General features: G+C 38.7%; 1 protein-coding gene across 3 annotated transcripts; it reads right to left on the reverse strand.

Moving 5' to 3' along the window:
* Window positions 1-3,733: 3,733 nt before the first annotated feature.
* On the reverse strand, window positions 3,734-103,192 carry LOC139948546 (hemicentin-1-like). 3 transcript variants are annotated; one of them, XM_071946732.1, is made up of 69 exons: window positions 102,612-103,192; window positions 75,494-75,723; window positions 73,685-73,807; window positions 71,195-71,366; window positions 70,389-70,616; window positions 68,616-68,873; window positions 66,406-66,550; window positions 65,747-65,868; window positions 63,920-64,198; window positions 62,997-63,266; window positions 61,649-61,921; window positions 60,240-60,422; window positions 59,721-59,816; window positions 57,898-58,167; window positions 56,573-56,845; window positions 55,333-55,611; window positions 54,452-54,627; window positions 53,713-53,809; window positions 53,087-53,374; window positions 51,690-51,965; window positions 51,056-51,331; window positions 50,125-50,391; window positions 49,338-49,610; window positions 48,623-48,895; window positions 47,280-47,555; window positions 46,584-46,756; window positions 45,093-45,216; window positions 44,178-44,453; window positions 42,664-42,939; window positions 41,573-41,848; window positions 40,562-40,840; window positions 40,087-40,362; window positions 39,123-39,398; window positions 37,839-38,108; window positions 36,912-37,196; window positions 35,596-35,895; window positions 34,830-35,111; window positions 33,887-34,034; window positions 32,426-32,553; window positions 31,269-31,538; window positions 30,255-30,530; window positions 29,589-29,779; window positions 28,861-28,942; window positions 28,268-28,399; window positions 27,249-27,380; window positions 26,138-26,325; window positions 25,396-25,477; window positions 24,046-24,315; window positions 22,216-22,392; window positions 20,613-20,783; window positions 19,835-20,005; window positions 18,945-19,109; window positions 18,229-18,399; window positions 17,069-17,239; window positions 16,467-16,613; window positions 15,819-15,956; window positions 15,091-15,450; window positions 14,215-14,277; window positions 13,614-13,733; window positions 12,627-12,761; window positions 11,504-11,620; window positions 11,046-11,174; window positions 10,149-10,283; window positions 9,181-9,381; window positions 8,269-8,346; window positions 7,625-7,747; window positions 6,540-6,681; window positions 5,858-6,062; window positions 3,734-5,353 (listed from the first exon to the last, which is right to left on the reverse strand). In XM_071946732.1, the coding sequence occupies exons 1-69, from the start codon at window positions 102,907-102,909 to the stop codon at window positions 5,162-5,164; spliced, it is 14,004 nt and encodes a 4,667-aa protein (XP_071802833.1). In that variant the 5' UTR covers window positions 102,910-103,192; the 3' UTR covers window positions 3,734-5,161. The 3 variants fall into 3 exon arrangements, with proteins under 3 accessions (XP_071802833.1, XP_071802832.1, XP_071802834.1); XM_071946731.1 differs by lacking the exon at window positions 102,612-103,192 and adding an exon at window positions 99,780-100,931; XM_071946733.1 differs by lacking the exons at window positions 22,216-22,392; window positions 102,612-103,192 and adding an exon at window positions 99,780-100,931.
* Between the last annotated feature and the right edge of the window lie 1,821 nt (window positions 103,193-105,013).

A 105,013-nucleotide genomic window follows, 5' to 3' on the forward strand; every position in this document is an offset into this window, starting at 1 on the left:
CAAATTTTGCGGAAAAAGTGTACAAGGCTATAGCCTTGTGAACTTTGCCGAAAAAAGTGTACAAGGCATATATAGCCTTTTGAATTTTGCCGAAAAAGTGTACAAGGCTATTACCTTGTGAATTTTTCAAATTTTGCGGAAAAAGTGTACACGGCTATAGCCTTGTGAATTTTGCCGAAAAAGTGTACAAGGCTATAGCCTTGTAAATTTTTCAAATTTTGCGGAAAAAGTGTACAAGGCTATAGCCTTGTGAATTTTGCCGAAAAAGTGTACAAGGCTATAGCCTTGTGAACTTTGCCGAAAAAAGTGTACAACGCATATATAGCCTTGTGAATTTTGCCGAAAAAGTGTACAAGGCTATAGCCTTGTAAATTTTTCAAATTTTGCGGAAAAAGTGTACAAGGCTATAGCCTTGTGAACTTTGCCGAAAAAAGGGTACAAGGCTATAGCCTTGTGAATTTTGCCGAAAAAGTGTACAAGGCTATAGCCTTGTGAATTTTTCAAATTTTGCGGAAAAAGTGTACAAGGCTATAGCCTTGTGAATTTTTCAAATTTTGCGGAAAAAGTGTACAAGGCTATAGCCTTGTGAATTTTTCAAATTTTGCGGAAAAAGTGTACAAGGCTATAGCCTTGTGAATTTTTCAAATTTTGCGGAAAAAGTGTACAAGGCTATAGCCTTGTGAATTTTTCAAATTTTGCGGAAAAAGTGTACAAGGCTATAGCCTTGTGAATTTTGACGAAAAAATGTACAAGGCTATAGCCTTGTGAATTTTTCAAATTTTGCGGAAAAAGTGTGAACTTTGCCGAAAAGGGTGAACTTTGCCGAAAAAAGTGTACAAGGCTATAGCCTTGTGAAATTTTCAAATTTTGCGGAAAAAGTGTACAGGGCTATAGCCTTGTGAATTTTTCAAATTTTGCGGAAAAAATGTACAAGGCTATAGCCTTGTGAATTTTTCAAATTTTGCGGAAAAAGTGTACAAGGCTATAGCCTTGTGAACTTTGCCGAAAAAAGTGTACAAGGCTATAGCCTTGTGAATTTTGCGGAAAAAGTGCCTTGTGAATTTTTCAAATTTTGCGGAAAAAGTGTACAAGGCTATAGCCTTGTGAACTTTGCCGAAAAAAGTGTACGAGGCTATAGTGTACAAGGCTATATATAGCCTTGTGAATTTTGCCGAAAAAGTGTACAAGGCTATAGCCTTGTGAATTTTGCAGAAAAAGTGAATTTTTCACATTTTGTGGAAAAAGTGTACAAGGCTATAGCCTTGTGAATTTTGCGGAAAAAGTGTACAAGGCTATAGCCTTGTGAACTTTGCCGAAAAAGTGTACAAGGCTATATAGCCTTGTGAATTTTGCCGAAAAAGTGTACAAGGCTATAGCCTTGTGAATTTTTCAAATTTTGCGGAAAAAGTGTATAAGGCTATATAGCCTTGTGAACTTTGCCGAAAAAAGTGTACAAGGCTATATAGCCTTGTGAATTTTGCCGAAAAAGTGTACAAGGCTATAGCCTTGTGAATTTTGCCGAAAAAGTGTACAAGGCTATAGCCTTGTGAATTTTTCAAATTTTGCGGAAAAAGTGTACAAGGCCTTGTACATAGCCTTGTGAATTTTTCAAATTTTGCGGAAAAAGTGTACAAGGCCTTGTACATAGCCTTGTGAATTTTTCAAATTTTGCGGAAAAAGTGTACAAGGCTATAGCCTTGTGAATTTTGCCGAAAAAGTGTACAAGGCCTTGTGAACTTTGCCGAAAAAAGTGTACAAGGCATATATAGCCTTGTGAATTTTGCCGAAAAAGTGTACAAGGCTATAGCCTTGTGAATTTTTCAAATTTTGCGGAAAAAGTGTACACGGCTATAGCCTTGTGAATTTTGCCGAAAAAGGGTACAAGGCTATAGCCTTGTAAATTTTTCAAATTTTGCGGAAAAAGTGTACAAGGCTATAGCCTTGTGAACTTTGCCGAAAAAAGTGTACAAGGCTATAGCCTTGTGAATTTTGCCGAAAAAGTGTACAAGGCTATAGCCTTGTGAATTTTGCCGAAAAAGTGTACAAGGCTATAGCCTTGTGAATTTTTCAAATTTTGCGGAAAAAGTGTACAAGGCTATAGCCTTGTGAATTTTTCAAATTTTGCGGAAAAAGTGTACAAGGCTATAGCCTTGTGAATTTTGCCGAAAAAGTGTACAAGGCTATAGCCTTGTGAATTTTTCAAATTTTGCGGAAAAAGTGTACAAGGCTATAGCCTTGTGAATTTTGCCGAAAAAGTGTACAAGGCTATAGCCTTGTGAATTTTGCCGAAAAAATGTACAAGGCTATATAGCCTTGTGAATTTTTCAAATTTTGCGGAAAAAGTGTATAAAGCTATAGCCTTGTGAACTTTGCCGAAAAAAGTGTACAAGGCATATATAGCCTTGTGAATTTTGCCGAAAAAGTGTACAAGGCTATTACCTTGTGAATTTTTCAAATTTTGCGGAAAAAGTGTACACGGCTATAGCCTTGTGAATTTTGCCGAAAAAGTGTACAAGGCTATAGCCTTGTAAATTTTTCAAATTTTGCGGAAAAAGTGTACAAGGCTATAGCCTTGTGAATTTTGCCGAAAAAGTGTACAAGGCTATAGCCTTGTGAATTTTTCAAATTTTGCGGAAAAAGTGTACAAGGCTATAGCCTTGTGAATTTTTCAAATTTTGCGGAAAAAGTGTACAAGGCTATAGCCTTGTGAATTTTGCCGAAAAAGTGTACAAGGCTATAGCCTTGTGAATTTTTCAAATTTTGCGGAAAAAGTGTACAAGGCTATAGCCTTGTGAGTTTTTCAAATTTTGCGGAAAAAGTGTACAAGGCTATAGCCTTGTGAATTTTGCCGAAAAAGTGTACAAGGCTATAGCCTTGTGAATTTTGTCGAAAAAATGTACAAGGCTATAGCCTTGTGAATTTTTCAAATTTTGCGGAAAAAGTGTATAAAGCTATAGCCTTGTGAACTTTGCCGAAAAAAGTGTACAAGGCATATATAGCCTTGTGAATTTTGCCGAAAAAGTGTACAAGGCTATTACCTTGTGAATTTTTCAAATTTTGCAGAAAAAGTGTACACGGCTATAGCCTTGTGAATTTTGCCGAAAAAGTGTACAAGGCTATAGCCTTGTAAATTTTTCAAATTTTGCGGAAAAAGTGTACAAGGCTATAGCCTTGTGAACTTTGCCGAAAAAAGGGTACAAGGCTATATAGCCTTGTGAATTTTTCAAATTTTGCGGAAAAAGTGTACAAGGCTATAGCCTTGTGAACTTTGCCGAAAAAAGTGTACAAGGCATACTGTATATAGCCTTGTGAATTTTGCCGAAAAAGTGTACAAGGCATATATAGCCTTGTGAATTTTGCGGAAAAAGTGTACAAGGCTATAGCCTTGTGAATTTTTCAAATTTTGCGGAAAAAGTGTACAAGGCTATAGCCTTGTGAATTTTGCCGAAAAAGTGTACAAGGCTATAGCCTTGTGAATTTTGTCGAAAAAATGTACAAGGCTATAGCCTTGTGAATTTTTCAAATTTTGCGGAAAAAGTGTACAAGGCTATAGCCTTGTGAATTTTTCAAATTTTGCAGAAAAAGTGAACAAGGCTATAGCCTTGTGAACTTTGCCTAAAAAAGTGTACAAGGCTTGTGAACTTTGCCGAAAAAGTGTACAAGGCTATAGTCTTGTGAATTTTGCCGAAAAAAATGTCATGAAGCCATAAAAGGAATGGACAGCAATTCTTACTTTTTGTTAATTTGGCTAAAATTTAATGCAACTTCTAAAGAACAGCAAGGCTTACTCCTTAGTTTTAGGTAAAATAACTTAAAATTGTCGAAAGGAATGAACACCAAGGTTTACCCCTTGTAATTTTGGCTCAATTTACATGACACATCAAAAGGAATGAACAGCAAATCTTACCCTTTGTTATTTTGTTAGAATTAAATGAGATGTCAAAGGGAATGAGCAGCAAGGCTTACACCTTATAATTTTGGCAACAATTTCATGAAACCTAAAAAGGAATGAACAGCAAATTTTACCCTTTCTTATTTTTGATAAAATTTGATGCAACTTCAAAAGGAATAAACAACACGGCTTATCCCTTGTACATTTGGCTAAAATGTCTTGAAACATTAAAAGGACTGAACAGCAAGGCTTACCCCCTTGTAATTTTGGCTTAAATTACATGAATCATTTGTAGAACACAGCAAGACCTATGTCTGGTCTACTCAAACAGGTTTTGAATAAATCACTGGTTAAAGGAAATCTGTAAAATAAAAATAAAGTGTAAAAATTTGGAGAAATTGAAGGTGTTATCCTTGTTTTCAAATACGCTATAAATCTGCACAAAATAGAAAAAATATAAGCATGACAACTGACTCATAAATATAAAATAATACTCTACCACTTATAGTTTAAATTTTGGCATATTATTCGTAGGACTTCAAAAAGTCAGTCCGATGAAGGTTTTACAGAGAAATTTGTTAGGTATGGAGTTTCCCCACTTATGTTAATTTCAAAAAAATAGTTTACATTTTGGCATATTAGTCAGAAGACTTTAAAAAGTCAGATTTTACGAAAGAAAATTGTTAGGTATGGAGTTTCCCTATAGAAGTTTTCACAGAGGTTAAAAAACGTTTATTCTTAAACACTTCTCTTGAACTACTTCCCGATATAAAAAAAATCTCCTTAAAAATATGGCAAGGCCTTAGAATTTAAAAAGTATGGAAAAATAGATGCAGGCAGCCTTTCAGTTACTTATACAAGCTGCAACAACGTGAAATATTTATATTTATTAAAAAATTTGAAAGTCTTCTTAGATGAAAATCTACCATAATGGGCTACACATTTACAGTTAACATACTCTCTTCTCTTCACATCATATCAAACTATGGTGTCTAATTTCAAAGAATGATTGTTCATGTTCTATCTTTGTAGCTTCGTATCGATGATACTCATAAACTAAGTTGATACAGCCGTTATGGAATTCTAAAAATGTTTCCACGAGAAAATCTACTTAAATAACAATCTACTAGTAAAGTCACCTAGACCCAAACATTAATAGCATATATAACTATATACAATTTTGTATATATATAAGGATTTCATGACATAAAGGAAGACACTTAAGGTAGGCATATACATGTACTACCGAACGATAACCATCGGTTGGGTTTAGTAGTCGTAAGCAGAGACTGAAATGAAAATGATGTCTTTGGTTGAGTACTTGTAGACGTTATTATCATCGTAGACGTTGGCTTGAACCGTTAGCCTGTACTGCTTTGGTTTATCCAGTGTAGACGTCGTTGATACGTAAGTTGTGGTTCCTTCACGATTGACTCGGAAAGGCATGATGCACTTGCAGTACTGTAAGTAAGGAAAGATATTGATAAGTGATTTACTGATATATTGATCAGTGATGTATTGATATTTTGATTAGTGATTTTAAGATACATTCATCAATGATTTATCTATTTATTGATCAGCGATTTACAGATATATTGATCAGTGATTTACTGATATATTGATAAGTGTTTACTGATATACTGATCGGTGATTTACTGATAAACTGATCAAGGAATTACTGATGTTTTGATCATTGATACTCTGATATATTGATAAGTGATATTCTTATATATCGATATACCGATACATGAAACACTGATACAAGTGTATTGATTGTAAATTAATACTTAAAAGTCGAACTACTGAAAGATAACTTGCAATACTTCATTAGACATCCTATAGATTAAAGAAATCCTCACATGAAATATCTTAGTGCTGGGAATATTTTGATTTACCTCGTTTCTAAATGAGTAATGAGCGCATCTAATACACAACAATGCCAATAATTCCTGTCAACAACATTACCTTTTTAGAGGCTTGTAGATCCACGATTCTGAAGTGAACATTATTTTCATAGGTTCCATCCTGTTTCAGTACTCTCATGATGAAGAGATCTCTTGTAGGCCAGCCTGAGCGTGTGTCCTTGGCCAATGCGTGGGTTCGGTATCGTATCGCATCAGCTAGGTTATAACATCCAGGTTGACCCGTCTCGGGACACTCTTTGATACAACTGAAAAATAAGCATCAAATTTGTTTATTAGTCACAAACCCTCGCAATGTATAAGAATAATAATATAGTGCATGTATCTACCAAACAAGGTACTCAAGGCGCTGAGTATATACAAACTTTCAGCATGATAGGTTATTGCAGAGATGAATACTGAGACCCAATTATGTAGCACCTTATAAGGGTTTACAAGGTGCTACGGCGCATCAAGCAGCCACAGCCACAGGAACACCAGGGCGAACCCCTTCTCTTTTTGATAAGTGCACTGTTTTTTTTTTTTTTTTACATGCATTACACAACACATGGGACCAACGGCTTAACGTCCCATCCGAAGTTTGATGCAATGGTAAAGTGTCTTGCTTAAGGACACAAGCGTCACGGCTGGGGATTCTAACCTCATTGGTTGGAAAAAGGTCTTGCTCAGATTTCGAAAAAAATCGTAGGTAAATAAACATTTTAAGATTATAAAATTTTACTGACCTGAAACTCACTCCTTCTTCAACTACTAATTCCGTTCTACGATAGAATGTTGGGCATGGGACATAAACACATTCATAACTGCCTCTTGTATTGAAACACATTCTGTCCCGACTACATCGGTTCTGTAGGCATTCATTGATATCTAGGATGAGAAATCAATAAAAAAAATAATCATTATCAAATAATCAATTTATCACTATATAGTTGATTTAATCCAGCCACTAAACCACCAACAGTAAGTAACCAATCAATCTAGCAATTTATCAATAAATGGACAATCAATCATAATTTTAAATCAATGAATCAATAATTAAGCAAGTCAATAAGTAAATCAGTCTTCCATCAATAAATCAATAAATAATTAAGTCAATTTGCCAATCAATCAACCAATCAATTGATCAATCAATCATTAACCAATCAACCAATCAGTGATACACCTTATCAATCAGCAATAAATTGATAACCAATATAGCCAAACACAAGAAAAGGAACCAAACATAAAAAATGGAAATCAACATTCTACACATAAATCAAAGATCATTTTTAAAATACATCCCCAAAAAAAGTCTGATACAAAAAAAGTGTAAGAATATTAAAAACATGGCATTCCTAAATGTGAGATACAAATGGAGAACAATTTTTATGGTGTATATATGTGCGCTTTGTAACCAAAGGAATTAAGGTGCCTGACAAGGGAAAATGACTGGGTATATTTATAAATGATTTGGGGAGTTGAACAAAGAATTGACTAGAGTGGGATTCGAACCAACGACCTCCGGATTAACGTGCCGGGGCTCTACCAACTGAGCTATCTAGCCCTTCATGTATATTGGCATCCCCTAACAAAGCTATTGACAAAATAGGATCACTGCCAATATACATGTAGGGCTAGATAGTTCAGTTGGTAGAGCGCCATAATCCGGAGGTCGTTGGTTTGAATCCCACTCTAGTCAATTCTTTGTTCAACCCCAAAAATCATTTATATTTTTACTAAACAATTTCTGTACTGAGGGCCTCCTTGGAATGCAGTGTTCGGCGCTGATCGAAGTTTACCCTCATTAAAGATGACATAATTATACACTTACCAACACAGCTTCTTTGATCGCTTCCCAAGCTGTAACCTTCAGGACATGAACAGAGATAACTACCCAGAGTATTCTCACAAAGTCCCTGACAGAAAGCATGCTCCATTCGACACTCATTTACATCTGCAAGAAATCAAAACAAATCAAATCAAATCAAATCAAATCAAATCATATCAAATCGTATCAAATCATATTAATTTGATTTTTACTCTCGCACTGATGGGTACTAAGCACTGAATACTCAGTACTTTCCCCCGAGTTCTGTAAAAAATAATCACAGGCATTAATCAGGTGGGATTTGAACCAAAGACCTTTGCAATCCTAGAGCAGTGTCTTACCAGCTAAACCACAAAAAATCCCCGGTAGCTAGAGGCATTTTCGAATCCTATATTTAAATCAAATCATCATCAAATGATACTAAAAAAGTAACTTAAATAAATTGTACTTCTGAACACATAAAATATTAAAATTATCACATCATATTGATAACAAAGCTTCACTTCAAATTTCACTCAGTATTTTAAAGAACGGCCCGATTTCGGCCGGCGAGGGGCGTCACATTTACGCTCCAACTTTCCAATGAAGACTGAGGTTAAAGAGCTTAAGAAGATCAGAAATAGTAACAACAAGATAAATCCTCTTACCAAGACAGTTTTGTTCATCAATTTGATATCCATCTGGGCAGGAACATACGTAGGTTTCATCACCACTCTCACAAAGTCCTGAATATAAAAAGACAAACAAGCAAACAGTTCATGAGAAAGCTATAGTTGCAACAATACAGTGAGAACTGGATTCTACAATTGAAAAACTAGGGTACCTACAAACTTCATAGGGTAAATATGCTGTCAAGATAGGGAGCATGTTTGTTTAGGTACATGTACAGCATCGGCAATGTTGTTATCAATATTGTGTAATTTTTAGTGTTATATATTGTTACATTTATATTTATATTTATACATAGTTTGTAACAATTCCTGTAAGTGGATATCAATAAATAAATAAAAATAAATAAAGCATGCTACATTTGGGTTACTCTTTTTGAGTCAATAAAAGGTACATCTTGTAAAGGTATTGCTACTACTGGGGCTTATTCTATTCGAGTCAATATAAGGGTTCAGCATTTAAGGCTAACTCTCTTTAAAATCATTTAAAAGTACATCTGTAGCCATATTGACAAAACTGCAACAAACAGTTTGTACACCTAGCACAACTGTCCAACGCTATAGTCTTGAGAGTTTTGGAACTAAGTAGATGGACAAAAAGTATAATCCTTCCTTGGAAAATAATAATAATAATAATAATAAAAATAATGAAAATTTATAAGGCGCCGGTATCCGCCATGACTGACGCTCATGGCGCACTAACAAAAAGAAAAGAAAGAAAAGAAAAGAACAACAAATTAATCACAAAAACGTGAGGAAAACAGGTGGGTTTTTAAGCAGGATTTAAATACAGTCGATGAAGAAGACTGACGAATGTCAAGGGGTAGATTGTTCCAGAGTTTGGGAGCAGCATGTGAAAAGGACCGATAATAGTGACTAATGGTGACTTACCGGCACAGATATTGTTGATTCTAATATGCCCATCTGGGCATGAGTCTGGACTGGTCAGAGCCTCATTTGGATAAGTAGGATTTCCTACACAGGTTCTACGATCGGTGAGACGTAGCATTCCTTCACGACAGATACACTGATAAGATCCCTGGGTGTTGCGGCACTGGTAGCTGCATGGATTCTCCTTGCATTCATTTACATCTGATGGAAAAAAAAATGTGAAATGACTTACATTCTCTTTACAAAGAGGAAAACAAAATATAGCACTTACCCTCTTTGCTCAACACAGCTACCCCCTATTTAATTCTCTTAACATAAACAGACCTCAGTAAATCTTACATCAAACTTGAATGTAAATATTTGCTGAAGAGTTAAGAACAACTTACAAAAGTTTTCCTATTTCATCTTTCATAATAAGAGAAAAGAATATGAAATTCGGTTCAACCGTATTTGTTTCACTGAAAAATCGTCACACAAAAAACTCAAGAATTTATATTTTATTTGATGAAATATCGCCTAATATCACAATGAGGGCTACACCAAACTGATTTGGGCTGTCACCAGGGGCTTGCTACCACTTACTCCTAGGGCTGAAACAGGGCGCCTTTCTCAAACCTCAGCTTGAGCTCCGGCTCCGGCTTTGTGTGCTGCGTATGCAGTGGAAACACAGCTCGGCCTTTAACTTGCATTTTTGGAGCAGCGTGTATTGCACGCGGTGGTTCGAACATCAGCAGACGAAGCCTGGAGCCTAAGCGGGAGCCCAAGCCGAGGTTAGAAAAAGGCCCCAGGTTACCCCTTCACAGTCGCTAAGGAAATATAAAGTAAGAGCGCCCTCAGAAGGGCACGCGCAGAGCAGATAAAATAAAGATAAATACATTGATCCTTTCTTACCTTCGCATATATTTAATTATAAGAAGGGCACGCGCTGAGCAGATAAAATAAAGATAAATACATTGATCCTTTCTTACCTTCGCATATATTTGATCGTTGAGAGCTCTTGATGAATCCACGTGGGCAAACACAAGAATAACTTCCCAAGGTATTACGGCAAGTCTGCATTCTAGAACAGTGGTTTAAACTCAGACTGGAGCATTCGTTGATGTCTGGAATCCAAATCATAAACATATAATCAATGAGAGCCGATTCCTGTATCGTTTTCATAACCTCCATCATGGGTCAATCTTAGGGGCCGCTCACAATTATAATAGTAATAATAATAATTTGGGGGGCTAATTGTCCTTACTCGCAGCTAGAGCTGAATTGCGAAGGACGCGGCTACAACGTGTTCGAGAAGCAGGCATGCAAGGGCGCATTCAGCTGCCAGCCACATCAACCCATTATGACCACGGAGCACTGCCAAGAACGAAAGTGTTTGATTTTTTCCTGAGGGAGAAAAATCGGATAGTCTGGAAAACCCTCTTGGCACAGCAAAGAACCAACGCACAACTCAACTCACATATGGCCCTGGTCGGGAATCGAACGGGGTCACCTTGGTGAGAGGCGAGCGCTTTACGCACAAGCCAACCGTGCCACCCCAATTATCAACACATTTTCACAAGCGTAAACCCTACACCTTTTGTAAGATTGTGAAAATGTTGATAATTATAAATGCCCCAGAGGGATAACATTTTAAGCTTGGTTCATACTTCCTGAGAATGCAAATGCCATTCGAATTTCAATGTCACAAATTGGTAATGGATAATTCACATCAGTTGACTAGAGCTGAGTTCCTAAGAAGCATTCACTGTGAAAATAACCCTGTGACATCAAAATTTGTATCGCATTTATTTGCATTCACAGGGAGTATCAACTGGGCTTTAGGGGATGTGACCTTAATTTAAGTGTAAGATTTGAAAGAGACTTACCGACACATGATCCGTTTGAAGCTCGTTCAAATCCAGAGGTGCAGATAGTGGTACAAGTAAAGCTTCCCCGAGTATTCTTACATTCTTGGTCGTCTTGACAAACGTTCGGACGGATACACTCATTAATATCTGTAGGACAGGACAACAAAGTTAGTCAAATGCTGTTTTGTGACACTGTTTTTTAGAAGAGTAAAAGTTTATTTCTGGTTTTCCATAAACACAGTACTTTGACTGTATTTGGTATTTTAGATGGAAATCATCCTCAGGAAGATTGGTTTATTTTTTATATTCAGTGAGCTCTTAGATTGAAGACCAACTCCAAATACCTGACGGTAGGAAAGAGAAGTTTAGTCACATTTCAATTATTATATTTAATACGCTACAGGCAAACTAGCCTGAACATCTGGACCCAATTTCATAGACCTGCTAACCTCATCCATCCTAGTTGTTTAACTTACCAACGCAGGCACTTCCGTCTGGCTCATAACCACGGTTGCAGTTACATCGGTAGCTGCCTAGAGTATTCTCACATTGATGAGCGCAACGTCCCACTGTCTCCACACATTCATTGATATCTAAAAGACAAGTATACAAAATTACGGAAAATCTCAGCCAAAGTCAGGTGTACATGGGCCAATTCATAAAGCTGTTATGCACAGAATACTGCTTGACATATATTTCTTTGCTAATCGAGAATTGAGTGGGGCACCAGTCACAACAGTGTAAAGTTATTGTACTTTTGGCTGGTAACCTGTTTCTATTAAGCAATAATTGTCTGTGCCTAGCAAGTTTTTGTGCTTACAGGTTTTATTGAATTGGGCTGATCAGGAGAGAATTTCACAACGAGCTACGATTCATTTTAAGATAAGTTAGCCAATGAGTCAATTATTTCACAATGAGCTAAGGTTCATTCTGAGATGAGTTGGTCCATGAATAAATTTTTTCACATAAGCTAAGTTTCTTAAAATGAACCATCCGTTGGTGGACACAAAGCAACTCCAAAACAGAATGTTCAAAATGAATCAAGAGCAAGGGATGATTGAAGCTTTGCATGGTGTGGAAAACAAGAAGCAACTTTTAATTCTAACTTTCGGTTACAAACATGTGTAAATCTCTTTTAGGAAGAGTGTTGGCTATGATAATTTTTTTGGGCCATCTTTGTTTTGGATATTTGTTTTCTGTGTTGGACACATCCACTTTGCAACCTCTGGAAAAGAAGCTCCCTAGACCTTTGTCATGCTGTCACCATCTTGGTCATGTTCCCTGTTTCCATAACAGTAATGAATGCTAACATTCATTGCGCAAACATGGAACCAGACCATTATTTTGTCCAGCCTCAGTTTGGTTACAATGAGTTGGAATGAAGTAAAATTAAGATGGCCACACCGTTATAAAGGTGTGTTAATGTCAGCTTATTCTTATTCTTATTCTTATATATAATTAAAGAGCCAGTGTGGTATGAAATTCACAAATCCTTGGTGGAAATAATTGTTGATGAATCGAATTGAATTGAAATAAGAGTGACAATGAAACAACAGAATGATGAGGTTTGGGAAGTGGGGTATGGAATCTTGGACTTACCACTGCAAGCATTTCCTGAATAGGATCGTTTGTATCCTACACCACAGCGTTGAAGACACATATAAGATCCTGCTATATTCCTACAGTCTTCGTTTTCACCACATACACTAGGTACGGTGTCACATTCATTGATGTCTGAAAAGGTAAAAAGCTCTCATCAAAAATTGCAAAAAAAAACTTAGCTGTTGCAAACTACTTACCACATTAAAGGCAGTGGACACTATCGGTAATTGTCAAAGACTATTCTTCACAGTTGGTGTTTCTCAACATATGCATAAAATAACAAACCTGTGAAAATTTAAGCTCAATCGGTCATCGAACTTGCGAGATAAGAATGAAAGAAAAAACACCCTTGTCATACAAAGTTGTGTGCGTTTAGATGGTTGATTTCAAGACCTCAAGTTCTAAACTTGAGGTCTCGAAATCAAATTCGTGGAAAATTACTTCTTTCTCAAAAACTATGGCACTTCAGAGGGAGCCGTTTCTCACAATGTTTTAAACCATCAACCTCTCCCCATTACTCGTTACCAAGTAAGGTTTCGTGCTAATAAATATTTTGAGTAATTACCAATAGTGTCCACTGCCTTTAAAAGGACCCATAGTACAATTGCAAAAAAAAAAAGTTAATGGCCTGACGTTTTCGACCTTAGCAGAGTCTTTCTCAATGGCAAAAAAAAAAAAAATACCTTTGAGAAAGACTCTGCAAGGGTCAAAATGCAGGACAGGAACTTCTTCTTGCATAAAAAATTGCAATCAGAAACAAAAGAGGGAAGGAAGCTACAAAGTTGGTGTTAACATGGAGTCGTCAACGTTGTTTAGAAAGGGGTTTTAGAATTTTGTGAGGGTGGGAGTGGATGAGTTTCCTCGTCTATCCGTTTAAACAGCTTTCAAATGACAAGGATCTACATGTAGATGTGAGTTTAATATATAAAACAACCCAGATTTCATATTCTGTGATAATGCAACCAATATTTGTTGATTCCTTACCGCTACATGAGCGAAGGTCTCCCTCTAACTTATAGCCGTTCCAGCAGGTACAGTAGAAACTACCAGGGGTGTTCTCACATCCATGGAGGCAAGTCTCTCTTCTTGAACATTCATTCTCATCTAAAAATAGTAACATGACATCATCAATAGAAATATTAACCCATCAGTGCCTCTCTATATACCATGTAATTTGTGACATCATAAAAGAGCCACAGAGCCAAACGGATAAACATCAAATCTTACATTTTAGAAACACGGCACTGTCTGATTTATATACATTTTTGACAAGCAGAATGGGTGCATATCTCAAAACTTGTACAGCTGTTACTTGTGTATTATTTTCACATAAGTGTAAGCGTTTTCTTGAACTGATGTGGTAGATATGACACAAAATGTTAAACTTTCCATATGACCAAATTATATCCTATATTTAGCAGCGGGTTCTGCAAATAGGGGAGTCTCTTTCTTCACCATCTCAAGTTGTAAAAACAAACAATGACCTGAGACAAGCTCTTGTTTCACTAACAACTAAATGTGCATGAAAATATACAATATACAAAGTACAAACTTTTCACAAAATTTGTTTAATGAATTGATTTACCTCTGCAATATGGACCAATCTGATCAAAGTAGAACCCAGTTGGACATTGGTTACTTGGCGAACCTGTAGATAAAAACAAATAAATAAAAATGGTATCAAATATTTCCAGACAGTCAGAAGAATATATTGTTACTGTGATAGGAACACTAGCAGAATGGTCAGTGTCTTGAACAGAAATCAGCATCAACAGAAATCAGCAAGGGAATATCAAACCAGAATGCCAACAAACTATGAAAAAAACCTCTTCTTAAAAATGTCAAGTAGTTAGTTAACCACAAAGAAAAATGACTGGTTAAACTTAAAAACAATCTGGAGATTGCAGGTTCAAGTCCAGTTCTAGTAAGTTTCTCTTTGTTCAAAGCAAAATTATTTCTTAAAATGTTGAAACTTTCTTTGTTCCTTGCTTGGAAGCCATTAATACAAAATTACTGCAATAAAGTACAGCAAGAAATTCTTACCCAAATGCTATCCCATGTTTATTTAAAACTTAAAGCGATTTGCCTGGGGAAAGTCTACTCAGAGACAGTCATCAAGCCATAGCCTAACCCATAGCCTAAGCCATAGCCTAATCCACAGCCTAATCTGCACCCTAATCCACAGCATAAGCCACACCCTAATCCACAGCATAAACCATAGCCTAATCCACACCCTAATCCACATCATAAGCCACAGCCTAATCCACTCCATAATCCACAGCATAAGCCATAGCCTAATCCACACCCTTATCCACAGCAGAAGCCACAGCCTAATCAACAGCCTCATCCACACCCTAATCCACACCCTAATTCACACTCTCATTCACACCCTAATCCACAGCCTAATCCACAGCCTAAGCCACACCCTAATCCAAAGCCTAATCCGCACCCTAAGCCTTACCTTCTTCAATTGAGACTCGCACACCATACTCCATCAACTGCTCCGAAGGATTATAATCGACACGAACCATTTTTGATTTCAAAGTCTCCACCAAGAACGGCATGGCATCCGCCGATGGGTCATATTTGATAGTATGTCTCCATGCATAGGGGATAGGCATTCCATTGATAGTGTAGGTACGGAAGGAGAAGGCGTAAATCTCTCCTGGTCCGGTCTGGACGTAGTTCTCATCGTAGGGCAAGAAGGTGATTCTATCATCGGCGTAGATCTCCGGGACGTCACCACTGACTGAGATGGTGAGTTTGAGAAGTCCATCGGCATCGACGCCAGTCACAATGTGCTTGATAGAGAGAGTCTCACCTTAACAAAGAAATATCAAAATGAAGTTTACAAACTTAGTCATTTTGAACCACCGAGGTCTAATTAGTTCTAAAATTCACTAAACAGACCAAATACAGGAGTGGTAAGATGGTTCCAAGTGACATCAATGTGTACTTTGACCTTTTAGAGCAAGTTCGAGTAGGGACTATAGTTGACTACTGTCGACCATTGGTTGACTTTGCCCGATACCGAGGATGTATTTCATGCATAGGCAACAGCGGAACATTGACTAATGGTTGACAAATGGTCAAACTTGCCCTGTTGTCCAGTTTGTGTAATTGAAAATCATTGAGAATACACCGGGTGAGAGTGCCAACATGTCTTTCAAATGCCTCAATGTCCCATACCTGATCCAAAGCTAACTTCAGTGTCCCTCTCGAAGCTGCCCTCAGTGAGTGTATGCCCGTTGACTGCGTCGCCGATTTCGTAGGCGCTGGTCCAGTAGATCGGAGAAATTATGGAGAGAAGATGACGTAGAGCGTAACCTGAGCAAAGAGGATCAACAAGGAGATTTCATGAAAAGCTTTCATATTAAAGAAGGGCGTGACCAGTATGATAGGGAGTGGCTGAAGAATTATACTTATAAAGAGGGTGTGGCTTCTGCACAGAGGTTTTGAGGGTGGTTTAAAAATTTGTGTGGGATATTGCCTCAACATCACAAAGACACAGATGGTTACTTCATGGTGAGGGCTACACTTTGGGCTATCGACCCAAATCAACTGTCACCAGGGGCATGTTGCCGCCTACTCCTGGGGCTGAAACAGGGTTACCCCCTTCACAGTCCATAAGGATATAGGCATGGATAGCATCCACTGTAGAAGCCTGGTTGGTAGAGCAGAATGCACTACCTTCTCAACGTCTCGACTAGTGGTGACAGGCATATATTTACTTATCAAATAGGAGCGACTTTACAAGTTTTCAATCTATTCCCGAGTGATTTCAGGGGTTTAATGTCTACATTATCTATGCAGATGTATCAAGTCTAGTACACTGACCTACAGTAGATGGTATGTTATACATCTGAGCAGTCACCAGACTATAACCTCTTTGATCTGATGAGATGTTTGCAATAAGCATTGTTGGTCCAAATTCTTCTCCGTTGACGTTACCGACTACTCTGGCTACAGCTTGAATTGGTCCTCCTGGTTGGGATGAGGAGATTTAATACTGATATCAATCAATTTTCGTCAAATATTTAGGAATGATTTGAGAACTGAGATTCGAAAACTGTGGTGTGATACTTCAAGGGAGCTCGAATAGACAAGTCTAACCCCAGGGCCTGAGGTTCCGTAAATATAACACTGAATTATTAACGAAATCAATCAATTATCATCAAAACATTTATAGGAATGATAATGACCCTGAAAAATAGGATAATTTTAATGAGACAAGGCCTATAAGGATTGACCAAAATACGGAACAGGATTTTATCAACTTTTTCAGGTTATTTCAAGATAGGGTCATAGATTGGTAAATACTATAAAAATGTATGACCATAAATATTTACTTGGATAGTAGCACTGTCCAGCTGTTAAGAGCTATAAAATATTTATTTATAGGATATTATTATCACCCAACACAAATGACACAAGCTTACCTATACATGATGGTACATTACACTTCCGGACCTGTGAGTTGGGTCCCACACAAGGTTGCCCATTACTAGTAGGTGCTGGATTGTTACAAACACGTTCTCTTATACTACGACTATCACCGCATGTTTGTGAGCACGCACTCCACGAGGACCAGGGACTCCAGTTTCCATTCTCTGTAAATCAAAGTCAATACCGAGCAGTTAAGTTGTTGTGACTTTGAAATGGTCATTACCTTTGACCTACCGAAGAACTACTCCTGAGTTTGATGAGGTAAAGTACATGGCTTGATTTTACAATCAGCTATTGTTCATTTTTTGAGGAACGAGCCAACTGATCCAATAGGGGACTTTTGGGATGTTTGGTGGCAGCAGACTTACCAGGTAAATTCCATTGTTCTCGGTAATGTGCGCATGCTCAGAGATACGTAAACAATAGACCTTTTCGCAAATACCATTGCACAAGCGCAGACTGTTGAATGAGGTGCATTGTGGGATAGATATGGATCAAATTTGGATACCAGCTAGACCACAATGCACCTAATTACAAGCTTTACGCGCACGCCCCAGTATTTGCGAAAAGGTCTAAGGAAATTTACTTGGTAGGTCTGCTGTCACCTAGCGTTCCAAAGTCTCCCATTGTTTAAATGCCAAGAACAATTTCACAATACAAAGCACTCTGGTAAAGTGCTTAATATTATCCCTTTGTGAAATAAACTGGGACATAAGCAACATTTTGGAATGGAGTCAGGCTTACTAATCTGAGCAGGTTTCTTAAGATTGGGGTTGAGTTACCATATAGATCTTAATGTTTCTTAAGATTTGGGTCGAGTTACCATAATAATTCCAATGTTTCTTCATGTTGTGGTTGAGTTACCATATAGATCTTTATGATTGTAAGGTTAAGGTTGAGTTACCATAATAGAGTCCCATGTTGTTAAGGTTAGGGAAGAGTTACCATATAGATCCATGTGTTTCTAACTTAATCCGGAGAATTCCTACACCACATTGACGGCTGATTGACAATACTCAATAGTGTCACAAGCAAAGCAAGACTCGCTTCTGCAATCTTTCCTAAGGTTTGGGCCGTTTTACCATATAGATGTTTCTAATTTGTTTTGGGAGAATTCCTCCACTAAATAGACTGGTGGCATTGTAGCACTCACTTCTGCATTCCTGCTGGTTGCAAGTCCTGACTTCTCCAGACTTTCCAGAGCAGTATCTTCCGTTGTTCTGAGGAGCGGGACGGTTGCAGTACCTCAGACGACGCTGCCGTCCACCGTCACATGATGCACTACAGCTGGTCCAAGCTTCCCAGGGTGACCAATTACCATGGACTACGAGAGAAAATTGGAGTAAGAAATTAAAAGGACAGGCCTCGAATAACCAACGGCATCAAGAGCAATTGCTATGGCGCCCCGTGCACGGTTCCAATAAACTTACGTTTTCCCCATAGGAGTGCCTCTCACCAGAGGAAAATTGATGTGCCCCTTCAAGCGCCCCTTCTCGGGCAAATGCTAGGGCTATTTCACTATTTGCAGGTGATGCTCGTTGTAATTGTTTACAAAGAATCGTTTAGAAGAATGAAGGAGAAAAGTTAATTGCTTTATAATTACATGTTCTTCACCTTATGTCATCAACAGACATTGATGTTGTCCTCCCACATACAGAGTTTGCAATTATTTTTTACATTTTTATTTTTTAATCTTAAGACTTTGACACAAGGAATACAAGTTCAATGTTGGATGTCAAGGTTATACAAAAGTATAAAAACTGCCATCGAAAGATGTATATAAACCAGACCTCTATTATAAAAAATAATAACAAATACTCAGTTTCATTAACAAAATGTTCCAATAAATACATAAATTGATTCACTCACTTGGACATCTTTCCACATGGCAGATGTCTTGCTCAATGTTATTTCCAACGCAGTCTCGTCCGTTGTTTTGTGGTTGTCTACAAACCCGGGATCGAGTTCGAACTCCGCTATCGCAGGAACGTGTGCAAATCGTCCATGGACTCCACGAATCCCATCTACCATCGACTGTCGATCAAAAGAAAAACAAACAAGAATGTAAACAAAAATGATTTTAATATAGCCGCGTTTATTTAGAAATACAAAAGCTCACTCCATTAAATCAGAGACAGACAACAAGTTTGGCCATTAAGTTTGTTTTACTGAGTGGACAGGAACAGTCCAAAGTACTTGGCAAAGCACGTTTGTGATAAATAAGCAAGAGAGACAAATATGGGTTTCGTTATTGAGCTTATTTTTATTAAACAAAGTTTTGTACCATCAAATGGCAAACTGGTTTGACAAACAATGACAAGTTACAAAGAAAACAATTATAACCAAGGTTCTTTTTGACCAAATGTGTAATCAAGGGTCTCCATTTAGTGGGCCTTCGTGCCTGTTCAGTGTTTCCTTTTGCGCCACAATATCTATGTGTATATCCTTGTGCTGGGTAGATTATGTTCTTTTGATTAAAGGTCTTGGTGTATATACTGTGAAGTGGATTTTTCAGAATCGGGAGGCTTTTCAGCTTCCAAAGAGTATATTTGTTTGCTAATGATATTTGTATTAAGCTTGGCAGCATCATACCTGTAAGAGATTTGAGGTATTGCATGGTTAGGTATCGTTGGTTTGTGAGATGGTTTTAAGAAATGCTTCAAGGCTCAGTGACCAGGGGTAATAATGTCGGAAATCCTAAAAGGTTATAAACTAAACTTAAACTTTGTTAATGATATTTGCTAATAGCAGCATCTTACCTGGGCAATCCCTCTCAGAGCACATCCTCTTATGATGAGATGGTCCGAGACAATCTCTGCCAAAGTTCTGAGGCGGTGGGTTATCACATTGTCTTGTTCTTATCTGTTCACCAGAACCACATGTTGTACTGCATGGTTGCCAATCGGTCCACGGTCCAAATTTACCATCAACTGTGAATACAAGAATAGTAGACTTTTGGTGAGGACAATTTGATGACATTTGTTGGTGATGTAGTTATTATAATAACAGTAATACAGAGTCCTTATGAAGTGCATATATTCTAGACACTACATCAAGGCACTGTACAATAAAGAATCAACAATAAACAAATGAATGAGCTCTGAACAGTTCAGTCTTCAACAGTTTCTTGAATTTCATTAGTGAGTCAGACTGGCAGACTTCTGGAGGGAGTTGAAGCCATAATGGGGACTGCTATAACCACAGCACCCTGACCAACCACTTGTGTGGATTTATTTATTCTTAACTCTATCTCATCTTGGCAGGAGAAGTCTAAAAATTCATTAAGGTATTCCACTCTGTGGTAACTCAACAACAAAATGTTTAGATTCTAATAAAAGTGTCTTCAAACTAAGAGTGGGTGGTTTTGGGAGTACAACGCCAACTTCATCCAATCTTCAAGGAAAATCATGAGATGAACTTTGAAGGAGATGGAGTCAAGAACTTCTGGTGCCTGGCAATCAGCCAATTTTAAAACATTGACATCTGTAGATCCCTATCTTGTAAGTTGAACCCCCCCTAATTAAGAATGGTATGTACCTGGACAAGATCTCATGGTACACTCAGCCTGCTGATTGGATGCTCCCTCACAGCTTCTTCCATTATACTGTGGGGGTGGATTATCACAGTAGCGTATTCTATTCCTTGTCCCGCTACCGCATGTGACTGAGCAATCTTCCCACGGTTGCCAACTGCTCCATCCTCCATTGACTGTGAGGAGAAAGGGGCGGGTTTGGGAGGTTTGAGGGATGTTAAATGCTAATCATTGACCAATCAACATCTAACAAGATTTGTGTTTAACCAAAATTGCTACAATAGCAATACGTGTGACTCACCGACTGCTATGCAAAGAAACAAAACTTTAATGCAAGTAGCTTTGAAAACACACAAAATAATGCCTTAAAAACAAAACCACAATTTTTCTCTTCAACTTGCTTTTTAAAAATATTTTTTTTTTTTTTTTTTTTTTTTTAGAGGCAGTAGAAGATATTCAAACCAACTTGCTGAGCATTTTTTGCTTGTTTTATCAATTACAGATTAATGTAACTCTTCATGTTCATATTCTGTAACATTTAGCTACTGCATATTCATATCTGGAAATGCTTATCTCATGCATATTCAAATTATCACATGCTTTGTATCTGTAACATAGTGTTGTAACAAGAGCTTGGTTAGACTCATGCATCCCGAACATATTAACTAAACAAGTTAGTCAATCTTTTCACAAAAAGGTGAAGAAAATCTGCCAGTTTGCATGCATGGCTAAGCTTGGGTCATAATTCCTGCGAATGCGAATGCGAAGCGAATGTTGACGTCAAAAATTCGCAACGAATAGTTCGCAGCAGTTCAACTCTGGGCAACTCACTTGCAGGTTGAAGGGCAGGTTGTGACGTGAAATTCACGTCAAATTTGCATCGCATTCGCATTCGCAGGATGTATGAACCGGGCTTAAGTTGAATATATGATGCTTAGGCTATGCTGGTTAGTTAATAAGAAAACAGAGTGCATTCAGGGAAAAGTTAGAAGTTAGTGCATGCTGTGAGGGAGCTGCCTCAGAAAAGTATTCATTCTGATTTAAAATGTCTAATTAGCTTTTCAAAATGGTAAGGATCTTTTATAAGGGTACTGATCCCCTTGCACAACGCAGAACACACCTCAGCAAAATCTACCATTCCCACCATTTTGGGAGTCCAGTCCTTTGTCTAGATTTTGACTCCCGAAATGGCAGACATGAAAGGCGTGTGTAAGTGTTATGTGCAATGTGCAAGGGGGTCAGTTGTATTAGGTGCAAGTACAAGAATGGGTATGAAATTTCAGATGATAGTGTAAAGGTCGATTTCTTCTGATTATGTTTTTAAGTGCTTCACAGAGACAATGATTACTTAAAGGTGCGTCAAAGTATGACGTTGATGGTGCAAGGGAAATTCAGAGAGAGAAGTATTATCAATTGAATTATTGGTGAATGAGACCAGTTGTAAATTTAGTAAGTCAATTGGTTGATGATCATTAATTGGGAGAAAATCAATTTGAACTGGAAGGGAAAACGTGAAGTGTTCATAAAAAATCAAAGAGGTGCAGGGAAAATTAGAAATTCCAGTTATAATGTGAAATCATGAAATCTTGGAGTTGGAGAAAGACTTACTAGGGCACATTGGGGGTGTACACGCCCTGTTATCAGTAGACGAGCCTGAACACTGTCGACCGTTATTGGCAGGGGCGGGATTGTCGCATTTACGAGTTCTTCTCTGATATGCGCCCTCGTTGCCGCAAGTTTTGCTACACTCACCCCATGCAGACCATTCGGAATATCGTCCATGCACTAAGAAGATAACATCAAATGTAGGCAACATACCAATAGGGGGATACAAGACTGGAAGCAACTCAAACCATACCCCAAGAATTTGTTACTTTTACCACACGACAACTTGTAGTCCTTCATTTCATTCTCTTCTCAACTCGTTTGTTTTGCAATTCTCTGTATACTTTTGGTAATTGTCAAAGACCAGTCTTCTCACTTGGTGTATCCCAACATATGCATAAAATAACAAACCTGTGAAAATTTGGTCTCAATTGGTCATTGAAGTTGCAAGAAAATAATGACAGAAGAAAAAACTTGTGTCCTAAAGTTTTCAGCTTGTTGAGTGAGGCTTCATGCCTGAAGCATTTCTCCGATTCAAATTTTGGGTGAAAATTAACTCTTTCTCTAAAGTCGATTTAATTCAAAGGGGTTGTTTCTTAAAAAGATAAATGTAAAATATCAGCAGCTCCAAAGTGCTCTTTACCAAATAAGTTGCTATAGTCATTTTTTTCTTTGAGTAATTACCAGAGGTATATCCTCCCTTTAAAGCTCATTTGTTTGTTTGTTTGTTTGTTTGTTTGTTTGTTTGTTTGTTTGTTTGATTGTTTGTTTGTTTGTTTGTTTGTTTGTTTGTTTGTTTGTTTCCAGTCACCGTGTATCCACCCCCTGCAACATTCTCAAAAGCTCAGCTAGCAATACACAGCCAACATAAAACAGACAGGAACAGACTGATACAAGTCTAGACAACCAAATAACTGACCACTTAAAGACAGAAAAACACTAACATTGAACAGACTACATGTGCAGTACATACATAAAACTAACAAAGAGAAATACTTGACAAAGATCCATAAACAAACAGACACTGGACAGATCAACACAGAACAAACAAAACATACATGGATAAAGCGAAAAAAAAAGATGTTGGAATTTGAAGTCAAACTTCAAAATATGGAGATAATTTACGAAGATTGAACAATCAAGCATCTAGCAAAGCTCCAATCAATAACCTTCTGGCATCACAACAGATTGTCTGACTGGGATATTAAACAAAATAACAACTTCGCCAAAAATCCCTCTGATTATACTAAATTTTGTTTCTCTTAACTTCTTTGAAGTCACAAATAATTTAGTAACTGCTTCTTTTTTTTTCCATACTAAACGAAAGTAAAAAAGCATAATAAAAAAATAAGTTGGTAAAAAAGTGGTCTAGAGTTGCAAAGGTCATGGGTTGGAATCCCACCTGAGTAATATGCATGTGTTTTTTTTTTTACGGAACTAGGAAAAGTACTGATTATACAGACCCACATCTGTGTAAGAGTAAAAAACCCAAACTAACAAAATATCACAATGGTGTAAACAAGAACACAGTTAAAGTGACATTTAAGCCAAGACAAAAAATCTTGTGATGCCAGGTGGAAAATCTAAGAATAAAACCAGACCAGCTTTACATACAATCTTTTACAATTCTACCAAACTCATGCGAAGAGTAACTACAACACTAACATTGTTAATCAAACAATCTCAAATCATTTCTACTTTCTTCATCAAAATTGCGTTTTTCACTCTGCATCGAACAATATTATGTTATATCTACAAATGCCACAAACTCTAAACTTCAAACTCTACAATCATCTATTTTTCTACAAAATGAAACTTTTTTTTGGGACTTACCTCTGATCGTCACATAAACAGAAACGGCTTGGGGTCCCATTTGATTGGTCGCCTTACAGACATAAGACCCGCTATCTGCTTGTTTAGCGACCATAATAACCAAGGTCTTATTGGCTAGGATTGTAATGCCTTGACCGGTCTGTATTGGGTAGCCCGATTTGAGCCAAGTGACCGTTGGTGCTGGTTCACCCTCTACAAGGCAATCTAGTTTGACTGTATCACCCTGGTCTGCTATCGTATCCATTGGTTCAACCAGGAAAGTTGGTTCACCTGAAGTTAAAAAAACAAAACAATTCTGGGTGGATTTCACAAAGAGTTACATGTAAGACTATTGACCCCTTGCACGCGCGTCACACGCGGCGACTGATCCGCGCGCACCATGTTGGTGGGCAAGTTAGGTTTACGTGTATTAATGCTGCGTCGCCTAAAACGCGCACTTTCACTGCATAACGCACATCATAGAGTTATGCATAAAAACGTACAGTGAAATTGCCCACCAGTATGGCGCATTCAAGATTTTTCTGCTGATGGTGTCAGGTGAAATGGGTCAATAGTCTTATCTAGAACTGAGTTACTCGTCCTAACTTAGGACTAGCCTTAGGTTTTTTAATATCTTTTAGGACAAGTCCCAAGTTAGGACTGACTCTTTGTGGAATCCACGCCATGAGTTTTAACCTGTGGGCCCAATTTCATAAAGTCTGATAGCATAACAACTTGCTGAGCACATGCAGGCAAATCTTGCTTTAGACAAACTGGTCACCAGCCAAAACTCAAGAAAGAAATTGCTAGGCAGTATTTTCAGCTTAACTGCTTAATGAAACTGGGCCCTGGTTCAAAGCGCAATTAAAGACAACAAATTGGCTCTGACTTTGGCTTAAAGTCATATGGCTACGTCTTGGACAGCCATAACTCAAGTTTATTGATGGAGAAAACTGTCAAAACTGTTGCTTTTTTTAATAGGAGAGTTTCCAACGCTAGGTGGCAGCAGACTTACCGGGTAAATTTCCATTGCTTACGTAGTTCTGAACATGCGCATAATTCTGAGAACAATGGATTTACCCGGTAAGTCTGCTGCCACCTATCGTCCCAGAAGGTCTCCCATTAAAGCTACAAAATGATTACTTTGGTTGAAAACAATTTAGAATAAATTGAAAACAAATTCTAATGATTTACGAAAAGAGGGTTTCATGTAGATTAATAATAAAAAAATGGAAAAAGAGTGTCTACTTTTGGAGATAATTTGATTGTAAGTGGAATACATTCTTTAATTTTACTGCTTGGTCTTATTTTACTTTCATTGTCAAAAGAATAAAGGGGTCAAAAGTAAAATAAGAATTGGAAATAACTTACGCTGGACTTTGATGAGGGCTGCTTTACTGTCACTTCCATATCGGTTAAAAGTACGGCAGATGTAACGTCCTGCATCTTTAACCTACACAAACAAAATAATTAAATAATTTGTTACAAATAAAACACAAATATTTTATTGTAAAAGAAGAATTGTGAGCTGGTGTTATGGGATGTTTTCATTCAGAAAAGAAAGATCAACTTTTGCAGATTTACTTTCCAGTTCAATAGTCAATTCTGATTGGATAGAAAAGCTTTTTGTGTGTCCCAGGTCATGCAAAAATATATGTAAATATTATGTAAATTTTATTTAAATACCTCCAAGGGAACACAACATTCTTAGATACTTTTAAAACATTTTGAAGAAAAAGGAAATCATATATGAACACAAAGATAGGGGACACACAATTAATTAAACTTAGGGAGCCTTAAAAACGCAATTCATGTTCAGAATCTCTCTTTGGACTGATGTGGTGACTCCTTAAGAGCTGTTTGGTTTATCAGTGTAGCAAGAGCTGAGTTTAAAGGCCCGGTAACACGGGCCTCGAAAAACGAGAACGAAAACGAGAACGAAAACGAGAACGTTAAAAATGCACGCCCTCGATTGGTTAAATAAGCGTTGGAGTATTCTGCCTGGAGCAATTCAACCAATAGAATGTGTTCTCTTTGCGTTCGTTATCGTTAACGTTTTTGCTTCAGTGTGACTCGGCCTTAAGAGCTGTGTCTTTGTAAAACGAATACTGACCTCTGTCCGGTAGATGATGAGGGAGCCGTTGCGAGCTTTGCGTACGCGATTATCATAACTAATGACTGTATTTCCCTTGAGCCATACGACCTCTGGAGTAGGGTCACCAACCGATGCGCAGTCTAAGACAGTGATCTCACTCATACGAACAACTTGGTCTGTTGGACCTACCATCACCTTAGGTGGAACTAGAAAGACACAAAAACAAACAATTTCAAAATTTTATTTTTATCCTTCATATATTTTTGAATGTCTAGGAAAATCAGAAATTTTATTGGAGGTATTATACCGGTGTTTAAAAAAAAAAAAATATACACTTTTAAAATGGCTGCAGAAAAAAAATTAATTTGATTCTGGGGGAAAAGGTTTAGATGTATGGATAGCTTATGGATTCAACTTTCATATGACACCAAAAAGTCGGAAAATAATTCAGATTGGTGAGCACTGCTCAATGCAGAATAAGTACCCAACATCTTCGAGTGAATTTTGTAAGCTCCAAAGGACTTACATGTACATGCACCTCTCACAAATTGGAAGGCTAATTACTGCGCAACGTAGTTTTTACACCCTTTAGTGAGCAGTGCTCACCCAATCATGAACTATTTTTCAGACTTTTTGGTGTCATATGAAAGTTGAGTCGATAAGTCGAGAAGTGAATAATGTTTTTGAGACACCCTGTACAAGGAATGGTAGAGCTGACATTTCCATTACAGACAGTATTCATGTTTTGTGTGATATACATTAGATAAACCTGATAAACCTGCATTATAACAACTGAAATTGGCTGTTTTTAAGCTTTGTAGATTTTTTTTAAATTTATCACTTAATTTCATTTGGATATATTTCACAGTTTGCTTTTTCTACCAATCCTGCATAATACTTTTAAACAATGAAAACAAATTTTATGTTTCTCCCAACTGGAGCTGCTCATAAAATATATACAGATCTAAAGTATCCAAAGTCATTCCTGAACAAAAAACTTGAATTGTAAAATGTTTTCATTATAACAAGTTTACTTTTTTTAACAGTGTAGACAAAATGGTTACCACAAATTACCATGCACTCCCTTTTTGGGGTTAGTGATTACTATTATAAATGGTTGGTGCCCTACCTCTGACTGTGACTGTAGCAGTGGCTGACCGGGTACCAAGCAGATTGGTTGCGGAGCATTTGTAAGTACCCTCGTCTCGTTTACCGATGTTCTCAAGAACGTAGGTACTTCGACCATTGATGGTTGGAGGACCTGAAATAAATAATTCATTGATTGAAATACAATTTGCAAATTCATTAATAGAAACAGAATATGCATATTCATAAATAGAAACAGAAGATGCATATTCACAAAAAGAAACAGAATATGCATATTCATAAATAGAAACAGAATATGCATAATCATTTATAGAAACAGAATATGCATACTCATTAATAACACCAGAATATGCATATTCATTAATAGAAACAGAATATGATGTCCTTTGTTCTCTCTGCAAACTTGTCATCACTTGTTCTAGTTTTCTGGATCCAATCTATAACAATAAGTAAGCTCATAAATTGCTTAGAATGGGAACAATTTATAAGCATAAATGGATTACCAGGCAATAGTCTTGTTGCTGTGACTCTTGCTTTGCTAAAGAGTTTTTATTAAAGGCAGTGGACACTATTGGTAATTGTCAAAGACTAGCCTTCACAGTTGGTGTATCTCAACATATGCATAAAATAACAAACCTGTGAAAATTTGAGCTCAATCGGTCATCGAACTTGCGAGATAATATAATGAAAGAGAAAAACACCCATGTCACACGAAGTTGTGTGCGTTTAGATGGTTGATTTCAGACCTCAAGTTCTAAATTTGAGGTCTCGAAATCAAATTCGTGGAAAATTACTTCTTTCTCGAAAGCTATGGCACTTCAGAGGGAGCCGTTTCTCACAATGTTTCATACCTTCAACCTCTCCCCATTACTCATCACCAAGAAAGGTTTTATGCTAATAATTATTTTGAGTACATGTAATTACCGATAGTGTCCACTGCCTTTAAAGGTAAATGGTCCCTGCAGTATGCTATCAAGTATTACACACTTTTATGACACTTTCATAACCTTTTGCAATTTTAGAATTAGACTAGCAACTTACTAATAGTCTCTGTGTCGTTGATATACCACGTGATTGTTGGTGATGGGTATCCCTGAACATCACAGACTAGTTCAAGTCTATCTGTGGATCCAAGCTCAATGTCATTGGGGATGCGTACAAAGCGAGGACCAACTGAAATAAACAACAAATAACAACATTTAGAATAAATAGACATCGCCAGAATGAATCAAACTATTAAAATTCATTTATTTAGCCTTCAAGAAGACTCTGCTAAGGTCAAAACATCAGACTATTATCTGTTTTGTTTGCATTTACACGTATACCATAGTTCCTTTTGGTTGGTAAGCCGTTTGCAACAGCTAATTCTAATTTCTCAAATTTGTATGAAAACACTGTTTTAACAGATGTTCAACTGTTTTACTGATGAACTGTTATACTGTTTTACTTTCTATTGATAAAAATGTACAATTAAATAAATTGCCATCATAAGTGGTGATTGAAGCATCAAGTGTTAATTTTCAGTTTAAATCCTTGCGGCACAGTTTATACAAGTGTTATAAACACAAAGGTCCTGTAAAGTCAATAGTAACTGTCGGTACATATTTTTGTAGTTGTTGTTTATAATGAATTACCATGTATGGTGAGCACTACTTCCCGAGTAAGATGTCCGACGACGTTAGTGGCAGTGCATACATAGCTACCACTATCACTCTCCTATAAAACAACAAGGAGCACAAAGTTTAAGAGACATAATGTTCTGCTTCACACTAGAACGAAAGGAAAGTGTGTCAATAGAGGAGATCAGAACCAAACCCAGCAAAATGGAAGCTATTTTGCTGACTCACTGAATACCAATTTTTCTCCATAAAGGCACTGGATACTATTGGTAATTAATCAAAATAATTGTGAGCATAAAAACTTTCAATTCAAGAATACATTTAATTCCATACTTTCATAACTTACTTGGTAACAAGCAATGGAGAGAGGTTGGTAGTATAAAACATTGTGAGAAACAGCTCCCTCTGAAGTAACATAGTTTTTGAGAATTTCGCACTAAAACATTTATATTGATTGGAAGCACACAACTTGTGCGACAAAGGTGTTTTTTTCTAAATTATTCTCACACAACTTCGACGACTGATTGAGCTCAAACTTTCACAGGTTTGTTATTTTATGTATATGTTGCGATACACCATGTGAGAAGACTGATCTTTAACAAAATTACCAAGTGAAAAGACTGGTCTTTGTCAATTACCAAAGCTGACGTCCAGTGCCTTTAAAAAAAATGTAAAAAAAATAATAAAATAAAAATAAATAAACAAATAAATAAAACAAAAAATTATTTGGCGAGGTGACCGACCTGTACTTGATCAATAACCAGAGATCCATCGGTCTGGACGGCCATTCCATTAGCCGGATTGATTGCTTCTCCATCTTTACTCCATGTTATAATAGCAGGTGGGTAGGAGTTGACAGTACACGTCAGACGAGCACGACTACCAATCCTGACTGCGATGTCGTTGGGTTGGCCTCGATCGATTGTAGGAGGAACTGGAAAAAGGAACAAAGTGTCAGAGGGATCAATCAGGGCCTTACTTCATTGCTGCTTAAATGGGAAAATATTGCTTATCAATAGTTTGCTAAGCAGAAATGAATAGGACACCAGTAACAAATTGTACATGTGACATGGTTGTTTAGCTGATTAACCTATTCTGGTAAGCATGATTTTGTTATGCTTAGCTACTTTTTGTGCTTAAGCAGCTCTACGAAATTGGTCCAAGAGTTCATTAATAAAACCAGTCATAAAAAAAACTGCACAAAAGGACCTCAATTGACTCATGCCCAAGTTATTGGCTCTCTTGAGTGATCATTTGATGAATTAAGTAATATCAAATCACATTTGTAAAACAATTGTACAATACAGTTTGTATAAAATGTTTGATTTGATTTGATCTTATTGGTGCCTGCAGTTAATCCAGAGTCTGAACTAGTCACATGGTCTGTTAGTATCTCTGTTAACCTTTACCTTTGACTTCTAGTAAGCGTTGAACTTGCGCAATACCGCCCCCGTTCTTAGCGAAACACACGTACAGTCCCTGGTCTTCCCGGCGTACTACCGGTATCTGCAGTGACCCACTGGGTAGGATGTTATGATGGAAGCTGTTACCGGTGATATCTTGGTTGTTATGGAGCCAGCGAACCATGGGAGGCGGGATACCAGTTGCGTCACATTCTAACGTTACTTGTTCTTCCTCTGTGACTGAATACTCCTGGAAGGTGGGGCCACTGATGGTTGGCATCACTACAAATAAACATAGAACAGTAGAGTTAATAATCAAGTTCTTGTCTCTTACCACAAAAAGTTGCTTTAGCACAAGACGCCTCAAGTCATTGAATATTCCTAAGAAACAGAGGTTCCCACAACACTCTTAAACACACCATCTTGAGAACATTGCCCTAACATTCAAAGTGAAACTATCTGATCTAAATTGCAGTGATTTTGGATTAAACAAAGACAAAATGTAACTTGTAAACAAGGGTGCTTGCTGTGTCAACCAGAAACACCTGGGTTATGACAACTACCCTTCCACGAGTTCCGGCTTCTTTTGATCGCACTACCAATCCTAAATACACAGGACCTGTGTCTTAATGTCCCATCCCAAAGACCAGCGGTGGATTTCACAAAGGTAGTCCTAACTTAGGACTAGTCCTAGGCAATGCTAAGAGATAGGACTGGTCCTAAGTTAGGACCAGTAACCCATCCTAACTTAGGGCTGGTCCTATCTCTTAGCATTGCCTAGGACTAGTCCTAAGTTAGGACTAACTTTGTGAAATCCACCCCTGGACGGCCAAAGACAAAGCACTCAGGGTATACAATGTAGTATCTTGCTCAAGTACACAAGAGCCAAGACCAGGACTCCAACCCACACTCTGCAGATTAGAAACACCAGAGCTCGAGTCTGGTGCTCTAAACCGCTCGGCCATGACACGACATGGTTAGTACATCAATATTCTATCAACTTAAGTTGAAATTGCCTACCTTCAACCGATAGCTCCACCCTAAGAACATCACTCCCAGCGCGGCTCTGAGCGATGCAGATATAGCGGCCAGCATGTGAGAGCTGAGTACTATTAATCATCAACATTCCATTCTCTAAGAAGGTGTATCCCATCTGAGGGGTCAAGATCTGGTTATTCTTCTGCCATGTGATGGTTGGGCGAGGATGACCAATGGCTGAGCATGGGATGCGGACTGGACGGCCAAGATGGACAGCTATCTTGTCAGGGACTGGTTCAATGGTCGGTGAGACTAGAAGCGAAATAAGAAAGAGAATCTTATCTTGATCACATTTTTAAAGACAAATAACTAGTTTCAATGTGAAAGCTCACTGATTAGTAAACTCATAGCAGTAGGGTCAAAACCTTTTAAAGCCATAAACTGTTTTCTTGCATTTATACCACAGGTGCTTTTGGATGTTAAGCAGAATTGCAACAGCTTGTTTAATTTTCCCAGAGTATATTTCCATGTGAAATTCTCAGAGTGTCAAGAATATAGCATTTAAAATCAAGGTGGTTGACTTTGATTGCCACAACTGAAATAAGTCCCATATGAAAAAAAACAAAATTCCAGACAAAACTTTAACTGGTTAAAACATGACTTCTGCATTTGATTAAAATTTGCAGATATTGTTTGGTTAATAAAAACTAGATGATTGGATTATATTTGTTCACCCCAAAACAATGATGTATTTATGATGTCTACTTGAAAATTATGTATCATTAAGGGCAGTGGACACTATTGGTAATTGTCAAAGACTAGCCTTCACAGTTGGTGTATCTCAACACATGCATAAAATAACTAACCTGTGAAAATTTGAGCTCAATCGGTCATCAAAGTTGCGAGACAATAACCAAAGAAAAAAACACCCTTGTCACACGAGGTTGTGTGCGTTTAGATGGTTGATTTCAAGACCTCAAGTTCTAAATCTGAGGTCTCGAAATCAACTTCGTGGAAAATTACTTCCTTCTCGAAAAACTATGGCACTTCAGAGGGAGCCGTTTCTCACAATGTTTTGTACCATCAACCTCTCCCCATTACTCGTCACCAGGACAGGTTTTATGCTAATAATTGTTTTGAGTATATATACCAATAGTGTCCACTGTTTTTAAGGGGAAAATATTGACTGAAACTCTTACCCAAGACTTCCAGTGTGAATGATTGTGTGTAGTTTCCAGCGATGTTGGAAACGTAACATTCATAGTATCCCATATCGGCAACACTGACTTGTGGGATGCGAAGAACTCCAGGAGTAACAAACTCATACCTGAAAGGAACGATGTTAGATTACAATTACTTCTTTTAGTTGCAGGCCTTCAACTCGATCTTAAAGGGGTACAGCAATTTTCCTCTGGCACTTCTACGGGGAAAATTTGTAATGGAACCTTGCCGAGGGCAACACAGCAAAATCATGGGGCACCACGCCAGCCTTGTGGCATTGTTGTATTAGCCCAATCAGATCCAGCAGTTGTTTCTTTACTCAAACTAGCTGCTGAAGTTGTGTGCGATGTCGTCTGACCAAAGCTTGTTGTTCCTTAATAATAATAATAATAATAATAATAATAATTAATAATAATAATAATTGCCAGGTGATATAAGGGTAGCTTCGAAGGAGATGGAAAAGATCGAGAAGTACCAGGACCTGGCTAGGGAACTTCGTAAGATTTGGCAGGTAAAGGTAAAAGTAGTCCCCGTGGTGGTTGGAGCACTTGGCACCATTCCCAAAGCACTGGGGAAACATCTAGATGAAATAGGGACAAATGTGAGGGTAGATCTGTTACAGAAGGCAGCGCTTTTGGGAACAGCGAGGATCCTGAGAAAGACTCTTGAGATCTAAGGCTACGGGACGTAGCCCGACTCGAGGAGTTACCGGCACAAAGGAAAATGACATCTTTCTTTTGCATGCTGTGATAAAATGAAATAATAATAATAATAATAATAATAATAATAATAATAAGACTTGTAATGCGCACATATCCACCCTGCTGGGTGTTCAAGGCGCAGTAAAACCAAAAACAAAACAAAAACAAAACACAACACAAAGAAAAAGAGACACAACAAAATTAGTCATTGAAAACCTGTGACATAAGATAAGTTTTGAGAAGAGACTTGAATTTTGCGGTACAAACACAAGATCGAAGATTAAGTGGTAGAGAGTTCCAGATAGGTGGCGCGGCTGAAGAAAAAGACCTGTCACCCCATGAGTGTCGAGACTTGGGTTCAATGAGGAGAAGCATGGAACCTTGTTGGTTTTCAGATGCTGTTGTGTTGTTGAACTCACTTGGAGAGGGTTGCATGGGTCGAATTTTGTGTTCCAGTTGCTGTTGGTGCCATGTTTATTTTTCGAGGCCTGTCTATAATTTTGTTTGATGATTTGATACATAATTCCTAGATTGGTTGTAAAACACATTTTACTTCCCTTTCCGTTTAGTTCGGGAGAAAATTTTTTTTTTTTTTTAAGGGTCTGATTTAAGTAACAAAAAGTAATTCAAGCAACTTTCATTGCTGTTGTTTTAACTTAATTGCTTCATCATCAATTTTTATTTTCACATTTCAATCATAAATTTATTTGAACCTATCGTAAGGCATTTCACTGGTACCTTGAACTGGCTGGTGAAATAAACATTCCATTCTTCATCCATCTGATGGTAGGTGGCGGGTAACCATTGCTTTCACAATTCAAGGTGACAGAGCCGCTGGCATCGACTGAGGTTGTGGTTGGACCAGTGGTTGGAGGCTGAGGTGGCACTAAATCAGAGAAAAAATCACAATGAGTAAAATACAGATACATTCACCAAAATCTACATGGGCTCCAGGGATCTTCCCAAATGTTTATTTAAAGGAACACGTTGCCTTGGATTGGACGAGTTGGTCGATAAAACGCGTTTTTAACCGTTTGTTATAAAATGCATATGGTTGGAAAGATGTTTTAAAAGTAGAATACAATGGTCCACACATATTTGCCTCGAAATTGCGTGGTTTTCCTTTTACTGAGCGAACTAACACGGTCTGCCATTTATGGGAGTCAAAAATTTGACTCCCATAAATGGCCAACCGTGTTAGTCGACGAGGTAAAAGGAAAACCGTGCAATTTCGAGGCATATTTGTGTGGATCATTGTATTCTACTTTTACAACATCTTTCTACCCATATGCATTTTATAACAAACGGTTGAAAACGCTTTTAAAAGACCAACTCGACCGATCCAAGGCAACGTGTTCCTTTAATACATGTCAAAGCCAATGTTATTATCAATGAATAACCCACTCCACATAGTGTCCATGGCTGTATTCAAACTAGGGTTATAGGTAGAAGGCTAAGAAAGATACCTCTACACCAAAACCTGGCCACCCACATAGGTTTTCCAGTAGTTATTAACAGCGTTTGTGTGTTCTACGGAAAATCCCACAAGCAAAAATGGGTTAAAAACAAACCACTAGTAAACGTAAACCATAAAAACTTTTTTTAAATGGCCATGGCCTTTACGTATTTTTGTTTTTAAAGTGAGGAGGTGTTTGAAGAAAAAAAAAGTTGGCAAACTTACTATGGACTTCCAAATTGAAGAATTTTCTACTCTCTCCAATAATATTGGATGCAATGCAGTAATAATGGCCGTTGTTCCCCAACTGTGCATCACGGATTTCTAACGTCATGTTGTTATCTCGTAGGATCAAGTTATGATGTTGAGATCTACGTATAAGCTCGTTGTCTTTGAACCAACGGATGGTGGCTACCGGTATAGCGACTGTCGGGCATTGTAAGAAGACTCGATGGTTCTGGATGACGGTCAGGTTTTGAAGCTCTGAATCAGCGATGACTGGTGGAACTGGGAATCAGAAATGAATATTGGGACAAAATTATTTAAGAGAAAACAAAACACATATATTCGTGATGTGGTACAGTGTTATTACTGAAGAACTTTCTAAACACAAGAAATTCAATTTTGACAAAGATTTAAACATTGATTCACACTTTTTTATAGTGTTTACTTAACAAAAAATTATTTTAAACTATAAAAACTATAGAAATTGTGAGAATGCTCAGGATGATGGAACAAATTTATTTCCAGGGCATACCGGCTGCCACTTTGGGTCAAAAGCCTTCCAGTAAAACTGTTAAAGAATGTAAAGCCATTTCCAAAGTGGTGGCTACAGCTTTGGCTGTCCCTAAGGGTGTTGCCAAGAGCAGTCTATGCTTCAATGCAGAAAGTGCATTGACCAAGCCGCAGTCAAAGCCGCTAATTCAGAAACAGCCCAACATACAAAACTCATTATTGGTCTCATAAAAACAAACAGGAGTTCTACACTTACCATTGACTGAAATAACAAAGACTTTGGTTGCATTTCCGATATCACTCGTAGCTAAGCAGGTAAACTGACCAGCGTGAATAACACTGGCTCTGCTTATACTGAGTACTGTCCCTCGACTACGGACACTGACCCCTGGTGTGTTGTGAGTGACCAACTGACCATCTTTAAACCAGCGGATAGTAGGTTGTGGATTGCCGCTGGCATGGCAGGGTAGGTCGATGGTGTCCTCTTGGGTCAGAGTGATCTGGATGGGGTTAAGTTGACCCGACCCAGGGGTAATGCCGTCAATAACTGGTAGAACTGATAAAGGGAGATAGAGAGAGACATTAGGAATATAAATCCGCTCAAAGAAAAAAGTGCATTCATCAAGTCTCCTTGATGTGATATCATTTCCCATTTGATCATTCTAAATCTTTTGAATGGTTTTGGATAATAAAAGCTACTACCCTAGTAAATCTTTACTATTCATGTATTCCAGCAAAGCGTGATCAGATTAGCTCAGTGGTTACTTTCCCCTTGCCTTTCACCTCTGTGGACCGAGGTTCAAATCCCACCTCAGACAGACAGGAGCCTTGCATGAGGAGTGGGTTTTCAGTCCCAACCTACTTGCGTGGGTTTCCCCATTGGGGGTTTTTACCCACATCTAAAACTGAACATTTCTTCTAGTTTTCTTATCACCATACTGGTTTTTGGCACTTGCGCTGTTGGGTGTGTAAATTAATAAATAAATAAACTTAACACAGAAGAAATGTTGATTGATGAGGCAAAATGTGGTTAAAAACAGTACTATTATTGTTTTTATATGGAGCTGGCTCACTGTTGCCTAACAAGGGTGAATTAAGTTTTTTATTTAAACTGAATTGATATCAATATAAACCACAAGGGAAACTGACTGGGTAAATTTTGAAAAAAAATCATTTCAAAATTTACCCAGTCAGTTTTCCCTTGTGGTTTATATTGATATCTGAAACAAAAAGTTGCATCCCCTTAAGGTGATCCCCTGGCTGCCGCTTCCCAGGTTGTTTCGTAATTTGGGTGTGATCCCTGGCTACACGGCAGTTAACGGTTGTATGGCTTCTGACTGGCACCCCCGAGCAAAGATATTGACAAAATAGGGACACCGCCAATATAGGGCTAGATAGCTCAGTTGGTAGAGCGCCGGCACGTTTCCGGAGGTCGTTGGTACGAATCCTACTCTAGTCAACTCTTTGTTCAACCCCAAAAATCTTTTCTGAACTGAATTGAATTAAATTGAATTTGCCAAAAAAAGGACAAAAAAAATAAAAAATTATTTGAAGAAAAAGAATCAACTGTACCTTGAACCTCAACGTTGAATATCTTGTTAGTTTCCCCAGCTTTGTTATTAGCGCGACACTCATAGCGGCCGACGTCGCTCGTTTGAATGCTAGTAAACGTCAGCACCTGATTGGCCGACTGGGTGAAGTAGTTCGGATCCTGGGTAGGGAGTCGTTCTCCGTTCTTGTACCAGATGATATCGGCTGGAGGGACTGAGTTAACGATCTCACAGAACATGTCAACGCGCTCGTTGAGTTGGACGGTGATGAGGGTTATGGAATCTGCATCTTGGATCTGTGGTTTGACTGGAGTCGAGGAGCAAAGAGAGTCGTTTTAAGGTTGGATTATAAAATCTTTAAAAGGTACATGTAACCTTTTGCTTATAATAATACGTTCAAAGAAGATGATATAATTGTTCCCGAAATGCTCACTTTCTAGAGAAAAAGGCCAAAATTACATACGTATAAGAATTTAGGAACAATTGCTTGTGTACTAAACCTTAAGAAAGTTATAAGGCTAGAATTTCAAAGAGCTGTTTTGGTAAAAAAATATCCCTTCTGCTAAGCAGAATTCGTTGCCAGCAAAAATATTGTATCATATAATGTGTACTGTTTCAAACTGATTCCTTCAGCAATTTATTCTTGGCAGAAACTTTATTGACATTTTCTGTTTCAAGCAGCCCTTTTAATTTGAGCTCATTAGACTAAAAAGTAAATCACTGTATAGCAAATTTCTTTTTCAAAGCAAACAAAATAGAGTTGGGCACGAATGCCTGCAATGTTAACACTATGACATGTTGGAGAAAAAGCTATTCTTGCTCAGCAAGATTTGTCTGTGCTTAGAACAGTTTTAGCGTCTACACAGCACAGCTAGACTGGACTAGTACCTAACATATAGAACGGTTTTTGAGCTTAATGGCTTTGTGATATCATTAGAAGTGTAATTACCATGTACAGTAACATCAATGTAGATACTGACATTCCCAACTTCATTGACAGCGACACATTCATACCGTCCGCTATCACTGCCTTGTACGCTATTCAGAATAAGAGTGCCGTTATCAAAGACTAGAGTCTCGTAGGTATTCACTGGTACTTCATTCTTCAACCACATGATCTCTGGTGGTGGGATACCAGTTACTGGGCAGTTCAGGAGCACCCTGGAGCCGTACTTGGGAATCTCGGATGTCAGTTGAGGCCTCAGAATGTGAGGGGGCTCTGAAAATAGAAAGAAAAAGCTGATTCCATGTACTCTTTAAAATCACAAAATAATGTTATGAATTTTTATGAAATGCAGCATAAGAAACCATTGTAATACAGTGTAGTAGTTCAAGGGAAGGGTACATGATTGGTAATTGTCAAAGACCAGTGTTCTTACTTGGTGTATCCCATCATAACCATAAAATAACAAGCCTGTGAAAATTTGGGCTCAATTGGTCATCGAAGTTGCGAGAAAATGATGAAAGAAAAAACACCCTTGTTGGACGAATTTGTGTGTTTCAGATAAGAATAAACGACTTCTAGCTACAAGTCTTTTATTATTTTAGTGAGAAAATACCTCTTTCTCAAAAACTACGTTACTTCAGAGGGAGTCGTTTCCCACAATGTTTTATACTATCAACAGCTCTCCAATGCTCGTTATCAAGTCAGTTTTAAAGTTAATATTTGTTTTGAGTAATTACCAAACGTGTACCTTCCCTTTTAGAAATATCTCTATTAAAATGACAAAATAATTTTGTGAATTGCGACAAAATGCAGCGTAAGAAACCTTAGTAATGGTAGGTATGAAGTATTTTCTAAATCTTGATTTATAAGGGTGGTCCCCATCCACACTGAGGTTCTATAATTGATGCAACGAGAGCATTCCGGCTTGTGTAGTTTTTTTACAAAGATCTTCCAGGGGTGAGAGAGCCGTTGCTGACAACAAAATCAAAAACTAGGATCCAAATTTTAGGAGGTACATGTATGTCGAGATGATGGCATTTCCACCTTTTGGTAAACCCTGGAGTTTAGATTTCAATGAGCTTTTGGGAACAGTATACTCAGCATTATACATGAAGAACGATGAGCAGGATTTCTTAGGCGACACAGCGTTTACAAGTAAACCTATTGACCACCAAAATGGTGAGCATGGCACAGTCACCGCGTGTGAGGTGCGTGCAAGGGGTCAATAACTGATTAAACAAGAGTGTTCTGGCTTGAGTAGATTTTGAGAAAGATTTCCTCTCTTACCTTGTACTTTTAGAGTGACCTGCCTCGTCTGGAAGCCAGCAACGTTATTAGCCAAGCAGGCGTACTGTCCACTGTCTCCAACCCTAGTACTGTTAATGACCAACGAGCCATCAGACATTACCCTCATGGCTAGACTGTTCTTAGGAATATCTCGGAAGTCCTTCTGCCATGAGATCTGAGGTGGCGGGAATCCTGAGGCTCGGCAATGGATGATGATGGATTGACCGAGACCGACTGCGATGGTTTCATCTAAGGCATCTTCGATGATGGGTGGAACTGAGGATGAGAAAAACACATTATAAAACAAATGTCTTCAGGAAGTTATTTGGTTTTGTAAGATGGTACTCCAGGACCAAAAAATGAATACTAATTACTGGGCTAGGCATAGCATTCTAATCAAAGTCCAAGCAGTTGGAGTTAACCTTAAATAAATGGTTTGGTTGTTCAACAAAAATTGGTTTGGTCTCAACGTTTCAAACAGTATACTCGGTTCTTCTTCAGGAGAAACAGCAAAACTTCATTATAATAGTTAATTCTTAATAGATGTTAAATTTGCATCGGGGATAAAGAATATTAATTTTGTTTTGTTTTTCTTATTATTCACACCATGGAAAGCTTCAAACATCACTTCGAAACAGTTGAGTCTTGAGTCACCCATGGACTAGAGAATGAAGAAAGCTCTCAAACCAAATGCCAGGGTAAGGATTTATAAATCTTCAATAAGTGTCTTATCATGAAAGATTAAATATATTTTTTGTTTGTGGTAATTTCTAAAACTTTCAGGGATAGATTGAAGTATTGTGGAAAACAAGACGTTTTGAAAGGAACTTTTTTTTTCGAGTGTACAAATGTAACAAAGGCTAGATGTTCTTTCACTGATTAAGATTAAGTTTCACAGAAGCGTCTTTGACTTTACTAAGCTAGCCACAGCCAACAGACCTAGCCAATGTTTCAGTCAACTCACCATGGACCTCAAGAATGAAGACGATTGTGACATTCCCAGCAGCATTCTTAGCGTGACATTTATACACTCCACTATTACTCTTCTTCACGTCAGGAATCTCCAGAGTTGGGAAGCCATCGAGCTCCTGACTTGGAATATTTGATGGGAGGATTTCTCCATCTTTCTCCCACGTAATCCAAGGGGTGGGATGGCCCTCTACCGAGCATGGAAGTGAAACTTCAGAATCTTTCTCAGCTGTGACGTGGACGATGGAATCTCCGATGATGATAGGGTGAGCTAATGGCAAGAGAAACAAAATTGTCTTTAAAAATCTTACAAAATTCCGTGTCAGGAAATAAATAAATTAATAAACACTTACTATGTATTCATCTTGGCTTCACCCAGAAAAATGTCTTAATAAATATAACAATATTTCATATCAGGAAATGAATTAATTTACATTGGGTTGTAATCAGCTGTGAAATATTTCACTTACTCTGCACATCAACTTCCCACGTCTTAGATGCATTTCCGGCCATATTGAAAGCAAAACACGTATACTCTCCAGCGTCTTCTACTTTAATAGCGTCAATATGGAGTACATCGTTGTCGATAGTAATCCCAACCTCGTTACCCTCCAGTAGCTCTAGACCCTTAAACCACATGATGAGGGGAGGTGGGTAAGCATCGGTGATGAAGCACTGAAGGTCGATGGTCATTAACTCTGAGATTGGGAAGACTGTTGGAGTATTGGAGTCTGGGATCCGTGGTGGGACTGTGAGAGGGAAAAGAAAGGTATAAAGTTTTACTTAGATGATTTTGATGACTAATCTTCGATAAAATTGTGGAATTGATATTTTACATTTCGTCATACGAACCACACGAGAAACGGACTGGGTTTTAAAAAAAAATTGATTCAGGGTTGAACAAAGAAAAATAATCAACAACAGCGGGATTTGAACCAATGATCTCCAGTTTAACGTTCCGGCGCTCTAACAGCTAAGCTATCTAGCCCTATGTTGGCAGTCTCCCACAACTTGTTAAGGGGTGTCAGTCAGGGATCACACCCAAGTTAATGATACAACCTGGGAATAGGCAGCCAGGGAATCAAAAGGGGGAAGTGACTGTTTATTTTTTTATCGTTTATTTTGTCCAAGCAATGACTGTGAGCTAAAAGTGACGCAACCAGAAAGAAAACAAGACAATATATTGAAGGTTCTTTTATATCCCTTTGGCTATGGCTCTGTCAGCCATTCTGAAATGTGAGCTTTCAGTTTGGGACTTCCAACAGGAGGGCCATACCCTTCAGCCAGAGCCAAAGCTGTGGTTTTGAAAGTGGCTGATTAAAGCCCAAATCATACCTGCAAATGCGAATGTGAAGCAATGTTGACGTCACAAATTCGCAACGAATAACTCACAGCAGCTCTACTCTGCCCAACTCATTTCAAATTCAACGTATCGCATTCGCATTCGCAGGAAGTAAAAACCACGCTTTAGAGGGACTTACTTGGTACTGTTAGATCCACACTGTTTGACTTGACTCCTACACCGTTATCACCAACACACATATAGCGTCCACTATCCATGGCCTGGACACTACGGATCAGTAGAGATCCGTCCGGAAGCTGGCGGTATTTACCACGATTAACCGAGATGGCACGGTTATTTTTATACCAACGGATACGTGGTTTGGGGTTACCGGACATCTTACATGGGATGATGGTATCACCATAGGCCGAGGAGGTGATGTTCTTTGGCATGTCTGGATCGGGTACTGGAGGAGCTGTTGAATAATAATAATACAAAATAATAATAATAATAATAATTATGAGTATTTATGATAGCGCCTTTTAACAAGATCAAAGTGCTTCGTAGAAACCTAGCACTTAACCGAACTAGACAGAAATAGAAAAGAGATTAAGAAATGAGATCAAAGTCAAACAGTTATTTTCATTTTAGTCAAAGATTTAATTCTTAAAGCGAGAAAAATTCCTTTCGGGGAAACTAATCAAATCCAACTGCTTGACAATGTTACTAATGACATTACAAGCCTTGAACTTCCCTCTTTGAAGGGCCTAGGCAATTTTGCTCTGCAAGTGGAACCTCTATAAGGGAAAATGTAAGTTTGTATTGGAACTTCGAAAAGGGCGTCACAGCAAAAGCACTATGGGCACGGCAGTTGTTGTGGGTTACATTAAGGCCCCGACATTGTTTTCCTGCAGACACAATTTTATACAGAATGTCAAATGTCCTATATCGACAGAAAAGTATCTTGGCCGCCCTATAAATGGCCTGGATTGTACCATTTTACTCATCTTTTTGCTGCCACACTCTTATATGTGGGAGTCAAATTCAAAAGACTGTGTCGCCTAAAATGCGCATTTCACTGTATTACACATGGGGGAAGTGACTCATAAATGGCGGAACCAAGATTTATTAATATGATTGGACTCTGCTAGGTTCAAAACAACAGGCCAGTAACTATTTGTTGCATTTACACCATAGGTCCCTTTGGTTGGTACACATGTAAGCAGTTTGAACTACTTCTATTTTCTCATGGTGTATAAAATGAAATTTGGTTCAAAAGATTCTACTTACTATGAACTCTAAGAGTCATCGTAATGGATGCATCTCCTGCTTCATTCTTAGCGATACAACGATACATTCCGGCGTCTTCACCATCCACGCTACTCAATCTTAAAGATCCTTGCACCATTTGCTCAATATTCTCATCGTCAGCAGGGAGGACCTCCACACCGTCCTTCTCCCATGTTACCGTCGGTTCGGGTACTCCGGCCGACTCACACGGCAAGATCACTGAAGAGCCTTCGATTCTAGTCAAGTAGGTCTGGACTTGGTTGATGGTTGGAGGAACTAAAAATACACAAAGAAATTTATCATGTGACTAAGATTTGTTCAATGAGTTTCTAGTTGAATCGATGACTTTTCTTCTTGTTCCGTCCTAGCTTGTTAAGTAGATGTGTCTACTTTGTTTGTTTGTCCTGTTGCGTCCCTGTCTGTATGTTCCGTTGTAACTTAAGTTCTGTTCAGGAGTCCACTATGTTGTTAATAATAATAATAATAAGACTTGTAATGCGCACATATCCACCCTGCTGGGTGTTCAAGGCGCAGTAAAACCCCCCCAAAAAAAAACAAAAAAAAAAACAACACAACACAAAGAAAAACAGACACAACAAAATTAGTGATTGAAAACCTGTGACATAAGATAAGTTTTGAGAAGAGACTTGAATTTTGCGGTACAGAGACAAGATCGAAGATTAAGTGGTAGAGAGTTCCAGATGCGTGGCGCAGCTGAAGAAAAAGACCTGTCACCCCATGAGTGTCGAAACTTGGGTTCAATGAGGAGAAGCATAGAACTTGATTGAAGATTCCTTGATGGAGTGTAAATTTGAAGCAGTTCAGAAATATAGTGGGGAGCCTTGCCATTAAGAGCTTTGTGGAGCTTTGTTGTATACTGTGTAAGGCATTTCTATGCAAGACTTTTTCTTTTAAAGGAACACGTTGCCTTGGATCGGTCGAGTTGGTCTTTGAAAAGCGTTCTGTAACCGTTTGTTATAAAATCGGTATGGTTAGAAAGATGTTGTAAAAGTAGAATACAATGACCTACACAAATATGCCTCGAAATTGCGTGGTTTTCGTTTTACCTCGTCGAAAAACACGGTCGGCCATTTATGGGAGTCAAAAATTTGACTCCCATAAATGGCCGACCGTGTTAGTTCGCGACGTAAAATGAAACCGGTGCAATTTTGAGTGATACTTGTGTGGATCATTGTATTCTACTTTTAAAACATCTTTCTAACCATATACATTTCATAACAAACGGTTTCAAACGCTTTTCGTAGACCAACTCGTCCGATCCAAGGCAACGTGTTCCTTTAAATATGTTTCCATAATTGCCACTTTTCTATTGCATCTCATATAAATATTATTCTAAAAGTTCTTTATATATCTTTGTTCAATAAACCTTCTTTATAACCACTTGACTATTTTGCATAATGGAAACAAATATCGAGTTGATTTGAGTTGAACACCAAAATGTCACTTTCATGATTTTGTTTCTGCTTAGTTAAAAGGATTGAAGAGAAACTCACCCATCACCCTAACATCAACGATGCGTGTGTCATTCCCAGCGACGTTCTTAGCCACACACATATACCGTCCCTCATCCCAGACAGCAGCGTAGGGGATCTCTAACGTTCCATAGGGGTAGATCCTATAGCGTAGATTCTGGTTGGAGACAGGGTTGTCTTCAAAGCGCCAAGCGATACGTGGAGTGGGGTATCCGTCGGATTGGCATGGGATCTGTAGAGACTCACCAGCTCGGATTATGATTTCTTCATAACGAGGGTTGTTCAGGACGGGTGGGACTGTTGGAAAAACACAAATGTCATTCTTAAAATCTCTATTCCATTGGTTGAAGCACACTAACTTGCTAAGCACGGAAATATCTTGGTTGGACGGAACAGATTCATGGGAAAAATGTTGTGTAAATGACATGCTCACACCTGGTGCCATGAAATTTGTTGCTTCTTGCTCAAACTGTTTAGCAACTTTTGGAGTAAACATGTGTAGTACAAAAAAACTTGCTAAGAACAGAAATGTCTTGGTTGGAAGCCAACAGTTTAATAACGAAAGTGTTGTGTATATGACAGCATTTGTGCTATGCTATTTTGTGCTAATTGATCAACCTGCTATTTTGTGTTAAGCAACTCTCTGTAGTTTGTCTGGTCTTTGTCCCCTCAAACCTCATTGTCCCACATCATTAAGTTAGCACACAAGTGCTAGTGGAATCTGGAAAGATGTAGCACTTTACAAACCCATAACAGCACCCATAACAGCACCCTCACTAAGAAGGTTAATGAAGGCCAATCATTGGCTGAGAGTTGTGCGCAGCGCATCCCTTGTTGACCATAGCAATGGCGGCTAATTCAAGGGGTCTATACCTGTGGTCAATTTAATGTGTGTAACCATGGAAATGTAGTGATAATGGGTTTTTTGTAACTTACTGTGTACGTTGACATGGAAGTGTTTACTGCTGCTCCCAATGTTGTTTGTTGCTACGCACTGATACATACCAGCATCGGAATCATGAATGTTGGGTATACTCAACCGAGACCCGTCATTCTGAACCTGGTGGCAGAATAGAAATCACTCAATCATTTGAATCAATCTGAGTCATTCCAATAAATCTGAATCGTTCAAATCATTCAAAATCAATCAAATCCTTCATTTGGATTATGTTTATATTATTGATTGTTTTACAATGATTTTGTGGAAACAATAAACCTTCACCCCTAAACCTTGACCCTAAAATCTAAATCACAATGTTTAATTTGATTTATTGAATCTTTGGTTTATCAAATTGTCTTCAGATAATCTCAAAATGAAAACTGCTAATGCAGATTTGAGCTACAATGGTTTCTCTTACAAAATCTTGTAAAAAAATTGTAAAACTATTGAGTCATCTGGGCTCAAGTTCCGGCTTGGTCAATGACTTCTCAAACCCCTGTTAATCCCTATACAGGCATGATATTTGGCCATTAGAAAAAAGTAGGGAAATTTTGATTAGGTACAAGGCCTGATCCAAATGTAAATACGGTGGAGGTTTTAATACACTTTTCAGGCTAATTTTGCTGATTTTTCAGAGGGCCAAAAAGCCGGAAATCAGACTTAAAGGCATTGACACTAATGGTAATTACTCAAAATAGTTGGTATCTGAAATCACACAACTTGTGTGATTTCAGTGATCTTTTTTCTTTTGTTCTCTCTCACAACTCAATTTTTCACCGGATCTTGGAGGACAATGGTCCCAAGGCAGCTGACTTGAACTTGGTGTGACCTGTTCAGTGATTGGACGAACTATTGCGCGCAATTGTTGATGTATAACATTGGTACCTAAAATAATCTGAACGAAAACGCGTGTGAATTTGCCTCTATCATACCATGCGTGCATGGAGTTCATGCTGCCTGCTGATGACGGTCGATGACGACGACTGACTGTTGAAACGAAGTCTGCGTGTCTCGCTTGCGTTGTGTAATGTAATTTGCACATGCGTTGTGTAATGTGTGGTTTGTGCGTTGTGTATGTGGTCGCAATGTGGTCAGCGTTTTCGAGGTAACTTCGAGCGATTGTTTTATGGTTGCGTCGTTGAAATTTTAATTCAAAAAGAAGAAGGAAATCTGGTAAAACCAAATCTAATTTTACTCACTGCTGTTTTTAAACTGTTCAACAACAAAAAAATAATAAAAGAAGTTCAGTAATTTTCACTGAAATTATTAGACAGCACGGCTTCACCCAAGCCGTGCATCAAATTTTTGCCCGTGTTTTCGGCCCAACTGGCCGTGCTAACACGGCGTGCACGGCTCGCTAGCTAACACGTTGACCAAGTGAGAAGACTGGTCTTTGACAATTACATGTACCAAAGGAATCCAGTGCCTTAAAGAAGGAAGAATATCACGCCTGCCTATACTACGCTGTACACTAATGGCCTAGTTACCTGTACACCCATATCACCACGGCTACTAATAACTCTACCATCTCTGTACCATTGTATCGTTGCTTCTGGGTGGGCTACCGTTACATTACAATAAAGGAACACATCATCAGATTGACTGGCTGAGATCTGCTTGGGTTGGTACACGTTGTTTTCTCCATCAATATGAGGTTTCACTGCAATTGAATAGAGAAGTTTCTTGGTTTACAAAAAGGGTGTTGCAATCTGATATCCAATCTACTAACATGCTTGTAAAATATTTTTGTAGAACGCTGAATGTGTAACACTGTTGAGAACTGTTCCATTGATTGCTTGGTTGTCAACTACCAAAGTTGTGTTCTAATAAGTTTTCATGAGAAAGATAAGTGGAGAGGAGAACCTTCAAGTAAAGGAAACTGGGGAAAGGCCCCCTTCAATCTTCCTTCAAAACAACGGTAGATGATACTTAATGGTCAGACAGTAGGAGGGTTAACTGTGTACTGTGTAGGTTAATTCATCACATGATACCACATTACAGGCTGGCATAGGTTATCAATCAAAATCGCAGTAAATAATAATGGTAAGACAGTAGGAGGGTTGACTGTGTGCAGAGTAGATGCATTCACCACATGATATCATATTGTAGGCTGGCATTGTTTATCAATCAAAATCGCAGTGAATAGTAATGGTAAAACAGTAGGAAGGTTAACAGTGACTTACTCTGAGTATCCAGATTGACCTGCATAGTATCGTTTCCGACCTCGTTCATCGCCAAACACTCGTACTTCCCATCGTCAAACGGTTGAAGATTAGAGATGATCAGAGTCCCGTTCAGCAGAATGGTGTAGCCATGTTCGTACTGATGGATCCGTTTACCGTCCTTAAACCAGTAGATGTCTGGAGTTGGTGTGCCGTATGCTTTACAGTCTATCTTAACCTCACTGTTTAGTCTCCGCTCAAGCCGTATTGGCTGGGTTTGAATGATGACTGGAGGAACTGCAACAGATGTTGAAATGTTCTGGAGTTACTTATTGCTCCAATTAATTTGTTTAACTATGCTGAACATGCTTTGACAAGTAGCTGGATAGATGTAGATGTACATGTACATGTAGATTAAATGATACCTAAGGCTCGAGAATACAGGATGATACTTGGGAACATTCAAGTAAATACCTCTCCGAACTTGCATCCTTTTTTAAAGAAAAGTAAACAACAAATCAAAACATTCCCACAGAAAAGTATTTGATATATATTTGAACTTAAGATCGTCAAGTATTGATCAAGGACTTAAAAGGGTTATGGTTTCCTGTCCCACTACCAGATGCTTTTCGTCACATACTACATCCAGCCTTCTTACTGATTTCATCAACCGTAACTTTCTTGTATATATATATCAGATAAACTGCTTTTCCTCTTAAGATGAAGTTATAAAGTCGTTGTTGCTACGAAAGCTCACACAGTTTGTTTTTTCTTGAAATTAGGTAGTCTTTAAAGGGTGGCTGCAGTGTTTTTTTAAATAATTTAACAATTAAACATGACTTTTTAAACCTGAAATATTTTTATATATTTCTTATTAAATGCGCAAGTATTTTAAAAATGGTTTTCAAGAGATTAGGGAAACCCACCCTGCCCCTAAAAGGGAGCCTTCATTTGCATAAACGTGTCGTCATGTCGGTAACCCGAGCCGTCGGGCCTCCTGGCTGTGTGCATATAGAGACGTGTGCACTGTGTGGCCTGGTACCTAGGCGCGTGTAGTTATAGGGACCAGACTCTTTTTGCCGACGATATGTTTGAATTCCCGACGTGACGTTGATGGTAGGGGGGTGGTAACAATCCACAAAAGGGGGGGGGGGCATGACTTATTGATGTTCAATACATATATCAGAAATAAATGACAGCAAAATTAACTGTTTTATTTGAATTCACTGCAGCATCCCCTTAAGTGCATTAACTATCTTCCTTGTTTGTCAAAAGCATTTAGAAATAATTATGTTTCAAAAGTATTTGTCAACAAATATATTTTGTTGATTGTCTGAGAAAGGAATAAATAACAGTATGCTGACCTTGAACAACAACGGTGATTTCCCTGGTATCCGAACCAGCATTGTTCTGTACCAAGCAGAGATAGGTACCAGCGTCCGTCTCAGCTACACCATTAATGGCTAGCGATCCTGACTGTAACTGAGTAAAGCGACCGATTTCATAGTCGATTCTTCGTCCGGATTTCTCCCAGGTATGAACCGGCGTTGGGATTCCGACGGCTTCACAGGGGAGGGTGACGGAATCACCAATGAAGCCTTTGATGACATTTGGTCCATTTCCGATTCGTGGAGCAACTTAATGACAGAAAAGGAAAATTATGAAATAAATCCACTGAAAAACAATGTAGGAGAATCATTCAAAAACCTGTCAAACAAAGTTAGAACATTTGTTTATGATATCGTAAGATCGAGAAAAATATGATTTACAAACAATTTTATTTTTTTTCAGATGCCAGTTTTAAAAGATCAAAAATTTCTCCAACTTATAAATTAATTTCACAACAGCTTTCTACAAGCATGAATTCTTGGCCAAACATCATAAAGACAACATGCAAAAACTTGGATAGCTCAAAAAAATTATGCTTAGCAGAAACAAGCTCTACCACCAATTAATCTCTAGGCAATACCTAAACATGCTAAGCAGAGTTTGTGGTAGCACCATGTGTAAATCTCTTTTGAGTAATGTGCCATTTGTTATTGGTATCCTTGAATATTGGAATCTGTTTAGATAACTTACCCATTACATTAACCATCATAGACCTTGTAGTATTACCAGCTATATTCATAGCCACACATTCATAAACACCAGAGTCCGATACTTTAGCTGCTGGGATCTCCAAGGAATGATGACGTTGGATGTAGTTCTCATTATCGATGTACAAATCGTTGCCATCTTTCCTCCAGACGATTGTAGGAGGAGGGATGCTGTCGATAACGCAGGGAAGAGAGACGCGAGAATCTAGGAAGACATCGTAGTCATCCGGGCCCACGGTCATATCAATTGGTGGAACTGAAGATGGAAATCGGATTTAAAAAAATGAATTTAAAAAAGTTGATTTTTAATTTGTTTTTTTACCCTAATACAGAACTTGGGAAAGTAATGAGTAAACAATGCTTTATACATCAGTGTAAAGGTTAACACAATCATATTCTTCGTCCTCGATGCCAAAAAAGAAAAAAAAACCACACACACAAGAATCTATTCAATTTGGGTTTTGGATAAAAATAAGTTTATTGCCTTGTGGAAACACGGTGTTGTTTATCAATCTTTGAAAAAAATATGACCCTGTGTACAACCTGTTGGTTCAGTCTTGATGTTTTGACTATGTTCAACATCCGAAGGAGACTGTGGAAGTGATATCTGTTTTTGTTGACAATTAATAACAACAAAAAAACACATTGAGACAAACAAAAGAGAAGCCCAACAACAAACCTTAATGAAAAATTTGGATTTTAAGAAGCCCCCCCAAAAAAAACTAAATAAAAACAAATATTTTAGGAAGGGTACTGTAAATTTCTCTCACCATTGATAATCAGCCGTATGTCCTTGTAACTTCTCCCAGCGTTGTTCTGAGCTACACACGTAAAGATTGCGTCATCGTCTCTGACCGTAGATGCGATACGGAGGGAGCCCTCTTGTGTTTGGTAAACGCGGAAGTCATCGAGCGGTTGCCCATTCTTGAGCCACGATATCTCAGGGGGAGGGGTACCAACCACCGGGCAGAGGAGGGTGACCGGATACCTCATCTTGACCGTGTATTCATTCGGGCTCTCGAGGATTTTGGGTTGAACTTGAGAACACAAAAACAACAATGAAAGTAATTTTAAGATAATAGATGGAAGAGTCATTGCTGACAAAAAGAGTCTGAAACTAAGGCAGTATCTAATTTGGTGGCTACAGCCATGGCTACGACTGTTGCTAAGGGTGTTGCTAAGGACGTCCTATACTTCAATGCACAATGACGCGGGGATGCAGCCGGAGTCGTAGCCAATAATTCAAACACGGCCTGAGATCCAAAATTGAGGTATGTTGAAATGATGGCATTTCTAAATGATGGCAATTCGACCTTTTAGTAATCCTTCAAGTAAAAGATTTAAATGAATGTTTTAGGACTGAAAGCAGATCAAAGAGAGGATTTCCTTACAACTGAAAAAAATATCAGCTGAAATTTTTTATCCCTGACAATAATTTGTAGCCGCAAAGAACTTGATAGTGTTATTAAGAGTCTTTAAGTACCTTCACTGGGGTCGCTTTCACAAAGATAGTCCAAACTTAGGACTTCTTTAGGGGCTTTGAAAACTAAAGGCTGGTCCTAAGAAAAGACTAGTTTTAACTCTTTTTGAAATCCACCCCTGGAGTTATACAAACTTGAGAGGTCCAAAGTTAACTCGTCCCAACTCGAGATAAGACACGTCTCCACTCGAGGTGAAATCCACCCTTGGTGAAATACCTACCTCTGACGTCAAGTTTGATAATCCTTGAGGCAGATCCAGCAGCATTGAAAACATAACATTCAAACTCTCCTTTATCCTCGACCGCCAAGTCATCCAGCCTCAAGGAACCAGAGACAAGCTGAGTGATCCGTGGGTTGCCTTCAACGTTCAAGGGTACCCCGTTCTTCTGCCATTGCACCTGAGGGGCTGGAATGCCATCTACTTCACAGCTGAGTTGGATTGTACGTCCCGACTCGGAGGTGATGTCGGTGGGTCCTGGTGCTATGGAAGGAGGGGCTAGATTGGGAAGAACAAATTGGGGAAAGGTTTAAGAGTCTGAATAATTCAGTAAAAAAATCGAAATCAAAAAAATTATTACATAAATGTTTTGGTGTAAGTTTGTTTGAAATTACTGTAACAGAAAACGAAATGTGGCTGAAATTTTCAAGAAAGATAAATAATTTTCCAGTTTGAACAATATGAAATTGAAAAACTTCCACTTTTACACATGTATGACTTATCACAATTTTTTTAAAGAATGATTAAAGCATGTTTAAAAATCTCAAGTGTGAATCTTTTATAAATTAGTGTAAAAGAAAAATAAATGTGGCTGAAATTTGTCCAGAAAAGATATGACATCAAAACACTTCCTCACTTATGACTTGCAACCTGTAGACAACATTGGTACTGCCGGCAACATTACTAGCAATGCAGGTATACGTTCCACTGTCAAGCAGCCTCAAGGAGAAGAGGTCAAGGGTTCCATCAGCTCGGGTCAAAGATCGGAGGTCAGAGGGGAGGGATTGGTCATTCTTACGCCAGGTGTACTCTGGTGGTGGGTAGCTTGATACCTCACAGGCGAGGGAGATGGACTGGTCTTGGGTGACTTGGAGGACACGGACCTCACCATCACCATCTACGGCTGGTGGAACTAATTGGGAACAAAACTTAAACCATTAAAATCATTTCTGATTGTCTGAAAAATAGTCTTACAACATTTATTGTAATATTTGAGGGTTAAAGGCAGTGGACACATTTGGTAATTACTCAACATAAATTACGAGTAATGGGGAGAGGTTGATAGTATAAAACATTGTGAGAAACAGCTCCCTCTGAAGTGACATAGTTTTCGAGAAAGAAGAAATTTTCCACGAATTTGATTTCGAGACCTCAGATTTAGAATTTGAGGTCTCGAAATCAAGCATCTGAAAGCACACAACTTCAGGTGACCATGGTGCGACAGGGGTGTTTTTTCTTTTATTAATATCTCGCAACTTTGAAGACCGATTGAGCTCAAATTTTTACAGATTTGTTGTTTTAAGCATATGTTGAGATACACCAACTGTGAAGACTAGTCTTTGACAATTACCAATAGAGTCCAGTGTCTTTAAACAAAGACAAAATCACTACAGCGTAATAGAACCTGTAACCTCAGGATTAACGTGTCGATGGTCCACCAACTGAGCTATCTAGCCCAAACATTAATCTGGAAGTTGTAGCTTCAAGTCCGGCTCTAGTAATTTGTCTTTGCTCAACCCTAAACTATTTAAACTTGCAATCAGGGAGATTTCATCAATTAAACAGGAATTATTTAGAATTACATTCAACATAATATGGAAAAAGTTTCCATAATCAAAGAGATTTTGAAGTTGAGGGGAAATTTGAGGGTTTGATTTCAAGGACACTTTCAACAAATTCAGGTAGATTTGGCATCTCTGTAGAAGTTGAACAAGGATGCCTGTGGAAATAGACCTTATGCATTGACGTCATCCAGCGGCCATCTTAGTGGAAAAACGGTGACGAAACAATCAAAACGCACAGATTTGTACGCGCAGCGCACAGGATTGGCCAACAAACAACCTCCTTTTGACCTCTAGGTGAGGGCGCCCTACTGAAATGACGTCATGTGCATAAGGTCTATGTACAACTTTATGTCAGAGTTCGTCAAACCCACATACCCAGATGAGTTAAAAAGTTTAATCTAATCATACTTCAACAAAAGAGTACCTCAACAAAAGCCCCATCTAACATAACGTGTATGTAAGAACTTACCATTGACGGTCAGAACAATTTGTTTGACTTTGACTCCAGCCAAGTTACTGACAGTACACTCATAGGTTCCAGAGTCGATGTACCGAGTATCAAAGATCTTCAAGGTGCCAGCCGTCTCATCGATGTAATACTTAGATAAATCCAAGTCAGTTTCTGAGATGGACATCCCATCTTTGGTCCAGTTGACTGTTGGTGGTGGGTAGCCGGTAGCGGGGCAACGAAGGGTCACACTTTGAGTCAGGTTGACTGTGTACTGGCCTTGGAAATCGGTTGTTATGTTCGGAACCACTGAATGGAAGGAATAAACAAAATTGTGACTTAAATTATTGTTCTCTCAAAGAAAATATATTTACAGTGATGTTGAACTTGAGATCAGAATCCCCATCTTTTCAGAAAGTTCCTAACATATTTCAATCGATCGTTGAGTTATTCATCTAAATATTATTTGTTATCAAAATTGTTTGGTCTTCCTAGTCAAACCTGTTTCAATGATTTTCCAGAGAAACTCAAACATGTACCAATATATTTTTAAATAATAAACCACAAGGGAAAATGACTGGGTACATTTTGCAAATGATTTTGGGTTGAACCCAAAGTCATTTAATATATTTTGAAATGAAACTTACAATACACAATGAGTCGGATAATCTTAGAGGCTGAACCGGCATCATTTCTAGCTACACAGGTGTAAGTTCCTGTATCCAGCTGATCGGCGCTGTTCACCTACAATCAGAAAACATAAATCATCTCAAGATTAATCAATACTACACAACTCAAATGAAGACTCTGTAGTTCTCTTGACTGCCTCACAACTTAATTAAGAAAGAGAAGAAAAACAGTCATACGTAGGGTACTTTCGATTAGCTCCCCTGGGTCAACCCCGTCTGCCCCCGGTACGTTCGAATAGCTTTGACGCCAAACCAGGCGCTCAGCCGGGTCAGCCCCCAGTGCCCTGCTTGTGGAACGGGTCACTTGTGGCTGGCCCGAGGTGCATGATGTCACCACATGAGGGCGAGTGTGATCGTTCGATTAGCTCTTGTCAGGGGCTCATCCGGATGAGCAGCGCAGGGTCGACCCGGGGAAGCTAATCGAACGCACCCATTGATCCACCAGATCTTGCTACATGTACCATTTTCTAAGTCTTGTTCCCTGTGTGACACAGCAGTCATGAATACTGATTTCAACAACACCAAAATGGAATCAGACTAGTTTTAAATAGTCTAGAGGGTTAAAACCTTCAATAAAACTTCAACAAATCAAGTCACAAAAAAACATACCCAGATTCATGATTTCTGTTTTTTTGACGCTATTCTCAAGTCATTGGAAATGGTGCCATCAGACATTTTCAAATGTTTGGATACTAACCTGAAGAGATCCAGAGTCCAAAAACACGAGTTGAGAGGTTTGTCGAAGCTGCACTCCATCCTTCTGCCAGGCCACCTCTGGTTGTGGTACACCGAACGCTTCACAAGGCAACTCAATGGAACCACCCGTTAATACTGTTAGATCAATCGGGTTGCTTGGCTCAATGCTGGGGCGCACTAAAAAAGAAACAAGTCAATTTTTAAAACTTGGAGAAGAGAATTAGATGTTGCAGATTGTTCTTACTAACCAAAAAGACCCATGGTGTAAATGCAAATAATTGTTAATGGGGTCACATTTCCATCGTAGCAGAGTCTTTCTCTAAGGCTATCGACAACACAAGGATGCTAGTGTAACAGAAATAAGTGAAAAGAAGGGCGGAGCAAGATGAAGCAAGGGATGAACAAAGAAAGGGGAGACGGGGGAGGGGGGAGAGGTTGGTTAACCACAGGAAGTCGGGAACACAAAAACACAACATCAAAGATGGGAAGAGGGAGAAAAGGGAATTCCTTATTGAGTGCGACAGATTACAAATGTTTAAGTTTCTACACAAATACCTGGCTGGAGACATCTTTCACACACAAAGGAGTTTGTATCATGCGTCTATAAAATATTAACTCTTCAGGTACATGTATAAAGCAGACTTGATTGTAATAACATATTCTTGATTTGATTGGCTGTGCCACAGCACATTGTAAACCATACATATGGTGCTATGTAAAAGGAGTAGGTCTCATACAGTACTTCAAATGTAGCCCCCACATACCTTGCAGAAAATACCGACTGTTGGAGTGCCTTGAGCAGTGGCATACATGTATATGAGCACTATATGAGAACTCACTATTATTAATACTTCGGTGTTTGGATGCTGGGTATGCATTTACCTTGTACACTCAGGTAGATTGTCTTGGTTGTATTTCCAGCGATATTAGAAGCGATACAAACATAGCGTCCCTCATCGTCCAGAGTGACTCGCTGTACGGTCAGAGTTCCTGATGAGCTGACCGCATAGTTAGGACCGTTGTTACGTAACTGTTGACCATCTTTAACCCAGTGGATTGTAGGTGGAGGTAGACCTTGGGCGTCACAGTCCATGGTGACGGAACCACCGAGAGTGATGTTTAGGGTAGGGGTGATAAGTCTGTCGTCAATCGTAGGTGGAGCTAAAAACAAATGAAGTTACAATTTATTTATTTTGTCATGTTTATAACCAGGGTTTTAATACAGAACTGTATGGTAAAGAACCAAAACTATCCACCAAAGTACAACATCATCGTCTGAGACTAGCAGGGCATTCATACAGAAGCACCAAAGAACCTGTCTCTCAGCTAATCACCTGGTCACCGAAACATGGAAGGAGAAACAGGGGAAGACAAAGGCTCAGTTATACAGATGTAGTTGCCAGGGACATCAGGGTGCTTCCAGCTGATCTTCCCAACTTAATGAGAGATCGACAGGGATGGGCAAAACTTAGCATGATTCCGACCTCAGTCGACTAGAGAGAGAGAGAGAGAGACAACCAGGGTTGCCACAGCAGTTATCAGAAGAACTGTTTTCCCTGGGGCCCTGGGGTAATTGGAGGCCCTGGTATTCAGGAGGTTTACAAATTCTTTGCATCATCAAAGCTACAAAACTAGAGGTTCAGACACAATGTAGATTACTTCTTTCTCCACGACTCAAGAAGTTTTTAAGAAAATCCTGAAATAAGGAAAAACCTGAGAGATCACACCCTGGACATGGGAACATTCTACATTCTATAAAAACACACCACCAGGCAATATCAAAAAGGATAAGACACATGTTAAGGGACAAATATAAAGTTAAAACCTCAAAACAAACTCGTAGAATTAGTAAGTATTATATTTTATTAATATCAAACCACGTATTAAGCCTACAAAATGTAGTCTGAAAAAAAAAAGACCACCTCAGAGGACTTTCAAAGTGTACAAAGATTAACAATCCATAACCCTTAAATTAGGGACACTAATACGTCACTCAAAAATAAACTAACAAAACAACTTTAAAATGTATTTGTTTTTCATTGCCTCTTGTTGCTGAATGCCGTGTTCTAGATTTGATGGCGCTTAAAAAATCCTGTTATTATTGTTCATGAGTGTAACTTACCAAGGACATAAAGAGATATCTCAATTTCATCAGTGCCTGCTTTGTTAGACACCATACATGTATACGTTCCGGCATCATCCTCTGTAGCGAATCGGATGACCAGTGTTCCTTGGTCTGTCACGTATTGGTTCAGCTCATTGGGGGAGATCGGGGAACCGTTCTTGAACCAGTTGATCGTCGGACGAGGATGACCGGTAGCCGGACAGTAGAGAGACACGGAGTCACGGTAGATGACAGAGTAACTGGAGTTGGTTTCATCGATAACGGGTGGCACTGGATCAGGAACAAGGTTAGATTAGAATAGAATTAATTAGATTTTGATTTTTGGGGTTGAACAAAGAATTGACTAGAGTGGGATTCGAACCAACAACCTATTTCTTTTTATATACAAGTATAAGATAGAAATTACAATAAAAATTACCTTGGCACTTGTGCTTAAAAATACATACGAATACAAATAAAACGTAAAGAAAATCTCAAGATAATTTGGAAAAATATTCTGTCAAATTTAAAAAAAAATTTTTATTGAAGTGAGTCAAGTCTCCTGAATTGTCTACAGGAACTCTTCTAATTCTGCAACTTAAAAAACAAACAAACAAACACCCCCAACACCCCAATTAAACAACTTCGTAACGTTTAAACAGTTCTTATGGTTGACTACATGTATGAACAAGCTCTTTAACTCTTTTGATAGCTGGGGGCAGATATGCGGGGGAGGGATAGATAAACAATAGTGAAATCAGAAACCAGTCTTGAGATTTCACAGGTCTTTTGAAAATTTATTTGACTTGATTTATTATCCTTAATGGATAGTAATTCCATTTTGTCGTGTGTTTATCAGAACAAATTCAAGTTCCAATTTGACTTCTTCAGTTTAAGGGCAACTTTTACAGAAAACTTCTACAGGCAACTTGGAGGCAACAAACTGCAGTGCGTGCTGCAAGACCACTTTGGTAGCCCATAAGTAACTTTTCAAACAATGTCTCATGATCCCCCAAAAAGTATGTGATAATTCAAATGTGAATGGATTCTCTTCTGGAAGATTGCCTGGAACTGGTTGCTTGTAAATTGCCTCTATGTTACTTGACGGCAAGCTGTATTTGGACTTTTGATACGCCAAAATGTTGGCCTCTTTTGGAGTTCAATTAGCCTTTTTTTAGGTATGGTGGACACTATAGGATGTGGGTGATGGTTTGGGTGTGTACAGACAAATTTATCCAAACTTTAAAGTGTCGTAGCATTGTGTCCGCCATATCTCAAAAAAGCTCATGGATGTTAGGGTGAACTAATTTCGGAGTAGTCTGTTGATCAGATAAATATCTTACCATCAACTGTAACTCTAGTATAAAGCGTGTCATTGCCCGCCACATTACTAGCGACACATCGGTAGGTTCCAGCGTCATCGAGCAGCAGAGGGACGATCCTCAAGGTGCCGCCGTCTAGGACTCGGAAGTGACTGCCTTGCCGGACGGGTTGACCATCTTTATACCAGTAGATCTTAGGAGCTGGGTTACCGATGATGGCGTTACAGGGTAGCAAGACTGTAGTGCCTATATTGGCGGAGACGTCTGGACTATCTGCTATATCTGGACGGACTGAGGGGATGAAATTGGAGGAGATAGTTGACCTATTTGAAATACTAAATATTTATATCATCAAATATATCACAACCCCTTGTGGTTTGTTATTTGATATCCAAAATATAACATGCACTTTATCAATGCAATTTCAAAGTTTGACTTCGTTTTAAGAAAGTTTCAAAATGAAAATGTTTTTTAACGTGTATTTTTTTAACATCCCACCAGGTCTTGGTCTCAGTTGGCTAGCCACCGCTCCAACTGGAGTTTTATGCTGTATGATCGGATGAGACATGATCATCAACAAACTGACAAGATGAGGAGAGGAAGATGTCATTGAAGGATGCATCCAAACTTGACATTGTCATCCGCGACAGACGTCTGCCAACAACTTGTCAACACAAATTGTTTATTGGCTACTTCCTTTCTATCTGTGAAGCGCCATGAGCATCTTTTTAGGCGAATTTTGGCGCTATATAAATGCTTTTTATTATTATCATTTGAGTATTTTGACCCTTTCTGCAAAACGAAGATGTACCTGCAGTTTGTCACAAAACAAGTCTCAGTTCAAAAATAAATTTCAGAGAACATCTATGTTTTTTTTATACCAGAGTGGCTCAAAATCAACAAAGTACTTGATTATCCTAAACAAAAAAAAGAGGTAAATACAAGAAACAAAGAAATGAAACAATGTCTTGTGAATTTATGGTTACTTTAAAAGCTTTTTTGTAAAGAACACATTTCAGATTTGATTATCAACATTTGGGACAAGGATCTTACATTAGCACCAGAGAGTAACAAACCCTAAACATTCCTCTAGACCACACAAAATCTATATCAACAAGGTACAATATTACCATTAATCATTCACTTTTATTACACTGTCAATTTTTATTATCTTGTTTGGGTCATGTCCTACCTCCTCAAATTCTTCATACCCCTAAAGAAAATGCCATGCACCCTCGAGACACTTTCAAGGGAGGTTATAACTTAATTTCAAAATGACTTTAAAAAAAACAAGCTATTTTCCCAAAACCAAGATGACGTGCAAATTGCTGATCATTTCGATAGGACATCGCAATTAAAGGATTTGGGTACTTTTTCAAAATGTCCATTGATTTACATTAAACTTACAGGGTTTGGAGATAATGATAGTGGAAACCTTCCCTTCAAATATTACTTACTGAGGTGCTGTAGTTTTTGAGAAATGAGTCAAAAAATGTAATGAAAATACGTTTGTAAATGATTAAAATAATTTTCGTCTCATGAGACGAAAAATATTTTCATGACATTGTTTTACTCATTTCCCAAAAACTACAGCACCTCAGCACGTAATGTTTTCAGGGAAGCTTTCTGATATCATTATCTTCAAACTGTGTAAGTTTAGTGTAAATCTGTGGACATTGTGTTTTTTGTCCTACAAAAGTTATAAAGACCTGTTTAGTCTCCTCTTGAAAAAGTAATCGTTTTGACATGACATTGCAAAATCAAACAATCCCATGACAGACGACGATGTCAATGAGAAGTTATCTGGAAAAAAAATCTGTGTATTTGGGAGTTCTTCAACTTACCGAGTCCAGTTATACGAATCTGAGCGGATACTTCATCCCTACCGTGCTTGTTTACAGCAACGCAGACGTAGGTTCCCGCATCATCAATCACGATATCTACAACAACAAAGAAAAAATACACAATCTTTTCATTTCTTTCTCCATTTGATGACTGCTTTACTTCTTTCAAGAACATTTTAAGTCTCTAGGGTGATGAAAACAAAAACCTGAATTCAGGAAAAATCCTGATAAATCATGTGCTATGAAGAACATATTTTGTGATAAACTAATCATGTAATAAACCACAAAGGAAACTGACCAGGTAAATTTTAAAATAAGTTTGGGTTGCACAAAGACAAATTTACTGAGTGCGACTTGAACATGCGACCTTCCAATTAACATGCGAGCGCTCTACCATCTAAGATATCTAACCCTAAAGTTGGCGGTCTCCCTATGTTGTCAACATCTGTGAATTTTTTTCCTTCATATTTGTAAACAATAATAAACATTTTCATTTAACAACCGAAACTTTTTATCTACCTCTGATGAGAAGGTTTCCGTTGTAGTTAGTCGAGATCCTGGGGTTACTGGCGATAGAGTCACCTCCGATACGTCTCCAGGTAATCTCTGGTTGTGGTGTGCCTCGAGCTAGACATGTCATGGTCACGTTGTGGCCGTATTGTACCCCAATGTCCACTGGGATGGTCAAGATAGTCGGGCGAGCTGTAAAAACAATACCATGATTATGGTTACACTTAAAGCCATTATACACTTTTGGAACAGAAAAAAATAAATAAAAGTTCACAGATTTACAAATAACTTACAGGGTTTACAGAAGGTAATGGTAAAAGACTTCTCTTGAAATATTATTCCATGAAATGCTTTACTTTTTGAGAAAACATTAAAACAATATCAATTCTCGATAGCGAGAATTACGGATTTATTTTAAACACATGTCATGACACGGCGAAACGTGGGGAAACAAGGGTGGGTTTTCCTGTTATTTTCTCCCGACTCCGATGACCGATTGAGCCTAAATTTTCACAGGTTTGTGATTTTATATATAAGTTGTGAAACACCAAGTGTGAGCCTTGGACAATTATTGTTTACCGAAAGTGTCTACTGACTTTAAGGAAATATGTATGACCCAAAAATACAAAATAAATGAAGGACAGCCGTTGATTTCACCAAACTCTTCCTAACTTAGGACTTAGGACGGGTTCAGTTCCGTATCCAAATACGTAGGACACATTGAACCCATCCTAAGTTAGGACGGGTTACTCGTCCTAACTCGAGTTAGGATTAATCCTAGCGTTTTGTGAAATCGGCTGCCGGAGAGGTAAGGCGCGCAATCAAAACAGAAACAATTCGGCAACCTTCAGATGGTTGCCCAACGGTTCGAGGTAGAAACGGTTCCTCAGCATTTGCCAAACGGTTAGGAGGATCATTTAGGATTAGTAACGAAACAAATTAGCGACAGCTAAGCATTGATCTCCAGTCCAGCTGACACCCCCTTGATAGCTCAAACCAAAGTTAAGTTTCAGTTCTTTTGTCTGAGAATGCATCTTTAGATGGGTGATGGAACAAGGTGTGAAATGGTTGCTTTCAGATTCCAAAACGGTTGAAGCCGAAACAAATAACAGTTTTGGGCAATCGTTCCGCGCTTGCCGAACTGTTTCTATTAGCACTGCACCTAAGGCCAAGTTGTTATGTGTTCATCTACAATGTGAGTGAGTTGCACAAATATCAACCACTCCCTAAAGCGTCATTCAGGAGTTATCATTAGTTAAAGAGTTTCCGTAATACAGATGTATGGAAGTAAGAGCTTTGCCTGGTTTCACTAGGCACAAAACACTAGGCTTAACACACAATGGGTTTCCCGGCCACCTGGCCACGGATTCACGGCCTTAGATCTAAACAAAACAGTCACATGCTACGTAAATGTATACCTCCAACTTCTAGATTCACTGTATCTGAATCACTCCCTGCATCGTTAGTCACCACACAGATATAATCCCCTCGATCAATCGCCTGCACCGAGGAAATCTCCAGCGATCCGTTGGCGTGGATCGTGATGAAATTCATGGCACTGAGATCATGGCCATCTTTGTACCATGTGGTCTTGGGAGGCGGGATACCAGTTGATGGACAGTGAAGGAACGTCGAGGCGGCACCGGGCGCGGCAAGCTTCATATGAGTGGTCATGGCGATGACTGGCTTCTCTGTAAGATTGATAGATACATGTAAAGAGGTTTAGTTTAGAGTTACCATCGTCAGGATCCTGCCCTAAACTGATCTTGGAGTGCTAAGGACCAATTCTCTACTAGAGGCTAAAAATTGCTCGACATATTTTTTAGTTAAAAACAAAACAAAACAACATTTATTTCCAATTCCTCAATCAATATAAATACAATGTTTACAAAGTGATACACAAAAATGCAGGAAATTGGGGGCAACAACCAAGTAAGCATAGCTTGTGTTAGGGAGTGCCCATACATGTACAAAGAAAAGATCAAATATAATAGAATTAAAACAGACAGAGCAGACAAAGCACAAGACTAACAAAGACCGGGACAACAAAGACACACAACATTCCATTGGTTAGGTCCTACACTCAAGTGAGAATGAAAATTAAGACAAGATTACAGGGAAAAAAAGAAAGTCAATTTTGAATAAGGTATGACTTAAGATTACGTTGAAAACTGAATAGATTCTGACTATTTCTTAAACTAACAGGTAATTCATTAAAGTGCTATCATCAAATGAATTAATTTTAAACACGAGTACCAGTTAATATAGGCCACTAGTTGAAAAATGGTCTTTGTGCATACTTTGCCTGTGACAGCAGGCTTTAACACTGCTCACTAAACCCATTATTATCTGAAAGGTGCGCAAACCGCAAACTACCATATAGTTTTGTTGCCACCTTGCATATAAAACTCTCCTTTTGAAGCAAATATGTATGCTTCCCTACCCTCAGTTCATTTGATGATAGCCCTTACCAACAAGTGACCTCAATCCTCAACTCTCGGATAAACAAACTTTATCACTATACTGGCCAAGAACTCCATGGAAAGAAGACATGGAAGGAAGTTTCAGGTTTAGATGTGGAAGAAAAACCCAAGATAATTACTCCTGGGAATGCCCAAGCCATCAGGTAGGGACTGAAAACCCAATCCATGTACTGCCCCCAGCGGGTTTCGAACTAGGGTCCCAGAGGTGCAAGGCGCGGAAAGATCCCACCTCACCAACCCATCCGCCTCCTCTTACTAAAGAGAACATTTGGATTCATCTTACCTATGTAGGACACAGAGGACAGCATCCCTGAGATGCCAGCGCTATTTGAGACAACACAAGAGTAGTTTCCTTGGACATCGGGGCTGGCATTGATGAAGTTTAGCTGTCCCTCAGGGCCGATGATCAAACCAGGTATGGTCGGGAGCTCAAGTCCATCTTTCAGCCAGTTGATTCTTGGGATGGGAAACCCGCTGGCCGTGCAGGTCATTGTGAAGTTATCACCACTGGTGAATGTCACGTTACCACCGCTGATTCTGGCAACAGGTTTCTCTGAAACAAATATTTCGAGAAATGTAAAGTGAAAGAGCGATTCCAACAGAAAGGTGTAGCAAACATTTGTTGAAAAAAATTTAAGTAGGATTTGAAATTTGCATGGTGAAGATGCCATCAAGTGAGGTTTGCTGGGGCAACATGTAATAAATTTTGTAAGAGTTGTGGTGGTTCTGAGAAAAAAAAACAGTAGTTTAAAGACACTGGACACTATTGGTAATTGTCACAGACCAGTCTTCTCACTTGGTGTGTCTCAACATATGCATAAAATAACAAACCTGTGAAATTTTGAGCTCAATTGGTCGTCGAAGTTGCGAGATAATAACAAAAGAAAAAAAAGAAATCAAATTCGTGGAAAATTACTTCTTTCTCGATGACTACTTTACTTCAGATGGAGCCGTTTCTCACAATGTTTTATACTACCAACAGCTCCCCATTACTCGTTACCAATTAAGGTTTTATTTTATAGTGTCCACTGCCTTTAACCACCATTTGAGTTGTTGTGTTCTTGAGTTAATTGAGTTGTTAAACGACTCGTTCTTCTCGGAACCGTTAATCTCATATGAAATTTATTACATGGCGTCTCAGCAAACCTCACTTAGTTGTAATATTCAAGTTACCATGGAAATCTAGGAACGTTAAATTGCTCTTACCTTGTACAAACAAGAAGACGTTTTCATGAGATGGACCTCCTTCATTGGCTGCGATACATCTATAGAGTCCAGAGTCGGCAAGATTGATGTTTTTAATCAGAAGTGAACCATTCTGAAGTTGAGAAACACGGTTATGGATCGCGAGGGATACAAAGGAGTTTGGCCGGTCCCACGTCATGTTGTATTCTACAGCACTGAAGATGACTGTACAGGATAGAATGGCGTTGGTACCGGGTACCACTGTCACGTTCTTTGGCTTGCCAAGAATGGGCGGGGCCTCTGCAAGTACATAATCAAGGGAGTATAGTGTAAATAATTGAAATTCCGTCTGTTTCATTAAGAATTATAACAAAAAATTCCCTTCCTTGGGTCATCAACTTAAAATAAAACCAGCTTCAGAAATTCCAATATTGATAATCAGGGTAACATTTTTGATACTAGTATGATACTAGCTCCATGGTATAAACATCTGCTGACAAGAACATATCACTTTGCCAATGTTTGTTATAAGTCAAAAGGTATGTGGCATGGGTTAGCATACACTCTAAATTTCTGTTTATAGCTTCTGGTTAGTGAAACTGTTGTGCTTCTGGTTAGTGAAACTGTTGTGCTTAATAGCAACTTGAAGTGCTTGCAGTATGATACTACATTAGCTCCATGGTCTGACTGATAAGACAAGTTTCTTATTGCCGACCCTTGGAGCAAAGAGAACAAGATGACAAATGATGCAGACACCCCAGAGAGTTTGAGCAGACTCTCTGACCCTTACTCTGGTCCAGTTATCCAACTAGGTCTGATTGGAGGAAACAGGGCAATGATTATTGGCCCATGGCAATTTGTCAAGATGAACCCGAATGAGAAGGCTAACAGGTGCATGCTGTCTAGGTTATGGCAGCTTTGTCTTGTCTGGTTACAAGATGATGCTAAGTAGCTTTGGTTCTGAAATCCCCAGTTCAATGTCAAGTGATTTAGCTTACAAATCTTCAAGGGGCTGACTTGAAAATCAGTCTGATATCGCCAGTTAAACAGTAAAGTAGGGTTCTTTTTTAAAGACATTGGACACTATTGGTAGTTGTCAAAGACCAGTCTTCTCACATGGTTTATAACAAACCTTTGAAAATTTGAGCTTAATCGGTCATTGAAGTTGTGAGATAATAATGAAAGAAAAAAACACCCTTGTCTTACGAAGTTGTGTGCTTTCAGATGCTTGACCTCAAGACCTCAAATTCTAAATCCGAGGTCACGAAATCAATTTTGTGGAAAATTACTTCTTTCTCGAAAACTACGTTACTTCAGAGAGAGCCGTTTCTCACACTGTTTTATACATGTACTATCAGCCTCTCCCCATTACTCGTTACTTGAATAGATTTTATGCTACAAATTATTTAGAGTTATTACAAATAGTGTCCACTGCCTTTAACAGAGTTACCTCTGAACCATCCCCCTACCTTCCATCACCTACCCTCCAGGCCCTACCTTTCCGGCCCCTCCTAACCAACAACCAGCCCCCTCATTCTAAGTTTTCTAAATGGTATCACTAAACATTACAGAGCACTGGGGCACTGGAGCTCCATCTATTAATGGAACATGAAATACAAATGGGCGCCATTTTAGCAAGCAAATGTTTTGTTATATCATTGATAGCAATATCATGGTCATTGTCTGCACTGATCTATTGATGCATCCAAAGAGTTGCTTACTGCATGGGGTTCAGTGTACATTTCACATTTCAACCAAAGTTCTCTATCTTCAGAAGTCTGTAATCTTAGCGGACCACCACTTTGTAAGTTGTTTAGGAATGAACATGAAGACAATCTCAGCACCTACCTGTAATATCAAGGTAGGTCTCTGCTCTCCTGGATCCTTCTGAGTTAGTCGCATTACAGCCGTAAAATCCTTCATTTGCCGTCACAGAGTCGTGAATTTTAAATGTAGCATCAGCAGACTCACTAAAAGATAAAAAGTCGGTGAATACTTTGATTGGAGAGTGAAAATTGTCTTGGCCAAGCCGACTGCTCTAGATTCAGGTTCTGGTGTCTTCGGGGTCAGAGTTTACCTTCATGTCACAGCAGAAACGCTAATATGTCCTTTTGCAAGACACTTAGTTGCTTTGTCCTTTGGATGGGACGTAAAGCCAAAGGTTGCGTGTGTTGTGTAATGCACGTCAAAGAACCTAGAGCATTAATTGTAAAGAGAAGCTGGGCTTGCCTGTGTTTCTGGCATGGTCTGACCGCAATATGCGCCACCTCACTTTGATTCCCTTTCAAGGTGTTGTATTATGGTTGCTTCATTCATCTCATCAAATAATTCTTTTAAAAATCTCCACCACATTTGACAATTTAGCACCAGGAGTGCCATTTATGACAGACATGACGCATTAATGTACACTTTTATTATCTTCACAAGGACCATCTTTGGCACTTTGTGAAGTTGTGCCCTGTTGCCCAAACTCTAATTTTGCATTTCCGCTTCAAGACGCTACTCACCTAAACTGGTGAGTCTCACCAATGACTCTCCCATCTCTGGTCCAGAAGACAGAAAATGGTATCATACTGTCGACTTTACAAGTGATGACTGATGTGTCGCCATAGTAACCAGGCGTCCACGGTACCATGGTTACCTTTGGAGGATCTAAACAAATCAGAACAAATACAGACATGAAGATCTTTGTTACCTTGAAGAAAGGAAATGAATCATCTTAACAATTAAAAATGACTTTGACCTGAAGATAAAAGAATAAAACTAACGATATGAAAACTTTTATTCTTGTCAGTTACTCGCTAAAAGGCAGTGGACACTATTGGTAATAACTCAAAATAATTATTGGCATAAAACCTTACTTGGTAACAACATTGTGAGAAACAGCTCCCTCTAGAAAGACGTAGCTTTCAAGAAAGAAGTAATTTTCAACGAATTTGGTTTCAAGAAATTTGAGTTCTCGAAATCAAGCATCTGAAAGCATTCAACTTTGTTGTGAAAAGGGGTGTTTTTTCTTTCATAATTATCTAGCAACTTTGACGACCAACTGAGCCCAAATTTTCACAGGTTTGTTACATGTATAGTATGCATATATGTATGTTGAGATACATACACCAAGTGAGACAATTACCAATAGTATCCAGTGTCTTTAAACCAAAGTGGAACTATTAAAGAAAAAAATTAATCATCAAATAAGAGGAGGCAAAAGTGATGCATAATTTGTAAAACTTTGATCTCATTTCCTTCTTAAATGATAAAACTGTTGTAACAATAACAAAAAACCAAAAAGTTTCTTTTGCCCAACAGATGTACAACTGACACTTAACTTCAAATCTTGGCAGGCACCTCTTAAGGGAATCTAACCCGCAACCTTCCCCACCCTTCACATTTCTTAAATGCTAGATCACTGACCTCAGCAAGTGATGAAACGGCCAGCTTGGCGTCTATCTCCAAGCCAACTTCGCTTCCCTCATTTCTTATAATCCAAATAGAATGGAAAATGCTATATCTCATCACCCAGCGTTAAAAGGAAGCTTTCTGCTATTCATTGATAGATTGACAGACGAATTCCAGACTATAAAATGCTCGTTCATTATTTCTGAACTATTGGGAATTGCCGAGATTCCTTTTTCCAATTGTCTACATCCCACATTGCTTTAGGGATTGATAAATACTTGTGGACCCAGGAGATACTAGAAACCAATTAGAAGAGGAATTATTTCTATTCCCAATGCTGAATCCAATCTGTTGGGTTTCCTGATTTGACAGGTTCGTCTTCCTATACATAAGAGATTCTGACCCTGAAACTTTACAACCAAAAACATAAACTTGACGGTACTTTGTTGTGCGTGTTATGACAGTCGGCCAAAGAGTTGGAGTTAGTTTCTGGATGATTGAGCGACAAACTCTAGGGGGGCAGCAGTTATTGTCTGCTTTTTGTTTTTGGTTCGACCCTTGCTCTATGGTTCAACCCATGTAGAAATAAAACAAGCTGTCATCTGTGTCTGCTGGGCACGCCCTCTATGCCAGCTGCAGACATAGAGTAAAGCCCAGTTCATACTTCCTGCAAATGTGTAGCGAATTTCACGTGAATTTGACATTACAACTCTGTTTGCTGCGAATATTCGCTAAAGTTGAGCACAGTTCAACTGCTGCAAATTTGTGACGTCAACATTTGTATCGCATTTGCATTCGCAGGAAGTATGAACTAGGCTTAAAGACACTGGACTATATTGGTAATTGTCAAAGATCAGTCTTCTCACATGGTATATCTCAACATATGCATCAAACAATAAACCTGTGAAAATTTGAGCTCAATCGGTTGTCAAGGTTGCGAGATAATAATGAAAGAAAAAAACACCTTGTCACACAAAGTTGTGTGCTTTCAGATGCTTGATTTCGAGACCTCAAATTCTAAATCTGAGGTCTCACAATCAAATTCGTGGAAAATTACTTTGTTCTCGAAAACTTTGTCACTTCAGAGGCAGCCGTTTCTCACAATGTTTTATACTATCAACCTCTCCCCATTACTCGTCACCAAATAAGGTTTTAAGCTTATAATTATTATGAGTTACACATGTATTACCAATAGTGTCCACTGCCTTTAACTATTCAAAAAGCTTCTCTGAAATGACAACTTTGTTATTTCCAAAATACACAATGACAAAATAAAATAAAAAGGTTTGCCTGAAACGAGCCCCTAATGGCACTACCTTACCTGGTGTTAAAGACTCAATTGTTGTAGGTGTAATACGCTGGAACTCATAGCCGTATTTATCCACACCGCTTACTCTTATGTAATAAGATCCTATAGGTGGGACAATGTCTGAGACGGTGTAGACGAATCTATTAGGATCTTCTTGCTCCAGTCTGTACGTACTAATCACATTACCCTCAAGATCGAGGAAATCTAGACGACGCATCACGCCCGGATAATCAAAGTTCTTTCCCTCGATCAAGATGTTGTAGACAAGACCTAAGATGGCGAAAAATATAAGACTTTGTATCAAGATGTTGTAGGTAAGACCTAAGATGGAGAAAACTCTACCATTAGCTTCCGTCTTTAAAATTTTCCTACAGTTATAAATAATGCCTCAACTGCTACTGCTACATCATTAAAGGAGCACCATCAAATTATCTTCAGACAAGAAAAAAAAACTTTAACCTACTGCAGCTACAACGAGAACGATAGGCCTAACAATCACAACGCAAGGATAGCGCGTTCTATTGATTGAATTACAATCACAACGCAAGGATAGCGCGTTCTATTGATTGACAAAGTTAGTCCTAACTTAGGATTAGTCCTAGGCAATGCTAAGAGATAGGACTGGTCCTAAGTTACATGTAGGATGAGTTACTGGTCCTAACTTAGGACGAGTCCTATCTCTTAGCATTGCCTAGGACTAGTCCTAAGTTAGGACTAGTTTTGTGAAATCCACCCCAGATTATACACCACCAGATTTGCTCTTATAAGAGCCAACCGCCTCCAAACAGAGTTCTAGATACATGGTTGTACCAGCAGGTTTACTACTATAGAAGAGCCAGTTGGTTTGTTCTAAATGTACTAGAGTGCTCTGTTCAACATCAACAGATTCTCAAACTTTGAGGAAACATCTACCAGGTATTTTTGGACCAACCAAATCTTGAAAAGAGAACAATTGCATGGTGTGCTGAAAGATCAATACACTCTCTGCATCTGCTATTTGTTGTGAAATTGATCAACATTCAATGACAAGATTCTTTCATCCAACTCCATTGGATGAAAATCTGCATGGATGCAAAATGCATTCTTCAAAAGCCCGGAACGTGACTGTTTTTTCATTACTTTACGCCATCTTCAAGGATTTTGCCCAGATGAGTTCACAAAGCTAGGTCAAAGAATGACGCTTCACTTGTAAAAAAAAACATTCATGCAGCAAAGTAAACACACAGACACTGTTCAAACAAGACAGACCCTAATTGGTACGATAACATCAGCGGAACTACTAGAATGTTACAAAAACAGGAAACGTTTAAGAGGGAAAAAAACATCCACACTCAGGTAGACTTGTTTATCACATGACTGCTTGAATCAATATTTTTCTTGAAGGCATTTGTCAAACTATTCCTGACCTTTAAAGCAGGGGATTTTTGAAGCAGATATAAAGAATTGTTAAAAAGTGGAAGTTGCATTAACACTTTAGAGGAGACATTTCTTATATGTAACGTGTATAAACATTACAAAATGCAGTGAGATTTGAATTGGTGGATTGAAGTTTGTTCTTTTCAGAACCACAATTCATTAGAGATGTCCACCTAAAGTTCTGGAACCAATCTTCAGTTCTAGAACCATCTTCAGTTCAAGAACCAATCATTAGTTCTAGAACCATCTTCAGTTCTAGAACCAATCATCAGTTCTAGAACCATCTTCAGACCCAATCATCAGTTCTAGAACCATCTTCAGTTCTAGAACCAATATTCAGTTCTAGAACTAATCTTCAGTTCTCCTTACCTAAGATGGCTCGATGTGATGTCATATTAATATTCTGAGTTGGTTCCCTTGAGAAGCCATAGCTGAAGTCCATCTGACTCAAACCGGTAACCCGCACCGTATGGACGTTACTACTACCGGCTTTCAGGTACCATAACCCGTCCACCGGTTCATTAACACTTATTATATGAACGTTATCCAAGTCCAGTTGTTTCTCTACGCCAGGATCACCAACTTTAACCAATCTTCCTGTCAGATAAAGATAAAGAACTCTCTTGAAAGACTGTCTTAAAATGCCAAAACAAAGAATGATAGAGCTTAGGTTCCAATGAGAACATAGAAATAGCTGTTTAAAGGCAGTGAACAGTATTGGTAATTACCAAAATAATTATTAGCATAAAACCTTTCTTGGTTACGAGTAATGGGGAGAGGTTGATAGTATAAACATTGTGAGAAACGGCTCCCTCTGAAGTAATGTAGTTTTGGAGAAAGAAGTAATTACCAATAATTTCCACTGCCTTTAAAAATCAACTTGGAAGTGGCAGCACAGGGACCACCAATAGACACACTGAGTAAAATTACTCAAAATAATTATTAGCATAAAACTTTTCTTGGTTACGAGTAATGGGGAAAGATTGATAGTATAAACATTGTGAGAAACAGCTCCCTCTGAAGTAATGTAGTTTTGGAGAAAGAAGTATTTACCAATAGTGTTCACTGCATTTAAGAATCAACTTGGAAGTGTCAGCAGAGGGACCACCAATAGACAAACCAATTTGTATTAGATAAAGATGAAAGAAGATTATAGAAGAAAATTGTTTTCTTACCTGATGGGTCTCTGAGTTCTATGTATGGATTTAAGCCGCTTACTGACAGCGTGAATTGAGTTAGATTGGAGTCGATTGGTAACGTGAATGTTGTATTTGCTGAACTGCGATGGTTGGTACTGATCAGGTTGACTTTACGAGATTGCAAAGAAATCTCCACAAATCTGAGAACCTGTCGACAAGAAAGTCACAGTTAAATAGATGTTAAATTTGCATCGGGATAAAGAATATTAATTTTGTATTTACCCCTACACTGATATGCATTACCACTGTTTACTCAGAACTTTCCCGAGTTCTGTGAAAAAAAAACATAGGCATATTACTTGGATGGGATTTGAGCCCACGACCCTTGCAATTCTAGAGCAGTGTCTAACCAACTAGACCACCGAGGTTGCCCAAAAGTCAATAAGGATGTGTTGCAATACACCACTAAGCAAAAGGCATGGAGAAAAAGGCATGGAGAAAAAAGCATTAAAGAAATCCAAAAGGCATTATGTTGTTGGAAATTTAGAAACTTCATTAATTAAACAAAATATTAAATTGATTAGTTACGCATTCAAATTGTTTTCAATTTGATCATGTTCTTACTGTATTGTAAGATAAAGTCACTATGCCAACTTGGAAAATGTTATGAAGTTGATAAAAGGGGAGTTTTATTGAAGTTTACATCAAATTCATGGCAATAGTGTTACTAAAAAATTAAAAATCAAACTTTAAATTAATAATAATATGATAATAGCTGATTCTTATACATAGTGCAGTTTAGAACTGAAAGAAATATCAATGCACTTTACAAAAAAAACAAAAAACAAAACAGCAATAAATTGAATGTCATTTAATATGTCAAGAAAAAGATCTTTTACATAAATTTTATAACGATCCTTTGAATTGAAAGCAAAACTTTTTACACAAAGTGTTTTCTCTTTTAAAAGGGGGGTACACCAATCATTTCTTCACAATTCTAACAAATCTACGAATAAACAGACACACCTACTACGGCTTAATGGTCAGTTAAGCGGATATCAGACACTTTATTTAAGTTAACCCCTTCAACGACAATGCAGTTAATACAAATGTGTATCACCCCACGGTATAACACAGGAAGTCAGATGTCAGCCTAACACAGTCTACTTAACAATTGTTTACCAGTATTTTCCTGAGGAGTATAGCAACAAAGGAAATGAGCCAATTCTGTCCAGTTATCTGGGCGATAAAGCGGATATTGGATTTGAGATTTCAGATATAACTAGGTCCCATCTTGATGCCAAGGTGAAACCTAGAGTTGAGGAAAAGGTTCATGGACTTCTCGTATATCGTTTTTACGCGCGAGTTGGCAGTAAATTGCGATGCATGCTGGTCTAGAATCTACACCAGCGCTCACCTCATTTTACAGCTTACATACGTGAAAAAAGTTGTTGGCAATTTTGCTAAGTAGTCTATATGTCTATAAATCAAAAAGGGGCTTCACTTTCATTGTATAAGTCATTGATTAGTTAATTGTAGGCAGTTGTTTAGTGAAGTCATTTAAAAGGAACACGTTGCCTTGGATCGGTCGAGTTGGTCTTTGAAAAGCGTTTGTAACCGTTTGTTATGGGAGTCAAATTTTTGACTCCCATAAATGGCCGACCGTGTTAGTTCTCACAGTAAAAGGAAAACCACGCAATTTCAAGGCAAATTTGTGTGGATCATTGTATTCCACTTTTAAAACATCTTTCCAACCATATGCATTTTATTTAAAAAATGGTTACAAACGCTTTTCATAAACCAACTTGTCCAATCCAAGGCAACGTGTTCCTTTAAGCTTAAAGTCTTTTGAAGCAATTGAAATACTTTGGAACCCTAGGCGGCAGCAGATTTAACAGGGAACTTTCCATTGTTCATGTAGTGCTGAGCATGGCAAATTTGTAAGGACAATGGATTACCTAGGTATGTTTGCTGCCACCTAGTATCCCCTGAAAGTTCCCTAATCCTTCACTCGTCCCCAGCGCCTTGCTTTAACCAAAGGTGCTGGGATGGGCAAACGTATCATGCACGCTCATTAGTTTAATAATGCGCAGTCCCAGCATGCATCACACTCACACTGCACGCATGACGTACTTCCTGGACAAGAATCTGTGCAAGCTGATTAGCCCATCCCAGCAGTCCTGGATAGACTGGCCGCTGGGGCCGAGCGAACCCTAATCCTTGATAACTATTAACCTCACAAGAAGTAAATTTCAAGAAATGTTTGAACATTACTCTCAGTGATATTTGAGTGGACAACCCTCAAAGTGAGGAGCACAATAAACCATTATCATACTGTCACCATCTTGATCATGATCCAATAACAGTAATGGATGCTGATGTTCATTGTACAAAAAGGAACCAGACTATTTTTCCTTCCGGCCTCAGTTTGATTATATTGATTTGAATTGGAGGAAATCAAAGTAGCGCACCATGATAAATGGCCTATACCCAAAACGATGTATGATTTTATTTGTTTGTAAGTACCTCATCTACGTCTGATTTGTTGAGAAGGAAAACCTGTCCTGAGCTAGTAGCAGCGATCTGTTCATACGCCTTGAAGCCAGGGTGGGAGTGGTTCCCACAATCACCTGTCATGACAAATACCACCTGTAGGGACAGGGTAGAAGGGAAGAAGGGAGGAGGAAGGGGTGAGAAAGAAGTGGGTAGAAAGGAAGAGGGTTGACGAGGAAGAGAGTCGACGGAAAAGTGGGCAAGAGATAAGAGAAGGTGTGAGAATGCAAAGGGGCAAGAAATACGCGAGGGGTTAGAGTTTGTGAAAAAGAATATGTAAGAGGGGAAATGGTGCAAGAGTTGATGAGAAGGGTTCGGGTGAGAGCGGGCAAGAAGAGGGAGAAGAAAATGTGGAAAGGGGTACAGGAAGAGGTTGAGAGTGGTGAGGAGGAAGGGGGTGAGAAGGTGAAGTGGGTTGACGGAAAAGGGGGCAAGGGAAGAGAGAAGGGGGTGAGAGTTAGAGTTTGTGATAAGGAGAAGGAAGTGAAAGCGGCAATATAGTAGAGAAGGGTGAGAGTGGGTGACAGGGAAGGGGGCAGAAAGAAAAGGGGGCAAGAGATGAGAGAAGGGGTGAGAAATAAGCGAGGGGTGAGAGTTTGTGGAATTGGTAAGAGGGAAAATGGTGCAAGAGTGGATGAGAAGGAATGGGGTGAGAATGGATAAGAAAGGGTAGAATAAAAAAAAGGCAATGGACGAGAAAGGGGTTGAGAGTGGTAAGTGGGTGAGAAGGAAGAGGATAGAAAGGAAATGGGCAAGAGAGGGGGAAATGAGTGAGAATAGGTGAGAAGTAAAAGGAAGAAAGGGGCAACAGGTGGTGAAGGAAGGGGAAAAAAAACAAAAACATCAATACAATATTTTAATGACTTCTGTAGAATTTTGTTTATAGGAATTTTACCAGCTTTTAAACAATTTCCCTTTTATGAATTTTAACAAGCAATTTATTTCTATGAAGTACAAGAGCTGAAACCAACAGGCAACTAGGCAATAACAAATCACATTTAGTAGCAATTGGACTGATAACCAAAGACATGTAAGTTCGGCAATGTCAATTCCGACTGCATGAAAAAAAGGCCCAAATCTAAACCCTGACATCTTCTTTTCCGATGTAGAGTTCGAAATGTCTGCCGAGTTCAGAAGGAGACTGTTTCCTATTGTCCAGTTTCTAACTTCCTGTGCGTGCCACACTCTCGGATCATGACGTAGTATGGCTTACATATGTGTTGGTTTGCCAAGTGACACATAGACAAAGCGTGATGGAAAAAACTCGACCAATCAATGAAATTTTCCTCATGTAGCCATTTTAAATACAAAGCATATATGTTGCTAGAAATAGAATAGTTTTGACTATTGATGTATTCCCAATGTCTACTTAGTTTATATTCGAAGGAAAGGGATGTAATGAGCACAACCGAGACATAAGTTTGTTATGAGCTGGTTAAAAAAGTTGACATTTTGCATAATATTAGCACTTGAAAGCATTTACTATGTAACAGACAGACTTAGTTGATCAATAATATAGGAACATCCTGATTTGATGGGGCGGTAACTGTAATTTTTCATGTTGATTGCTTTCTGATTAACAAATAATGAATATTACAACACAGACAATGAAGCCCCTTATCTGGCCTATATTCAAAGACAATGAGTTGTGTATTGAATATTTTATGTTACTGCCTAAAACAAATCGTGTCAATTCTATTAGGATGACCCAGATTGGTTTCCTCTTCAATGTCAAAGGTCACCGATAGTTTCCTGTTTAATGTCAAAGGTCATTGACCGTACCTGACTCTCCTTCTCTTGAATCAACTTCAAGACTTGGTTGACGAGATGATAATCCTTGGATCTGGCGTCAGTAAAGACATAGATGAAAGATCCTGGTAAACTAATATTAAGAGCTTGTAAGATTGCTCCTATACTGGCTTCAGGACAATCTCCACCTCCGCTGACATAGATGTCTTGAAGTCTTTTAACAAACTTGTCTGGATCTGTTGTGATGGTAGCTGGACCAATGTCTGTAAGAAAGAGAGATAAAATCAGTAATGATTGTAACAAAATCAATTTGGCAACATAGACCCCGTTCCCACTGGACCCCGCATTGATCTCCCAATTCGAGAAAAGGGCGATCAAGACCCGGAAAGGGCGATCAAAGGGCGATTAAAGAGAAATAAGCTCCAGTGGGAACGCCAGGGCGATCAGGATCTGACCGTGCAATTTTGATCCTCCTCGGGAGTAGGATTAAAGCTGAATCTGATTGCCCTTGTGGATTAATGGGCGATCAAAAGTCTAGTGGGAACGCAAAGGGCGATCAGACCCCGCAGCGAAACAGTGGTCTTTTGAACCCACTTTCGTTCCGAAAAGGGGGGATCAATGCCCGATCATACTCAAGTGGGAACTAACTGCGATTTCAAGCCTGCAACTAATCTTGTTGCGGGATCCCGATCTCGCAATTGTGGATCCAATGGCAATGCGCTAATAGGGATAGATAGCTCAGTTGGTAGAACCCCGGTGTGGAAGGAGATTCTGTCCTCCAGAGATTCAGTCCCCCCAGATGGTAAACTGTGTACAAACTTCATCTGATAGCGCCCTCCTTAGAATCATTCTCCTCAGCCCATGTGAATTTTCCCATTTGGGGACCAAATTATCGGCGGACCGAATTCCATGGAACACCGGCATGTCAACCTGGAGGTCGCAAGTTCAAGACTTGCTTGAATACATTTTTCCTGGTTCAGCCCACAAATAAAGCAAACTTTGCATTCACTTCTGAGAAACTTTTAAAACATAAAATGTATGACAAAATAATACACATCAACCACCGAATGTGAATTTAAAAAAATTCATTCTCAAATGTCATAATTAGAAACCTCAGAGTTTTTTCTTCATCTCAAAACGCATGTAAATAATGACAAAACAAAAACAGAAAAACATTCAACAGTTATAATTGAGAAGCGAAACATTGCTTACATATGAAAGATTAGAATCCAAACAAACTAGCTGAACTTGAGGGCTTAAACTTTTCAACTGGGAAGTCCTTTTTTTTTTTAAGATGTTTTCCTTCCATTAAAGCAATTCCAAAAGTCAGTACAACACATTTATCAATATTTCAACCTACTTCTTATTTAGAGTGAGAATTCCCCAATTTTTTTTCTTTATTGTCTGTCCTTTAATCCAACCCCAGACACTGGGTCAACTGGATCAAATTTAATAAAAACGTCAAATAACTCACATGAACCGAAACAAAAACAAAAATAAATAAGAACACATAAACTAAAACACCTGTTGCCATTGTAACTGATTAATACATTCAAATAATTCAATCAATGTATTTGTCATAAATCTTAGAGTTCAGTACAGCTGTCTCTATTGGATTGAGAGAACGTTATTGACATTTCTCAGGGTGGCCTAAAGAATTGTTTTAACTTAAAGGCAGTGGACACTATTGGTAATTACTCAAAATTACTGTTAGCATAAAACCTTATATGGTAACCAGGAATGGGGAGCTGTTGATAGTATAAAACGTTGTGAGAAACAGCTCCCTCTGAGGTAACACAATTTTTGAGAAAGAAGTAAATTTTCTACGAATTTGATTTCGAGACCTCATCTTTAGAATTTGAGGTCTCGAAATCAAGCATCTGAAAGCACACAACTTTGTGTGACAAGGGTGCTTTTTTTCTTTCATTATATCTCGCAATTTCGACGACCGATTGAGCTCAAATTTTCACAGGTTTGTTATTTTGTGTATATTTTGAGAAACTCCAAGTGAGAAGACTGGTCCTTGACAATTACCAATAGTGTCCACTGTCTTTAAGTCAGGACTCTGGCAACTTCTGTAATAAGACCTTCAAATTGAGGCAACGTGAGCGTAATGTTTTAAAAACATTGCAAATTCAACAAGGAAGCAGAGAATTAAGTGCAAGTGACTTTTTGTTCCGCAGACTTGTACACTTGGCGTAGTTATTTGTGTTGGATAAAGTCCAAACCCAACCTGAGTTAAACTATTAACCCAATGGCATGGATACATCAATAGAATCAGTCGATGGTATAAAATTTAAAAGGAAAGATCACACAAGGTCCAAACTGATCCATTCCTCATCGTTAAAGTCAATACTTGCCTGTCAAACCGGAAGATTCAAAATGCGAAGACATTTGAACTGACTTGCACGGAGGTTGGGTTAAATTTTTATACCCTTTAAGATGTTTGGTAAGTCGCCATGCAATGTTTATTGTTGCTTCAAATTGTGCAGAAAACAAGAAACTGGTGGTTGTTTATAAAAAACATGGCAGCATTGGCAGACATTTTTGATCAACTTAAATGATAGAAAATCAATCGTAATCTTTTAACTTTCTGAAAAACTCTTTAGAGGGGGAAAATCACTTTGTAGACACTCTTTTCTGAAACGATCCTGGTCAAGATCGTAAACAAGAGTATGGGACATTAACTTGGTTCTAAACATCAATAGGCTCAACCATGGAACTATAATAAAGAGCTTCATGGCTCATCTAAAGAAAATGTCTTGGAGAAATTTATCTGAAGGAGCTAACATTTGTTTTCAAAAACTTTCGCAGGAACTTCCCACAAATTTCAGACCCAATTTTCTCAGGGCCAGATATCTTGTTTATAGTTTGTGAAATATGTCAAGTGTTTTGAAGCATCAGCAAGCTCTTGAGTTTATGGGATGGGTTACTCTCTCTTAGATGAAAGGGGGGAGGGGGCCTTAGGGCAAGGCTTTCCGGGGTGCCAGAGTGGCCCACCAAGCACTTTGTAGACACTCTTTTCTTGAGTGATCCTGGTGGAAATCGTAAACAAGTGTATGGGACATTAACTTGGTTCTAAACATCATAGATAGGCTCAACAGTAAGTGCAGCTTGCGTCTTTTATGAGAATGTGTGTTTAGAGGGAGGAAGATACCTGTGACTTCACTGGTATGCGGCCAGTAAACACTAAAAGACACTGGACACTATTGGTAATTGTCAAAGACCAGTCTTCTAGCTCGGTGTATCTCATTCTCAACATATGCATAAAATAACAAACCTGTGAAAATTTGAACTCAATTGGTCTTTGAAGCTGCGAGCTAATAATGAAAGAAAAAACACCCTTGTCACACAAAGTTGTGTGCTTTCAGATGCTTGATTTCGAGACCTCAAATTCTAAATCTGAGGTTTCGAAATCAAATTCGTTGAAAATTACTTCTTTCTCGAAAACAACTTTACTTCAGAGGGAGCCGCTTCTCACAATGTTTTATGCTATCAACCTCTCCCCATTACTCGTTACCAAATAAGGTTTTATGCTAATAGTTATTTTTAGTAATTACCAATAGTGTCCACCGCCTTTAAAATGTTTAATGAAACAAGCCCCAATTTCGAAAGCCATTTTCACACTGCACCTTTAGCTCTTTTTACAATGTATCTCTTAACCCGAGTGGAATACAGCCCTGGGGAGCCCCCCCCCCCCCCCCATTTTGTTTTACCCCATGGTTAATCTTGCACTATCCAATACCATCTCCTCACATAGCTATTCCACAGATCCCTATTCCACGTGATTTGAGTCACAATTTTCGTTTCAAGAATACCAGGGTTTTGACGCTTGCCCCTATCCCATAGCAGGGGTGGCTATTCCTTGGGGTATACATGAACTAATACAACATGGATGCCGAGGTACACGTAGATCAGGGGTAAAGCAAATTGGCAACAGTATCAATTTAAAAATTTAAACATATAAAATGTCTTCTTTTTAAATGCTGGTCTCGCGATGCTCTTTTCTTTCAGGAGGAAAGAGTGCATTCCAACATGTTTTAAACTGAAATGTTATCCTCAGTATAAAAACCACTTGAGGCTTCCTTCTCTTGCCCCAATGCCCTAAAATTTATGGCTTTTTTTGTCAGTATTTTAAAATACTACAAATTCCACTCTTTGCCCTTATGGACTTTGGCAACTTGTACCTACATGTAAGTTCATATCATTTCCATTGTTGTTTTGAGCTGGCGATGATTTATTAGTGAGTTAATGAGACACAATATTATGTTCAGAAGAATAAAGCTATCTCATCAATCATAGGCTAAGGATTTCACAGACCAGGATCTTGAGAGCGTTTTAAACTGTGATTATCTTTTAAGATAAGAAAGTGAAAGTGGTTTACATTTTAGCTGCGGATATTTTGCTGAGGTATGACCACGCTCAAGAACACAGTAGTCATAAAAATCGTATCAACTACTGTGTTTATAGCTTAAATAAAATTGAGTGCAGTAAACTTGCCTGCATTTGTGAATGTAAACCTGTTAACAATATGGCTAGGTAGAAAGCTCAGTTGGTAGAGCGCTGGCAAGTTAATCTGTTAAGCTCAGAATTCAAACCCAGTTTTTGTCACTTTTTCTTTATTCAACCCCCAAAAATTGAATTGTTATTTCACACAAACCAGCATCATGCACATGTACATATCATGATTGCCTGTGGTTTTGTTTACTGCTGGGAAGCGAAATCAAAACATCAACAAACTTGTTTTTAACAACATCTCATTTCTTTCTAATCATAAATACATTTACAGATCTCTGACATAAAATAAACTTCCTCTAAACTCTTTCACAGAGAAAAAAACTATCCTGAGTTTTGACAACAAGGGATTTGTTTGTTTGTCCTAATATAACAGCAATGAATGTCTTCCTTTAGTGTAAGAATCAAGACAGTGCAATGCACCCCACCCACAACTTGATCATGACCTTGAGAGAGTTTCAACACTGGGTCTGTTTGTTTGATAATATTCAGGTCTTATCTTTTCTCCCCTGGGAATGGAATGCCTGAGGCATTATTGCAGTTGGCTGTTCTCTTTCCACTTCCAGGGGAAAGTAAGGTTTATTTGTTATTTATATGCTGGCCATGGTGTGGATTTTGCAGTTTTCTCAGTAATTTGGTTTATTCAAATTCTGAGTGGTATGATTTGAAGCATGCACGATGTAGAAGGTAAAGGCATGAGGTGGTTAGAGGAAATAAGTTCAGGGGAGATAAAAATGCGATTATCTTAACTTGGATTTGGAGGAAATGGCGATTCCAAGAAGCAGAGATAAGATAACTGAGAACTGATAACACGGGTTACACGGTTGATGACTTGACAGAGCGACCTTAACGGTGGTCCGCTGGTCGAATGCCAGTGGAACCCTCGCGCAGGCCAGCTGAAACACCTTGCCAAATGGTTCTGCTGATCAGTCAAAGATATCTGCAGTGGTACTACAGAAATATGGCTATTTATTTATTATTTGTGGAAGTGTCGTGACCGAGAGGTTAAGAGCAACGAATTCAAACTCTAGTGTTTTTGATCAGCAGAGTGTGGGTTCGAATCCCCAGCCGTGACACCTGTGTCCTTAAGCAAGACACTTAACCATTGCTTCGTCCTTTGGATGGGACGTTAAGAAGTTGGTACCGTGTGTTATGTAACGCACGTAAAAGAACCCAGTGCACTTATCAAAAAGAGAAGGGGTTCGCCCTGGTGTTGTTCCCGGCTGGATTGGCTGCATATTGCGCCACAGCACCTTGTAAACCAACATGGTGCTATATAAAAGGAATAGATCTCATCATTTAAAAACCTAGTCCCACATACCTTGCAGGAAATACTGTATGTTTCAGCGACTTGAGACGCCCTTCGGGTGTATAAAGCGCTTTATAAACATCAACTATTATTATTACTATTATTTTAATAACCAGACATAACTGAGAAGTCACAGTGATAACACTAATCCAATCTTTGATCCTTCTTAAAAATTGTTAGAACCACCAATTCTTCCAAGAAGAGATGATGACTGATACATAGTTGTCACCCATTAAACTTCATTCCTCTCAAATTCCGACCGAAGAAATGTTCACATTCTAAACTGAATCTTGTTTCCAAATTCTAGACTTACAGTTTAACTGTGGGTTTATTCTCAAAGTTCAGACGCAAGATTTCAAACTACTTTGGTAATTTCAAAAATCTGTTGTTACTGTTAGCTACATGACTTTTTATATCCAACTTTATGACTGGCAGCCCTTGTTTGATACTAGGATATCCGGCATGTCAAAACACCTGAGAAAATATGTACAGTGTGATTTATATCACACAAATCATTTGCTTGGATCCATCCGAATGACACAGGTGTGTACACTGTACTAAGAGGAACTGTTACAGACACATGTTGCAGACAGTGTGTAGGTTCCTGGCGTGTTTAGCTAGGTTGGGTCAGATTTACCTTTGAGGGTAGGGTCATACTTTGGTAAACGACCTCCCGGAAAAAAAATTGTGGAAGTTCTATTCAAAATTCTCCATGGTGTAAAGAAGGTAATTGGAAGTAAGCATCCAGAGAGTGAAATTATTTAAATGCCCTGAATAAGAAATCGGTGAATTGGCCATAAATGCAGACTTTGGTACCCGATGCGATGTGACCTCGCAAATGTGGATGGATTTAGAGTTCTTGATGAAAATACTCTGACATTTTTGTTTTTGCTGTTTTCTCATTGAGTAGAAGTGTGGTAGTTACATGTAGTTGAAACATTCACAAGCGATTTTTATCGTTCACTGTATCTTTCTTAGTTGATAACTATCAAAAGATCTTTGGCAGTTCCAAATAAGAATAAAAAACACAAAACCGTATGTGGCAACAGGAATAACTTTTTTGTTTCCTTAATATTAATAAAGGGTAATGTCCTTAAAGAAGCTGAGGCTACTGTACTCTTGGCCATCCAAAATGGGGCAAACGCCAATAGTAGCCAGAAAAATTGCTTAAGTTCTTTTCCAGAAGCAGCACTGTCGTCATTCTTCCTCAGTGTCAAACTTCTATCGAAATACCACACACATAACAATTTAGCCCCCGTAGTAACTGAAAATTTAGACCTTCTTTTCTTCCCACTTCCAATGACTTTTCATGATGCCAGAATTACACATCAAGGTTTTTCAGAACCTGTGGTTTTCACCCGCAAAGTTCTGATGTCATAAACGTAGGGGTCAAAGGGTCAAGTCATTTGGGAGGGCTGAAACGTGGACATTTTGTTTTGGTTTTCCGAAACATATGTGGTTTGTAAGGCCTTGGTTAGGTACACAATGTACCCAACTCTTTGTTGTTGACATGACTGAAACAGTTGTTTTAAAAAAAGTTTTTGAGATTGAAGTTTTGTGATTGGGTGAGAATGATTTTTATCTTTTTTGGGCAAAGACAAATATCTTCCCAAAGTGTATTTGCAGAATTGTCATACTATACTGAAAGTATTCACTATTTTCTGTTTTGGTATCTTTCATTTTATGTGACTGAAAAACAGTGAGAAAGAAACCCAGCCAAGTAAACTTAAAAGAGTCTTCTCTTGGATAGCATTGTCATTAATACCGACTGAAGGCACATGTATTATTACATTATAGGGGTACCTTGTTTTGTATGGCACTTCAGGTGTTCTGAATGGTAAACTTTGAGTGGCATTTTATTGGTTTATTTTGTGGATTAATTGAAGTGCCTTATCTTTAAAATCACATTGGAAGTCATAAAATGTAATAAAGATAAGAAGGCAGTATAAACAAGAAGGGAAGATTTGACAGTTGAAAAGTTAATATCCTGTAGAAGTCTTTCAAGAGACAACTAAAACCCCCTTCCAGACCTGATACTTCACGGAGGCAACGGAGGCGATTGCCTTCGTTGCCCCTTGCCATTTGCCTTGGTTGCCCTTGAAATGCTCTAGTAGAAATTTACAATTTCCTCATAGGGTGCCCTTTGCCAAAGAGAAAATGCCTTGGTGCCCTTGCCCTTTCAAAAACAAAGCATACAGGCCTGCCTTTCACATGAGACAAATTTAGCAAGGGTCCCTTGCTAAATTGTAACAACAGTAGCATGGTTGTGAAATTTTACAAAATATACTTGTGGCAAAGAAAACAAAAATCTACTTTCAAATTTCTGTTGCAAAATCTTGTCAAATATTGCTGCATTTTACAACCATGCTAAAATTAAGAAAGGGACTCCAGTTAATTTGCTGTCATGTGAATAGCACTTTAATGACAGGGATGATTGGGAATTAAAAGGCTGTGTTTTGGACACAGGGGAAGTGTAGCGATGGTGACCCTACAATTCATGCTCAGTTGTTGACATTATGCAATCACTCTTGAGCGACATTAATCACTTCCAAATGTCATTTTGCTTATTTAATCAAGACCACACAAACATTTTGATTGTTTGAGATAGAAAATGCTCCCAGCTGATGACGAGAAATCCTGTAGTTTTCGGAAACTACAATTCCTCCCACGCACTAACACTCACCGCAAACTGGTGTCATTTCAGGGTTACACCACTTAATGGTAATCAAAGAAAACAGCCTCGTTTAATTACCAGAATTTGGGAGTTTAATTATGCTTTGTTCAAATACTGGCTCCAGTGAAGGTTTGTGGTTACATCATTAGTTAAACAGACACTCCATGGCCTTTTCTTGGAAATTTTCTTCAAGAGCAAGTTTATGCGATGATGTGTTTTGTAACAAAATGTAAATGAAACAATCAAGTGCTTTCCAACCCAGTTTTTAAAAATACAGGTGGATATTGATACAAAATTATGCAAGTTTGCCCCTAACAAGGCCACAAGCTAACTCTAGAAGAAAGTCTGAAGACGGGAATTGACACTCACAAAACAGTCTAGATTGTAGGATGAAAGGAAACATGCTCAAGTAATGGAGTTCCAAAGAGATGCAGTACAAATGTACATTTAAAGCAAGAGTGTGTATAGGTGAGAAGAAGCAGAAAGCCTGGTTTCACACTCAAACACCCCCACAGAAGGAACCATGTCAGACCATAGTATATAAGAACTAGCGGGAACACTGGTGATACTTGCACAAACGCGACAGGACCGTAAGAGGAGACACGCCCGCCATTCTATACCCGCGTTGAATATGAACACATTGGAATATGTGTTTATTGAACGCTACGCGATGCTGTTTTGCCAACTTACAAAATGGCCGCACAAACACACGCTGTGTGCGGTGCCTGTTTTGTCAACTTAGATAATGGCCGCATGCGCGCATGCCGGGCCGCGTATATAGGCCAGAGCGCCCTCTTATTCTTATATAACTCTATGAGTAAGACACACTGCCGGTGGCACAGTTATTATGAACATATCTGCAGAAAAGACAGAGGCTGGGTACCAGACTAGTATAGTAAGGGAATATTTTTTAGAATGGATTTGTTAAATTGCCTGCCAGAGGCATAGCCTTCAATGAAGCAAAGGAAGGGTAATTTGTGTTCCTCTACTGACTGTTTCCCTTTCATTTAAACAAGAATAGGAACTTTAGATAGAATAGGTTTGCAGCTTGGGTACGTGTACCTCTAATCTTAGGTTCCAATCAGTCTTAATCACTTCAAAACTACCCAACCATTTATCAAATTCGATTAACCAATTTCCTCGGCACTTGTAGCCGGAAAAGACATTTAAACATACCGTTTGGTACGAATAAATGTTGTCAGTAGCATGGGAAGCACATGAAGGAACTTAGCTCAAATTGTACGCATGATAACTTGGGATACTATAATTGGTGTGCTGTTTTCGTCACAAATGAACTTTTAAGGCCACTATTGGGATAAAACAGAGTAGGTTTTTAATCATGACTCAATTTATTAAGAATTACGGCAACTAATCGGGCTAATTGACCAATATCCGCTTGAATTATGGCTACCTGAACCCTACCATCTTGTGTCTTTACCAAGGCCTATCAGCTAGGCTAAGGGGTTGAATGTGAGTCAGAAGTGTTGATTGGTACCTTCCTTCCAGAGGGTGGGTGCCTCTGATATTGTCAGGGGTGGGTGGGTACCTTCACTACTCAAGGCTGGGTGTAGTCTTGGTGCAAGACGTTTCTCGTTTTCCCTTTCACGCTCAGCGCGGCCAACTCACCAACAGCGCCCAAATACTGACTCAGCTGACTTAATAGCCCACCACCGCCCAAATGAGTGTATACTGGCGATGCGGTCACTGTTGGTGAGTTGGTCACGCTGTGCATGAAAGGAAAACGAGAAACGTCTTGCAGCAAGACTACAGGCTGGGTGCTTAAGCAAACCTTGGTGGATTCTATAACGCCTGTCCATAGGGACACTCTATTTTGATAACATGCTTCTGATATGTAACAACAGTCGAGGGTATTTCTGTAAAAAGGATAGTTTTGATGTGGGAGTGTGTAGGTCGAGCTTTTAAGAGCACTGAATTCAAATTCTGGTGTTTCTGATCAGCAGAGTGTGGGTTCGAATCCCCAGCCGTGACACTTGTGTCCTTAAGCAAGACACATAACCATTGCTTCGTCCTTCGGATGGGACGTAAAGCCGTTGGTCCCATGTGTTGTGTAAACGCATGTAAAAGAACCCAGTGCAAAAGAGAAGAGAAGGGGTTCGTCCCGGTGTTCCTGGCTGGATTGGCAGTATATTGCGCCACAGCACCTTGTAAACCATTACATGGTGCTTAAGGATTAGGTCTTATATCTCAAAAATTCGCCCCACTCCTTGCAGTAATAATACCTGGCGCTTTGTATCCTTTGGCAAAAGGCTTGTTATAAATACGGTTATTATTATTATTATTACAAATCTGCAAGGGAGATTTTCTGAGTCATAGGAAGATTTTTAACAGCTGTTGAAGTTGTTGGATGGATACGTAACTGAGAAAACATTCTCGGAGTTCAAATTTAGCTTGATGGAGGTTCTATTAGCCTTATATGGTTTGGGTAAGTCTGCAAAGGATACTGTTTTTTCAATTACTTTATGTGAAAATGATTTTACAGTCTGAAAATAAAAACATCCTGTAAATAAGTTGTGTATGAAACAGCAACATAAACCATTTTAATCTCAAAGCTTTACTCATAATATAAAAATAGGCACTTGAAATACATTCAACTCATTGTTGGTTAGTTTGAGTTTTCTATTCATCAGAAATCTTATAAAATGTAACATTTTTTAGCAAAAAGAACACATCAATTCTTTGAGAGAAACTGTCAATGTATTAGGTTGGTTGATAATCATGTCTGCTCCTTTATAATTCAAAACAAAAAGCATATTTGGGGAATCTATGATGTAATGGATGTTATAAATGATATTTATTATTATCAATACTTTACATTCATTTTAAAAACCATTACAAAGCCAAAAACTTACTCTTTAAAAAACATTTGATGTCAAGTTTTTAGACACAATGTTGTTTTGACAGGTTATCCATTGAACAGGTTTCAAGGGAGAGCTCAATTTGACCCATGGGAAAAGGGTATGACATCAGCCCAGTCATTACAGTCACATTAATGTCAACTCAAATGTAACTGTGAATCAAACATTCTGCTAGCAGATGTTTATAGTAGTCTTTTTCTCTCTTCAGGAAAATACACAATACAAAACAACTATCAAGGGAGGCATAAAAACCATGAAAAGGTACAAATGACTCTTGGATGTTCCTTGCATACCGTAGCTCATTCATCATTGGAATTGGACATTAAAGACACTGGACACTATTGGTAATTATCAAAGACCAGTCTTCTCACTTGGTGTATCTCAACATAATATGCATAAAATAACAAACCTGTGAACATTTGAGCTCAATTGGGGGTCGAAGTTGCGAGATAAAAATTAAAGAAAAGAACACCCTTGTCACACAACTATGTGTGCTTTCAGATGCTTGATTTCGAGACCTCCAATTCTAAATCTGAGGTCTCGAAATCAAATTCTAAATAACTTCTTTCTCGAAAACCATGTCACTTCAGAGGGAGCCGTTTCTCACAATGTTTTATACCATCAACCTCTCCCCCATTACTCGTCACCAAGTAAGGTTTTATGATAATAATTATTTTGAGTAACTAGTGTCCACTGCCTCTAAGACAATACAATTCCAAAACCTATCATAAAAACTAGTCTTCCTATTATTTAGCTATTTTCTTCCCCCATGGTTTTACCTACAGGCCTACACCATGAGCGTATAAAGCACTGTTTACTCAGTACTTTCCCTATATAGTCATGTTGAACAACACTACTGCTGTATCTGGGTGAAGAAGCACCCACTAAAAGTTTTGCCATTGTCACTTGCAAGCCCAAGACTATTACAAAATACGGAACAAAACAAACAACTGCAACAGCCTCAGAAGGTACGAGTGAATATGGGACGGGGGGGGGGGGGGGGGGGGCACAGTGTAGTACACTGGTAAAGAATGTGCTTTTGCTTTCTTTTTTTCTTTTTTTGCAAAAGTAAAGACATTTGAACAATCACCTCGTGACAGAGGTTAAATCAAATGGGAATGCAGAACCAGAACATTAACAAAGATATCCCAAAAATGTAGTTCATTCAACTCGTAAATATTTCGCATGGTGTCAAATCATGAAGCCATGGCTAACTTCATTCAAACACAACGAAGGTCACATACCAGAACAACAGTTGTAATATACACCAAAATGTGAACCTTCACATTTGAAAAAAAAAGAATGCAAGGCAATTCTTACAAACAGTCAAATTGCGTTGTTAGCTTCAGGTTGTTGTTTATGTTTGTCCACGAACGAATGTCGAGAATTCATTGCCCCAGATCATCTGTGTTGAGCAATCGTGTAAAATAAACACAGGAGACAAACGTGGGTGGATCCAGACAGATACAATTTTGTACAAACACAAAGGAAAAATGATAGACGGATACAGAAGCACAAACAATTCCTGGAGAATATAGACAGGCGTACTCGGCACAGTTTCTGTGGTGCTAAGACAGTTTCACGACTTTACAACAAAAAGAAGCACGAGTCCATCGTTGCTTTCTTAGGGTGTTCCTCCGACCATATACTCCCCCTTAAAGTCACCCCTGACCCCCAAACACAGACGCCTACCCCTCTCACTGCCCCTTGAGGACAAATCTGCGCCTAAACTCTTTACCATGTTTACCACAACCATACAACCTCTTAAAGCCATTGGACCCTTTCGGTAAACAGTGTTGTCCAAGGCCCACACTTTGTGTACCACAACTTCTATATCAAATAACAAACCTGTGAAAATTTAGGCTCAATCGGTCATCGGAGTCAGGAGAAAACAACGGAAAACCCCACCCTTGTTTCCGCGCGTTTCGCCGTGTCATGACATGTGTTAAAAATAAATCCGTAATTCTCGTTAACGAGAATTTATATTGTTTTGCTGTTTTCTGAAAAAGTAAAGCATTTCATGAACTAATATTTCAAGAGAAGTCTTTCACCATTGCCTTCTGTAAACCCTGTAAGTTATTTGTAAATCTGTGAACTTTTTTTTTTTTTTTCTGAACCGAAAGGGTCCAATGGCTTTAACTGGATCACAGAAGAGCCACTGAAAAGAAATCTATTTACCTAAAAAAAGAAGGCCCTCCAGAAAAAAACGGGAATCTTCTTCCATACTTCAAAACAAACAAAGACAGCAGGGGTCCTCTTAAAAAAATAAACAGCTACTGACAGTGGCTGCTGGTGTTTAGGTTATTTGGGAGCAACAATAGCTTAGGAATTTGGTACTAAATGGGCCTGCAGTGTCACCCAATTGAAGGACTTACAAAAGGAAGGAAAAAGGTCTTTGCTTCACTTCTGAGCAGTATTGCACCAGAGTATGGGGAGAGCATAGAGAAAGGACCACGTGGACACTGGACAGACTTTTTCTTAGATAATGATTAAAAAAGACACCAATAACACTCTGAATTATTTGTGTTTAAGACTCTGGACACTATTGGTAATTGTCAAAGACCAGTCTTTTCACTTGGTGTATCTCAACATGCGTAAAATAACAAGCCTGTGAAAATTTGAGCTCAATCGGTCATCGGAGTTGCGAGATAATAATGAAAGACAAAACACCCTTGTCACAAAAAGCTGTGTGCTTTAAGATGCTTGATTTTGAGACCTCAAATTCTAATCAAATTCGTGGAAAATGACTTCTTTCTCGAAAACTATGGCACTTCAGAGGGAGCCGTTTCTCGTAATGTTTTATACTATCAACCTCTCCCCATTACTCGTTACCAAGTAAGGTTTTATGCCAATAATTATTTTGAGTAATTACCAATAGTGTCCACTGCCTTAAACTGTAACACACCCAGAAAGACCAAGTTACAAATAAATATGAAGTGATGACAATACATGTTTTTGATCAATATGAAGGAAAACAAACTATACAAATAAAAAACTAGTAAGCAAAAGTGTTACACATGGTTCACCAGCTCAGTTGTGGACACAGTTTCAGTTTATTGTAAGATGTTACAAAAATATTTGTGAACGCACAGAGGTGAAAGGGAGGTGGCGAATATGTGACGTGCACCACTGAAGAAATCACACCTACATGTGTACAACAGAATTTTAGGTAAGCATTCTTAGAATAAACTGAAAATCACACCCTCTATTTCAGAATTCACTTATAAGTTACCAGGACCGATACGTCACTGCATGCCTTTTACATCAAAGCTGACATTCAAGGAACAAATATTGCCTTAAAAGTTGTTCCGATTTTACAAATTTTATGTAAAAGGTTGGTCTACTGACAACCACATATCCGCGACAAAAAATTGTCACATAGCAGTGACAACGCAATCTGTAGCCTAGGCCTACACATTTTACTTTCTTCCCTTGTTCACATTTTTAGTTAAAATCGCAGCCGTCCTTGAAGAAAACTTAGGCGTTTTCTAAAAATATTAACAAGGCTGAACCTGGTGAATACAACATTATATATTAGCCTTGTTCTGTTAACTCTACCCAAGGGCCTAGGATGGTTTAATCAAGCAAGCTTATCTAATTTCCACCCTGCCTTACACTTGATAAATCATATCTAATCCAAAAAGGAAGTTTACAAATTACATGAGTAATTTTATACGTTCCTAGGTGACACTTGAATCAAGCTCAGTTGAATAAATTGTTTTCAGTATTATCCTCAAGGGGTTTCTAGCTTTAAAGACACTGGACACTATTTGGTAATTGTCAAAGACCAGTCATCTCACTTGGTGCCATATGATGCATAAAACAACTAACCTGTGAAAATTTGAGCTCAATCGGTCGTTGAAGTTGCGCGATAACCATGAAAGAAAAAACACTCTTGTCACACGAAGTTGTGTGCTTTTAGATGGTTGATTTCGAGACCTCAAATCCTAAATCTGAGGTCTCGAAATCAAATTCGTGGAAAGTTACTTCTTTCTCGAAAACTATGGCACTTCAGAGGGAGCCGTTTCGTACAATGTTTTATACCATCAACCTCTCCCCATTACTCGTCACCAAGAAATGTTTTATGCTAATAATTATTTTGAGTAATTACCAATAGTGTCCACTGCCTTTAAGTGACACTTGAATCAAGCTCAGTTCAAATAACTGTTTTCAGTATTATCCTCAAGGGGTTTCTAGCTTAGTGCAACATGTGTTACCTCAAGTGATATTGAAGCAAAGGTACAGGCCTGATACTTCACGGAGGCAACGAAGGAGAGTGCCTCCATGCCCCATGGTCATTGCCTTGGAGCCCTTGAAATTCTCCAGTAGAATTTTACAATGGGAGACTTTGGAACGCTAGGTGGCAGCAGACTTACCAGGTAAATTTCTATTGTTTCAAAGTTCTGAGCATGCGCACATTACCAAGAATAATGTATTTTACCTGGTAAGCGTCCCAAAAGTCTCCCATTCCCTCATAAAAACAGGTTATTATTATTATTATTATTAGAGTGCCCTTTATCAAGGAGAAAATTCTTTCCTGCCCTTGCCCTTTCAAAAACAAAGCATACAGGCCTGAGGGTGTACAGAGCTTTCCAGCTGAAGTTCAACTTTTTAGAGGCAAAGAATTTTTAGTTTTTTAAACCTTTCCATTGTTTTAATCCATATTTACTAGGCCTATTAGAGGCAATGTAATACATCAAAACCAAAAAGTGCAAACTGCAAACTGTGCATGGACATGAAATCTTTACACAGTAACACTCCCTTCAGTTAACTGATCTTTTTGTTAAAGCCATTATACACTTTCGGTACAGAAAAAACCCTAAAAGTTCACAGATTTACAAATAATTTACAGGGTTTACAGAAGGTAATGGTGAAAGACTTATCTTGAAATATTATTCCATGAAATGCTATGCTTTTTGAGAAAACATTAAAACAATATCAATCCTCGATAGCGAGAATTTTGGATTTGTTATAAATACATGTCATGACACAACGAAACGTGCGTAAACAAGGGTGGGTTTTCCCGTTATTTTCTCCCGACTCCGATGACCGATTGAGCCTAATTTTTATATATAAGTTGTGGTACACAAAGTATGGGCCTTGGACAACACTGTTTACCGAAAGTGTCCAATGGCTTTAAACTAACCGAGCATGCAACTTCACACCAGTGAACACAAATCAAATGTACATAGTTTGTAAAAATGGTGCAGTTTGGAGACATAAAATCTTCACACACAAACACTCCCTTCAGTAAACCGTACTCTATAAGTAAACTGATCCTTACAACCAAGAAGCATGCAACTTCACACCAGTGAACCCAAATCAAATGTACATAATTTGTTTACATCAGACATCCTGTTACAACAGATGTTATTTACAATCCTCTAGCATTGTTCTTGTTCAACAGTACCGATTTCAACCAAAACAATGAATCATAAACTTGGCTATTTAATTCTCTGAAGTTTCCCCGTAGCCTGCGTTACACCAAAGTGCGGTTTACACCATGGTATGACTTGCGTCACCATATTTCCACTAAACTGCAACAGTCTATGGTTTTAAACCAAAACAATGAATCATAAACTTGGCTATTTTATTCTGTAAAGTTTACCCCTGCATTAATACACCATAAAATGGTTTACACTGATCATGGTTTGACATCCATGACCATATTATTTTCACTAAACTGCAACTTGTACCATCACCATATTTCCACTAAACTGCAACTGTAGAATGAATCAGATTTACCCCAGCCTGCATTACAGTTTTTACGACATAGAGCAGTTTACACCATGGTATGACATAAAGCACCATATGTCCACTAAACTAAAACAGTCTACGGTTTTCAACCCAAAAAAAGAATCAGAAACTTGGCTATTTTATCCTCTAAGGTTTACCCCAGCCTGCATTACAGTTTTTACTACATAGAGCGGTTTACACCATCAATCACCATACATGTATGTCCACTAAACTGTAACAGTCTACGGTTTTCAACCCAAAAAATGAATCAGAAATTGGGCTATTTTATCCTCTAAGGTTTACCCCAGCCTGCATTACAGTTTTTACGACATAGAGCGGTTTATACCATGGTTGACATCAGTCACCATATTTCCACTAAACTGCAACAGTCAATGGTTTTAAAGCAAACCAAGGAATCAGAAACTTGGCTATTTTAACCTCTGAAGTTTCCCCCTTGTCTCTATAATGATACACCATAGTGCCGTTTACACCAAGGTTTGACATCCATCACCATATTTCCACTAAACTGCAACAGTCAATGGTTTTATAGCAAACCAAGGAATCAGAAACTTGGCTATTTTAACCTCTGAAGTTTCCCCCTTGTCTCTATAATGATACACCATAGTACGGTTTACACCAAGGTTTGACATCCATCACCATATTTCCACTAAACTGCAACAGTCAATGGTTTTAAAGCAAACCAAGGAATCAGAAACTTGGCTATTTTAACCTCTGAAGTTTCCCCCTTGTCTCTTTAATGATACACCATAGTGCGGTTTACACCAAGGTTTGACATCCATCACCATATTTCCACTAAACAGCACCAAGTTCTACCACCAGTCATGAGATCAAGTGAACCCCCAAGGTTCATACTAAAAGGTCAACCAACATTTCAAAACTGTCCCCTGAGACCGACTCCGGCTTGTTTACTCACAGACCCTGATATCATTTTAAACGATACAAGCTCAATGTCAGGGAAGAATAGACACACTGTGGTCCGATGATACATGATAGCCAGACAATTTTGAGACAGTTAGAATCAAATTGGTTACTGCTACTACTGTGCCCCCATGGAGAGTCCGTCGATCAGTCAAATTTCATTACTTTTTATTCAGTCACAAAGTCAACCTTTTAGTTACATAAATTCAATTTTTGTTTTTGACCACAACTTTTACACAGACAACATTCACATGAGCAGCATTAACCATGTAAAGTCACCAGTGTTATTTATGGCCTGGATGGAAACTTTTACTAGCAAAGTAGGGGCAAAAATGAGTATCACACCTATACAATGTATCATTTGGGTCCTTGGGAAAATATTACCTCCAACAAAGTGAACTTATGAGGGGCTTGAGTGATATGACAAAAGCATACTGGCTGTACAAACAGGCTCTTGGCACCACAAACATCAAGATCTTTACCACGTGGTGTAAGAAACAGCACTAAGAAACAAGTCTTTTCCATACTTGGTAAACATTATTAAACCATCTCTAGATAAGATCACATCTGTCAATATCTGAAGTGCGGTTACTATTGAAAATGGAATATTTTTACCAGATGTGAAAGAAGAAAAAAATTGTGACCTTTTAAATGCTTTATCTGCCCACACTTGGAGTATACATGTAGACCACCATGTAAACCGAAGGACAATCTTTAAACTGAATTTTACATCTTTGTTTACAGCTACTTTCAAAATGAAGTCTAACAGAGTTTTTTTAATAGCTCCATGGTTTGAAGAAGTTTCTAAAAGCAAATAAACTTGACAACGAATTAACACCTGCAGCTACGTCTAAAACTATATTCTGTGTTATGGAATAGTAGTGCTTTGTAACATACATAGCAACAGTTGTAGCCGTAGCTGAAGCCACCTATTCGCAAACGGTCTTACACCACTTGGCTAGAACTTGGCCAATCCATTAAAAACAGCATGAAACTTTGTTTCTGCTGAACTTGGGGACCAGACTAAGGACCAGACTACCACTTTGTGCCTGAAATAAATGGCTTTGGCTTTGGCTATGGCTAATCAGCTAAGACTTTTACTTCCACAAGACGGACAGCACTAATAAAGCTAGTAGACAGAGATCTAGCCAAAGTCTTACTCTTAGCCATTAACTTGGTTTAAGAAATAACCATCAAAAGACAAATGAGATGTACCACCGACTGGCCTCGTCTGACTAGGTACAAATAAGCAGACAGTTTGCTTTATTTTCCAATTCCTGCCACCACTTCCAGGGTTTGTCTAGTTCCTTTGACCTTGTTCTACAATAGTTCATATGACTGGATTCAGGTTTTAAAACATTGCAAAACTTCCTTTAGTAGAGCTTATTTTGTTTCTGAGTCTGTTCTAACTGTCTCTGAACATTGACATAACCATTCTGTCTTCTTGAAGGCTTCTCATTTTGTGGCAGGAACAGTCTCATGGAGTGGAAGTTGTAATGATCTGTGCAGACTACCGTTCTACTAATTCCGACCACTCCCCTTATAGTTAACCATTGAAATACAACGTCATGTACAGTTCAATTGTACATGTGATTCTGATTGATGGAATATTTTTTGTAGCCATGCTATACAAAGTGCAGAACTACAAAACTTACTATACGCACATGAAACTTACCACTAATGCAGTTAAAGGAACAAGTTGCCTTGGATTGGTCGAGTTGGTCTTTGAAAAGCGATTGTAACCGTTTCTTGTTGTAAAATGCATATGATTAGAAAGATGTTGTAAAAGTAAAATATAATGATCCACACAAGTATCTCTCGAAAATGCATGGTTTTCCTTTTACCTTTTCAACAAACACGGTCGGCCATTTATGGGAGTCAAATTTTCGACTCCCATACATGGCAGACCGTGCTAGTTTGCAAAGTAAAAGGAAAATTTTGAGGCAAAATGGTGTGGATCATCGTATTTTCTACTTTAAAAGTATCTTTCTAACCATGCATTTTATAAAAACGGTTACAAACGCTTTTCAAAGACCAACTCGACCGATCTAAGGCAATGTGTTCCTTTTAGTACTTTTATTATTGCCTTGGATCGGACGAGTTGGTCAAAACAAAAGCGTTTGTAACCGTTTTTTATAAAATGCATATGGTTGGAAAGATGTTTTAAAAGTAGAATACAATGATCCACACAAGTTTGCCTCGAAATTGCGTGGTTTTCTTTCTACTGTGCGAACTAACATGGTCGGCCATTTATGGGAGTCAAAATTTTAACCCCCATAAATGGCCGACGTGTTAGTCGACAAGGTAAAAGGAAAACCACGCAATTTCGAGGCATGTTTGTGTGGATCATTGTATTCTACTTTTACAACATCTTTCTACCCATATGCATTTTATAAAAAACGGTTACAAACGCTTTTCAAAGACCAACTCGACCGATCCAAGGCAAAGTGTTCCTTTAATATAACACTCATAGACTGAATGCTCCAAAGTTTACAACCAACTGACTCAAATCCTCTAAAACCTTCTAAAATCCAACTTGAACTTTCCTTGAGATTGATGGTCTTCATTGAGCATGGATTGCAAAAATATGGCCAATTCAATCTAGTTCAAGTTGTGAGAGTCAAACTTTTTGGTGTTCTGACTGGTGAGGGGGGGGGGGGGGCCAGGATTATGATCGACTTTGATTGATTTTTGGCAAAATACCTTGAGGAGAATAAGATTAAGCATTTCTAGTTGACACTGTATGAACAGTACAGTACAAGCACTGCCTGTGGTGCAGTGAAAGAGGAAACATGTCGAAAGTGACCTCAAAAAAAGGAAGAACTTCAAAAAGGTCAAATTTTTCTCTGGCTTTGGTTGGAAAACCATCTGGAAATGGTCAAATATGTAAGTATTCTGAAGTCAAACATGTTTTTCCTATTACTTTATGATGAAACAGCTCACTTAAATAAAGCAAGAAAGGTTGGGGGAAAAAAAACACTGCAAAGTCGTTGTTCATGGGTTACAGCTGATCAGTTTCAATATCGACATTTTGTGACCCGAGGAAAAAATAAATAAATATTTCAAGTCAGTGGATAATGTGTGACTCCAGGGCAGACCTGGCGATCTGACAAAATGCTTGCGGTCAAATTGCTTGTGTATTTACGGGTAATTCTGCACTTAAGTCAATTTAATGAATACAATTACTACCAGCTGGTCACCTGGGCCCAATTTTATTGTGGAAACATTGCTTTTAATAATACACTCCGAATATGAGAACAAACAAACAGAGAACCTGTCATCAGGCCTTGAACTTGGTTCTTGAAGGGATAGCAATTCTACCTCTGGTAAGGGGGCACTTCCATACATGTAATGAGGAAACTGTTCATAATTTTGTATTTGAGCTTAGCAGCAAAAACACAGGGCACCACAGCGTTTAGCTGTGGGTGCTATGAGTTATTCCGAGGCCTGTCAGTGTCATTATTTAACAATAAAACATGACTTGGTATTTTAATAACAATTTCTTTTGGAGGACTTGGCAAAGTTTTGTGAAGTTAAACATTGGTGTTTGAAAAGGAAGACGGAAAAGGAGACCCAGTAGAGGACCCTACGTCATCACCGTGATATGAATAAAACATTTAGGTCAGGTCATTCCCTAACCCTAACCCTAACCCTAACCCTAACCCTCTTTGCCTCGATTTCGATTTGACATCTGACCCGACATCAAACATGAAATATGCAAATCATGTTTTATTGTTTTATTCACACGACCAAAGTCTATGACGTACGTCCTCTACTGGGTCTCCTTTTCCGTCTACCGTTTGAAAACCAGTTTGTGATAATATCTTCTTCCTTTTAATGAGTGCCCAATAATGCTAGATTTAGAGGACCAAGCTGAACCTTTCCACTCATTTTACAAAGACTTTATTTACCCATGGTTTTGTCTGGAAAAAATGGCAGTTGGATCGGATATACTTACCGCCAAACAAGGAAAAAGATACTAACTCACTGAAGGACATTGTCCTTGTCGTAAAAAAACAGATAAAAGCCGCAATAATTTAAAACTTCTGTCGTAAAAACTATTTCTGTGTAAAGGTTTCAACTTTATGTGAGTGTGCTAATATTGGGGGAAATACAGCTGTTGTCATTTGTCATTTAGCTCAACATCTGCACAAACAAATAAATGCTGTAAATCTTCAATTTTGACGGCATCAGTTTTAAAAGGGATTGTAAACCTTTGGACAAAAACAGTAACCTTAAAAACCAACTCTATAAATAAAGAGCACTGGAGAGAATTTTTTTTAAATCAAACATTGAAGTGATGTAGGTTTAGAGAAAGTGGTAATTTTCACACATAAAATTTAATTTAATCTGGGAAATGCTTCAGTTCAGGCATGAAGTCTTTCTTCCTGGCATCTCTGAAAGCACACAATTCTAGGTGTACATACGAGGGTGTTTTTCTTTCTTTCTTCATTATTGTCTTGCAACTTCGGTGACCAATTGAGCCCAATTTGCACAAGTTAGTGTTGATGCATTATTGGGACCAAGTGAGAATACTGGTCTTTGGCAATTTCAGAAAGAATACCCTGCCTTGAGTTTATGGTTGTATGTAGACCCAGTAACTGGGGCGCTGTACTCCTTTTCAACAATTTTTGACTTTATCTGTCGTACTAGCGCCCCAGGGAATGGCACAGAATTTTAACGAATACCCAGTTTTTCGCGACACCCAGCCACAAAAAATGCCTCAAAATGACAAAAAGACCAAACAAACTAGCTCAAAAATCGCCTACTCTATTCTCGATACGTCTAGGATGTAACATCAGGCATTTAATTGTACTCACGATCATTTTTTAAACTCCAAATCGATGATTTTTAACTCCGCATCGTGGAGCGATTGACAAGTCTGCGATTTTCGGATGTGTATGGTAACGAAACATGGCGTCGCGTTGTGGGTGGATGTCCATCAACGGCTGTTTAATGCTACACTTGTTAGAGGCGTTGCAGCGAATGCTATACATTGTACACGGGGATGGGTACAGGCGCTGCAGCTAGCGAGTGCCCACGTGCGTTCAATCATGGGCAACGTAACTTACACGGTGCCGGGTTGTTGGAAAATTATCAGAAAGGGGGTGAAAGGTTCTCAGAAAGGGAATATTGTCTGAAAGAGGGGATTTTTCTGGTCATCGCCCCCCCCCCAAAAAAAGAAGAAAAAAAAAAGGGGGAAAAATATGATAAATAAATAAAAACCGCTGTACTTCATCTAGGCCTACGATTTTTGTGCATGGTTAAATTGCTTCTTATAATGTTTAGTGCTGCCAGTGTCACTGTAGAATTTTTTTTTATTTATTTATCATCTTTTTTCCCCTTTTTTTCGTTTTTTCCTTCTTTTTTTGGGGGGGGGGAGGGCGATGACCAGAAAAATCCAGACCAGCAGACTTCATCCAGAACCATCCAGCTTCATCCAGCAGACTTCAGACCAGAAAAATCCCCTCTTTCAGACAATATTCCCTTTCTGAGAACCTTTCACCCCCTTTCTGATAATTTTCCAACAACCCGGCACCGTGTAAGTTACGTTGCCCATGATTGAACGCACGTGGGCACTCGCTAGCTGCAGCGCCTGTACCCATCCCCGTGTACAATGTATAGCATTCGCTGCAACGCCTCTAACAAGTGTAGCATTAAACAGCCGTTGATGGACATCCACCCACAACGCGACGCCATGTTTCGTTACCATACACATCCGAAAATCGCAGACTTGTCAATCGCTCCACGATGCGGAGTTAAAAATCATCGATTTGGAGTTTAAAAAATGATCGTGAGTACAATTAAATGCCTGATGTTACATCCTAGACGTATCGAGAATAGAGTAGGCGATTTTTGAGCTAGTTTGTTTGGTCTTTTTGTCATTTTGAGGCATTTTTTGTGGCTGGGTGTCGCGAAAAACTGGGTATTCGTTAAAATTCTGTGCCATTCCCTGGGGCGCTAGTACGACAGATAAAGTCAAAAATTGTTGAAAAGGAGTACAGCGCCCCAGTTACTGGGTCTAGGTTGTATGTAGTAATAATATTTGTATACGACTTAATTTAATGATAGCGGTCTGAATCAAACACCTACGTACTTAATGCCTTTGATTGTTTACAATTATATTGATAAAAACATATGCTGTAATATTGAATTTAAATTTAGAGCAGACCCTGTGAATTGAAGAAGAAGAAAAAATTGTTTCATACAAATGAACAACAAAGGATTTTTATTTTTTTTGGCTTAGAAAATCAGTCAAATCATGCTTACCAGGGTCGTGGAACGGCACAAGTCCAAAGTTATACAGGGGCTTTTCTCTTCTTGACATTGCTGTCTCCAATATATTTACGGCACCAACAATAACTTGAACTAAATCATCGAACATGGAGCCCGTACTATCGAATACGAAGGTGAGCGACGACCCGGTGTTTGTGGGGTCCTCCGGCACGGGAATCGGCGACTCTCTTCGATCGAACCCGTCAGTGTTGAAGTCCATATTGTCAAATCTTAAACTTGGTACTTCATAACCAGGTATTTGGGAGTTTACTCCAGTTAATGGTATGTGGCATAATGTTATGAAGAAGAGCAGAATGTTCAATGTGCTCATGATTGAGCCTGAAGAAATTGGGAATTGTCTTCCCATTCTGTCAAGTTCGAAAGAGACCGTCGTTTGACAGCCCTGTCAACTTGAAGAAAAAAAATAAGCCCAAGTTGGCCTGAAGATTTCTAAATCAATATCGTCTCGTTCATTCACAAGATGATGAAGCAGCACAACCAACACAAATGGCACAATTACAAATCAACTAGTTAGTAGAACTTCTGCCCTACGTTGTAACCTTACTACGAATCTTGACACCAGATGTCTATAAAACAATGGAAGGAAATCAAAATGTCGACAACAAACCATGGGCGAATGTAATCCGCGAATCTACACACAAACAGCAGCACGAATAAAAACTTATTGAGTTGCTACAGAGAAGTCTTTCATCTTTCCTCTCCAGCCATTTTAAAGTCCTTGTTGGTCGAGCTCGTCCTATTCTTGACTGTTTTGTAACTGTTCTGAAGAATGAAACTGTATAACTCCCAGTTAAATAACACCACACAAGCCCCCTTATCACGACTTCAGCCGAGTGATGTGGGATTGTGAGCCCCCCGTGAAGAGTGTTTGACTGGCCCAAGTAAAGCAATGTTACTTTATGCCTCGATGAGTACGCAGTCACTGATGGGGCCGCCTGGGGAAGTCGTCAGCAAACAATAAACCGTGTGTATTTCTCAGCTCTCAGTGGTAAATACTCGTACCACATGACAATCTAAAAGAACAGTTTGATTTGAAGACGAGCCTGGTGGAATTGCGGTGGAAACTGAGGACTGTCGCAAGAAACCACGGACTATATAGAGTGAATAATGTCCCGAGTGGCTTTATCACCTACATTCATTTACATACAGTTTTACTACATTGAAGTAGTAACACTGAAGTTCTGCATGCACTACACACGTGTGTGTGTGTGGTTGTGCAGACGATAATCGGAAAATCATAACAGGGCGCCCTCTATATTCACAATGTCGCTTCCAAAAACCTGTGACGTGGCTACGGCTCATAGTAAAGGGTTGTGGCTAAGGGCATCATATTCAGTGATATAAAGCCATAGCCACAGCTGCTATTGACACTTACAAACCTGCTAAGCACTGAAAGACAAGCAAAAGTTGTTAACCAACATGTTCAAAGATGTCGTTCGCTGGTATATCCCGCTGATTTCTACTTTACAAGGCAAAACCTCAGTGTTTCTTTTTAAGAAATCGGCATTTACCGGTAAACGTAAACGCTTTTATATAAGAGTCAGGCACCTCGAAACTTCACCAATGTATCGAAACAAAGAATTTTGACTAATAATTAAGTCATAAACATATAAAATCCCTCTAAAACATCTGGCAAAACAAAAATTGCCCACTCCTACAAAAAAAATGTTGTTTACAAAAAGTGGCCAGCTGTACTTGAACTATTACAATAACAGTGGATCACTTTTTTGCGTATTGTCGTTTCTGCACGTATGTGGATTATTCTGGAGTATTCCAGTTTGAGGTTTGTTTGGTGTGTGGGCGTTTTGTAAAAATTCGGTAAACCATATAGCATGGAGCTAGAAAGGACCAGAGAAAGCTTGCTCTACATGGGTAGGCAAATCTCGGCAATTATTGGGGGCTTTCTCCATCGGCTCTGTTTTTGGCTTGTCCGACTTCATCATTTATTTTTTGTTTTATGGAGCAGTGAGCATTTCGCCTCACTATCAACTAGTTCGCCTCACTATCAACCAGAACGCCCATTGTCCGTCACCCACAGATTTGAAACTCGGCTATGGGCTCTGCCGTTTGGTAGAGCTGACAACTAAATAGTCGCAGAGTGTTCATGTGATCAACACATAAAATAATAGCAAACCTGTGAATTGTTTTGCTTGTAAATACTCAAAATAATTATTAGCATAAAACCTTACTTGGGGAGCTGTTGATACTAAAACATTGTGAGAAACGGCCCCTCTGAAGTAACGTCGTTTTCGAGAAAGAAGTAATTTTCCACGGATTTGATTTCGAGACCTCAGAATTAGATTTCGAGGTCTCGAAATCAAGCATTTGTATAAGCACTTCGTGTGACAAGGGTGTTTTTTCTTCTTTCTTTCATTCTCGCAACTTCGACGACAAATCATTGAGCTAAATAAAGTTTACAGGTTTGTTATGCATATGTTGAAATACACCAAGTGAGAAGACTGGTTTTTGACAATTACCAATAGTGCCCAGTGTCTTTAATCTGCTGTGGTACGTCAGGAGCAAATCGTGAAAAAAAACGAGAAAAATATAAACGCACCTTTAATTTGGTTTTCAACAACCAAAACCAGCTATTGCGGTTTTTTCTCTTCGGATAATAAGCCTACAGTTTTCGAGTTATGGTTTTTCAGATGGGAATGTCATAATATACAAATTGATTCTAGTATAAACTTCCTCGTGTTATCTTTCAGACTAAAATTAAACAGTGAAAGTTTTGGTCACCCTCATACAAATCCTGTATAATTCGTGTAAACAATGACTTTTAAAATGACCCGTCTACCAACTTACCTGGATCGTTGAAGGGAACAAGTCCAAAATTATATATTTTTTTATCTCGGTTATTCATCGCAGTTTCCAAGATGGTCTGTGCTCCCATAATAACCTGTTTCCAATCATCATACATAGAGTCTGTTTCATCAAAGACGAATGTCAAGGAGGACCCTTGTTCATCTTGAAGACTGGGGGATGAGTTAATATCTGCCGGGGTAGTATTATCATCTAGAGGTAGTGCGTTACTTGAGAGAGAGGTTGAGAAATCTGGTAAGATGCATACAACGCAGATGAGAAAACTCCAGTAAGACGCCATGATGAAAAGTTTGTCTCATCGATATTCAACAAAAGTTGTTTCTTTTCGCGAAATCGTCAACCAGTGTTTATACTTCACCGAGGGCCAGTTGGAGTCCTTTCTTTGTACGCACTGCTTATCCAAGTAGTATCCCGAGGGAGCTAGGAAGATTGGCTGAAGTTGTCATTACCGAAACTTGTTGGTATTGCGGAGTTTTTGTTAAGTAATTCATCATAATTACCACCGTTGAATATCCATGAGTTTCACATAACATCACCAGAACAGGTTTGATACAAATCTGCTATTTAGGTTTTGTGATAAACGCGGAAGAATCGTGCGGGAAAAAATGTCGTAACGTCTGCCAAAAACTGTACTGCGCACTACGTGAACCCAATGTGTTCTTTTTTTGTTGTTAAGTTGGCTACAATACAAGTTGAGTAAATAAACAGAAATACGACAGAAAATAAGTACGTCCGCCTGGGAAGTTTACATTGACATCTAACGTGTCTAACTCCTTCCACTAGACTTATCCAAGGGATTAGGCTTCCATTCTCTTTGTAGGTTAAAACCGTCGCATTAATTACTGAATAATCTATAGGTTTTCAGCGTTTGTTATTGTAGAAGGACTTGGGGCAAGTTGAGAGTTTAACTGGATCTTTTCCAAAACCTTCGACAGAACACGGACATTTGTAAGTCTGTAGGATAACAAACGATTGAAGACAAATGGGCACCTTCAACCTTGCATAAATCACGTCAGAGAAAAAACAGCTTAATTTACCTCATAGATCACGTGAGATGGTTAAAGTCAACTCATTGGTTTAGCGTCAATATTGTAATGTTTTATTTAGATTTGGCCATCTTGAGTATTGTCGTTGAGTAGAACCTCGAAGGAGAACTTTTTAGAAGATCTCCTTGAGTTTCATTCAAGAAGAATACTCGAAGGTCTTCGATTCTACCATTGACTGTCTCAATAAAAGACGGTATGCAATACGAGGATACTCGAATGTTTGTAAACAGGCAACCTCCGGGTCTCATGTGGAATGTAACGGCATGGAACCCTAACAGCATCGGGTGAAAGGTGCAAGTGGGTGCAATCATGGAAGTTTAGGAATATATCCTAAAATGGGTAAATTGCACATTATTATACATCAGCATACCCAATTCGGAAGATGGGCTGTGCTTTGCACCTGTTGTAAAGGAATCTTGTTCTGTAAAAGATAAAATATATAAAGTACAACTATTTCATTGCCTTTGACTTCGCACCGCGCACACCTCGCCACTCTAGGCTTTAATTGTAGGGAGAGTCCCATCGGAGTGTCGCAAAATATTTTAAATGTTCTTGTTTGCCCCACCCCTCCCCCTCAGCAATCCTCAGCATGCCTTATTCTCACAACTCTCCACTACGTACATCCTTTAGAGATCCCACCATTGACCTTGATAATCATCAATGATCGATTGATCTGGGTTGTGCCTCACCCCCCCCCCCCCCCTCCCCCACTCAAACTAAACTGAACCGCCTCTGGTTTTGGCGATACATCTGCGGCACGCGGTTACACACGATGGGCGCTCAAGGCATCAAAGCGGGCTCTCAAACCTTGCACGCGATACGACGAGTGAAGAGAGTAGAACAAGTTTGGCCGAGTTGCACTTGACGGCTATGGCTAAGGCTATGCATAGTCATAGCCATAGCCATACATTTCAACGCACGATGACGCGACAATACAACCATCAAATAATACGTCATAAGCAAAACCCTTAGCAACAGCCGTAGCCATTACTTTTCACCTTGTGTGTGGACATTCCTTAACAAATTATGAATGTTTCTAACTTCTCTATTCAAAATAATTAACTTAAAAGGAAGTCCGTGAATGCATCTCCGTTTTGCGGTTTTAGACAAAGGGGAAAAGTCCCCTGCATTCCCAAATCAACAGATCCGTTTCTGTAGAGGTTGACCCGTCCAAAAGCGTACAATTTCCTTCCTGACTAAAAACTTGTCTTTGTTTAAGCACGCATGGTGTAAGCTTAAGCCTACCGAGGTATTTGCCAAAGTGCAATTTGCAGTAGGCCTATCACTTATTGCAAAAGTCAGTAAAAATCCGATTGCTAGACGCCCATGGAAACTTGA

This window comes from Asterias amurensis, chromosome 15 (assembly GCF_032118995.1).
Source record: "Asterias amurensis chromosome 15, ASM3211899v1".
Lineage (NCBI taxonomy): Eukaryota > Metazoa > Echinodermata > Asteroidea > Forcipulatida > Asteriidae > Asterias > Asterias amurensis.

What these genes read in the sequence shown, in the direction of transcription:
- LOC139948546 (XM_071946731.1), bottom strand. Translation starts at nt 100,152, where the DNA reads ATGGGAAGACAATTCCCAATTTCTTCAGGCTCAATCATGAGCACATTG. An exon ending in TATGATGGTTAATGTAATGG is followed by an intron (nt 48,896 to 49,337) that starts GTAAGTTATCTA and finishes TCTGTCATTAAG; the next exon opens with TTGCTCCACGAATCGGAAAT. An exon ending in TGGTTATTGATCAAGTACAG is followed by an intron (nt 28,943 to 29,588) that starts GTCGGTCACCTC and finishes GTTGTTTTATAG; the next exon opens with GAGAGTGATAGTGGTAGCTA.